General features: G+C 37.8%; 1 protein-coding gene across 3 annotated transcripts; it reads right to left on the bottom strand.

The window, feature by feature from the left end:
• Positions 1–31,074: 31,074 nt before the first annotated feature.
• Positions 31,075–108,439, bottom strand: Cep162 (centrosomal protein 162). Of its 3 annotated transcripts, none has more exons than XM_070010828.1 (27): positions 108,076–108,439; positions 106,783–106,899; positions 102,278–102,392; positions 99,050–99,196; positions 98,569–98,752; positions 96,560–96,627; positions 89,009–89,127; positions 87,871–87,901; positions 87,306–87,416; positions 81,145–81,336; positions 80,399–80,480; positions 76,965–77,253; positions 75,429–75,684; positions 71,554–71,687; positions 70,961–71,188; positions 69,967–70,107; positions 65,849–65,961; positions 63,449–63,554; positions 60,405–60,531; positions 58,913–59,076; positions 57,711–57,815; positions 54,492–54,704; positions 50,064–50,707; positions 47,171–47,312; positions 45,290–45,388; positions 34,424–34,558; positions 31,075–32,839 (listed from the first exon to the last, which is right to left on the bottom strand). In XM_070010828.1, exons 2-27 carry the CDS (start codon positions 106,837–106,839, stop codon positions 32,630–32,632), a joined length of 4,212 nt encoding a protein of 1,403 aa, XP_069866929.1. In that variant the 5' UTR covers positions 106,840–106,899; positions 108,076–108,439; the 3' UTR covers positions 31,075–32,629. The 3 variants fall into 3 exon arrangements, with proteins under 3 accessions (XP_069866929.1, XP_069866930.1, XP_069866931.1); XM_070010829.1 differs by having other exon boundaries at positions 108,252–108,439; XM_070010830.1 differs by lacking the exon at positions 108,076–108,439 and adding an exon at positions 107,824–107,842.
• Between the last annotated feature and the right edge of the window lie 21,694 nt (positions 108,440–130,133).

Genomic DNA, 130,133 nt, shown 5'->3' with positions numbered 1-130,133 from the left:
CTGGTGCAGGGTGATATATAAGGATCTAGCTTAAGTTTTCTACATGTAGTTAACCAATTTTGCCAGCACCATTTACTGAAGAGGCTGTCTTTCTTCCATTCTATTGTTTTAGCTCCCTTGTCGAAGATTAGATGGCTATAGGTCTGTAGGTTCATTTCTGGGTTTTCAATTCTATTCCATTAGTCCTGAGGTCTGTTCTTATGCCAATACCAAGCTGTTTTGATTACTGTGGCTTTATAGTAGAGTTTGAAGTTTGGTATTGATATTCCTCCAACAGTGTTCTTTCCGTTGAGGAGCGTTTTTGCTATTCGGGGTCTTTTATTGTTCCATATGAATTTTTGGATTGCCTCTTCTATTTCCTTGAAGAATGAGGTTGGAATTTTGATAGGTATTGCATTGAATTTGTAGATAGCCTTGGGAAGCATTGCCATTTTCACGATGTTAATCTTGCCAATCCAGGAGCCTGGGAGGTTTTGCCATTTTTAAAGTTCTGTGTTGATTTCCTTTTTCAAGATTTTAAAGTTTTCATCATAGAGGTCCTTCACTTCTTTAGTTAAGTTAATTCCTAGGTATTTTATTTTTTTGGGGCTATTACAAATGGAGTTGCTTTCCTAATTTCAGCCACGCTTTTCTCATTGTTGGCATACAGAAAAGCCATTGATTTTTGGGGGTTAATTTTATAACCTGCTACTTTGCCAAAGTTTTGAATCAGCTTGAGTAATTTGGGAGTGGAGTCTATGGGATTCTTTAAATACAAGATCATGTCATCTGCAAAGAGGGAGGGTTTTATTTCTTCTTTCCCTATGTGGATCCCCTTTATGTCTGCATCTTGTCTTATTGCTGTAGCTAGGCATTCTAATACTAGATTGAAGAGAAGTGGAGAGAGTGGGCATCCTTGTCCTTGGCTTTAGTTTTTCACCATTGAGAATAATGCTGGCTGTAGGTTTGTCATATACAGCCTTTATTGTATTGAGGAATGTTCCATGGATTCCTAATTTTTCCTGAACCTTCATCATAAAGGGGTGTTGGATCTTGTCGAATGCTTTTTCTGCATCTATTGAAATAACCATGTGGTTCTTATTCTTGCTCCTGTTGATGTGATGAATAATATTAATTGATTTGCGTATATTGAACCAGCTTTGCATCCCTGAAATGAATCCTGTTTGATCATGGTGTATGATTTTTTGGATGAATTGTTGAAGTCGATTGGCCAAAATTTTGTTGAGAAGTTTTGCATCAATGTTCATCAAAGAAATGGGTCTATAGTTCTCTTTCTTTGAGGAGTCCCTTCCTGGTTTTGGGATGAGGGTTATGATGGCTTCATAGAATGTGTTCGGTAGTGAGCTTTCTCTTTCAATTTCATTGAAGAGTTGGAGGAGTATTGGTGTGAGCTCTGCTTTGAAGACCTTGTAAAATTCCGCTGTAAAACCATCTGGTCCTGGACTTTTCTTAGCTGGGAGGTCTCTTATTGCTGTTTCTATTTCAATGCTTGATATGGGCCTGTTGAGCTGGTTTAACTCATCTTGGTTTAGTTTTGGTATGTCAATATTTGCTAGGAAAAGGTCCATTTCTGTCAAGTTCTCAAACTTATTAGCATAAAGTTTTGAGAAGCATTCCCTTATAATGTTCTGAATCTTGGTTGTTTCCGTGGTGATGTTTCCATTCTCATCTCTGAGTTTATTAATTTGGGTGTGTTCTCTCCTTTTTCTGATAAGATTTGCTAAGGGTCTGTCAATTTTGTTAAGTTTTTCGAACTACCAACTCTTTGTTTTGTTGATTCTTTCTATAGTCTTTTTGGATTCTAATTCATTTAATTCTGATTTAATTTTGATCATTTCTTTCCATCTAGTGGATTGGGGTTTATCTTGCTGCTCTTTTTCAAGGAGGTTTAGATGTGTCATTAAATTGCTAGTTTCAGATCTCTCCAATTTGTTGATGTAGGAGCTCAGAGCTATAAACTTGCCTCTGAGTACTGCCTTTGCTGTGTCCCAGAGGAGCTGGTAATTTGTGTGTTCATTTTTTGTTGAAAAGCATGAACATTTGGATTTCCTTTCTAATCTCTTCCATGACCCACTCTTGATTCAGCAGTATGTTGTTCAGCCTCCATGTGATACCGGGCTTTCTTTGGTGGCTTTTGGTGTTGAGTTCTAATTTTATTCCCTTGTGGTCAGAGAGGATGCAAGGTATAACTTCAATGTTTCTGAATTTAGACAAGTTTGCTTCGTGGCCTAAAATATGGTCTATTTTAGAAAACGTTCCATGTGCTGCTGAGAAAAACGTGTATTCTGATGCTGCTGGGTGAAATGTTCGGTAGATGTCTGTTAAGTCTAGTTGATCTATGCAGCTGTTTAGATCTGCGGTTTCTCTGTTGAGTTTTTGCTGAGTTGATCTATCTAGTGGGGAGAGTGGTGTGTTAAATTCCCCAACAATTAATGTCTTTGGATCAATATGGGATTTGAGGGAAAGTAGTGTTTCTTTGATAAACTTGGGTGCTCCATTGTTTGGCGAATAGATATTTAGAATTGTAATATCCTCCTGAAGGAGAGATCCTTTAATTAGTATGTAACGACCTTCTTTATCTCTTCTCACGAATTTTAATTTGAAGTCTATTTTATCTGATATTAGGATTGCAACTCCCGCCTGTTTATGGGGGCCGTTTGCTTGGTAGATTTTGTTCCAGCCTTTAACATTGAAAATGTGTTTGTTTTTACGGGCAAGATGTGACTCCTGCAGGCAGCAGATAGAAGGGTCTTGTTTTTTAATCCAACTAGACAGTCTATGTCGCTTAATTGGAGAGTTCAGTCCGTTCACGTTAAGAGATAGGACTGAGAGGTATTTGGGAGTTCCTGCCATGTTATCCACCTTCTTGGGGGCTGCGAAAACTGGGTTCTTCCTAAGGTTCTTGGATTCTCAGTTTGGGTGCAGTTTCTTGGCCTTTATTGCGGTCTTGTTGGTTTTCTATGTGTAGGACATCTTTAAGAATCTTTTGTAGGGCTGGTTTGGTGGAGATGTATTGTTTCAATTTTTCTTTGCTATGGAAGGTTTTAATTTGGCCTTCAGTTATGAAGGAGAGTTTAGCTGGGTACAGTATTCTTGGTTGATAGTTGTTTGTTTTTAGGGCATGGCATACATCATTCCAGGCTCTTCTTGCTTTGATTGTCTCTGCTGAGAAATCTGAGGTGATTCTAATTGGTTTCCCTTTATAGGTGATTAATCTTTTCTCCTTGACAGCTTTAAGGATCTTTTCCTTGGTCTGAGTTGATCCTGTGTGGATTATAATGTGATGGTGGGATGTCCTATTCTGGTCTGGTCTATTTGGGGTTCTAAAAGCTTCTTGTATCTGAATAGGCCTATCTTTTTGTATGTTTGGGAAGTTCTCTGCTAGAATCCTGTTAAACAAATTTCCTAGACCATTAACTTCTGTTTCTAGGTGCTCCTCTACACCCATTATCCTTAGATTAGGCCTTCTGATGATGTCTTCCAGGTGTTGGATAGACCTATCATATTTCTTGGACTTGTCTTGGATGGTTGTATGTTCTTTCTCTATAATATCTAGGCTGTCTTCAATCCCTGAGATTCGTTCTTCTGCATGGTCTAACCTGCTGTCAAGACTCTCTACTTTGTTTTTTATCTCTTTTCCTTCTAATTGGTCAGCTTTGATGGCTTCAAGTTCTTTGTTGAAGCTCTGTTTTAGGTCTTGTATGAATTTCTTTACTTCCTTAATTTAGTGTTAAGTATTTGTTCTCAAATCACTTAGTTGATTGGTTATGGTTTCTTTGGACTCCCATTCCTTCTGTTGGGTTCATTTCAGCATTCCCTTTGTGGTCTCCCTGACTTCCTTCAGCTCTTTGTTAATGGATTTCATGAATGCCTTTAGTGATCTTTGTGTATTCTCTACCTGGTCTCTCAATTCCTGAATTACTCTTTGATTAGCTTCCTCCTGTCTGTGGGATTACTGCAGTTCTCTTTGAGTGTTCTCAGCCTGCTCATGCCATTCCTCCCTTTCTCTTTGAGTATTCTCAAGTTGTTCACACAAATCCTGTATCAGTTTTTGAGTAGCTTCCTCACGCTTATGATATTCCTGTAAAAACTTTTTGATGCCTCCTCTCTCTCCCTATCACGCTCATACAGAGTCCTTTGTAAGTTGTCAAACTTCTCATTTATCATGTTTGCCACCAGTGTTTGTAGGGCTATTTGGGAACTCTCCTCTAGGTTGTTCATTATCTGATCTGACGCCTGATTATCAAGATTGGGAATTGAGATACCCGGATTTGCCATTTTTCTTGTGTTTTCCAGTTTACTCTGCCCATTTGAGATGAAAATAGCACCAGTTTTGTGCTAGAACACTATCTTAAGGCCACCATCGACCAACGTTTGCATTTATACAGTCAATAGTCTACAGATACAATCTAGTTCAACAGATACATCTATTCAAAATCAAACAACTATATGTTAATGGGTTTCGAACCGCAGAGAAGAATTTGGAAAACCAGAAATTTTTAGGGTTAGGGGGAGATGTGGGTAAAAAATAGGAATAGATTGGTGTGGGGAGGCACAGGGAGAGTTAACTATGTCCTAATCTCAATGCAGGATATAGGTTGAGTAGGATGCAAGTAGAGAGAGAGAAAAGGAAGAAAGGGAAAGGGAAATGAAAAGAGACCAGAAAAAAATAGAAATGTAAAAATTAATGGTATTATAGAGGTTAAAAGACCATCTATTTAGAGAGGAATGTGAGTATATTAATAGAAGGGTAGGGACATAGAGGAGAAGTGAAAAACTTAAGAAAATGCTTAAAATATTATATTGGTATAAAGAGGTAGTACTGCTATTAAGGAATTTAAGTCTCAGAGGTTTTGAATTGAGTAATAAATTTGTGGATTAAGTGTGTACACAATGGGGGATAGGGTCTACTAGTTAACTACGGGTTTATCTGAGGATGTGCAGGACAAGAGTTAAGTCACATACAGAAGATCAAAAGAGAGGAAAAGGTGAAAAGGATTAGAAAGGGAGAGAAAAAGATCAGAAGTTCAGTAGAGCTAGACAAAAAAACCAAAAAGATAGTTAAGAAAGAAAGAAAAAGAGAAAGAAGACAAAAAAAAAAGAAAGGAAAACGCACATTCATGTATTCCTAAAATAAAAATTATAAGAGGAAAAAAAATTTACTGGAAAACTATTTTTTCAAAAAAGGCAAAAATTAAAGATTAATAAAATTTTTAGAAAAGGAAAAAAAAATTATATATATAAGGTATCAAAAAAAACAGAAAAAAAGAGAAAAAAAAGAAGAGGAAGAGAAGAAAAAAAAAAGTTCTTTGATTTTTTTTTTTGATTTTTTTGGGAGGGGTGGGAAGAATCCTGTATCTCCCTTTTGTCTGTAAACAGCCTCTTGTTGGAGTCTCTGGTCAGCTTGAGGTCCTGTGGCTTGATTGGTTTCTTAAGTCAGTTTGTTCGAACAGGCAGAAAAATGCTCTGCTTTACCCAAGATTTTGAGATCCCCCTCCCAGATTAGTTTACTGGGAGGGTGATCTGCTTTGAGAATCACAAAAGAGGGGGATGCAGTGGTAAGGCTAGGTTCTGGGTAGAGTTGAGGCCTTTCAACAATCAGTAGCTTTTTCCTGGGGCTATTTTGTGGGAAAAAATAAAAATAAAAAAAAAAAAAAAAAAACCAACTCACAGAGCCCAGCCTGGAGCCTTTCTCAGGGTTTCTGTTTTTCAATTGATTGTTGAGGCTGCTAGAGGGAGGGGCAGCCTCTGGCTCTGGTTACCCAGGGAGGAAAGCCACTCCAATGGCTGGTGCCTGAGCTGGGTGACTTTTCCCTGGATGGAGCCGAGTCTGGCAGGTCACTTCGCCGTTAAGTTCTTGTGACCTGCTAAATGACTCGTTTTATTCCAAGGCCTGGGTTGGAGCTGGCAGCTCCTCCGAGCTTTGTCGGTATCCAAGATGGAGATCACCGGTGCTTGGGGGGGAGGGGTGGCCTTCCCTCCTCTGCTCCCTGAGAAGGAGTGAGGACGTCGCGCTTCTACTCACATCGAGTCTTGGATCCTGGGTCATCTCTGGTCTGCAAACTGCAGGATGAAGATGTCTGCTCCTTGTCAGTTCTTGCTGGTGTTGAGTAGAATCCGCTCGCCCACTGCGTCTGGCTCCTTTGTCCTGGACTCTCTGTGTGAGAGCTCAGTTATGGCCCCGGCTGCGTTCTCCGCCGCGACCCTGCCGCCGCCGCGGCGGCAGCTGGCAGGCGCTCAGATGTGTCTTTTTGCCGTGGCTTCCCCTCTCTTGTCTAACTGTCCTGTGATGGCACACTTGGTGTAATTCTCTGGCTTAGGACTGTTCACTGGAACTCTAAAACTGCTTTCTATGCGAGAGCTTGTTCAGATTCCAGCTTCTCCTCCGCCATCTTCCCCCGGGAGTCGCCTGCATTTTTCTTTTTCTTTTGTGAGTATTCACATCTTAACAAAAGATAAGATACAAAATAGACACCAGTGTCAGACTTTCTGTTCAGCCACGAATTTTGGGTGAGCCATCAATTTTGATTATCTTGAAGAATGACAATTTGCATTGCAATGTACATGTTCTCTTAGTTGCAATCTAGACACCAGGTATATGTATCTAGTGTACGTGAGATTATTGGCCAAGCTGTTCTACCTGCTACTGATTTACTGAGTTGAAAGGATACCCCTTATGTGGTTTTGGTAGTTTGGACCCCTTGGACTTAGCAACTTTCTGCCCACTGTATCAATATTGCATTGTTCTCAGAGGAGGCTTCAGGTTCAAGGAACCTCTAGGTTTTGCTTTGTAAATTTTACAAAGTGATACCTGCTGACTAGGAAGATGAGGTGCACTGGATAATGTATGTAGTTACATAAAGTCATTCTTAATTAAAGCAATAGTATTGTAAACATTGTCCTTTGGGGGAAAAGGAAGGGTCATGAGGAGCCCAAGTTTGATCATTATACATTGCGTGCATATAGGGAAAATTCAAACAGAGGGGAGGGGAAACACCATCTGTTGTGTTGGAGGCAGGGTTTAGAAAGTTCTGCCTAATAAGCAGGAGGCTGAGTTCAAGCCCTAATGTCCCCCCAAATATCCCCAACAAAAAGCGATATTCTCTACGATATTCTAGAGATCTTTGATTTCTGTCTACAAGCTCAGGGCCAACATGGAAAAGACCTGGTGCTAACCAGTAAGTGTGAGGAAAATGGAGGAGAAAGAACAGACAGGACTCATCTCAGCAGGTGAGGACTCTTTATTGAGGAACAGCAAGGGGCAGCAACTTTCCCCTGGGATTGGAGGTTGTTGTGCAAGGAGGTGATTGGAGTTAGGCTTTTATGGGGCATGAAGACAGAGGTTATGGCAAAAGCTATTAGGTATGGAGAGGTGAGGGCTTTTGGTAAGTTTTCAGCCAGGCTTAGATCAGATTGTCCTGCCTGCTTTAAGCATGCCCCTGCATGCGTGGTGTTTTGCCTGATGTGTGTATGCAACTGAAAGGTGAGAAGACAGCTGCATTTTTATTCAAGGCTAATTTAGTTCCAGATATCAGATAAAGGACATGTAGTAAGAACCAGACTTGCCTATCAAATGAAAACCAAATTAATGACTTCAGATTTAGGAGACAGAAGTAATTTACCTGTTCTATCACTTTCCTTTTGATGCATCAAAGATTTAAGAATGTTTCTAGTTTCAGAACAAGAAAATCTCAGAAGGCAAAAGGCAAATAATTATGAACTAAGTGCAATTCTAGTAGAATTATTGCTAAAAAAAACCCCTGCATTTATCCCTGGTTTTAGAAAATGGTGTTCTGCCTTTAAAATATTAGTAATAACAGCTACATCTCACATTTTATTTCTGGCTTTCCAAGTAAAAGTCCTATTGTTTCTGGGTTTTAGTTTTTGAGAAAGGTCCCCTATGTATCCCAGGCTGGCTTTGAACTTCGAATCCTCCTCCAAGGTCGAAAGTACTGGGATTACAAGCATGAATCATCCCATAGGGTGCCAGGCCTGCTTTCCACAGCACTACTTCCAATCCTTTCTTTCTATGGAAAGGAATGAAATTACTTTGAGATTTCTGAAAGCTTTATTAAAGTTAGGCAGCAAGGACAGATCAGAGTTTTTTTTTTTTGGTTGTTGTTATTGTTTAATTTTCATGAGTAGGAAGCTGTGGGAACATGCTGGACTGTATCCTGAATGACCTGTGCCTACTTCTGGAAAGAAGCCATTAGGTCATCTGGCCTCTGATGCTCCATTCTGTAGGCCTCCATTTCCTCCTCCATGGGCTCCCGAGTGTCATATATGCTTGCTATATGTGCTGTGCTATTTTGAAAGAGAATATATTTCTGCAGGCGTATGTGATATTTTTATATTAATGCTGCAGTGTGCCTCTTGAGTTTCCTACCACAGGATTAGGGCTTTGCTTGTCCATCAGGTTGTGAAACCTTTTTTGTGAAACCGTTCTCATGTGCTGCAACGTTACCAAAGAAAACGTGATTCATCCTCATATAAATCTGGGTTTCCAGGACCAAGAATATCTTTAGGAGCCCTCCTTTCCCTGCTCAGTATGACAGATCTGGTTCTAAGTTTGGTGAAAATGAGGAACTTTCAGTATCTTTCTGTTTTTGGATGTGTCTGATTTTTGAGTGTAGGGCCAGTAATAGGCTCCATTGTTCTCACTGCATGACTCCAGATGTAGGGTTTATTTGAAACAGGGAGTATGACCATAGCCAGGTCTATTATCAGGCCAGCTACAACTAGCCAGGTGGATCTATGGTCTCTACTTGGAGGATCACAGTCAAGGTCATAACAAACTTCCTTGCTATGGATGCTACTCCAGACTTTGACCTCCAACAGTACTGCAGGGCACATGAGATGACAGTGAAATGGTACTGAAAGAGAGTCAACTACAAAATGGCAACAGCCACTGAAGAATGGAGGATAACTGAATTTAGAAACTGAGGAGACTTAGTTCTGAGTATTTCTGGGACCTGGGGCTCTCCATCATGGAAAGAGAAGACTTGGTCAGGCTTGAGGACTTTATAAAGGCTTTATGTATATATGAATGTGTATATATACATATATACTCACATATATGTATACATATACAGATATATAGATAGATATAAAACCTTTGTTCCAACAAGGACATGGCAAATTTTCATAGAAGGGTAAATCAGAAAATAGGATTAAGCAAGAAGGAAGAAGCAAGTATTTCAAAGCTGATGCTCACCTTGTGTCAACTTCCAGGGACACTGCTCTTTTCCAGGGGTGACAGAGGCATCCCAATGATACCAGGAATCGTTAGTGTGTCTGGCACACTTTAGGCAGCCATCTAAAACAAATCCAGAAAGGTCTTATTGGATGAGAATATCGTAGCTGGATTGGCACTGGGTGAAGACTCATTTTTGTGCTCAGAACCAAAGCATCTGAAAAACAAGCATAGGAATTAGCTCAGAACACACTCATCATCTCATGAAGGTTTCAAGAAAACGTCCATGCTTCTGTTTCTGAGAAGCGAATGGACATCAAATACGATTTATCTCCTGGCTACCAGTCCTCCAATGGGAATGATAGATATTTAAGATATCTATAAATGATAAATGGAGGGGTTGGGAACGTGGCTTAGTGGTAGAGTGCTGGCCTACCATGCATGAAGCCCTGGGTTTGTTTCCTCAGTATACCACATACACAGAAAAATCCAAAAGTGGTGCTATGACTTAAGTGGTAGAGCCTTGAGCAAAAGCTCAGGGACAGTGCCTGGGCCCTGAGTTCAAGCCCTAGGACTGGCCAAAAAGAAAAATACATTTGGCAGTGTGTGGTACAACTATTGTCTCTAAGTTAGATATCAAGGGACATGAGAAGGTAAGAAATACTGAGATAAATGGGCCTTGGGCCACCAGGAAGATGTTTGCTGTTACACCCATCTATTGCATGAAAAAATTTGATGAAAAAAATCCCTGTGATCAGTCAAGTTGGAGAAATCAGACCACCCAATTTATACATAAATCACCCCAGATCCTTTGTACAGCTGTGATGGAAAACTTTGTCTTTTCTGAGAGTGTTTTCTACTGGTTTCTTCCTCTCTATATAACAGCCATAACGGATGAACAAATAGCATGGGAAGAACAAATCAATAGGACCATATTCCTGAATAAGAATTGCCATTTATGCCTTTTTCCTGTGTTTTTAACTTCAGCAAGAAATGCAAACTAAGCATGGTAGACCTCTGATTTAAGTTTTTTGGTGTTTATAGATGATTTGTTGATTGGATGTCATCCCATGATTGGATTGAGGGGGAGGCTGCCATCTTGGATTGCAGAACAAGATTCTATGGGTTCCACCAAGGCCATAGAGACAAGCTCCCCTCGCCCTGGGGGAATCCATTCAGACCCTCTCCTCCACACCTGCCCTTGCTCTGAGCTTCTGCATGACAAGGACCATCAGCAGCATCCACATAAGGAAGGCTCTGCTTTTTGTCCTGTTTGGTGTGACCTATGCTGGCCAAAGATCTCAGGTCGATCCATCAGAGGTACCCCTGAATGGGCATGTCCATCTTGCATGGCCTGTGTGTGTGTGTGAATGTGCGTGTGTGTGAGAGAGATTCTGTTTGATAGCACATGGATTCAATGTGTCTTCATAATCAGAAAAATGCCTGTGCACCTTTCAACTCCCTGTCCTGTGACAAAGGTGTCCTCTTCAATGCTAAGGCAACAGCATCATAACTTAGACTGGGTCACATGTCATTCCTACATGGAATCCCTAACTTTCCACATGCGATGGTTCCCACGTGTGTCTCTCTGGATCCTGGTGTCACGGTGTGGGACTCCACATGGATTGGAAGACCCAGCCTCCTCCTCTTCTCCTGCCCAGCCAGGAGTGACTTCTTTGGTGCTGGGATAGAGGGAGCTGTTGTGAGGATGAGAAATTGGGAATCAGGAGGGGTGCTGGCCTTGTGTCAATGGGACATGGGTTGTCTAGGTGACTTGTGAGTGGCACACCTTGGCCATCTTGGCAGACAAGCCAGGAAAGGTCCAGGAGGGGTAGACCCTTGAGAGGCCTGCTCTGACAGAGGCTCTCGCAGGTGGTAACTCTGAGTCAACTTTTATAACTAGTAAGCAAAACCTTCCCTCTCACTTCCCACCTCCACACCTCCCCAGGATTGATCGACAGTCTGACTTCTCACATGTCTGGGACATTTGATCCTTCACACAGACAGGGACATCTTTAGAAAAGGTCATCATTGCTAGTTTCCATCCATGAATGGGTAATATGAGCTCTTTGAAGACCACACTGTCTGGAAGAGTATTCTAGATGAATCCTCTTCCATTGACACTAGCACAAAACCATGCAACCAACAGCCAAACATGTGGTGGCACATGCCTGTAATCCCAGCTGCTCAGGAAGTTGGTATCTGAGAGTACGGACTGAAACCAGCCCAGGCAAGAGTATCCATTAGGAAGTTCATTATCAAAAAGCAGAAAGTGGAACTGTGATTCAAGTGCTATACCACCAGCCTTGAGCAAAACATAAGCCCTGAAGATGAGCACTCTTGTTCTGAGTTCAAGCCCCAAGACTTGCACAAAAATAATGATAGAGAACATGATGAATCAGAACGAAGACAATGGGTTATTCAAAGCATTTCCCCAGGTTGATGTCCTCCTCAGCTACACAAGTCTGGAAGACGTTCCTGGAGTTTATGGATAGGAAAAAAGGACTTGGCTGTTGTTCTGTTGTTTTTATTGTCTTCCAGGCAAATTGGGGTGTGCCAAAAATATACCATTGTGGGCAAGCTGAAGGAGAATGGGTCTATGTAGGAGAGTGTGAGTGCAACATGGTGTAGACAGAAGACTGGACTCAAAGTTGGGATGTACACACAACCTGGAGATTCATGGAGGCTATTTTAGATGTTCCATCAATAGCTCTGAATTCTAGAAACATCCAAGAGTAGGGAAGGAGATTATCTGGAATTAAAAACAAAAAAAGCTCTACTTCCAAGGTGCTTGGTTCTTCCTAGAAAAATTTTATTTTTCATTATTTTATGTTTTTATTCATTTTATTTATATTTATTATTATGTTTTATCAGTCCTTTTGAAAAATGACCTGTGAGTGATTACACATGGAAGTTGCCATTTATGAGAGCAGCAGACAAATACATCAAATCTTGATGGGTGTCTCCACATTGTGGGTATGTGGGGGACAGAGGGTATGGATAGTTTTGGTGGTGGGACACAATTCCCCACCCATGGTTTTTATCTTGATTTATTTGTTTTTTAATCATGATGCATTAAAAAATTCTGAGAATTGTATAAACAGGCGATACAGATGTGATCAGCCCCAGCTCCTGACTCCTATGTTATCTGCACATGTATTCATTGTAATAGGTTTTTCTTCTCTTTGTGTGGTGCTGTAAATCAATTCCCATGAAATAGAGCAGGGCGGGGGAGGGAGGTTGATGAATCATCATAAGGATATCACCATAAATTTAAATTGGGGGTGTGTGTCCAACAAATGCTTTAATCTAGTTGGTCAGGTGATATTACATCTCATTGGAAAAAAGTGATTTATTGTCAATATGTTCGACATCTATCGAGATGCACTGTGTTCATAAAACTGCTTTGTTGACACCTCTGTACAGTCATTTGATAATTAGAATATACTTCATAAGAAAGTTTGTTAGAGGTCTGATAGCCCAATGATCAAAGGAAAAGTGCTCTAATTTACTGAAATTCTGATATAAAAGTCAGAATGCCAATAGAAGAACACACCTGAGCCTACTGAATTTGTATCAGTTTGAGCTGTGACACGTGGGAGCGCAGATTCAGATAGATTCAGCCTAGGATGGTGTCTTGGGCAGTGCGGAAAACTCACGGATTAGTCTGTGAGGCTCCCTCCCCCCCAAAAAACCCAAGGTATTTGAACTTCATGGGAGTACATGAGATGGATCCATTAGGTGCAAAGTTATTGACCTGCAGCTTAATCCAGGAGGAGAGGAGAGAACAGTGTATTCCACATGGGACCAGGGGGACATGAAGTGGGGTGAGGGAACTCAAGTGGACTGACCCTGGCTTCTTCCTCTTCCATCGTAGACTCTGGTATGAACACCTTTGAGCCTGTGAAGCAAAGACATCTTCTACAATGAGAATGTGGATGAGGAAGGGCAGATCACATGCATGATGCCTGGTGGCAGGTTGGTACAAGGGCGAGGGTGGGGGGGATATCTACCCACCTCAGGATAAAGGGGGTCTGGACTGGGATGGGGTAGAGCAGCCCATGGCTGATCACCTTAGCTCTGGGCTGCTGAGTGGAGGAGGCAGAATGGTTTTCTGAACACCAGAAACATCTCTTGAGAAAGACCTGTCTGTCACACACTTGTTTAGTTCATCCCATTCCAATAGCTCCCTGGGTAGTAGCCTGGGCCACTCATGCAGGGATAATTGGGCTGTTGGCTAGGGATCCACGTGGCAAATTCTCATTTAATTTGACTGAAGCAGACTCTGTCCTTTCTTGGATCAGGGAATGAGCTCGCCTACCATGTTCTCAACAGAGTGAACCCTAATGTAAATTTCCTGGCAGGTGCATACCAATGAGAGCCCCTCAAATACATTGTCAATGCCCATGGTATCTTGAGGTTTGAGCAAGCATTTGAGTTTTATATTGTCCATTACTCAGGGAGGGCATCAAATTGAGTCCCTGGCTGGATGGATTATAAAGATGTGATTTCCAGTTTTGATTGTATATTTTCAGATGCAACAAGGCTAACATGGTTAAGTAAAAGTTCAAATCATTTGGTCCTCTCCTTTTGGGGGGCCAGGACAAGAACACAGAAATGTGGCTGGTCATGAAGAGGGGGATAAAAGGAAACTCTAGAGTATGGAGACAATACAGGAAATCTCAACTGGACATAGGATACGGGGGCTCACGCCTGTCACCTTAGTGATTCAGGAGGTTGAGATCTCAGGATCGTGATTCAAAGCCAGTCCAGGGCAGGATTACCATGAGACTCTTTAACTCCAATGAGCCACCAAAAACAAAAAGCCAAAACTAGAGCTGTGTCTCAAGTGGTAGAAGACTAGCCTTGAACAACAATAACAAAAGCTCAGGCCCCCAGTTCAAGCCCTAGGACTGGAACCAAAACATAAGTTTTTGGTTTGGGGCTGGGAAGGTGGCTCAGTGTTAGACTGCTTGCCTTGCATGCTCGAGGACCTGGGTTCGATTCCTCAGCACCACATAAGCAAAAAGAAAAAAGCTGGAAATGGTACTGTGGCTCAAGTGGTAGAGCGCTAGTCTTGAGCTGAAGAGAGCTGAGGGACAGCGCCGAGGCCCAGAGTTCAGGCCCCGCGACTGGACCCAAAAATAAATAAATAAATAAAATAAAATAATAAATAAGTAAATAATAAATAATAAAAGTAAATAATAAAATAAATAAAAACCATAACCAACAAAGAAAAGCAACTCTGTTCCATTATCGTTTGATCACTGAGGCAGTGTTGAGAATGCAGATGATTAGCTGTCCAGTTCCTTGCTCGAAGAGTCATCATCATAAAAACCTGGAAAGTGGAGGGCTGTCTAATCAATTGACTTCCATCCACCTGGCCAATGTCACTGCTAGGGGTATGTATGGGACCAGTTTGCTCTTCCTGGCATTGCTGGGGACGGGGAGGAATATTGGAGGCCATTGAATGGAGACAGCCTAGTGGGAAGCATCATCATCTAGGCTGGATTTTTTTTTTTTCAGTCGTGGGGCTTGACCTGAGCACTGTCTCTCAGCTCTTCAGCTCAAGGCTAGTCTCTACCACTTGAGCCACAGTGCTTTTCCTGACTTTTTCTGCTTATGTGGTATACTGAGGAATACAACCCAGGGTCTCATGCATGTGAGGCAAGCACACTCTACCACCAAGCCACCTTCCCAGCCCATGGAGGCTGCGTTTATTTTTTAAATGTTTTTTATTGTAAAAATACTATACAGAGGGGTTACAGTTACATGAGCAAGATATTGAGTATATTTCCTATCAAGCATTGTTACCTCCTCCTGTTTTTCCCCTACTATCCCTTCCCTCCCACTTCCACAACTATACTACCCACCTTCCCCCCTCCCTGCTCAAATTGTAAAGTTCATTTTCAACATAGTGTCTTGTACATCTAATTGTTACAATGGGTCAACCTGTATCCCTATTTAAGCATTTTGTTTTTCCCCTTCCCCTCTCCAAGCTAGAGCAGTGTATATACAAGATATATCACACCGATCTCAAATACAGTATAAACAGGGGTTATACCGTGGGGGAGGAACATACAAAGAAACAAAAAAAAAATCACATGGAAGCTGCGTTTTGATGAAAACCCTTCCCTGACCTCCTTCCCATTACTATTGCAGGGAAAGGGCAGAGGCTGACAAAATAGCAGGAGAAGCTGGCCAAGTTGGCCTAGAAGAGGAACATCCTGACTTCCATTATCCAACGCGTCCTGGAAAGTGCTGGTGGCCCAGTTCCTGGATTTCCTATGGCCTACACCCCCTCCATTCCCCCCCCCCCGACACAACAAAAAAAGAAAAAAGAAAAAGAGAAATCGTGCCATGAGACCACTCTAGAAGCTTCCTGTTTAGCATCATCGGGATGCACAATTGCACATTACTCAAGTGTTACTGAATAAGCTTGGTGATGTCTGACATCCATCCCTGATCCTGTGTTTTTTTCTTTTCTTCCTTGCCCTTTGTCACAGATGATTGTCCTGAGTAAGGCAGTCATCCCTGGGTAAGTAGACACTGACACATGTTGCCCTCCACTCTCCCAATTGAGAGGTATTTTTTCCTTGGCTGGGCAATGGTCTCCTTCTAGGGCTGCTTGTGTTTTCCATGTGCAATCTGCACTATGACACTATTCAGTGTCTCAGGTGCATTTGATTCCCCTCTGCTCCCCCCTCCCCAGGTGGTACTGTCTTCAGGAACACATGCACATCCATTTTTCTCATTCAAATGGAATCAGCTCTAGGATGACAACACATCCTCAACTTTCAACCATTTTCCCTCTTTTATGCAAAGCCATCATCCTGATTCAGTTTTTTTCTTCTCCCCTTTCTCCTGAAATTTGCACTATCATGAGTTGTGATTCAATAAACCAATTCCCAAGCATCTGATTCTGAATGTAAAGACTCGAATCAATGTCCCCTGGCCCAGCATTAGCCACTCCGATTGAATGATGGAAAACTAAGTCTATAAACTAAGTCTATATATTTTTTCTCTTAAAAAAAATTCAGAATAAGCCAGGCACTGGTGGCTCATGCCTGGCTGAGATCTGAAGGATCCTGGTTCAAACCCAGCCTGGGCAGAAAAAATCTGAGACTCTTATCTCCAATTGAACCACTAGAAAACCAGAAGTGGCGACATATATATGTGTATATGTGTGTGTGTGTGTGCATGTGCATGAATGTGCGTATGTGTGGGTGTGCATGCATGTGCCTATGTGTGGGTGTGCGTGTGCATGCATGTGCCTGTGTGTGGGTGTGCATATATGCATGTGGGTATGTATGGGTGTGCATATATGTATATATACGTATATGTATATATAAAAATATGTATATGTGTATATATGTATGTATATGAATATACATGCATATATGTATGTATATGAATATGAGTATACATGTATATAGGTATGTATATGAATATGTGTATAAATGTATATAGGTATGTATATGAATATGTGTATAAATGTATATAGGTATGTATATGAATATGTGTATAAATGTATGTATAGGTATGTATATGAATATGTGTATAAATGTATGTATAGGTATGTATATGAATATAAATGTGTATGAATGTATGTATATGTATGTATATGAATATAAATGTGTATGAATGTATGTATATGTATGTATATGAATATAAATGTGTATGAATGTATGTATATGTATGTATATGAATATAAATGTGTATGAATGTATGTATATGTATGTATATGAATATAAATGTGTATGTATGTATGTATATGAATATAAATGTGTATGTATGTATGTATGTATATGAATATAAATGTGTATATGTATGTGTATGTATATGAATATAAATGTGTATATGTGTGTATGCATGTGCATGCATGTGCATGCGTGTGTGCATGTATATATACACATATACATACATATATGCTTCAAAGTGGTAGAGAGCCAGCCTTGAACTGAAGAGCTCAGGCCCAGTGTTCAAGCCCCAGGACCGACAAAAAAAAAATCAGAATAAAATCCATCTCCTGCCACTAATCCTTGCTACTCAGCATGAAAGGGTTTGAACTCAGCCTCAGGAGACTGTGATCTCCCATTAGTCACCCGAAAACCAGGAGTGGTGCTGTGGTTTACATGGCTCTAGCCTTGAACCCAGAGTCTTAGGGAGGATTCCCAGGCCCTGAGTGCAAGCTCAGGACTGGAAAAAAACCCAGAAAAACAAGGACAGAGTCCTTGAGTGTTTCAACATTAGGACAGAAAAGGTTACCTTCAAAACTATAAGGATACCTTCATTTCTGTAGATTCGACATGAAATGTGAGGCCAGGAGGCTCTTTTTGATTTTATTTTATTTTTAAATTTTCCTGTAACCACCAGAAGATTGTCTGGACCCATCAGTTCCTACGTAAGTTGAGTATTGGGTGTATGATTTGTTCGGTTTAGCCATTGGTGTTTCGGTGAACACCCAGGGTGGGATTGGAATAGCAATTATTTCATATTAAAATACGCACACTCCTTGAGGGTAGATACTGAGCTATGTCTTGTAATTGTGGGTTGGGGGATGTTTAGTGGTAAACGGATGAAGTCTCCCTACTGTGCAGTTGTATGTTAAAGGCTCCTGGTGTTCCTGAGGCCTCTTATGTCATTCAAGAGGCTCCAGCCTCAAAATCCCCAGACTTACCCATGTCCATTCCTCCTTCAGCCACCACCAGTGGGGGGAAGGTTTTTGCTTTTTGTCAGTCATGGGGCTTGAACTCTGGGTCTGACCACCATCCCCGAGCTCTTCAGGTCAAGGCTAGAGTTCTAGTCACATATATAGCACCACTTCCATTTTCTGGTGGTTTCATTGGAGATCAGAGTCTCAGACTTTCCTGCCTTGAGCTGGCTTTGAACCTGTGATCTTCCACATCTCGGCCTCCTGAGTAGCTAGGATGACAGCCGTGAGCCACTGGTGCCTGGCTGGCATTCTCTATTCTTGACACAGGACAGGGCTGGGTTCTGTTGAAAGGAAACCACCACATGATTCAGGTAGAAGAGAGTTTATTGGGGGGCAATCCAACCACCAGGCTGTACCAGATGTAAGATGTGCAGAGAGGTGAAGCTAATGGAGGAGACAGATTATATCTGAGAAAGAGGAAGAGGAGGTGTAGCCACAACCAGATGGGGAAGGGACATGAGAGAGAGGAAATAATTAGCGGAAGCATTAGTAAGGTTAGAACCTGGAAATCCTTTGCTGGTTCACAGAGCAACACCTTTAAGAGAAAAAGAAGCATCATGCCAATTCACTGAGTTCACATTTCAGTATTGCTATACACTCAGGCACACGCACACACACACAATCACAGAGAAAAGGGCTATTACATCCCACTGTCTCTCTCCTAGTATCCCCATCTTACCAATAGGCAAAACTAATGGCTCGTTCCGCCTTGTGCAGGACCTTTGCCTTATAAATGCTGCCATTATCTCCTTTCACCCTATTATGCCCAACCCTTATATGCTGCTTTCCACAACCCCTATTACTGTTGCATTTTACTCAGTATTGGACTTAAAAGATGCCTTTTTAAAACTATCCTTTTTGTCCCCCTCTTCCCAAGACCTCTTTGCTTTTATGTGTACCGACCTGGTCACCCAACCTCAGCTCAGCTCACCTGGACTGTTGCCATAGGGGTTCGGGGATAGTACCCATCTCTTTGGTCAAGCTCTAGCAAGGGAATGAAGAGACTAAGTTTAGAACCATCCACCCTTATCCAATATGTGGATGATATCCTTCTCTGCAGTCCCTCCAAGCTATTGTGTTACAACCATACAGTAACACTTTGTAACTTTCTGGCCTCCTGGGGATACAGAGTCTCAACCAATAAAGTACAGGTTGTTCCGCAATCTGTGACTTATCTGTGAGTTCAACTCACTCCCATGCACAAGGCCATTACTATCCCCAGAAAACACCTGATTACTAGCTACCCTACCCCCTCCACTAAGTCTGAGCTGCTCTCCATTTTGGGTCTAGCCAGCTACCTCAGGTCCTGGATCCCTAACTACTCCCTCCTAACTTGCCCCTTATATGAAGCAGCTAGAGAGTCACCCAAGGAGCCCCTTTGATCTCCCTTCTCTCTCATTTCTCTCTTTGAGAGGCTCTAATAGGCCTCATTACACGCCCCTGCTCTCAGGCTGCCAGAATTTTCATGCCTGTTCTTTCTGTATGTAACTAAAAACCAGGGTTTTGCATTGGGAGTTTTAGGTCAACAGATCAGACCTTCATTTGTGCTGGTTACTTATTTGTCAAAATGTCTGGACTCTACCATTAGGGGCTGGGCTCCCTGCTTCCACATCCTAGCCACCTCTTCTGTCTTAATACAGAAGTCAAAGAAGCTAACCTTTGATGCAGCCCTAACCATTCTCTCCCACCATCACCTCTCTGAGTTACTAGCCTGTAAGGGGACATAAACTATGCCTCCCAGCTGTATTCTCTCCCTTCAGGTGTCACTAGTAGAGAACTCCACCCTTATCTTCCAGCCCTGCCCACCACCAAACCCCTCCACCCCATTACCCATTCCAGATACAAAGACCTCACCAGCACACTCCTGTGTGGAGACTCTGGAGGACCTGCTACCTCCCCCAGACCACATTAGTGAAGGACTATTAAAGGACTCCCATTTTACCTGGTTTACTGATGGCAGCTCCTTTCTCTGGGAGGGCTCCTGGGTGGCTGGATATGCTGTTGTGTCAATCTCTGCTATTGTGGAGTCTGGCCCCCTGCTTCTCCAGACCACCAATCAACAGGCTGAGCTTAGTAGCCCTAACACAGGCCTTCCTCCTGGCTTTGGGACATTCTCTATGGTATACACAGACTCTAACTATGTTTTCCATACCGTCCTTTCTCATGCAGCTATTTGAAAGGAATGAGGCCTATTAACAACCAAAGGGACTTCAGTAATAAATGGTTCATATATTACTGAGCTCTTAAAAGCCTCTTTTCTCCCCTGGGCCATTGGAATAGTTCACTGCAGGGGCCACCAATCAGATGAATCAGTTATAACTAAAGGAAACAACCTGGCTGATGAAACTGCCAAACAGGCTGTGATATCCTCAAAACAATGGGCATCAACACTACCAATAACAGAGGATGCTGCCCCTCACTCTAGGCAAGATATCCTTAAATACCTCTACCATCTTCTCCACCCCCATACAGGGGCTTAGAGTTCCTAAAACAGAGCCTTCCCCTAACCCAGGCCGGCACACAACTTCTCATGCAGCTGTCACAGACCTGCAAAGTATACCAAAGGGCAAACCCAAACACCAATGTGTGGCCACCTCCCTTTCCAACCCATCAGGCTCAAGGTAACTTCCCAGGAATGGATTGGGAAATAGATTTTTTTCCATATGCCAACCATCCACAAATACAAGTACCTGCTGGTGCTTGTAGACACCTAAGTAGGATGGATAGAGGTGTTTCCTACCACCAACAAAAGAGCCTCCTCTGTGTCTCAACATCTCTTACAGGAAATAATTCCCCACTTTGGCCGGCCTGCGTCCACCCAGATGGACAATGACCTGGAATTTGTCTCTTCTGTGATCCAGCTATTGGCTAGGTCTCTAAATATTTCCTGGTCTTTTCATATTCCCTTTCACCCCCTCCGCCCCCCCCAGTCCTTGGGGAAGGTGGAACATGCTTCCTTAAGCAAACTCTGATCAAACTGTCCCTTGAACTGCATCTAGATCAGCTAAAATGCTTTTACCTTTGGCTCTTTTCCACTTAAGGGTCTTGCCAAAAAAAGCCTCTACTATTAAGTCCTTTTGAAGTTATGTATGGCCACCCACCTTTGCCTCCCCTAGTTCACACTTCAGACTCTCCTTCATCCCTCTCCCACCCCAATGCTGTCCCCCTTCCTTCAGCACCTGCACACTTTTCTCTGGAAAGACATGGATCAATATAGCCATAGGTCCCCCACATTGTCCCCCGGGCCCTCCATCAATGCTGGGGACCTAATGTGCATTTCAGAAAACTACTTGCTACGGGCACCTCGTTCCACCAGGCTTTCTACTAAGTGGGAAGGACCCTATTCAGTAATTCTCTCTCCTCCCACAGCCATGCAGGTTCATGGTTGTCCACACTGGATTCATCACCAGCCTGATTGACCTTCATATACCTCCAAGCCAACTGGACTCCTGATTCTATAGATAAAAAAAAAATTGGACTCAGTCTTCCTCTAGTCTCCAGGAACCAGAGGACCCTGCTCTGGACAAGTAACGCCTTCATAACCATCATGACCTTGGTCAATTTCATGTACAGTGCCTGCCTCCCCCATTGACTATCTCACCCCCTCTCAGCAGGAAGTAACTCCAGAAGAAAAGACCTTTGCCCATACTCTCTGCCTGGTACTAAACATATTAAACCAAAAATTGGGGGAAATGTAAGTCAGTAAACTCCCCCTCCCAGACCTAAGCTGTGCCCTTGATGGCAGTACCTGCAGGGCAGGTGAGGCACCTCCCACCTCCAGCCTCAGATAAAACACCTCCAACCCCGACTGTATAAAACGGTCCTTCAAGGATCTGAATGGCACCATTTTCTTCTCCCCCTTGTGAGAACTTGGCCTGGTCAGCTCTGTTGGCAATACATCTTTCTCCTCTGCATGACTTTTGTCTGAGTGGTCTTTTGAGTTAATTTCCTTTCAGCTTCTGCACTTACCTGAGTTTGGAAGAAATTTCTGAGATTTTTTTGCTATCTTGTGTAACTAATGCAATTCTACGTAATACAGCAGGCAAATTTAACCATCTAGGGGCATACACGCTATCGGTTGCATCCTCTTGGGACAGGAGGAAGAGTATAATTACAGAGAACAGTCAAAAGAAAAAAAGTAGTTCTTTCACATTGTATTTTTAGGAGAATTTACTCATGCGTTTCACCAACTAAAAATTGATTTTCAAATAAGAGAGAAGGATTTACATCAAAGTAAAGAGTATGGGAGCCTAGAGGTAGCAGATAGTGTAACTCAAGGCCCCAGGAGCTCCAGGAACCACTTCTCAACATACCCAGCTAGAGTCATTTTTGTGCTGGGCCCTTGTGCTGACCACTTCCTGAAGTGATTCATCCCCAGACTGTGAGCAACAAACCCAACAAACCCTTCGTTTGTTAATTAACCCTCCTGCAGGCCATAAGCCTGTGTTCTGCCTGATGGAAAGACTCCTAGCTGAGATATTTTCAAGCATTGATAGCCATTGAATCCTGAGCCCTAGAAGGCAAGAGTTAGGTTCAATTTCCTTTCTTCTCAGAGAATTGTTTTCTATTTTCCTGTGAGTATTCCCAAGGCTGAAGGAATACATATAGACGTGATAGAAGAGGAAATCCTAAGTAGCCCAGTGGGGTTCTCTATGGTGAGTCATGTGATATAGCTCAATCCTATGTTAGCCAAGGGCCTGGTGAGAAAGCCTGACTACATTCTGCTGGCCTTGTGCTTCTCCTAAATAGCTGAGACATGGGATGCTGTGGACAGGTTGTAGAAGGATGAAGGGTTATGTCACTAAGATAACAAGTCCAAAGTCAACTCACATTCATCATCTCCACATGAGCAAGAAGCCCCAGATGTCCCCAAAGAAATAGAAATGGAAGGAAATAAATCATTTAATGTCAATCGAGCTGTCTCTATGATATTTGTAAAGCTACACCTGCCACATGTGTGATTTAGGTATTGTCCCTGGAAACAATCTCCCCAGCCTTAAGTTCAGAGTAACCAGGTCCTAATTTGTCCCAATTCCTCAAACCTTTTATCATCTGCCATGTCCCCCCATTCCCATCTCCCCTCCCATTAACAAGACAGAAATCAAACATCAACTCTCACATCTTACCAGTACAAAATGCAAAACATTCCCAGAACCTGCACTTCCCAGGGCTGTCTGTATCTGCTCTCTGACTACATCAAGATCTACCCTCACCTGCATAAAGCATATCCCATACGGCTTGAATTTCCAGAGGTCCTCACTTCCTAGAGGGCTGCCCCTTGTTTAGAGTTTTTGCCATGGATCAGGTACGATGTCTTTTATCCTTGTGTTCTTTACCAAATCTCTCTCTCTCTCTCTCTCTCTCCCCTCTCTCTCTCTCTCTCTCTCTCTCTCTCTCTCTCTCTCTCTCTCTCTCTCTCTCTCTCTCTCTCTCTCTCTCTCTCTCTCTCTCTGTCTGTCTGTCTCCCCTCCTTTCCCTATTCTGTCTCCTTCCATCTCCCTCCCTCTGGGCACATGGCTCCTATTAAGCAATTTGGTCTTATGAGAAATATCATGGAAGATTTGCAAGAGGAAACAATGCTTGAGTAGTGATCTGAAGGCTGACGAGTTCATTTGAGGAAAAGTAATACTGAAGGCAGCGGGTCCAGCATTAGCCCTGTGATGAAAGAAAATGCTTTGAAAGTAATATCTTGCCATCACCCGAATTCTCTCACATACTTTTTATTGTTGGCTTACTCTTTTTTTTGTGGGTGTGGGGTCTCAATTTTTCACTGGTAATTCCTCAGAAGGAAAGCGATTCATAGAGAATTCAGAGCAGTGAAAATTTCACACCATAGGGTAGGAAATAACGAGAATAAAAGGGAGTGGAGGGACCTGAACACCAGCCAACATCATCAATTCAGTTTGCAAAGGCTGGCTGTACAACATAGTCCTCTGGGATCTGCAGCTCTCTTGCTTCATTTTGTCAGTGAGCGGTCTACCAGAGAAAAACTGACTGCTTGGATCCTCTCCTTCTATTGCATGCAACAGTCTCTTCAGGTGTCATACCGTGTCTGTGCTGCCTACCGGCTCTGTGCTGTGTACCACAGCTTGAGGTCTTTGCCTGTGGAAAGGGGGCTGAGGTTCATACCCAGAGTTGGCTGGTGGCTCGGGACTATCCAGAGTCTCTATGCCATTTTTCTCTTATGTTGATTGCTGGTGCTAGGCAGTAGTAGACTGGCATCCTGTCCCTGTTTCTCAGTTCTTCGTAGCACTGCTTATGTTATGTTTGCCCCGTCGTTCCCATTTGGGATCATTGCTCTCGAAGGCACCTGCAGCAGCCTTCAAGGCACCCTAAATCTCGTTACCGACTCCCCCACGCCCACACCCCTCTCCCCTCCCCCCATCCTACTTTCCCCCCCCCTCTGCCCCACCGCCCCCGCCCACCCGCACCCCACCCTCGCGTGGACCTCAGCCCACCCATCCCAGGCAGGCCAGGGCGCCCACCTAGCCCCTCACAGCCCGCGCGCCCCCTGGTTCTTCCAGGCCCCGTCGGCCCCTGTCCAGGCGCCGCCTCTGCACCCTCACATACTTTCTTATCAAGTAGGTAATCTATACACCGTCCAATAGTGTGACAAACTGTCGCTCGTGGCTATGTTAAGATTAAAAATAAAATATTCAGCCAGGCACTTGTAGCTCATCCCTGTAATTCTCACTACTAGGGAAGCTGAAATCCGAGGATCACTTTTCAAAGCCAGCTTAAACAAGAATATCTCTGAGACTTATCTCTAGTTAACCTCCCCCACACAAAAATAAGCCAGAAGTAGAGCTGTGTGATTCAAGTTTTAGAGCATTACCCTAGATCCAAAAAGCTCAGGGATGGCACCCAGGCCCTGATTTCAAGCCCCATGATTAGCAAAGAATCAAAGACTGAGTATGTGGTTCGGGGTACAGTGCTCACCTAAGATGCATGAAGTCCTGGGTTGGATTTCTCAGTATCACATAGAAAAAAGTAGAAGTGGTACTGTGGTTCAAGTGGAAGAGTGTTAGCCTGGAGCAAGAGAAGCTTTGGGACAGTGCCCAGGCCCTGAGTTCAAGCCCCAGGACCAGCAAAAAAAAAAAAAAAAAAAAAAAAATCAATTTCTCTCAACTGCACCAGCTGTGTATATTCTATTGTTCATAAGAAACAATAGAATCATAGAACTGTGGTTCTATGATTGTAGAAATGTAATGGACAGTATGGATCTTAAGTACTTTGAGCATCAGGATGTACATAAATTTCATGACGAGTTTGAGATTTCTTTTTGGAGAAGAAAACTGAGGTTTGAACTGAAAGGCTTTACACTTGCTAGATAAGCAAATTACCATCTGAGCCATGCCCTCACCCTAGCAGTTTTTTGCTCTGCTCTAAACCTTAGAACTCATATAGCTTTTGTATCATCATTAGTAAGGTCTGTATTTACTCTACTGCCCTCTGCTGGTCAAAGTTTTTAACTGTAAAAACATTTTTTTTTTTCTTTTCATTCTTTTTTTTTTTTTTTTAATTGTATATTATTTTATTTGAGAACATACTGTACAGGGGGGCTACAATTACATGGGCAGGATAATGCATACATTTCTTACCAAGCATTGCAGCCTCCTCCTTTGTTTACCCTTCACTTCCTTTCCCCGCCTCCCCCCTCTCCCCACCCAATTTTACCCCCCTCCCCCCACCCAATTATACCCCCCCCCCCACACCGACATTGTAAAGCTGGTTTTGACATGACATTTTGTACTTCTCATTGTTGCAACAGGTCCACCTGAATCCTTAAACGACTTGTTTGTCCCCATCTCCTCCACATGTTATACTGACATCAAATATAGTGAAAGCGGGGGTTACACTGTGGGGGAGGGACATACAAAGCAACAAAGAAATAATCTTGTAAATGCGTTAGAAACATATGCATGAAAGAAACGAAAACATTAAAATACATATTTAAGGGTTCATTTTCCTAACATCACATTATCTGACCTTTTCCGCTTGACTCATACCTATACTAGATATTGCAAATAAGGGAAACCATGGGACCTATGCTTTTTTTCTGGGTTGGCAAATAGATAAGCCTCTTGAAATCAAATTTCCTGCCAGGATCTAATGGCTCATGCCTCTGAACCTAGCTGCTCAGGAAGCTGAGAGCTGAGGCTCTCAATTCAAAGCCAGCCTGCGCGGACAAATCCAAGATGTTTCTCTAATGAACCAGAAAAAAATTGCTGGAAATGGGGATGTGGCTCAAATGGTAGATTTCACAGTTGAGTAAAAAGCTGAGAGCCAAGGAACTTAACTTCAAACCCCACAGTACCAAAAGAAAAAATCCTGACCCTCTTCAAGCACCAGATGATACAGCCAAGAAATACAAATGGAATATTAACAGACCATCGCTTAACAAGTGAATGGGGATGTCAATTTTGCTGCACTATACACAGCATTATTTGTCAAAAGAGGTCAAAACTGCTTGATTCACACGAAAGGCTTTCACTCCTTGCCACAACAATATTCAGTGCATTAATTTACTGCTGTATTGCTCAATATAACTTAAGCATATTGAAAGGATCCTTCACATCCGTCCCAGGGGACCACCTGGAGGCAAGCAGGCATAGGAGAAAGATTGTTACAAAGTTTATTAGAGGAGCCATATTTTCTCCAAGAGGGAGCACATGGCATCTGTCCCTATCCATGGAGCAGGAGGGTCTGGGGGCAGGAATGGAGGTAGGTGGGAGCTCAGATGAGTCTGGGTGGAGAGAGGGAATGGCCAGCTTTAGGGCGGGAACTCCAGGGCAGGGAAGAGCTCAGGTCTGGGGGAGCTGAGGACCAAAGGTGGGGATAATACTAACACATATTAATTGGGTTCTGCAGTTTCCATGAACCATGCTACATTTGCCATTCTAAAGGTTATCATGGTAAGTCCTAACACACATGAGAACCAAACAAAACAGCAGACTCTTTTTACTAAATTACTGGAAAGTACAGCTCTGCAGGCCTTGAGAATTTCTCACAGCAATGGGTATTTCTAATATGCATGCAAAAATGTTGCAGCTTGTGCCAACTTTAATTCATTTTTGACAATTGTATTTAGAGAGATAATCAATTACAGCAATTTCTATTTTAACCACCATTATTTCCCCTTAACAAAAATATGGAAATCAGTGTTTTATTCACATTCTGCAATTTAATCATGGCATTTCCAACTAGCAGCAGGAAGGGCCAAAGCACACGAATCACCAGTTTTATTTTCTACATTGGAACTTGAAAAACTAAAGACAAAGCCTCACTTGGCTGTAGCATAAAACTCGCAAGATATAAGACCAATCCAAACCAGTAAAAGCTGACAAGTATAAGCATACAAAAAGTCTGCATCATTTATTCCAAGTATAAGTTGACATTCCAATATAGCTCTGTCCCATTAAGCAATTGATGTAGAAATATGAATGTTTTGTCTTCAACTACATTAAGTTTGCTTATAATAAATGTTTTAATTTCTTAAGTTTAACCAAGAACTCATTTTTAATATGACAGATGGGGAATGAGAGTTGAAGACAAAAATGGCAACTATTTGCGGTCCTTGTTCTTTTGGTCTTTTCTTAACCTTAAAAAGGAGTGCAGTGGGATGATAGTCTTTCTGTATAGCTGCTTAATTTTGGAAGAAGACTGTTGCCTCTACCTTGAAAAAAGGAATCCGAAGTCATTTCCTGCGCTAATTTAGGCGGTGACATGGGAAGTTCAGTTGGTAAGCTACCATGAGGACCAAAACATGATTGGAACACATCATTATTCTAATTTAAAAAATCAAGCCAGATGCTGGTAGTTCACCTCTGTAATTCTAGCTACTTTAGTGGCTGAGTTCTGAGGATCTTAGTTTAAAGGCAATCTTGTCAGACAAAAATCACAAGACTCCAAGTAACCAGCAAAAAGCCAGAAGTGTGCTCAACCACACAGAGAAAAAGCTGCTTGAAGAACATGAGGTCTTGATTCAAGAGCCAGTACTGGCACAGATAAAGCCTTTCTTAAGGTTCAAATTTATAGTCCTTTTGGACTTGTAATGTGGCCTACGTAATTTTACCTTTCCTTGAATGATCTTTGCCCTTTGTGGAGACCCAGTTCCCTACAGATTCCATGAAATTAAAGACATCACCTGCATATTCAAATTAGGCTTCATTGTATGACATTAATTACCTAAATTTCTGTTAAGAGTTTTTAGTTGCACATTACATTGAGCTAGTGAACCAATCTCTGCTGCTAATATTCATCCACCAACAGTCTATTTCTTTCCCCAATCCCCCAGTACCCTGTATTTCCCCAATCCCCAGTACCCTGGCTATTTTTTGTCATTAGATTTAGTATTACCCCCATGTAAAAACTAGAAACAAGATCATAATAGCTGAAAAGCCAACAACATCCTAGAATTGCTTTCCAGCAATTGCTATCTAGCAGAAGGATCCAATCTGTAAGGATTAGCCATGGTTAAACTTTTTAAGTGGTTAAGCAATAATAGAAGACTTACCATTTTCATTAAATTTGGTACTTTAGAATAATTATAGCTGGCAACATTATACCAGCACTATACTCATGTTACAGCTAGGAACACTGTATACATCACTGATTTAGAAATAACTGTGTTGGGAAGGTTTTTCCTATCTTTGGCAGTTAGAAGGTTTCTGTATTTGGAGACCACAAAGAATTTAACATAGGAATCAGCCAAAATTAGCACATACGTCATACATACATATTAATTTTAGCTTTTACCTGTAAGTAAAATTTAGAATTTTGGGTATGGTATATTTATACAGGTATAAATCATAGACACAAATCAGACTTCTGACAGTGCAAATGAACCCAAACAGGCCTGATCTCTCTGACCAAGTACATCCCCTGTGTACAAAGTCCATTTAGCTCAACAAACATTGTACAAAGCATTTTGGCTGCTTTAAATTTATGCACTCAATAAATGTTTGCATAACACTTGAATAAAGTTTAGATGTATAGCCCACACATTTTAAAGAAGAATATTAAAGTTTAATCACTTGATATAAGGTTTTGATATAGACATTTAAATGAACTCCAATTAGAGCTATTTATTAGCTTGTCATTAGTTAAATGGTGGAGGGCGGGCATGTTATTGTTACATCTCCACACATGTGCACACTGCATTCCAATCAATCTCACCCCTCTATCAATCTCCCTGCTACCTCTCCCCCCCCCAAAATTCCCCAACAGGTGCACTGTTACATTTTCATAGTTGCAAATCTATTTGACAGTATATAACTTTCTTCATCCTCTCTTGATAAAACAAGAAGTCTTTGGGAGAATATAAAAATTTTATCACCCATAAGCTAGAAGGAAATCAGGGAATCATTTGATCTTTGTGTGAAAGAGATCCAGGAAGTCAAGGCAGAATATTGGCTTCATTATCTGCTAAGTTTTTTTTTTTATTTTATTTTTTGTTGATTGTGGGGCCTGAACTCTGTTGTGGGGCCTGGGCACTGTCCCTCAGCTCTTTAGCTCAAACTAGTGCTCTACCACTTGAGCCACAGCACCACTTTTAGCTTTTTCTGCTTCTGTGGTGCTGAGGAATTGAACCCATGGTCTCATGCATGGAAGGTAAGCACTCTACCACTGAGCTACCTTCTCAGCCCCTACTGAAATGTTTTTATTGTATTGGGACCAATTGGGAATTGACTGGGGCTCAATTAGTGGGAACTAAGGCATCCTTAGCCCACAAGGACTGCCAGTTTGAACATGAATCCACCTTAGAAGAGCAGTCCTCTCTTCACTGTGTCCTCTTATGGCATGGTCGCTTGTCCCTGGATAGTGCAGCCTATTCTTAGGGAACTTGATCTATTCTTCACATTTATTACATTCTCCCTTCAGCTTACTGAAATCAACCTGTTGCATAGAGTTTTCCAGGTTACTCCTTGAAGATGCTTTTCTTTAGAGGGAAATTTCCCATTTGTAATCATGGCCATCATTGGAGCTTGATTTCTAGCAAATAATTAGGCCTACTCCTCTCCCTGTAACTAGCCCATCAACCTTGGTTTTCCTATGTCAATCCTACACAGTACACAGTGGATTTTATTCTCACTTACATGATAGGTGATAGGGCAATATTCTGAGCATAGCTGCACAAGCTTATCAAAGCAGGCTTCAAAAACAGATTGTAGGATGGGAGGACTATCTCAGTGGTAGAGCATTTGTTTAGTATGTACAAGCTTCACACAAAACATAGCACCATATAATATAAAAATGGAGAGAGAAAGAACAGAGCAGATAAAAGGGGATTGCAGGAATTGGCTTTGTTCTGTTGGGGAAGTAAGCCCAAAAATCTGTCTGCTTGCTGAAGAACTAGAAAAGCCAGTGAGCTTACTCTAAATTCAAAAGCCCCAGAAACAGGAAAGCTGCTGATGATATTGTCAAGGTAAAGGATCTAAGAAAGTGAGGGTCTTCTGGTGTGTATCCTGGAGTTTGAAGACAAGAACCTGGAGTTCTGATGTGCAGGAGCAGAAGATGGTTGTCTTAGAGTAGATTATGTCTCTCCCCACCTCATTGCTCTAACTAAATCCTTTCTACAATTTGAGTGTTTTCAGTCCCATCCTAGGTGATGGTGAATCTTCCTTGGTCCAATTGTTCAAATATCAATATCCTTCCATAATAATCTCACAAACATACCTAGAAGTAACCTACTTGGAAACGCCTAAAATTAACTACTAAGAGTGGAAGAGGACTGACCATTTCTGGAATCTTAAATTTCTTAAATATTCACGAGAGACTTCCTAAGTCAAAAAGCATTAAATGTCCATCCTCTGTGTTCTTGACCATTGAGGGCAATGACTAAAAATTGGGCCACAGTGTCTAAGGTTTTTAAGTTTTAACAAATACCTAGGAAATCTTTATTCTGTAAATAGAACTGAAGATCTTCCATGTGCAGGACATACTCAAAACCAGAGAATCCTCATCAAAATAGGCTATATCTTTTGCTAATAATTACTTGATATGTATACTTCTGTGCTTTAGATCCAGCTGTGTGTTCTTAGGATGGATGGCCCATGTACAGAGCTAGTTGAAAAGACAAATGGAGGGATGGTGCAGATGTGGATTCAGACAGGCTAAGCAGATTAACTATAGTAGATAAAAGATACACAAAGGCACACACAAATAATAATCAAAATAAATTATTGGCAACTTAAAATTATTTTACAGTAGAAAGCAGCAAATTATAATGCTTGCAATACCCTGTTAGGAAAAGTACATTACAAAATGTTGCTCTCCCTTTTTTAACAACTTTTAACAACTTTCACACCTGAAATCTATGACCCACAAATTCACCAACAACTAGTTCACCTGGCTTTTGTAATTATTACCTGGGAATGTGATACCTGAGCGCTTGGAATATGGCCAGTCTACACTGAGATGTGTTATAAATGCAAAATATACTGTAAAGGCTTAAAAATTGTCTATCTTAATTGTTTTTTTTTTTATTCTTTTTTGATGTGGCCACTACCAAAATTAAAATGACATATGCAGTTCACATTTTATCTCAATGCTAGGTAAGAATATTCTAAAACAAATTGACTTCAGTTTTGACTAAGCTTTTAGATAGGGATTGCCAGGGCTGAAGGCATGGATTAGCAGTAGACTGCATGCCTGGCAAGCACAAGGCCTTGTGTTCAAACTCCAGTACTGTCTCCTCCACAAAAAACAAATGGTGAGATAATTACCAGTTATTACCATGCATATTTGTATCTTTTCTATAAACACAGATGACTTTTTCAATAGAAAAGACAAATGTGCCAGGTGTCAGTGGTTCACATTGTAATACTAACTACTTGGAAGGCAGAGAAATTGGAAAGACTTGCAGTTTGAGGCCAGCCTTGGCAATAAGTTCAAGAGGCTACATTCTGATTATAGCTAGGTACAGTAGTATATGCCTGTCATCTCAGCTATGTATAGGCCAACCTAGAAAAAAAAGTCCAGACTGGCCAAGACAAAACATGAGATCTTATCTAGACATAACTAGTGCACAAAGGGCAGGAAGCCTGGCACAGGCAGTAGAGCACCTGTCTAGCAAGTCAAAGCTGAGTTCAAACTATCACCACTGGAAAAAAAAATCCCCAAATTGTGGTTATACTTTTCAAGTGACCAAAAATTTGTACTGTTATTTATGAGATGCAGCTTAAACAATGAATGTATCAGATTTTGCCTATTATGAAATGTATTTTTTCCCACCTTCCATGAGGTGTATGAAAGAACCACTAGGAAATAAAAATGGGGAACACAAGAGAACTCACTATATTCCTGTATACAAGTTACAACTCTCATCTGGAATCGGAGAGGAAGCTCTATAACATGACAGCGGACAAGATCCTGTTTCTGTCACAAAGAAAAATACAAATCACATTTCATCAGTTACAATCTGGCTGAGAATGTCAACTTTCTTTCCATTCTATTTGCAAATGAAATGCTTTACAATTAATCTTATTGGCTATAAGTATCTGGCATTATGGATCCTGTCATAAACCATTTAAAATATGATAATTATTTTCAGTGAAGTACATCATGATAGTTGTTTTTCTTGTTGGTTAAGGGTGATTTATTTTGAAATGCTGCTTTGCTGCTGTTCACTTCTGGCAATACTTTTTTTTTTTTCAAAAGGTGTATAATTTCATCCATCTTCAGGCCTTTTGATAAAGGTCATTGAATAATCCAAGTTTCTAGTAAAATTGTGGCGCAGTCACTTCGTCTGTAATAGCAACTGGTACCACCACCCCCTGGCGGTGTAGCTCCCGAAGAACATCTAATATTGAGTCTAATTCTGTTCGGAATTTGTCTAGTTCACGATTCTTTAATTGTGCAAGTCTTTTCCATTTCTCAATTTCTTTGTTTTGCTCATTTTCTACTACTTGGTGTGTTTTCTGTATTATCTGCAAACACAAGATTGCATATTATCATTACAATTCGCAGTGGGAGAGAAAAACATTTAACCATCTCAAGAGCTAAGGTGGAACAAATGCTGTGTAGGGGACACCTGGGGTTTCTCTGGGATACTTAGGTCAACCACAAAACTCTATGTGTACCTATTTTCTGCTTTAAAAGGGTACATAAGTTCAGTTTGTTACAGACTGAATGTCTATGTCCTGTTCAAATTCATATGTTGAAGCCCTATTTGCTGATATTTGTGCTATATCTAGAGGGAGGAAAAAAGTTAAGGTCATAAAGATTGGGCTTCGATCTGATTAAATTAGTTTCCTTAGAAAAGACATTAGAACGCTCCTTTGCCTTTTGGCCATGCAAGAACAAAAGAATGCCACTTGCAAGCTAGGAAGACAACCCTGACCAGAAATCAAATTGACCAGACCTTAACCTTGGACTTTTGATCTGGTCTCCCAAACTGTAAAAAAGCTTCTTTTTTTGGTGTTTTCATGATCCAATACAAGATATTTTTGTTAAGGGAGCCCAAGAAGACTAAAACTTTGTTCAAGCACAGCTGAAAATTGGCATCAAGGCAGGTACCTAAAAATGCATCATTTCTTATATCTGCTATTTTAAATTTCTATTAATTTATCTGTAACTAAGTGTAGGCAATGTAACGAGTGCTAGGTATATAACATTGTAATGATTATCTTTTAACAAATTGCTAAATTTGTTGAAATTAAATATGAACATTGTTTCTAAGTAAAATGTAAATTTTCTAAACAAATTTTTATTATCTTTAGGTAGTTGTAAAAAGGAAGTCCCACTTAACAAAGTAGGTTATGAATGCAATGCATCTTGATAAGTGTCATCCTTGCAACATTCTCACCCTCCTTTGACTCACTCTTTCAGTATATACAATGAATTATTGCCTGCATCGTCCCCTCTTTATTTGTCTACCTATCCCTCTCCCTTCGGCTCCACTTCCTCTTGCAAATACCCATTTCCTGGTGCTTATTTTGTTGAGCTTTGTCTTTGTCTTTTTAGGTACCTATCAATAATGGGAGATAGCTAGCTAGCTAGATAGATAGATAGACAGACAGACTGACAGGTAGGTAGGTAGGTAGGTAGGTAGGTAGGTAGGTAGGTAGGTAGATGATAGATAAATCTCCAAATATAAGGAAAGTCAATCTTGAAGTATATAAGATTTTTTTTTTTTGTTGGACATGGGGCTTGAACTCTGGGCCTGGGCGCTGTCCTTCAGCTCTTCAGCTCAAGGCTAGAGCTCTACCATTTGTGCCACAGCACCACCTCTGGTTTTCTGATGGTTAATTGGAGATAAGTGTCTTATGGACTTTCCTTCCCGGGCTGGTTTTGAACTGCAATCTTCAGATCTTAGCCTCCTGAGTAGCTAGGATTATAGGTGTAAGCCACTAGCACCTGGCTTTTAAGTCTTCTTAAACAAATCAGTTAATAACTTTTAAGAGAAAATCAAATAATAATATAATGGGAAGATTTAAGGAAACAACTTTTGGTACAGATGTCAAAATTATAGCAAATAAAAAGCACTTAAAAATGAGAAACTTTCTACTTACCTGCTGAAGTTCCTGTTCTCTCTGCTTGTGTCTTATTTCCATCTGTGTAATTTTCTTTTCTAATCCCATGAAATGTTTCATCTCTGGTGTATGATTTTCTTTGGCTTCTCTCAATTCTTCTAAGAGTTTTGTAATCTAAAATTGAAATATACATCAAAAATTATATGCTCTCAATGAAATAATTCTTTTTCAACAAGTACATTTTAAAAATGAAGAACATGTACATAAAACTTCTCCAGATATGGGGCTGGGAAGGTGGCTCAGAGGTAGAGTGCTTGCCTTGCATGCATAAGGCCCTGGGTTTGATTCCTCAGCACCACATAAACAAAAAGAAAAAAAAAACCAAAGTGTCGCTGTGGCTCAAGTGGTAGAGCGCTAGCCTTGAGCTGAGGAGCTGAGGGACAGCACCCAGGCCCAGAGTTCAGGCCCCACAACCAGACCCACCCCCACAAAAAGAACAAAAAACTTCTTACTTTGTTACTTTTAGTATTAGAAAATACCCTTAAAATATCTATTACAACATATAGTCTTTAATGCACAGAGTTCAATGACTATATCTTCTCTTTTTGTTTGTTTTGGGTCCGGTCGTGGGGCCTGAACTCTGGGCCTGGGCGCTGTCCCTCAGCTCTTCACCTCAAGGCTAGCGCTCTACCACTTGAGCCACAGCGCCACTTCCAGCTTTTTTTCTTTTTGCTTATGTGATGCTGAGGAATTGAACCCAGGGCCTTAGGCATGCAAGTCAAGTGCTCTACCACTGTGCCACCTTCCCAGCCCTATATCTTCTCTTTTATCATTGTAATTCTCCTGTAACCTAATCATTGAGCAATTCTTACCAACTTATCTTACAATAAAGCTATGTATAAATGAATGGCAATGTGGTACAGGGCTCTCTATCTGTGTTGGAGCTGAGAATGCAGAGGTGGTGGGAAGGCAGTCCCTGTCCTCAGGAAGTTTAACCTATATACAACTTTCACTTTCATACCACAGCACACCAGCAACACTTATATTTTTATAGTACCCAGGAATAAAATGGAAGTAATTTGAAGGATCTTTAAAATATGCTTAGTGAGCCAAGTAGTTACATTTTCTTTACACTATGTAATTATGAAGTGAAATTTCACCAGGAATCAGATTTTGCTCATTGTTAACATCAAGATAATAAACAAGAAAATAAAGATGGATAAAATTTCACCAGGAATCAGATTTTGCTCATTGTTAACATCAAAAGATAATAAACAAGAAAATGAGTATGGATAAAATTAACACACTGAACTGTTTTATCTTTTTAAATTATATAACTTTTAAATTATCTTAGCTTGATGCAATCCATTTGTTAATTTCCTTCTCTATTTACTGAGCCTCTGGAATTCTACTCAGGAAGTTCTTGCCTATGCCAATAATTTCTTTTCTTTAAATTTAATATATATATTTTTTATTGTGAAAATGCCATACAGAGGAGTTACAATTACATAGGCAAGATAACCAGTATATTTCTTATCAAGCATTGTTGCCTCCTGGTTGTTTCCCCTTCCCATCCCTTCCCATACTCCTCCCCTTCCCCCACCCGATCCTCCCCCCACCCCCTACCAAAGTTGTTTAGGCCAATAATTTCTAATGTTTTTTCTACTACTTCCTATAGTAGGTTCAAGGTTTCAGGTCTTCCTTAAATTGAAGACTTAATTCATGTTTTATTGGTATTAGTAGAAGGTGAAAAGACAAGCATCCAATTTTAGCGTCCCCAACTCCATTTGTAAAGAAGCTATCTTTGCTGGGCGCTGGTGGCTCATACCTATAATCCTAGCTACTCAGGAGGCTGAGATCTGAGGATACCAGTTCAAAGCCAGCCCAGGCAGGAAAGTCCCTGAGACTCTTTTCTCCAATAAATCACCAGAAAACCAGAAGTTGTGCTATGGCTCAAGTGGCAGAGCTCTAGCCTTGAGCTGAAGAGCTGAAGGACAGCGCCCAGGCCCAGAGTTCATGCCCCATGACCACCCCCACTCCCCACAAAAAAAGGCTATCTTTTTTTCCAACCTATATTTTCAGACTTTGTCAAATATTACGTGGTTACATAGGCTTACTTCTGGCTATATGGATATATGGATTTATGTCTGGGGCTTCTAGTCTATTACATTGGTGTTCAGGTCTGCTTTTGTGCCAGTACCAAGCTGTTTTGGGGACTATAGTGCTGTAGAAAAGTTTGAAGTCTGAAATTGCTATACTTTTGTCACTGCTTAAAAAAATATAATTTATTTCATTGTTATTATAAAGGTGATGTACAGAGGGATTAAAATTACGTGAGTCAGGTAATGAATACATTTCCTTTTGTACAGTGTCTTCCCTTCCCTCACTCTCCCAGTCCCTCTTCAATCCCCCTATTGCCCCACCCCATTTCCACCCATGAATTACCGTTTACTTTCATCAATGCCCAATGAGCTCCACTGTTGCATGTTTTCATCCCTTTTCCCCTTGAGTTTGTACCCTTACCCTCCCAAAGATATACATGTAAATATACCATGCATAAAGACAGAATCATCAAAAAATAAAAATTAAGGCTGGGCACTGGTGGCTCACACCTGTAATCCTAGCTACTCAGGAGGCTGAGCTCTAAAGATGGAGGTTCTAAGCCAGCCTGGGCAAGGAAAGTCCATGAGACCCTTATCTCCAATTAACCACCAGAAAACCAGAAGTTGTGCTGTGGCTTAAATTGTAGAGCGCTCACCTTGAGCTAAAGCACTCAAGGACAATGCCCAGGCCCAGAGTTCAAGCCCCACAACTGACCAAAAAAAAAATATTTTTTTGCTCCCCCACTCCCAGAATTGCTTTGGTTATTTGAGGCTTGGGTTTTTTTTCATATGATTTTGTTTATTGTTTTCTTTTTTTTTTAATTTAATTTAATTTGTGAACATACTGTACAGAGGAGTTACAATTACATGGGCAGGATAATGCATACATTTCTTACCAAGCATTGCAGCCTCCTCCTTTGTTTACCCTTCACATCCCTTCCCAGCCTCCCCCCTCCCCCCCAATCCCAATCCCAATCCTTCTCCTTCCCTCCCCTTCCCCCCCCCCCCCCCCCCCGCACCGACGTTGTAAAGCTCGTTTTGGACATGACAACTTGTACTTCTCATTGTTGCAACAGGTCCACCTGTATCCTTAAACAACTGGTTTTTCCCCATCTCCTCCATAAGTTATACTGACATACATAGGTCCCATGGTTTCCCTTATTTGTAATATCTAGTAGATGTTTGAGTCAAGTGGAAAAGGTCAGATAATGTGATGTCAGGAAAATGAACCCTTAGATATGTATTTTAATGTTTTTTTCTTTTATGCATGTGTTTCTAACACATTTATAAGATTATCTCTTTGTTGCTTTGTATGTCCCTCCCCCACAGTATAACCCCTGCTTTCACTATATTTGATGTTTATTGTTTTCTATATCACTATGAAGAATGACTTTGGGATTTTGATACACTGAGTTTGTGGATTGCCTTTGACAGTATAGCCATTTGTGGGGATATTAATTCTAATGATCCATGAACTTCTTAGGAGCTCTTGTCACTTTCTGGAGTTTTTCAGTTTCTTTTTTTCAAAGTTTTAGTTGTAGTGTCCTTCACTTCCTTGGTTAGGTTTATTTATAGGAATTTCTGTTATAACTGTTACATAGGGAATTAATTTTGTTTTATGCATAAGAGCTTCTGATTTTTGTGGGGTGATATTCTATATCCTGCTATTCACCAAAATTATTTATTAACTCTAGGAGCTTGGGGATGGCGTTTCTTCTAAGGTCCTTTAACTATAGAATCATACATCTGCAAATAGGGGTAGTCTTCTTGTCCTACTTTGAGTGAGTTTATGTCTTTCTCTTGCCTTGATTGTATGGCTAGGAGTTCCAGTACAAAATTGAAAAGGAATGTAGAGGGTAAATATCCTTGTCTTATTCACGATTTTGGATAAAATGGACTCTACATTTGTCATAAATAGACTTTATTATGCTGAGATGTTCTTTCTATTCCTAGCTTTTTCAGAGCTTTTATCAAAAAAAGGATGCTGGATTTTGTTGAAGAGATTTTCTGCATTTATTGAGATGATCATGTAGTTTTTGTTTTTGTTAATGTTGTTTTAGATTTATTTACATATGTTTGCATCCCAGGAATGGTACTATATGATTTTTTAAAATTAGTAGTTGAATTTGGTTAGCAAATATTTTATTAAGGAGTTTTGGGTTTATATTCTCAGAAATTGACCAATAGGCTTTTTGTTGTTGTTGAATCTCTGTTTGGTTTGAAAATGTGAAATTCTGTCTTCATAGAATGAATTTGGTAATGACTTCTCCCTTTCTAGTTCATGGAAAAGTTTGGGATATATTGGTATTATTTTTTAAAGGTCTTTTAGATACTTACTTTAATTTCATTACTTGTAGTTATTTTTAAATGGTTATCCTCTTAAGTTAATTTTGGTACATTGAGGCTGTTATCTAGGAATACCACAGTTTCTTTAAGATTTTCCAACTGGCATAAAGTTTTCCCTATGTTATAATGTTCTCATTTTTGTTGTGATATCCCCCCAGTTAATCTCTAATTGTATTTCGTGGATGTCTCCTTTTGGTCAATTTTTTTCCCCAAAGAATTTTTTGTTTTATTCTTTGTACAGTTCTTTTAGTCTCCTTTACTTCAAATCTGATCTTTATTCTTTCCAACTACTGGTTTTGGCTTGTTCTTGTTTTTCTAAAAGCTTGAGGTATGGCATTAGTTTATTCATTTGAGATTTCTCTATTTTGTTGATTTAGGCAGTCTTAAACTATAAAATTTTGACTTAAAACTGCCTTTTCTATTTCCCAAAGCTTCTGGTATTTTGTGTTTTGTGCTTTCATTTGATTCCAGGAACTTTTAGATTTCCATTTTTACCTCTCCAATGTTCTACTTATCATTCAGCAATGTGTTATGAATTTGAGTATATTCTGTGGTTTCTTTTGCTGTTAAGCTCTAATTTTATTCAATTATAGTCTTACAGAATACAGAGGGTTATTTCAATGTGCTTATATTTGACCAAGAATATGGGCTATATTTTTTGTCTTTTGTAAGTCGTAGGGCTTGTACTCAGGGTCTGAGCACTGTCCTTAAGCCCTTTTGCTCTAAGCTAGCACTCTACCACTTTGAGCCACAGCTCCACTTCCAATATGGGTACTGAATGTGGATTATGAAACTAGCAGGTTAAAAATTCTGTAGCTGTCTGAAAGGTCAAATTGGTCAATGGGGTCATTTAAATCTAATATTTGAGTTTTTCTTTCCTGGATGAGCTATTTGTGTTTGGATCCATGTGTATCTTTTAAATATTTTGGGGTTTTGCCAGTCCTAGGGCTTGAATTCAGGGCCTGGGTGCTGTCCCTGAGCCTCTTGGTGCCCAAGGCTAGCACTCCACTGCTTGAGCCAGAACGCTACTCTGGCTTTATCCAAGTAGTTTATTGGAGATAGGAATTTCACAGACTTTCCTGACTGGGCTGGTTTCAAACTGTGATCCTCAGATCTCTCCTCCTGAGTAGCTAGGATTGATTACAGGCTTTTTAAATGTTTTATATGGAAACAGCTGTCAACTAAGCACAATGATACTAAAAAAATAAATCACCTCTACCAAAATTGAATATAAAATTTAAAAAATATAAAAGTGGGGCTGGGAAGGTGGCTCAGTGGTAGAGCGCTTGCCTTGCATGCATGAGGCCCTGGGTTCGATTCCTCAGCACCACATAAGCAAAAAGAAAAAAGCTAGAAGTGGCACTGTGGCTCAAGTGGTAGAGCGCTAGCCTTGAGCTGAAGAACTGAGGGACAGTGCCCAGGCCCAGAGTTCAGGCCCCCTGACCGGACCCAAAAATAAATAAATAAAAGCAAATTAAATTGATCTAAATATATGAAATGTGCAGCATCCTTGATATCAGTTATCAAGAATAGAAATGGTTTACAAAAGTCCAGAGAGAGGTTTATAGAATATACCGTGGTGATGAGTGTTAAACATAAAAATTTTATGTCTGTGATTATCAAAAATTATGTAGGAAAAAACTGAATCATGATTTCTGAACTGCTGGAGGTATAGTTATATATTAAATAGTTCAATAACCATTTCAATTTATGTAAATTTCTTTTAAGGGGCTTCTGGAGAACAAACCCAGGGCATATTGAACAGGGACTCATTCCAGTCTTGTGTCAATGTTTTAAAGGTTATCCTTATTCAACATTTCCCGCCCTTGTTGTCTTGTGTTACACCTTTCTGTTCTTGTGAAAGAATCAGTAAAATGCCAATATGGAGAGTTACGAGGGAGATATGGCTGAAGAGCAGTGAGATAATGAGTGAGCAATGCCTAAAGAAGTGGACCATAGATTTGCTAAGCCAGCTATAATTCCACTGAGTCTTACTGGGAAAGTTATATCGGGCCAGTGCTAGGCAGTATGTTAACTAAGCATTCTGCAACTATTGTGCCATTTTACTTATTAAATGTGAGCTCCACAAGAATAAATTTCTGTATTCAGTATCTTCAACACCTGATGACTTTTAATGCTGGAATTGCTTTCTGTATGATAGTTGGTAACCTAACCTTAGGCAAGTTATTTTACTCTCAACATCAATTTCCCCATCTCTAAAATGAGAAAAGTACTATATATCCTTTTGGGTTGTGATGAATCAAATATAATAATGCATGTAAAGCACTTAGCACAGTCTATAGTACAGACCAAATACTAGTATTTTTAGTATTACTAGTATTATTATAACTTATAAAAATGTTCTAAAAATGTAAAAAAAGAACTAGTAAATTTAGAAAAGAACTAGTAAAGATATATACTGATATGAAAAGATTTATAGATATTGTTAGGTTAAAAATCATACAGAAATTTGCTCTTGTGGAGCTCACATTTAATGAATACAATTGCACAATAGTTATAGAATGCTTATTTAACATACTGCCTAGCACTAGCCCACTAGAACTTTCCTGCTAAGACTCAATGGAATTATAGCTGGCTTAGCAAATCTATGGCTCATTTCTTTAAGCACTGCTCACTTACTATCTCACCTCTTCAGCCATATCTCCATCATAGCTCTCCATACTGGCATTTTACTGCTTCTTCATACCTTTTTATGTATAATAAAAAATTCCAGAAAATATATCATAAAATATACCTTAAGATGGTGGGATTACAGGCCACTTTTTATTTTCTAATTTTTACTATCATCTGTAAAAGAGTATTGACCAGTGCTAGAAAACGCTTTAATGATTTACTATTTCACTATTCATTGAAAGTGGGTGAATATGATTTCCTTATGGAGGACAGACTTTTACTACCTATTTGCAGAGGTGGCCCAGGTAGAGGAGTTTATACATGTGTGTGCCACCAAGACATGTCCCATAGAGGATACTTGTCTTTCTTCAAAGATTAGAATGTACAAGTTTGCAATTTTTACACTTTCTAGAATGAAAAGAATTTCCAAAGAGACCCATTCTTATACTCTTACTCTTCACTGTGCCTGATTCTCATAATTGTTTTATAGACATATACTTCTGGTAAGTTTTAGCTGAAGGCAATTAAGAAGCACCAAATTAAAAAGTTCTTTGTATTCACCCTTTCCATCTAAAGGCAGGATATAAATGCTCTTTTACTGGAGACACCTTACTTTTGTCAGCTCTGGGAAAATACCTGAGGAATCTGAAAGCAAACCAGTTGTGGGGCTTAAACTCTGGGCCTGGGCACTGTCCCTCAGCTCTTCACCTCAAGGCTAGTGCGCTACCACTTGAGCCATGGTACCACTTCAGGTTTTCTGGTGATTTATTGGAGATGAGTTTCATGGACTTTCCTTGCTCAGGCTGGCTTTGAACCGCCATCCCCAGATCTCAGCCTCCTGAGTAGTTAGGATTACAGGTGTGAGTCACTGATGCCCAGCTTAGTTTCCTTTTATATACTTATCTTCCATAGTTCCTGACCTTTGGAACTCTAAAATTCATTTCTTCTGCTCTATCATTTCTCTACAGACTTACTGTTCTTATTAAATATATTCTATGTAAAAGCTACTGGCTTAGAGTTCCTTTCCAATGAGACTTTCCTGTGTGATGCTGGTCAACTTATTTTCTTGCTAATCTGTCATTCATTGCAGGCATCTATCCCAATGAAGAGCTCAGGAGAGCTGAGAAAAACAGTATTTACTTCCTTGCCAGTTTCTGGAGATCCAGACATGAATTTCTGGGAAACACACTCTCTCTGGAGCTTGCAGAAAGCTGGAAGAATCTGGTAAAAGGTAAGAATTCTCACGAAAGTTACTTCTTCTGTAGTGAGAGATGAAGGAAAAACTATTTTTTGTCTCTTCCTTTCCAAACACAATCATTGATGTTTTCCCTTGTAGGTTTAAGATTTGGTTTGGAGTATCTGTTGGTTGTTGATCTTATGCCTACCAGAGATAGTCACTGTGGTTCTTTATCATCTTTGTCATTTGTGCTAACGAGAATCATAGTGATGAAGACAGGACACAGGTCTAATAAGTTAAAGACTGGTGACAGAGTTTAGATAAATGTCACACCGGGAGGCATCCCCAAAGAAAAAACAAATGAGTATGGTTTTCCTTTATTATTTGGTCTGAGAGCTTAGCTCTGTGGTTAGCAAACTCTGGTCTCTACAATCTGAGGGGGCAAATATTGGCTTGTGTCAGGAAGTAAGTGGAATAGACATCATTCCTTGTCTGACTATGCTAGTTCTCAAAGGACCAAGTCTTACCTATGTCTTACAAGGGATCCCTTACATTTCTTTAGTTAGCAAAATCCTATCCCAGTGTCACAGATTAGAACGTCTGTGACTGAAGTTGCTCCACATTCTGTAGAAGACTAGAAATAATGTATTTTTTTTTTTTTTACAAACAGTGTTCTTACTGCCTGTTTACTGACAGTTCTTTGCTTCCCTATTGTTAGAGGAAACTTTGGATCTTGATGAAAATTGTACCTTTATCAGCTTTCTGAGGAAGCTTGTAGTATTCATGTTAAGCTACAAAAGACTTACCGATTCGAAGTCATAAAAAGGCTTGTGGAATTATATTAAAATGGATATACTTTTAAAGATTTGTGCTTTCATAGCTTATAGACAAATATTAGTGTCAAGGTGAGTCTTAAAGACTCATTTAATCAGAATAAAAACAAATCAGACTAAAGATGAAAATCTATACCTGCTATAAATTCTTCCTCATCTAACCAATAATCTCATTTATTCCCAAATTCTCTGACTCTGAGTTTCTCGCAGATCTTTGGGATCTCTAGGCCCTTGGCTTAAACCTCCTTTCCCCAAATCTGTTCTTAGCTCTTTCAAAGATTTATAAAAAGCACTGTAGTCTGATCTCATAGAATGAGGTTTATAAGTTACTTGTGTAAATGCTGGCAATCAGGAAACAAATCTGCCATAGGCTAAGGCAATATATGGCAAAATCTACTGGTACTGTAGGCAAAATTGGGATAGAAAATCCATGATTTGCTTGTTTTATTATTGTAGTAGCATTTATTTTTGGTGTACTAGAATTTGAACTTAAGGCCTCAGTGCTTTATCACTTGAGTCAGACCCCCCCCAAACCTTTTGCTTATTTTTCAGATAGGGCTTTACAATTTCTTTTTCTGGGATTTCTTTCTGCTTCCCAGATAAGCTGGGATTACTCACAAAAGCCACTCTGCCTGACCTCTCCTCACCCACAGCAGCATTTAAAGGCTGAGTCTATTGAAAGTTCAAGAAAAGCAGACTTTAAATTAAAAAGAGCCTAGTTTAATGAGACTAGGATTATTTGTGAAAAGAAAATGGCCATACTCTATCTTTGACAGAAGAGTGATAGAGAAAAAACACTGTCCCAGTAGATACCCATGTGGGCATTAGATTCTAATTTCCTTATTGCTTGGAGGTTTTGTTATTTACTTGTCATAGAGCCTGGATTCTAGTTTCCCCCAGTTATAGTCTACTCCACTAAATTAGCACTTCCAAATTTTTGCTAACACTACTAGCTTGAAATAAATGCAAATGAATGCTTTCCTTTTCCTGAAGTTCTAATATACAGAAGCTAAGGAAGACTGGAACTCATATATGAACTCCATCATGCCTTCTGTTGTAGGTTCACTTAGACAACATTGCAGACATTCAAACTGAGAAATGTGTGTCATCTGGATGGCTGCCCTCCAAGACTGTTCCAGCCATTATAACCTTCAGTTCCTCATAGGAGATGGGACACAACTGTTTAAGTAAGAACACCCCCTTTTCAGGACTAAGAGACACAATTAGATAAAGGATAGGACAATGTACTTAAGTTTTTCTCTCCTATTCTCTTCTTGTACAACCTATAACCCACATCTCTTCCAATACTACCAACTTTGCAAGGTCGAGGCTACTCCTTGGACCTCTTTGTGGTAAGCTTACCTCTGCAGTGCGTGTTTTACATGCGTACCAGCGTGGTCTCTGCTTAGTAATCTAATTTCAACCTTCATGAAGGTTGAAATAAAAAAAATGGTTTTCCTCACTGACAATACTTAACACAGAATAGATGATTAGCCCATCTTCTTTAAATAAAAATCTATTACTACCTACAAAACCTCAACAATGACAAAGAGGTAATTATGAAAATCCTTACTATGTACAATTAATAATGCACCAATATAACAAAAAAATCTCAAAAGAAAATTTACATACTAAAAGGCAATATGTGAGTTACATGTGGGGAAAACAGTAAAGATCTGTGAATATCTTCTTAACATTTGAGAGATACCAGGTTGTGTCACTGTGTACATTTAAGTTAAAAAGCTGACACAGAAATATGAATGTGAGTGAAATGCTGAAGAAATATTAGCTCAATATTCTGCTTACTTCTTACCTCATTTTGTAAGATTTCTTCTCGAACTTGAGAAACTGCAAGAGACTCTTGTTTATTCTGAAGCTCATTAACTTGACTTTGGAAATGTTTTATGAGTACCTAATAAAATAGTTAAGAGAAGTACAGGATTAGGAAAGCTCTCTGAAACTAAGTAAACTCATCATGACTAAAATAAAATATTTAAAAAGCCTTAGGCCAGCAAGGTAGCACATACTTGTTACCCAAACATTTAAAGGCTGACAATGAGAGAACGATGTAGCCCAAGACCAGTGTGGTCTATATAGTGAAACCCTGTCAAGCAAACAAAAAACTTAAACATACTAGATAATATCTATCTATGTCATTATCTCTATATATCATTATCTATACACATCCAAGACTAAGTAAGATGGTGGTCTTTATAAAAGAGCTATGACCACCAATAACATAAGCCGTATATTTGTGATAGAAATGTCACTTTTATACGTTCAGACAAACTGAAATACACAAAAAGACATTTCTACCAAGAAACCGAGGTGTTTCAAGTGGTAGAGCACTTCCTAGCAAGTGCAAGGCCTTGAGTTCAATCCCCAGAACTGTTTAAAAAATAAAAAAAAAAACCTAATGACAACATGTAAAAAATTCCCATTATCAACATTTTTTCACAAGGATTTGTTTCAATTAAGAAAGTATGAAATAATTAGATGGGAGAAATGGTAATGAAATGAAGAAATTATTTCTTGAAACTTGTCCCTAATGGTGATTTTTACAAATTTAAAGCCTATAGTGAAGATTAAAAAAATGAACATGAATATTCTTCCACTTCACCAGCTGCATCCTGCCATTTTCCTTTTCTTTGAAGCATCTTTGTAATTGCAGATAAGAGCTCTACTTTTAATGCTGTTTTCAATCTACTAACATCACAGAAGAGGGCAGATACTGTAAGGCATTCTTAGTATGGTCACCTATTCCTTTGAAGATAATTTTATTCAAGGAAATGCTTAGGAGTATCATCACAGTTTTCAGAAGAGAAGTTCTCTCTGTTTATTATCACCAGTGCCTGATGGTTTATAGTTCTCAGGAGGAATGCCTACAGATAACTGCTCCCCAGTGGGAGTTACAATAGAGAGGGATGGTTCAACATTCCAATACTAAGTTCCTAATCATGCTAGACACACTTCAAACTTCTGTTAGAAACTCTTTTTGTTGTTGTTGTTGGTCATGGGGACTGAATTCTGGACCTGGGCACTGACCCTCAGCTCTTTAGCTCAAGGCTAGCGCTCTACCACTTGAGCCATAGCTCCACTTTAGGCTTTTTCTGTGTATGTGGGGCTGAGGAATCTAACCCAGGGCCTCATGCATACAAGGCAAGCATTCTACCACTGAGCCATCTTCCCAGCCCACGTTAGAAACTCTTTAAAGGAAGATTTGGAAATACAGGGACAAAACTGTAAACTGTAACAACATTTACACGGTATAATTTTGAAGTAGAAAAGTTAAATACATGGCAATGATGTCCTCTTCTATTAAAAAATATTTTTCATTTCTATCATCTAATTTCAATTTGAAATTAAAACTGGTCCAAATTAAATATTTTTAACTGTCTTAAAAATATATTTAAGTGGCTGGGCACCTCTATAATCCTAGCTACCCAGGAGGCTAAGATCTGAGGATAGTAGTTCAAAGCAAGCCCGGGCAGGAAAGTCCTTGAGATTCTTATCTCCAATAAACCACTCAGAAAACTGGATGTGGCGCTGTGGATCAAGTGGTAGAGTGCTAGCCTTAAGCTGAAGAGCTGAGGGACAGCGCCCAGGCCCAGAGTTCAAGCCCCACAACCAACAAAAACAAACCAAAACAAAAATATGTATTTAAGTCTCAGACCAAGAGAGAAATGTCACCTACCTCTTGAGTTGCTATCTTACGATTCAGTTCAGAAACTTTAGAAGAAGAATTTTCGACTGCATTTTGGCAAAGGAGCTTCTCTATTTCCATCTGATGAGATGCTCTGAGGGATGCAATTTGTGCTGCAGAGTCTTCCTTGACCCTAGAGAGAAAATGAGAGAAAAGTGCTCTTTAACTTTTAATTAAGTTAGCACAAAAAATAGTGTAGGAAGCCTGGAAGCAGTAACGAGAGAGAGGGTAGTTATTATTGCTAAGTGCTGCATACATGATTACTCATGGGTTCTTACAACACTCCATGAGCTCACTATTTACTAGATTGTACAAGGGGCAAACTTAAGTTTATGAAAAGATGTCTAGAGTTGAAGATCAGTAATTATAGCTCCAGACTTCATAATCAATAATTGTAGATCCAGATTTTATAATTTAGATCACATTTTGTACATTCTCTGAAGGAATCTGAGGTTCTGAAGTATCTGCTTGAAGTCTTTTTTTTGGGGGGGGGTCTGGATGTGGGGCCTGAACTCTGGGCCTGGGTACTGTCCCTCAGCTCTTCAGCTCAAGGCTAGCGCTCTACCACTTGAGCCACAGCACCACTTCCGGCTTTTTTCTTTTTGCTTATGTGGTGCTGAGGAATCGAACCAGGGCCTCATGCATGCAAGGCAAGCGCTATACCACTAAGCCACCTTCCCAGCCCCCTGAAGTATCTGCTTGAATGTGAAGTGTTTTACATCCTTTTAAGATACACTCAACATTTCTTGTTCTGATTCTGGTTTGTATGAGCACAACTAACCCCTTCAGAAACTTAATGGTTTGTATTTTGGTCCATGGATATGGCTCTGAGGCTAGTTGTATGCTGTGAGAATAAAATGATATTTAGGGTAATTCTTAGGACACAAGGAAAACCTGCATTTAATTACCTGGGGCCATAATTGTGAGAGAAAATTTCTATGACAAGATATACACATTCATAGGCAGTTAAAGAATGGTAAAGTTAAAGATCACTACTCATATGTGCTAATACAGCAACTTATAAACTATGGAGAGGCTTATCAGCTGTTTGACAATATGACTGTTTCTCCATGGAAATAGTAGGGTTAGAGTTCTAGGAACAAGTAAAAAGCAGTAGGAAGTAAAATTATTTCTCAGGATAAGAACTATCTGAGAAACAGACTGACAATACTAGAAAGACTTAAAGGCAAATTTACCAGAAAAAAAAGAATTTTAAATTATTTTGGGAAAGAATGTATTATTTTGAAATGACTTGCTACTACTCTTTTCAGGACTGAAAAAAATAAGGTTTAGAGCAGGATTGCAATGACAATTCAATCACTGACATGACACGTCTTCCAGTCAATCAATAGGCATACATTAGGTGCCTTTCCATGTTCTTTCTGCAACTATACCAGCTTGTTGTGGGGACAAAAACAAGCATATCTTTACGCTTTCAAGGAGCTACAAGGCTATACGTAGTTAATGCTCTCCTGATACATAAATTGTGTGGGAGTTGCAGGTGGGAACAAACAATTTCCTGGAGAGGTTTAAGAAATGTTTTATGGAAAAGGTGAGCAAAAGGCATGAAGAAACAGGGTAAGTTATGCATGGAGAGGATTACTACAGTGGTGGTGGGAATAGAGAAATTTGGTCCTGATATTCAAAAAGCTCAGAATCGTGGAGGGCACAGTGACTGGGATGGATATGGGGATATTAAAAGCATTTTTGAAGCATAATGACAGAGGAGGTAAAGGGTGATAAAACTACAGTAAGCTAGGTTTGTAGCACTGGTTTACTATACTAAGGAAGAAAGAAAAATGAGGAAAATGTATGAGGAAGTACCCTATACACCATAAATCCAAGGAACAAGTGAGGCAAATATTTCTTGGCCATAGCTACAGACAGGAATGGAAAACTCACAGGAAGAACTTGTTTATGGGTTAAAAAATTGAAGATTAAATTAAAGATCTAGCTCTGCTTCCCAAATGGCTAGGATTACAGGCATCATCTATCACAAAACTCAGCCTCAGGACTCAATTTGTTCTGATAGCTGATTTTTGACAGGACTCTGCCTCAGATTTTGTAAAAATCAAGGCCTCTGGCAGGTAGAGAATTAGGTATCAGCAGATTTATGCTCAGCAAAGTAACATACCTTAAAAATTTAATAAAGAATTTGGAAAGGGGAAACAACTAGGAGGCAACAATGCTTGATAAGAAATGTACTCATTATCTTGCCCATGTAATTGTAACTCCTCTGTACGGTATTCTCACAATAAAAAAAAAAAGAATTTGGATAGGGATTAAATTATCCAGAAAAAATACAACTTGGTGTGTGTGTGTGTGTGTGTGTGTGTGTGTGTGTGTGTGTGTGTGTGTGTGTGTGTGTGTGTGTGTGTGTGTGTGTGTGTGTGTGTGTGTGTGTGTGTGTGTGTGTGTGTGTGTGTGTGTGTGTGTGTGTGTGTAAGAGAGGGAGAAGGAGAAAGAGGGAGAGAGAGAGAAGGAGGGAGGGAAAGGGAGAGAGGGACAGAGAAAGAGAGAGGGAAGGAGAGAGGGAGAGAGGGAGAGGGGGAAAAGGGGGAGAGGAGGAGAGAGGGAGAGAGAGCGGGAGAGAGCGAGCACTGGTTCTATGGCTTGAACTCAGGTGTTGGATGTTGTCCTTGAGCTTTTTTGTTCAAGACTAGTGCTCCAGCACCTGAGCCCTACCTCCACTTCTGGCTTTTGGAGGGTTAATTGGAGATAAGAGTTTCATGGACTTTCCTGCCCTGGCTTCAAACTGAGATTCTCAGACCTAATACTCCTGGAGTAATTAGGAATATAGGCATGAGCCATGAGCAACCAGCTCTGTCTTACAACTTTTAAAAATCTTTCATATTCATATTTTAGAAACAATTTATCATTTTACCTTTTCATGGAGTTTTCAAACTGGCTCACTGCTGCTTCAGATTCCATCTTCAGTTTATTTCTCTCCAAAATTAATCCCTCTAGCTCATTTTTCAATCTGTAGTTTTCCTGCAAAACTTCTGAAATGTGGGAATCGGTAAAAATGTGTGGCTGGTACAGTTTGCCACTTAAGGGTCCAAAAATGTACTTTGCATTTCCTTTATTTGGGGGCAAAGCATCTTTCTTCACTCTTGAAGATGAATCTTCTTTTCCCTTCAAGTTCTGACTAGATAGCATCATTCTCCTCTCCTTTTGAAGCCTCTCCACAGTTCTTGAAAGCTCTTGTATTTCCCTTTCCTTTGCAGCCAGTTCTTCGTTAAGTCTTACCAGTTTTGCTTTAGCATGGGCCTGTTCTACCTGCAATTCTATAGACTGGAGATCTTTACCATCTCTGTCATTTTTCTTATGTTTTAATTCGGTATTCCTATGTTTAAGAAGATCTATTTCTGTTTCAAGGTTTCTCACGGTGGTCAGATGAGCTTCCTTAATGTCCTTGAGCTCTGTCTCTAGTGCCTTAACCCTGGTGTCATTTTGGTTCTGGGGTTCTTCCTTCAATTTGTCAGCAAGCAGCTGCTCTTGCTCCTCTAGTCTTTTTTCATACTGGATCTGGAAAAAGAATCCACAGAATATTCATCAAATCTTTCATGTTTCATATTCATGTTCAATATCCATATAATACTTCATTTTTCATTAATTGATGAAGCCTGAATTCTGCTGTGTCCTACCTATATCTTCATTAGGCATTCACTACATAGCCAGATTCTTCAAGTTTTTTGTTTTTTGGGGGAATGTTTTTAATTTTATTTTTAATTTTACAAAGGAGTTTCCATTCAAAAACCAGCTTGATCAATGCTGGATCTTGCAACATTCTCATCCACCCCTTCTGGCCCACCCCATTCCCTCACCTTTATTAATTTTCAGGTTGTGTATTTATTTATTTTTTGTTATTTAACAAGGCAGTTCATGTATACCATGCATCTTGATCTGTGTCATCCCTTCAACATCACCCCCCTTCAACCCAGTCATTTCCTAACTTTACTCAATTCTGTAGTATATGCGATGAATCCTTGCCTTCCGCCTTCATTCTTGTACTCTTCTCCCATTGTAAGTACCTATTTCCTGGTGTTGATATTGTTGTTCTTTGACTTAGTCTTTCTAAATAATTTATACTATTTGAGCTCCCATAGAGCCTATTATACTTCAGTTAATTCATTTTTAACCACCTGCATACTACACAGTGTGTTTACTTTTATTTATTTATTTTTTTATTGTGAAAATACTGTACAGAGGGATTACAATTACATGGGCAAGATAATGAGTACATTTCTTATCAAGCATTGTTGCCTCCTCCTTTGTTTCCCCTTCCCATCCTCCCCCCCGCTCCCCACCATCCTCCCCGCTACCCCCCCCACCAAAGTTGTAAAGTTCATTTTTCGACATAACGATTTGTACATCTCATTGTTGCAATGGGTCCACCTGTATCCCTATTTAAACCATTTGTTTTTTTCCCCTTCCCCTCCATGTGTTTACTTTTATATTTATAGGTACATCTGAGAATAAACTTAAATTCTCCTCTGAAGGAGGCCATAACATTAAATCTCTCTCTCTCTCTCTCTCTCTCTCTCTCTCTCTCTCTCTCTCATCTCTGTGTCTCTCTCTCTCTGTGTCTCTCTTTTCTTTAATAAGAAAGAGGCTTGGAAATAAGGACTTTAAACTTGCTCTAACATTTGACCCATATGTGCTTGAATAACCCCATTTTTTAAATATATATTTTTTATTGTAAAGATACTGTACAGAGGGGTTACAGTTACATGAGCAAGGTAATGAGTCCATTTTCTATTGAGCACTGTTACTCCCTCCTTTGTTTTTCCCCTACCATCCCTTTCCTCTTCAACTCTTCCCTCCCCAACCCCCCTCCCCACAAAGTTGTAAAGTTCGTTTTCAACATACTATCTTGTACATATCATTGTTACAATGGGTCATCTTATATCTTTATTTCAGCATTTTGTTATTTCCCTTCCCCTCCTCAAATTAGAAAAGTGTATATACAAGATATAGGACACCAGGGACAGTGACAACAGGGGTTATCCATAACCCCCAATTTTTTGAGCTTTAAAAATAAAATTAAGAAGCCTGCCACTGGTGGCTCATAACATATAACACTAGCTATTCAAAGCTGAGATCTGAGGATTATGGTTCGAAGCCAACCTGGGCAGGAAACTCTGTGAGACTCTTATCTCCAATAAAGTACTTAAAGCTGAAGTGGCACTGAGGCACAAGTGGTAGAGCACTTGCCTTGAGCAAAAGAAACTCAGGCCCAGAGTTCAAACCCCAGACTGGTTAAAATTTTTTTTTAAATTTAAATAAAACTAAGGTTTACTAAGTTAAAAATTATTAATTTTAAATCAACAGGTTACTACCAACCTATTCTGCACCCTTGTTGATGCAATCTGTAAAACACTGTCTTTGAGGGTAAACATGTAAAGCAAGTGGTAGGTAAATACAGAAATGTTTGAGGGAGCAGCACTTTTTAAACCCTAAAACATCAACTTACAAATGGTTATAAGGAACATAACAGCTTGGAATTTCTATGAAGCTTTCATATACTAAATAAATTAAATACTTAGAATAAACTGATCACTCTATGGACTGAGTAATCAGTGTTCATAGTGTTAGTGAATATTTATTGGGCTATAACTTCATGACTGTCATTGAGCTTGGTTCCACAGGTAAAAGAGATTCAGTTCTTTTATTTCAAACAGTTCACAGCCTGGTGAGGACAGCAACACAATAATAGCTACAATGTTCCATGATACTGCTAGTAATGACTTTGGGAACATGGTTCAGAGAGAAGGTGGCCTGCTATGTAGAGGAACCAAGAAGGTGGGAAGACGGCACAGAGACAGCACATTCAAGTTTGGTTCTGAGGTATAAAGGTAAACCTTGGATTAAGTGGATGCAAGGATATTTAGAAATAGGAAGATGATACTTGAATGTAAGTGAATGCTAAATGTGTACTGGGAATTGTAAATGAATGAAGAAAATGACAAGTAGGGAGTAGGGTCAGGAATAGGATGAAGTAGGGAAGTAGAAAAAGGGAAATGTTAGGGTAGGCAAATTTAGATATATAAAATTAGAGTAGGAAGTTTGAGTTTGTGTCTGAGTCCCAATTTGGTCAGTAAAATAGCAACAGTAATAAACATTTACTTAACTGTGTGTTTGCTCTACTAGAGTCATAATACTGAGATCTTTAAGGACTGTCAATCCTACCAATATCTTCTAATTTAGGGATTAATTAAATTATGCATTAAATGTGCTAAACACCTTGCTGATGGAAAGATGAAGCGGTAAGAATAGAACAGTCCCAGCCATGAGTCCACATATAGAGAGGAAAGAGACCACTTACAATCTAACCAAATGGTTAAAACTATGATGAATGTATGAAGGAAAGGTGCTAAGAATGCTTCCACAGAGAATTCATCAACCAGGAGGCCCAAGGGAAGGTTTCTTTAGGGAAGCAAATATTTGGGCTGGGATCTGAGGGTCAGAAATAAGTTCATTTTGGGAAAGAAGCAGAATATACAAATCTCTGTGGATGTAGGACTAAAGGATAAGGAAAGACCCAGCTATAATCTACACATAAATGCCATTTATCTCTCTTAAGAAAAATAGGAGCATCAACAGAGGAGTGTGGGTATAAAGCTGGGCTATAATATGGCTTGGTGGTGCAGTGCTTGCTTAGCAAGTTCTATACCCCACTCTCAAAACCAAATCAAACAGAGAAACCCCTGCCCTATACCACTCCCCAAAATGTGTCATTGTGCCTCAATGGTTCATTAATATCTAGGTAAATTTAGGAAAAAATATTTTTTTTGGGGGGTCCGGTCGTGGGGCCTGAACTCTGGGCCTGGACACTGTCCCTCAACTCTTCAGCTCAAGGCTAGCGCTCTACCACTTGAGCTACAGCGCCACTTCCGGCTTTTACTTTTTTGCTTATGTGGTGCTGAGGAATCGAACCCAGGGCCTTGAGCATGCAAGGCAAGTGCTCTACCACTGAGCCACCTTCCCAGCCCAGGAAAAAAATATTTTTAAACATAGTAATTTCTTTCATTTTATACTGAGTATGTATCAGTTGTTTTATTTTTCTCTGACTTCATTTCCACTAATTTTAATATTAAGAGGAACAATGCAAAGAACACTTTGTGATTGCTTATTAGGCCCAAATAAAAAGAGGGTGCTGAAAAGGGAACAAGATTTAATGGGTCTAGGTTTCTTTATATACTAGTACTGGTGGTAAAGGTTTTGAGGGCAAGGTGTCTAGAGCTTTGCTAAAATGGGCTCTTGGAAGTCCTATCCCCATGATCCATTTCCTTAGCCAGCTGGCGTTTACCTTCATTTTCTGAAACTGTTGCTCCATGGTACGAAGACTTCTCTTTGCTTCTTCGTCTTTACCCTCCAGTTCAGCTTCCAACTTTTTTACCCTATTTTCCATAAATTCCACTGTATTTCTATCTACTATACCACCAGCTGCTGAAGCAGCCAGAATTAAAGTAGGTAAAGAGTTGGGGTATCTTCTCTTGAGAATTCCTTCCATTTCCTTAACCTATCAAGATGGTTTGAACATATGTAAATATATAAAACTAAGTAAAAATAAAGCAGAGTTTAACATATAAACTTAGATTATGCTTATTAGTCATATCAAAGAGGTTTATAGCATGTCTCCAGACCAAGTAAAAGGTACAGTGCAATTTCAAAAAGTTATCTAATTCAAAAGCCTTCTAATCCATCTCCAAGTAACTACTGGTTAGTTTAAGAAATTCTCTTTAGCTACATAGTCTGCTCTTTTGTTATATTAGTAAAAAATGGTTATACGAGTACAAACCTCTCACCTCCATAGGCCCTTTTTAAACAATAGCACTACTATCCACTGGGTGAAAGATTACTTATATGCACAAGAACACACAAAGTTTCTGCAATTAATATCATTTTCTAGGCACTTGCCCTGTGGTAACAATCTCTAACCAACACTCTCTCCCATCAAGCCTCTCCAATAAGCTTAATATAATTTAAAATGACTTATTTTAATGGGGAAACAAGAAGAACCAGATGACATATAATGAAGTTTTCACAAAAGGATACTTTTTATTATGTCTATAATATAATATCTTTTACAGTCTTTCTAGAAGAAAAGAACTGTACCAGGCTGCATAGAAATCATACATGGTACTACATATGTTTTACATACTTGCTTTTTAAAAGATATTATGGTTAAGATATATTTGAAAAATATATTTTAAAATATTCTTTTTTAAAATTTTCTCAGAATGCAACAATGCAGCTGAGATGCACTGTAGTATAGGTTAAGAGCATGCATGTGTGATCAGACTGTACAACCAGCTTCAGGACCTCCTGACCTCTACTCCTCAACGCACATTAAAAAATATTGATGTGAAAAGTACCAACTCAAGGTTTTGAAACTGCAGATCAACTGACATTTATCCCTATGAAAACCCAACATGTATAGTGAGGACTTATAAATGCTAGCTTTCATTATTGTCATTGTTTTATTTATTATTACTTTGTCTAAGGCAAGATGGGTGGTGAGACTCAAAATCCTGCTTCAAGACAACATTATTTAGATTTAACATTTAAGGATCATATACCATTTGCAAAATTGACAGCAAATATTTTCATTACTGAAAACTTTTTGTATTCATTGGTGCACCATAGAGATACATCAAAATCTAAATACTAATAATTTGTTTTACTTAAAAAATCTTCAAAACTTTCTTTCCTTTGACTAATAAAATCTACCTATTTTCATGAACTGTAACTATTTGGAGGTATATACATATAAACATACATAATATATATTAAAAAGAGAATTAGATTTTAGAAATAAATTTATTTGAAATATTTTAATTGATTTTAATTGGATTTATTTAAATATTACACAAACGCTTTAGATCTAATTTTGGCATCTTGAAATACATATATAATTTTCAGGGAGAATTAATTTTACTTTTACCTTAATTTTTGCATTAAACAATTTTCACATCTAATTAACCCTGTTTTTACTTATATTCTATTTTGAAAAGAAATAATTTATAATTAGTTTAGAACATATTCCAGAATGATTCTGAATACATTGTGATATACCTTAATCACAAAATAAATATTCAGGCCTAAAATCATTAGGCTAGAAATTCTCATGAACATAGAATAAATAAGATAGCATTTGGTTACACAGAAATCCAACTATAAAAATACTACTAAACGGGGAATAATATTCTACAAAGACATAATCAAAGGTAATTATACATGTTTAGTGATAATGCTAACAAAAGATGACTTTTATAAAAGTTTATTTCTTGTCAATAGTACCCCCAATTCAAGTCTTAATTTTCATCTTAAGTGTATTTTCACATTTTAACTTTCATATATTCATTTCTACATATTCTCTTTAAAAAGCCTTTTTATGGACTAGTACCTTTTCTCTCCTAGTTTGCATGGCTTCTTCTATGCTGGTTATGTTAAACCTCAAACACTGAAAAAAAATTCTAAGCAAAATCCTGGACTACATTCCCTTTAGAATACTCTTAGCTCTTCATACCATTTTTGTCTTGTTCCTTTCTTGGTCCCTAAACCAAACTGAGTCATACCTTTCAACATAAGGAAAAGAAGGTCTGGTAAAATGAACAAAAGTTTTGTTTTTATTTTTTGCTTAGTTTTTCTTTTTCTCATAAAACAAGGATAACAATGAACCTAGTGATGACCTCACAGATTTGGATTTGTGATGGAATAATAGCCACAGATGTAAGTATCATGCTGTGATTATAGAATCATGTTCTCTATGAACAAAGATGAAATTTTGTACTCATTTTAATATTCATCTGTGAATATAAATAATAAGTGAATGGTTTAAAAATAGAAGGAAAATAAAGAAATTATACCTCTCCCCCAAACTGCTTATTCTCCTACGTTTATCCTAATGGTCTTACTATATGATTTTAACAAAGATCTTCCAGCCACACTGACCATGGCATGCATTATTTCTAAGTGTAAGTCAAGTAAGAGTTAAAGTTCATTAATGTTCTGTTTTTAGTGTGTTCTTATCACTTTGCAGTATTACCAACATTCCCAACCCAAAGACATTCTTCCTACATTATTCTCTCACCTGCCTTACATCAGAGCAGGAGGTCTTACTTTTTTTTTAAGTAACCTTTTTAGAGTTCACTCCTAAGTTCAAACAATCCTCCTGCCTTAGCCTCCTAAGTAGCTGGGACTATTAGGTATGTGCCAGTATTGCCAGCATAGGAGGAAGAATCCTAACTCTAAGCCCAGAGCTTCAGAATTTTGCTTCCTTCTTCCTAGATAGGTACTAGAGCTGGGATTCAAAATGACCTTCCACTGATGGGTCTCCATATAACTGAGGAGCACTAGTCTAAAAATTGCTTATTTATAAAGTCATCAATTGTATAAAGTGTTGTTTATTAATGTCACTTTAAAACAAAAATTCTCCACTTCAGTACATCTTGTAGGAAATGCTGAAACAAAAATGCATTGTATATAAAAAGTACCTTCATAAAAATCTAGTCTTTACACATACTTGTCGTTCTAGGTCCTGAATTCTTTTGGCATCAACTGCTCTACCTTTTGAAAGTAACTTCTGGTGAGTAGATGGAGTACCAAATTCAGCTTTCAATTTCTCAATCTGTCAGTACAGAAAGAAGAGAGTAAGAAGAATATTTAAAACAGCAGAAAACAATAGCTATGTACATATGCTCATTTAAAATGTTTATCAAGATGAAACCCAAGAAATGAAAACAAGAGGTTTTTGTTAATTTGCTTTTTGTTTTTGTTTTCTTTCCTTTGGCACTGTTTTTGATTTCTATTCCTTTTGTCTTGTATGTAAGTTTATGTTTTGGGGAGGGGAAGGGGAAGGACAGAAATTGTGGGACAAAGGGTACAACATGCAGCAGTTATACTCACTAGACACTATATTGAAACTGAATTATACAACTTGTAGGGGTAGGAGGTTGGGGGTGGGAAATTGGGAGAAAACGAGGGGTGCAGTGACACTGTTAAAAAAGAAAAGTACTCATTACCCAACTTATGTAACTGTAACCCCTCTGTACATCATCTTTAAATAAAGATAAATCTAAAAAAAGGGAAAGAAACTCTATTATTTATCCCAGCAATTCACTCTTCAACAAGCACTGAGCTTTTGTAATTCTGGTACTTCCCAGAGGTAGCATATGGCTGCTAGGGCAAGATAAACTGGGTCCCTGCTCTCAAGGGTGTATATTAAGCTAATAAGTGAAGTAAGATAAATAAAATTACTCAGACAGGGACAAATGCTATAAAGAGAAGAAGGTAAAATGAAAGAACAGGAACAAAGAACAGAGGGGTGGGACTGCTAGCTCCATTAGATAAGCAGGTCAGGAGACATTTTCTGGGAAACAGAAATTTAAGCTGACATTTAAAGAAAATGGTATAAGTCAATATATGGGATAAAGTGAGGCCAGAGTCCCAAAGGCCAAGTTAATGAATGCAACGAGCCTGACTTCTTCAAGATCCTCAGGAGCTGGTGAGGAAAACAGCTCAGGTGAGAGGTTCCAGGTTGCTCCTAAAGGCAGAGCTCAGAACACACAGATCTCACACACTGTGAATGGAGCACATCTCCAACACAAACACAAATCCAAGTTGGCCATCAAAAACCACAGATTTCAAGTGATGGTGCAGACGGAGAACTGAGCTTGAAGACCACAGGGCTCATCTACAGTAATACATTCTAAAATAATGTACTACCTCAAGCTGAAGCTTCTCAATTTCTTCATTTGCTTCCTTAAGCCGAACTGTATCTTTATCCAGAAGTTCCTGATTTTCAGCATACCACTGTAATCTCTTTTGCAGACGGCTGACTTCTTGTTTATGTGTTTCTTCTAAAAGGTTTATTTCATATAATTTTTCCCCTATTAAGAGAAAGTAACTCAATAACCAGATTGCATTAAAAAATGGAAATAAATGAAACAATATTTTGAATGAAAACCAGTGTCTGTCTAAATAGACACACTAGGAAACAAGGCATGAAACCAATGACATATGTAATAAAGTACAGAGTTTAATGTCTTAGCAATGGAAGGCAAGAGACTGTCTTTACAACCTCATAGCAATGTACTTCCAGATATCTTTGGTAACTCAGTTTTTCCCCACCAATTTCATCATAAAAGTGAAGTTGTTTCCAGAGGAAAATTATAAGAAAAATGAAGAATAGCTACAGTTATATTAAAAATAAATTAAAAATAAAAGGGGCTCGGAAGGTGGCTCAGTGATAGAGCGTTTGCCTTGCATGCTTGAGGCCCTGGGTTCGATTCCTCAGCACCACATAAGCAAAAAGAAAAAAGCCAGAAGTGGTGCTGTGGCTCAAGTGGTAGAGCGCTAGCCTTGAGCTGAAGAGCTGAAGGACAGCGCCCAGGCCCAGAGTTCAGGCCCCACGACCGGACCCCCACCCCCCCCCCCCAAAAATAAAAATAAACAGGAAGCATTCACAAGTGCTTCCTTCCCATTACCTTGGTACAGCAAAATTGAATTAAAAAATTTTAAAAATAGCATTGTTTTTTAAATCTTATTAGTATTTTTACTTTGTTATTATTATTTTATTTTCATTTTATTATATTTTTACTTTGGCAAACATAGCGGCCCTGACTTAAGTGTTTGCCACCCGGACTCTATCCATAGGTGCACCTGACAATGTGCTCACTGGCCAAACTTGAGCATTCTCCCTCTCTTTCTTCACTGTCAAATCCTACTAGCTGTTAAGGCCCACCTCAAATGTCAACCTTCCCTGCAACTCGGACTTAGTACCCTGTCTTCTCTCTTGCAATTTCTTTCTAAAAGTATTCTTGTTTTTTGTGTTACGTATTTGATTTTCATAGTGGAGAAAAACACAGTGCAGTGTATGTGGCTCATTTGGTTCAAATACTTACCAATACTTTTCAGACCCAGGGATAAGAAGATAGAGCTTGCCCTCAGGAGGTTCATAAGATAGCTGGGATCACAGACATGTAAACACTAAGCAGAAAATGCCACGAGTCCAAAATAATCCCCGATTTTCTTTGATCTTCCAATTATTCAATTAAAAACTAATGGAAGGTACACATCTTTTAATAACTACAAAGATGTTCTAGGATTACCACATGCTTAAAGGAAAAACAATTATACTATTCATTTTCTAACACTAAAATTCAAGGTTAGCATAATGATCCGTAGAAAGGTAACCCATTTCAGCTCCATTTTTTACCTGTGGCATAAGCAATCTGATCTTTGGCTTGGTCCCTCTCTTTCTTCATTTTTTCCAAGTCTACTTCAAGAGCCTGTTTGTCTTGCTTCAATCTTTTTATTTCTTCCAACAAATTGCTTTTTTCTTTCTTGACGTTAGAGAAATACAAAGACAAGTTACTTCCAAACACCATATTATGACATAGTCTGTAGTGCATCAAAAAGAAAAATGACGTATACTTTCCTAAATTTCAGTTCTAATTTTATTAATTCTTCCTGCCACAGCCTCAAATCATGAATAGCTCCCCTACAATCTATTCTTACAGCAGCCAATGGGATTAGTGCACAGGCAGTTAATCTCACTCTTCTATCTAAAATTTTCTCATGGCTCATTTCTCAGGGTTAGCCCAAAGTCCTTATCCATGACCTTCAGGATCTCATAACCTAGTTTTGACTGTACTAATGACAGCTACTGTAAATCTTCCTCATATTCTAGCCAGAGAACTACTTGCTGTTCCTTGAATATCTCATGTCACTTCTGTCTTTCCTGCCTGTGGCACTCGGTCCCCAGATAGGCACAGGCTCACTTCTTTCACTTTAGGATTTCTGCTCAAAGGAATCCCTAGGAACACCTTCCCTGATCATTCCCTGTAACAGAACAAGCTTTAGGCTTGGTGTGATGGTTCACACCTATAATCCCTGCTTCTGTGAGTGGAGATCTGGAGGACTGAGGTTCAAGGCTTGTCTGAACAAAAGTAAGACTTGATTGGAGATAGTGACATGTCTATTCTCAGCCAAAAGGGAAGCACAAATAGGAGGACTGTGGTGTGAGGTTAGCTCTGGGAAAAACTGTGAGACTCTTTGAAATAGCAAGCACATGTAGAGAGACAGAGAAAGCCAGTATGACTCTGAGGCCTCTGCTTGACAAATAGTACTTTCCCTCCTTATGTGTCACTGTGCAGACTTCATCTTAATCTTCCTCACCGCTTTCCTCACCCAGTCTTTCCCGTTTGCTCTTTCCCCCAGCTAAAGACTTCCCTTCAATTCTCAAATCTTTCTCAAAGAGAGCTTAACAATATTGTTAAATATTGTTTTACCTCTACCATGACATCACCTATTATTCTTTCATTTTGTAAATTTCCCTCATTTCTTGTTCAACTTATCCATTCCAATAGAAGTTCCTAGTAAGCAATATTTATTTATCTCATTTACCTTCTGATGCTTAGCTGAATGCTTAGGACCATAGACTCTTTAGGTCTAACCCTAATAGATTCACAAACAAAGCTATATCCAATGAATCAAAAAAGCTGTTAAGTATCAACTATTACACTATTGTAATTTAGATTATTTATTTTTTGACAATATTGAAGTCTGAACTCAGGGCTTTGTGGAGCCACCCTACTTTTGAGCCAGGGCCGCCAACTGTTTTTGTTCTGGCTATTTTTGAGATTGTCTTGCTTTCTGTGCAAGATGAGAAAGGATCTTGTGAACTTTGCTCAGAATAGCTTGATTTCACCTCCTATGTAGCTGAGATGATAGGCATGAGCTACTTGTGCCCTGCTAGTTTGCTTTTTATTAAATTTAAATTTTATGGTAAAGTGATGAGTATGCAAGTCAGCTGATGAGTACATCTCTTTTGAACAGTGTTACCCATTCCCTAATTTTCTCCCACTTTATGTAACCTAACTAAATCTCTTATTGAGAACACATATGTAACTAGAATTTTCCTAAATTATGTAAGCATTTGAAGAGATTAAAAACTCATTTTAGTTTAATAGTGTGGTTCTTAATAGAAGGAATATGGAGAAGTAACTATCTTTGATACAGGATGTTTGGTAATACTGGAAGAGTGGTTATGATGGTTATGGTGACTGGTGGGACCTACAAACACACTTCATAAAAATATGGCATGTTTACAAAAGATTTAACTTGTCCTCAGATTCTAAAACTTCTCTTATCCATACTCTTTCAGAAAACTCTGGAAGTGGTACTGTGGTTGAAGTGGTAGAAAGCTAGCCTTGAGCTGAAGAGCTCAGGGACAGAGCCAGGCCCAGAGTTCAAGCTCCATGACCAATAACAACAACAAAAAAATGCACTGTTGGGGCTGGAAAGGTGGATCAGTGCTTGCCTTGCATGCATGAGGCCCTGGGTTCGATTCCTCAGCACCACATACGTAGAAAATGCCAGAAGTGGTGCTGTGGCTTAAGTGGCAGAGTGCTAGCCCTGAACTGAAGAACTGAATGACAGTGTCCAGGCCTAGTTCAGGCTCCACAACCAACAAAAAAGAAAAAGAAAACTCTAGGCCGTGTTCTTTACAATGCAATCTAATGTAGAATACATAAACAAGAAAAGAGTTATGGAAACCACAGTTCATCTTAGGTATCAGAGATATAAATATGTATAAGAAATAGTTGTTGTTGCCTACAAATGTATGGCATGCTTTGAAAGACAGATAATAAGCCAAGTAATTTTTTAAAGAAGTAATTATCTTGAAATTATTTTTGTTTTAGCTGTACACTCTATATATTCCAATGCTGAATTTGTTTGAGATAAATTGTGTATGTCCTAAAAAAGTTACCTCTGCTATAAAGTTTCACATGATATACATCTAGTGTAGCACTGGATTATAAAGTAGTATTATAATATCTTCTCTACATTAAAGTCTCATGAATACTAATTGCTAACCTTAGGTATTTTTTTTTCTTTTTCAAGCACAAAAGGTTTATAGCATTTATTTCTAGGAAAACAGTTTCTTCAATTTATATTTTATTTCTTATAGCAACTATCACTAACTTTTTGGCTAAGGTGGAACTAAAACCTAATTACTTCTTTTACTGTAAGTATTTCTAGCACACTGGAGAAAATCTACACTATTTCATGTGTTGTGTCACAATGAAACCCCAAGCATTTAAATTATGCTAACCAAATATTAAGTTAAAAAACATGTATTTATTAATAACAATTGATTTTATTAATACATTTATATAAAACCAGATCTTTTTTATACTGTTGGGATTTCATAATAATTTTACTATTCCTAACAGTTAAAAATTACATGCAACTTACCTGCACCCCTCTCAGTTCTGCTAACAGATCTGTAAAACTCTGGTTTCTGGCTGGCTCTGAATTTTCTGGTACTTGAGATAGTAAATGGCTTTTGTGCATCTGTTCTCTGATTTATTTAAAAATAAAAGAGATATTTTTGAAAGTAAGGTAGTCCTTCAACTATAAAATATTCTTAGAAATGAAAAGCTAATGAACATTACAACTACATCAATTATTCAAGATAAAAAATCTTTTCTAAAAGATTAAAATATTGATGCATGAAAGGAAAAGTATACTTTAAGGGAAATGCATGTAGTTTTAATTTAAAGAAATAGAATTCTTAAGTTTATTGATTTTATTTCTAATATACAAATATTTCCTCCTAATTTACAGAGGATAAAAACCAGTGATGCAGAAAAATATGCTGGCTGAATATTTCCTGTGTTGCTATTAAACTTGTCCTGTTGTTGAGGAAAAACTAGCAAAGAAAATCACACCGTATTGTTTGGCTTTTGAGTCAATTTTTCTGTTTTAAAAGAGGTATTGGGGCTGGGAAGGTGGCTCAGTGGTCGAGCACTCGCCTTGCATGCTTGAGGCCCTGGGTTCGATTCCTCAGCACCACATAAGAAAAAAGCTGAAGTGGCGCTGTGGCTCAAGTGGTAGAGCGCTATTTGAGCTAAGAGCTGAGGGACAGTGCTCAGGCCCAGAGTTCAGGCCCCATGACCGGACCCCCAAAAAATAAAATAAAATAAAATAAAATAAAAGAGGTATTATACAAAGAGTTTAGGAATCTATATAAGATGATCTAACCACAGTGTACTATAAACATTACATTGTGAAAGTTTATTTAGCTCTTTAATATAGGACCCTGGAATAGGTTTTTTTTAGAAGCCAGGTAGTATAAGATGTGGTATTTTAATATTCATCATGGAAAGGCTAAGGCTGTGGTTCATGTGGTTAAGTATCTACCTAGCAAGTGGAAGTTCCTGAGTTCAAATCCCAATATTACCCTTCCCCCCCCAAAAAAAGGTCAGTATGTATATTTGTTTGTGTGTATCAGATCGACATGCTTGCCTGGGGATTACATCTACTGGGAGAAAAGGACAGTATTTTCTTTCCAATTCACACAAAGGTATCCTCTATAGCTATTTTGCAGCTGCTAGATCTGTCTACTACTGAAGGTCTTTCTACTTGCATGAAAGATCAACATGAGCTACCAGTTGTACTTCTTATCCCACAGATTAATTACCAAAGAAAGGGAAGTAGCCTGCCAATAAATATGGTAACACTCATGAATTCATGACATTTATGATCAAGGAAATTTCTACAGATTATAGTCCAATCTAAACGTTGAAATAATGTGGTTATGATTCAAGAATGCTAGTCATATTCTAAAAGAAGCAAGCTTGTCCATGTTTTGGGTTCTGCATCTTCATTTGTCATTAAAGTTGGAAGTAGAAACAACTCAAAAACTTTAGCATATTCCATGGAAGGAAGTAGTAATGATGTCCCACTGTCTTCCCTTGTTTAGTGCTGGCTGACAACAATCTACTGTGTGTATTCTGGAAAAATACCCTCAGCCAAACCACAGTTCCTGGAGGGAAGATGTCTTCACTATTAGCCTACGTACACACCACCCAGAGACTAGGGTGCCCTCTTGCCTCAAGAGGGGACCAACTTTGTAGTGTAATTTGTTCTTCAAAGCTCTGGCACAGGAGCACAATAAAGCTAGGCTGCAGCTATGGCCAACCACATTTTACTCTCCCTCCTCTTGTCCCCATCTTGCTTCTCTTTCTCTCCTTTTTTGAGTGATCCCACAGTAACATCCCTTCTGCAAGAATGGCTATCCCAGCTTTTATGTACATAGAACCTGCCTGAAGACACAGTGAAACTAAGTATGAGTACTTAGTATGATACTTAGTGTGAGTACTAAGCTTCTTTTTCTTTTTTGAATGTTATGAATTACATGGTTCTTTAGGAGATGAATAAACATATCAGACTTTGTGAGTGATCACGATGAATACTGTGTATGCAATTTTCTGAAAGTGATGTTAAACTCAATTAAGAATATGTTGATTTTGACATGACATTTTGTACTTCTCATTGTTGCAACAGGTCCACCTGAATCCTTAAATGACTTGTTTGTCCCCATCTCCTCCACATATGTTCTCAAATAAAATTAAAAAAAAAAAGAATATGTTGAAAATGTTAAAACAGTATATGCTAGTCATCGAATAACAGGAAACCCTCTGAATCTTCAACAGATAGAGGCCATTAAACTAGAAATCAGTATACAATGGAAGAAAAGTAGAATAAGTAAATGATTGATTTCCAAGTAAAAATAAATGTATTATTGATATAACAATAAGATGCACAGAAAGTCTAAACATATTCATGGTAAGAATTAAAAAAATAACTTACTTTAAAGAAGCTAATTCAGTAAGTAAACTCTGGTTTTCCTTAAACATGTGCTCTTTGTTTTTCTTGTTTTGTTCTTGAAGCTCTTTCACTTGATTATATAATCTTTCATTTTCCTTTTAAATAGCAGAAAGATACAATTGAATTAAATCAGCAGTACTTAAAAAATAGAAGATGCGATCCTTTAAATATTTTACATTTCTCCAGTTTTTAAGTATGTAAAATCTCTTTCAAATTTTCTGTTTATTTTTTGGGGGACACTTATTATATAAAAATATTTTCCAAATGCTCAAAATGATTGCTTGAAAAAACAGTTGCAAAATTTTTCAATGTCAGTATAATAGATCATATTTCACAGGGTTAACAGTAAAGTGGGTGAAGGAATCACTACATCACAACTTTGTGGGCCAGGAGTAGATGATGTCCAATGGGACTCTATACAGCCTTGTGATTCTGGACTGAAAGAAGAAAATAAATCCTAACTTGAGGATAGATAACACAAAATAAATCCTAATGAGTTGAAGTGATAAAGCCATAATGGGTATTCTCTTGTGGCTAAAGCCTACTGTTATTACACAGTAAGCTAAAGATTGAAAATTGTCAGGACAAAGCAGAACACAGACCTAGTATAAGATTAAACCAATGAGATGTACAAGATGCTATGTCAAAAAACGAACTTTACAATTTAGGCGGGGGTGGAGGATGAGGGGGTGGGGGGATGGGGGAAGTGTAGTTGTGGAGATGGGAGGGAAGGGATGGTAGGGGAAAAACAAAGCAGGAGGCAACAATGTTTGATACGAAATGTACTCATTACCTTGCTCATGTAGTTGTAACCCCTCTGTACAGTATTCACAATAAAAAACATTTTTTTAAAAAAGAGCTATTCAAGCCATCTGAGAGGGTTTAGTATTGTTCCTTCAGATATTCTAGTTTACTAAGAATCTGATTTTTTTTAAAAGGGAGGCTTTCTAAGGATCTACTGAAAACTATGGAATATTTAACCGGTGTGGAACAGTGCTTAGCAGAAGGCACTTAAACATATAGATACCCTCAAATAACTACATACATGTTCTTCTATTAGAAGAGAGAATGAGTGTCATACTTAGGGGGGGTCTGTGAAATGTTCAAATTTCCTTTCTATATGTTAAGATCAAGAGAAAAGGCTGAATTCAACCTCGTCACCTGATCATGGCATTGCATCCTGCAAAGTCAAGCTATTTCATGTACAGCTATTTCTTTTTTTTTTTGTCCCTTGCTTTTGTACTTTTTTATTGTAAAAATACTGTACAGAGGGGTTACAGTTACATGAGTAAGGTAATGAGTACATTTCTTATTGAGCATTGTTGCCTCCTCCTTTGTTTTTCCCCTACCATCGCTTCCCTTCTACCTCCACAACTCCTCTCCCTCCCCCCCCATCCACACCAAAGTGGTAAGGTTCATTTTCAACAGTATCTTGTAAATCTCATTGTTACAATGGGTCAACCTGGTTTTCTTTTAAAAATTTATTGTAAAGATACTGTACACAGGGGTTACAGTTACATAAGGTAATAAGTGCATTTCCTATTGAGCACTGTTATCCCCTCCTTTGTTTTTCCCCTACTATTCCTTCCCTCCCCACTTCCCCAACTCCTAACTACCCCCATACACAACCCCCCAAAATTGTAAAGTTCAGTTTCAACAGTGTCTTGTATATGTCATTGTTACAATGGGTCAACCTATATCCTTGTTTCAGCGTTTTGTTATTTCCCTTCCCTTCCCCAAATTAGAAAAATGTATATACAAGATGCAGGGCATTGGAATCAAATACAGTCACAACAGGGGTTATACTATAAGGGAAGAACATACAAAAGAAACAAAAAAAATCACATAGTACATTAAAAACAGCAACAAAGAAAAATTATATTAAGTGAAGTAAGCCAGGCCCAAAGAAACATAGGTCCCATGGTTTCCCTTATTTGCAATATCTAGTATATGCATGAGTCAAGTGGAAAAGGTCAGATAATGTGATGTCAGGAAAATGAACCCTTAGATATGTATTTTAATGTTTTTTTCTTTCATGCATGTGTTTCTAACGCATTTATAAGATTATCTCTTTGTTGCTTTGTATGTCCCTCCCCCACAGTATAACCCCTGCTTTCACTATATTTGATGTCAGTATAACTTGAGGAGGAGATGGGGAAAAACCAGTTGTTTAAGGATACAGGTGGACCTGTTGCAACAATGAGAAGTACAAGTTGTCATGTCCAAAACGAGTTTTACAACGTCGGTGCGGGGGGGGGGGGGGGGAATGGGGGGGAAGGAGAAGGATTGGGATTGGGGGGGAGGGGGGAGGCTGGGAAGGGACGTGAAGGGTAAACAAAAGGAGGAGGCTGCCAATGCTTGGTAAGAAATGTACGCATTATCCTGCCCATGTAATTGTAACCCCTCTGTACAGTATGTTCACAAAAAAAAAAAAAAAGACTGGTAGGGGAAAATAAAGGAGAGTGTAACAATGCTCCATAGGAAATGGACTCATTACCTTGCTCATGTAATTGTAACCTCTCTGTACAGTATCTTTACAATAAAAAAATATTAAAAAAAGGTTAAAAAAAAAAAAGAAAAACCCTCGTGTCTCTATCTTGGGGTTCATTTCGCTTAGCATCATTTTATATAGTCATATGTACATAGCTTTTGACCTTTTCTGCTTGTCTGGTAAGATTACCCTAGATATATATTAGTTATTGCAAATAAGAGAAACCATGGAACCAAGTGGGACGATGTCATTCTTTCTGATGGAAGCATGGAATTCCATTATATGTGAGTGTGTGTGCACGTATATATATATATATATATATATATATATATATATATATATATATAAAACATTTATATACACACATATATATGCACACATACATTTTCTTGATCCATTCATCTATGAGGGGATTCTGGGTTGGTTCCATATCTTAGCTATGGTGAAAAATGCTGCAATAAACATAGTTGTGCTGGTAGCTTTAGTATGGCCTTGTTTGTGATTATTTGGGTAAATGCCCAAAAGTGGGATTGCTGGGTCATAGGGGAGCTCTATGTGGAGTCTTTTGAGGAACCCCCATACTGCTTTCCAAAGTGGTTGAACAAGTTTACATTCCCACATATGACTATATAACCTGATGCTAAGTGAAATGAGCCCCAATATAGGGACACAAGAGGTTTTATCTTTGTTGCTGTTCTTTTTAATGTACTTATAATGTACTATGTGATTTTTTTTGTTTCTTTGTATGTTTTTCCCCCATGGTACAACTCCTGTTGTCACTGTATTTGAGTCCATTGTCTTGCATCTTGTATGTACATTTTTCTAATTTGGGGAGGGGAAGGGAAATAACAAAATGCTGAAATAAGTATACAGGATGACCCATTGTAACAATGAGATGTACAAGACACTATGTTGAAAACGAATTTTATAACTTTGCGGGGGTGGGATTTGAGGGTGGAGAGGGGAGGGAGGAGTTGGATGGTAGGGGAAAAACAAAGGAGGATGCAACAATGCTCCATAGGAAATGGATTCATTACCTTGCTCATGGAACTGTAACCCCTCTGTACAGAATCTTTACAATAAAAAGTATATATTAAAAAACTGCTCACCTTGAAGGTATTAGCAATTAATTTCACAAACACATTCCTGAATACAATAGAAAAATAGCCAAAGTATCTTTTACAAAAATTATTTAAGGTCAATTTCTAATGAACTGCACTATTAAAATTAATAATAGGCCACATTCATTGACTGATTACTTGTGCCAGGCTAAGTGTATACTTGCTCAGAAACTGGTATATACTGCCACAATTTGAATTTCACCATGACCTATTGTTTTATCATCTACATTTACAGATGAAGACACTGGTATAGAAAGGTAAAGCAATTTACTCAGGGCTACACAGTAGTATGCAGCTAAGACTCAAAACACAGTTCTCTGAATTCAAAATCCATGCCACTTTGATTTTGCCAGTGCAAAAGGTACACACCAGTCAAGTGATTTCCTGTCTAATATCTGTCTGCTAAATGAGCACAAATATTTTAATATATTTTATTTTTATAATAAAAGGGTCAAAAGCAAACACCACATGAGGAAGACATGCGATACCTGCTGATATCCTTGAAGCAGTGTCTCTTGTTCTTCTATTTCTTTCTGGATTTGCTTCAACTTTTCTTCAGTGACAGGATCAGCTGTTTCTCCAAATTGTAACCATCTTTGTTTCCTGTTTGTTTCTTCGAAGCTGCTTAACTTTCGGAAAAATGCAGAAAATGTTTTATTTGCAGAGGGAAAGGAAAAAAATAACAATTGTAAATTCAAGGTGTTCAGACCTAAATGTGTTATAACATTGAGCATGCTGAATATGATTATAGATCACAGTGTTTTGTGCTGAAGTCCTGGTGAATTAAAGAATTCTGAATATTAAGAGTGACCTCTGAATCTAGGCTTTTTTTATTTTGGTTGGTCGTGGGGCTTGAACTCTGGGCCTGGGTGCTGTACCTGAGCCCTTCAGCTCAAGGTGAGTGTTTTACCACTTGAGCCACAAGGCCACTTCCAGTTTTCTAGTGGTTTATTGGTGATAAGAGTCTCACAGACTTTCCTGCCTGGGCTGGCTTTGAACCATGATCCTCAGATCTCAGCCTCCTGAGTAGCTAGGATTATAGGTGTGAGCTACCGGCGCCCAGCAGTCCAGGCTTTTTAATAGCAATTCTTGCTGAAACTTTGACTTCTCTAAGAGTCATAATGAATTAATTGACTTTTTTTTTTTATTAACCAGTCCTGGGGCTTGAACTCAGGGCCTGGTTGCTGGTCCCTGAGCTTCTTTTTCTCAAAGCTAGCACTGTACCACTTGAGCCACAGCACCACTTCTGGCTTTTTCTCTTTATGTGATATTGAGGAATTGAACCCAGGGCTTCATGAATGGTAGGCAAGCAATCTACCACTAAGCCACATTCTCAGTCCCTGATTTTTTTTTTTAAGCCTGCCTACACAGAAAACAATCAGGAGCCAATCATGGCAACACATTTTGCAGGGAGGATAGTTTGCATTTTTGTTTTCTTCCCCCAATAAATAAAAAGGAAAAACAGAATTATGTGGTTAGTACCTTGGCTTGAAGAATATAATTTTCTTGATTCAATTTGAAGAGTTCTTTTTCCTGTTGTATCTTTAGTTCTTCCAACTGACTTTCCAGCTCTTTCTCTTTTTCTGAGAATGTGACTTTAATTTGTTCAATTAGGGCTTGTGCACTCCTCCATTTTTCCTCTGCTTCCTGAACTCTTTCAAGCATAAATAATTCTTTCTCCTTGTTGCCACAACAGTATCCTAAGGAATCCTTTCAAAGAAAAGAAGTCTTTTATTATACTGGTTACACAGTATGTATAAACCTCACAGAATTCAGAAAAAAAAATCAAAAGACAAAGCATTAAATTACATTGATAAAAATGTACTACTAGAATATTAGTGATCAGAATATCACTTTTGAAAACAATGAAATTCCATGTTTATTGTATTGCTAGTTATTTTTTTATGTTGATGCTCATTAACACATTACTTATATGCATTAATGAAATTCACTGTGATATTAACATACAGGTATGTGCAATATGCATTGATCATACAATCTATTAAGTATGAATTAGTGACACAATGATTTTGGAATATAACATTATAAACATCAGTGTGAAATTTAATACATACAGTCTGAAACTGAATACAAGACTTAGTGGCAGTCAGGTCTTCATAATTCTTGGGAGTAGCCAAGCAATTTTCACTTTTAGGAATTGGTCTATTCACAGCTGCCGGCTTGATGACTTTAGTTCCAGATAAGATTTCTAAATATTTCAAATAATGGATGAAAGAACCACAAATGTAAAACTGAATGTTCATTCAACTATTATGTAACAACACATATGAAAACAGTAGGGACACAAAGATAAAATGAAGACTTCAAGACAGGTTGAAATGCAACACTACAACACAGCTATTTCTATAATAACTGTACTAGTAAGAAAGGTTACTCAGTTATCATTCTACACTATCAGACACAGATGGCTGACTGATTCAAGACTCCCATAAAGGACAAATGGAGTTAAATAAATGTAAAGGAATTGGAAAGTGGTATAGCTTCAGGCTTTATTACTTTCAATAGTTCTTTCACATGTTCACAGTAATAAGAATTTCTAAATAATGAGTCAAAGAGCAAAGAGCATCTGATAACTGTAAAACATTTTAATTTGGGTGAAGTGCACCTTCATAACATATTTTTGTAAGCAAGGCACAAGATATAGTATCAGTGGAATCATCACTTGCAAGGACATTGTAGCAACTAACAAGATTAATAAGGCTGCTATCATACCACAGTCATATACATTAAATTAGGACAATGTGATAAATATTCTGGTTCAATTTTTCATTTTAAGGCAATTTATAAATCTCAAAAGGGTAGAAATAATTCTGAAGTCAATATATTAATTATTCAGTTAATAATAAACGCCATTTAAGGAAAATACACAGAAGGGATTTTAAAGCCCGTTTTTAAATATTACAGGTCTCAAACAGTCCATAAACATCTGTTTGCCTTAGAGGTAAATGAAGTACTTCAAAATTTATAGTTTTAAAATAATTTTTTCAAGATGCTAATTTTTTAAATGCTGAACTTACTATTCCATTAAATGTTATACATGATTGTTAAAGGTTATACAAGATTATTAAATATTTGGAAAACACAGAAAAGCCAAAAGAAACAAGTCACCACCAGTTTTTCAAAAAGACTTCCTTTCCATCTTTTATTTATAAGCTTGCCAAGCTTTCCTTGTAGAGTCATGGTGATACTTAACTAGACTGCTTCATGGAGGAAATCCCATGCAGAAGACTTCCTTTCCATCTTTTATTTATAAGCTTGCCAAGCTTTCCTTGTAGAGTCATGGTGATACTTAACTAGACTGCTTCATGGAGGAAATCCCATGCAGAAGCAGCAACAGACCATGCATGTCACTGGAGGTAAATTATTGTGTAATGTCTGCTAGCAAGTGATTTTCTTCAGGACCAAGCAGCTAGAAACAGCCTGTTCCTACATTCTTACTACAAATATTTTCCTTCCTCATGTCTTATTTTTTTATTCTCTCTTAGTGGTTTGTAAGAGTCTTAAGTAATTATTTGGTTAAGCTCCAGCAAATGGGCTTCTTTTCCACCCTAACCAGTATTGATCCCACCAATATTCTCTACATTATCTCTGTTCAGAATTTGTTTCCTGAAGAACTTAACTGGTGAGAAGTAACAAACCTTCCAAAGGTATTACAAATTTGAGTACAGCAACATCTGCTGTGGAATTGTCTTTAATTATATATCTACACACGCATATAGATGTATGTATATATATATATATATATATATATATAATGCATCCAATAGTCTAATAAGAAAAAGGAGTTCAATATAATAGGAGTCATTATCTATCATTACATAAGTAATGTGTAATATGTTTATTAGAATTATGGTAGTCAATATATTATAAAAATTTGGAAGATGGAAAAATAAGCTTATACATTATATAACTTTACTCATAAAACCTCAATAACCCAAATAAAAAAACCAAATTGAAGCCTTGCTAAGAGAATGGAACAAACGGAAAACAGAGTATCAGGAATTCAGAAGGTAAAATAATTAGATTGACTAGACAAAGAAAATGAAAAAAGTACTATGAAAATACATACAGCAACAAGAAAGACCTGAGTCACCATCAAAAGAGGAAAGGAGTTGCTGGTGGCTCACACTTATAATCCTAGCTACTCAGATCTAGATGTGAGGATTGCAGTTCAAAGCCAGCCCATGCAGGAAAGTCCATGAGACTCTTGTCTCCAATTAACTACCAGAAAACTGGAAGTGGCACTGTGGTTCAAGTGGTAGAGTGCTCGCCTTGAGCTGAAGAGCTCAGGGACAGCACCCAGACCCAGAGTTCAACCCAGAGTTCAAGCCCCATGACTGACAGCAGCAGCAGCAGCAGCAGGAGGAGGAGGAGGAGAAGGAGGAAGTGGAGGAGGAGGAGAAGGAGGAAGTGGAGGAGGAGGAGAAGAAGGAGAGTAAGAAGGAAGAGGAGGAGGAGAAGGAGCAGGAGGAGGAGGAGAAGGAGGAGGAGGAGGAGGAGAGGAAGGAGGAGGAGGAGGGGGAGGAGGAAGGAAGGAGGAGGAGGAGGGGGAGGAGGAAGGAAGGAGGAGGAGGAGGAGAAGGAGGAAGAGAAAGAGGAGGAAGAGGAGGAGAGGAAGGAAGAGGAGGAAGAGGAGGAGAGGGAGGAGGAGAGGAAGGAGGAGAGGAAGAAGGAGGAGGAGAGGAAGGAGGAGGAGAGGAAGAAGGAGGAGGAGGAGGTGGGGGAGGAGGAAGAAGAGGAGGAGGAGGAGGAGGAGAGGAAGGAGGAGGAGGAGGAGGAGAGGAAGGAGGAGGGGGAGGAAGAGAGGAAGGAAGAGGGAAGAAGTTTGAAGTACACTGTACTCAACAAAGAGACCACCTTGTAACACCAATGTTTGCTAATAAAAAAGTATACTGTTGTAGTCAACTATCAACTTCTAAGTCCTTTCCCTTGTTGTTATTGTTTTTTTCACTTTCTGTGACCTCCTAGACTAGCTAGGATGCCAGTGTTTGGCTTTTACAGCAGCTTCCTCCAGGGTGCTTTACTGCTTGAAAGACCAACTCTACTCCTCCTGTTCCTCATCTTCCTATTCAACTTGTGATGCACTGCCACCTATCCACGAAAACTTCTTTACTGCTGACCTCCTGCTTGCTAAAACCAAGCACAGTTGTTCAGTCCTCATCTTTCTTTATTTATCAGCAATAAAAACAGAATGGCTAATTGTTCTTGATATATTTTCATCAGTTGTTTTTCAGGATTTTCTGCACTCTGGGTTCCTCCAATCTCTTTCATCCTTTGCTGGTTCTCTCTGATTTATTTGACCCCTTAAGGTTTGCATGCCTGGGTCTCCAGTCTGGTTTTGTTCTTTTTTCCCTTCTCTAGCTACCTTCTTTCTCATAGTTTAAAAAGCCACTTCCATTAGCTTTTAACAGTATCTTCTAAATGGTACCTATAGTCCACACTGCCCTCTTGAACGCCATCCACACTTGTATCAGACTCCTTGGCATCTCTTCTTGCATGTCAAACTGACATCTCAAAAATTGGCTAGTTTTCCTAAATCTAACTCTACCTCAATATTCCCTATGCCAGAGAGCAGTAACTCCATTCTTCTAGTTGCATGGCCCAAACTTTTAGCAACCTCGAATTAATTCAAAATATATCTTCATCACTTTCACTCCTATTAACCTGGGTCAAGGTCTCTTACATCCTATAAACTATATCTTTTAGAAAAGGAGGGCTGGGAAGGTGGCTCAGTGGTAGAGCGCTTGTCTTGCATGCATGAGGCCCTGGGTTCGATTCCTCAGCACCACATAAGCAAAAAGAAAACAAAACAAAAAAAAGAAAAGGAATGTAGTTTCCTGAGACCAAACCTGTATCAAGGCCATAAACACAAGTAAAATAACATATACTATAGGTGCAGAATTATATATTGAAAATAGTATATTATTACCTTTTTTCCTAGCTTGATTTGAGGTGGGAATGGATCTCAAATTTTTGCTTTTCACAATATCCTTCGAAGTTTTCTTTTCAAGAGTCAAAAACTTAAGTGGTGAGCTGGGTTTGCCATAGCCTGAGCTCCTAACTGATGTGAATCCTCCACTCTGGGGTTTTCTTTTAAGCAAAGGAGGTGCACTTCTGGCCTTCTTATACAGTATTTGCTTACCAATTACAGCTTCTTCTCCAGAACTAAGCTGAGATCTGAAAGTCTGTACACAACAAACACTAACTGTTCAGTATGGAAATAAACTCCAACGATTATTGTTATTGAAGATTTACCACATGGCAAAATGGCAGTGGCTACCAAATACTATATAGTTTGCAAATTACTGATATATAGTAGTTTGCTATCAGCAAACTATTATACTCAAATGCTCTAGCAGAAGCTTAGCAATTTGAAGGTTAGCATTAAAACAAAGCAATACAAATTATTAAAGTGAAATAAACTAGTTAGAATGCAAAACTAGAATGAAAAGAAAAGCAATGAAGAACATATTTGGAACTAACATTTGGAATCTTATCTTTTTCTCAGTTTTAAGATACTTAAAAAATTTAACACCTGTCTAGTATTACAGAGGTGATTTTTAATAAATATTTAAATTAAAAAATAAAAATAAAATGTTGGAAGTAGGATGTAAAGTACAACAAATAAAAAAGCATAAGTTTCTGGGTAGCATTAACAGTATGCCTATCAAATGTTAATTTTGGGATGTGAGGGCGATCTGGCTGCAACATCTGTCACCCCATTGATCACCAGGGTTGATTCGGCTGATCTGGCTGGCTAGGTGGGGGTCCCCTTCCTCCCTCACCGCTCCATGTGCGTCCTTCCCGAAGCTGCGCGCTCGGTCAGAGAGGACGACCATCCCTGATAGAGGAGGACCGGTCTTCGGTCAAGGGTATACGAGTAGCTGCGCTCCCCTGCTAGAACCTCCAAACAAACTCTCAAATGTTAATTTTGTTGCAATAAAAACCATTGGGAAGCCTGTACAATGAGCACTACAATCATACATATTTTCTTAAACTATTTAAATTTTGGATTTATTCTTATTGAAATGAAAGAAAAATAGAGAAAAGAAAATGAAAAGAATTTGTAAAGACTATCTTCTAAAAGAAAAGTTAATGGTTACATGGAATTTTCAAATTTGGTAATAAATTCAAAAGAGGTTTGGTAGTAAATATTACCCACAAATGTCTAGAATCTGAAGGAACTTAGACATTTAAATAACCAATCTTCCTAGCTCAAGAAACACATATATATATTTATAGTATTTATGAATTTTACATAACTTCACTTTTCAATATAGCAAATCAGTAAAAATTATAAATACTTGGGGGGGAGGGTGGATGGGAAGGGATGGGAAGGGTAAACAAAGGAGGAGGCTACAATACTTGATAAGAAATGTACTCACTATCTTGCCCATGTAATTGTAACCCCTCTGTACAGTATTTTCACAATAAAAAATAAATAAATAAAAATAAAAATACTTACTTTATGAGTTTTATCATCTTGAGATAATGAGGAATGAACAGATACCTTTTTCCTCAAAATATCAAGGCACATTTTATCAATATTATCTACATGTTCTTCCATAGCAGTTACTGTTGGACTGACATTTTCCATATTTTCATTTATTGTCTTTTGTAAAGTCACATTCTCATTATTTCTTTCAAAAAATTGATTGGCATGTCTTGGGTCTTGAGAGACAATGTTTGCATTCATCTTAAGGGGTAAAGAAGTAATATATTCACTTTCTCTACTATCAGCTACTTTCTTAGAGCTACAAAACAAAATAGGACACAGAGGATAAACTATGTACTATGATTCTTAAAGTGTCAGTTATACACACATGCCCATTATAAGTAAGTTTTAACTATGCAAATTAAGTTCTGTTAAATACATTATTTATACTTTTGATTAACAGAAAACTCACATAGTGGCTCATATTTGTTTTGAGTTTCAGAAAGTTTTAATGCTGTATAATAACAGATTCTGCAGTATAATTTATAAGTGACTTTGGAACCTACGTTATAGCTCAAACCAAAGACAATGGAACTTGAGTTCATGTTAATATATATATATATATATATATATATATATATTTCTAAATAAAATTTTGTATCCTTTATTCATAGTTTCTTATTAAGTCAAACATGTACCTGAAGTAGGAAAAGTATTTTACAGATTTGTTCCAGAAACTAAACATACTGACATATGGAGCTGACTGGAATGAAACCGATAAGGGTTTCTGAAGGCCTATAGCACTATTTAAAAGCAAAGAAAAACTAACAACAAAATAAAACAAAAACAAGAATAAAATCCAAACATCAGCTACTGAGAGCCTTAAAATTACCTGCAGGCAGGAAGTAGATTAAGAAAGGTGTTAACCTCTAAATATGAGCATACTCTCCTAAATTTATTTATGGCCAATAGTAATAAATCCTTCAAGAAATAAAATCAAAAGCTTTGTAAAACAATATGTTTGTAAGATAGTACATCTTAAGAAAGAAAAATAGCCTAATCAAGAAAAATTACGTCCATATGATATAGGTCTTTACAAAGTCTTTCTATAGTGTTCAAAGTTGCAACATCAGCCTGATACCTTCCCTTTCTGAAGAAAGTATTTGTTGTGTTCCATCATTATATACTGGGTAGGAGTAAGGAAGTATATAACTTGCTTTAATCCATCTTTGGTAGGCAACAGAAAACAAACCCAAACCTAGAGACAATCCCTATCTGCTTAGGGAAGGGTACAAGTGGCTAAATGGAATGATTATCTGGTTGTTAGGTTTTTTACAGCAGAAAGTTGTTAAACACCAAATAATTTACTTTTTTTTGGGGGGGGGTCCGGTTGTGGGGCCTGAACTCTGGGCCTGGGCGCTGTCCCTCAGCTCTTCAGCTCAAGGCTAGCGCGCTACCACTTGAGCCATAGCACCACTTCTGGCTTTTTTCTTTTTGCTTATGTGGTGCTGAGGAATCAAACCCAGGACCTCATGCCAGGCAAGTGTTCTACCACTGAGCCACCTTCCCAGCCCTAATTTACTTTTCTTTTAGGCACACAATACAAGCAAACCACAGTTACCAGACCTCTTATCTGGATAACTAAATATGCTGATGTTTACTAACAGAAAACTAGTAGAAGTGATGTGTCACTTTTGTAGTGAGACATCTAAAAGAAAACTATTCCTTCTTTCTCTGCTGACTGGTGATACTACTGATGATACTATGACAATCTTAAAACTATGCATTGATGACAGAAGCAATCTAGGTAACAAAATAACTGTGCAGCAGAACTCCACTCCAACCCCAGTGCCTCACACGGGATGCTGATTCGAGCAAGAATAAATTGTTGATGATCTATGACTACAAGGCTTCCAAGAGTTGTTATAGAAGCTAGAATTAGTTACCTGGCAGTTTATTTTAAGTGTTATAGATATCCATACTAAAGGTCAATTATTAATTATAACAGCATTTCACGTAAGTAGAGTTGTTCTCAACTTTCACATACAATCACAAAAATCTAGAATTCAAGATACTAAAATGGCTTTATTTGCAACAACAAAGACACAGATGTGTAAGAAAATCTGTTCAGAAATACTAACATTCCTCTAACAGCAATCTCCCCTTAAAAATGTCAACTAGATTTATAGATCATTTGAAAAATGCCAGGCTTAGCATTTATGAGGAAAGAAGGCCAAATAAATTGATATGATGAGAATCATCTCAAATAGTCTCAATGTGTTTGTTGAAAACACAATTGATCAAATTACTAGATGAATGGATAAAGATTTTTCACAGCAATATTTCATGGGGATCAAAGCAAGTGACTGCTTCCCCTGATTATAGTCATATGGTCTTGGGAAACTATTTTAATCTACAGTTTTCTTATCTACAAAATGCAGATAATAATGGACTATTCTCATGGAGTTAATAAAAGGTAAAAAAATTAGTGTAGGTAGAGAATGGTATAAAGTAAATATGTGATAGATGTTTCTTGTAATCATCACCATCTGGTTCTTGTGAGCACTCAAACTAAGTTGGTTTTAATCTGGATTCATCATTTGAAGTATAAGATAATAATTTGTGTGTGTGTGTATGTGTGTACTGATCCTGGGGCTGGAACTCAGGTCCTGATGACTGTTCCTGATCATTTGTGCTCAAGACTAGTGCTCTACTACTTGAATCACAGCTTCACTTCTGGCTTTTTTGGCAGTATTTGGAAATTAGTTTCACATACTCCTGCCCAGGCTAGTTTCGAACAGCAATCCTCAGATCTCAGCCTCCTGAGTAGCCAGGATTGCAAGCATAAACAAATGGTGCCTGGCTAATGAATAATTAATAAACAATTATAAATTGTCAAGAACACATGAAAGATGCTACATGCCAAATTGTCTGTAACAAAAATTAGTGTGACTTTTACTCTGTGTGGAAGAAGGATAATGGGTCACACATACAGCTAAAAAGTGCATTTGTGCTAGCTGGCGGATTCTCATAAAGCTCATTTCTCTTGAAACTACTGGTAGAAAATAGCCATTAAATAGCCACTTAAAACTGATTTAGAAAAGAACAAAGCTTCACCAAAAGGATAAAATTCTCTTTTGCACTCCTTTTGAATCAACTGTTCCTCAGCTATTTAAAGCTGAAGAGATCATATTTTTTAGGGCAAATTAAGGCAGCAATTTTTTTTAGCAGCATCTACTATTTTCTTTTAGCAGTAGAACTTTAGTGAATTAACTGAGTATAATATAATAAAAATATAATAATAAAACATCGGTAGACACATATAAAGTGTTACTAGACATTAATCATTCCCTGAAATGATTACAAAAAACTAGTGATTGTAAAATTTCCAATGACACAATAAACAAATAAGCAAACAAAATTCAACTAATTAACCTACACAACACATTCTAAAAAATGCATACCTGACAGCTAGTAAATCAATAACTCTGGCCCCATAGGAGTCTATTCTGATAGGTTTCATCAGCTCCTCCACTGTGGGCAGATCTAACAGTAGGAAAAGGTTAAAGCACAAACCAAAAATGTTACATAAATTGTTTAATTTACACACCAATACCACAATTACATTTTTTCTAGTTGATGTTTTGATGAATTAGTTGAGAATAAACAAAAAGAAACAAAACAACACATGTAATAAACAAAGCCTTCCATCAGAAATGGTTTGATAACAGGCAAGCTTCCTATCACACTAATGAAATATCAAACATACCAAATATCAGTATGAAATACAAGCCTTGAATATTAATACTGAATATATATATACATATATATCTATACCAACACTATCTTCACATTTGCTAAGTTGTGCTTAGTGATCTCAAAATACTATTCTTAGAAAAATATGTACATGTAAAAAGTAAAAATGTAAATTCAAGTAGTTTGTTGACTTGCTCAAAGCATATTAGAAAAAATAATTTTAAATTTTATTCTATGTTCAGGTAATCAATGATTCCCAGATTTAAGTTGAACAAAGCCTATGAGTTCACAGAATGAAACAAACAGATTTAAGTTGAACAAAGCCTGTGTGTGGGTTCAGAGAATGAAACAAACATCAGGACAGTATTAAATTTAAAATATACTATCTTAAAGAACATCTCCAACAATGGATAATTTTATGTATTCATCTACATATCTGTCTGTCAGCTTTTACCAGATTCAGTAGTAGAGATGTGTTTTGAAGACTCTTCATTTTCTTGAGGGTGATCTTTTGTAGAGTTTTTGATATTTTCTATTGTGTTACTCTTAATTGTTTGTTCCTCTGTATCTCCTAAGGAATGGGCCACATGACAGTAAGCTTGATGAAGGGCTTCAATGTCACTATTGCTTTGTCTGTAGGAAACACCTGTCAAGATAATTACAATATCAGGGTATTGTTACATGGTCAACAATGAGAAATACAGGACATAAACATCATTCTCCAACTGGTTAGAAATACAGAATCAGGCTAAAGGGCATGACAACATTACAAAAAGAAATGTTTAACTGAAACCTACACACATTCATGACTGTATCTTATAGCAGGCTCAAGAATTCTTTAGCAGGTTGAGATGAGTCTTGACATGCTAAATGAATCTGTCTCAGTTATCATCTTCTCATCCTATCACCTAATCAATTTCTGTACTGGATAAAACTATTTTTAAATACTTCAAACTGACATGTTCCTTTGAAGGGCTCTACTTTCCCTTTAGTACTACCACTTTTTTTTCTCCTATATTCTATATCATCTTAGAATCTGCATTTTTCAACTACAATTCATCTTTTGAAAAGCCATTACCTAATGATCAAAATCCATTCATCCTTAGATCTATTCAACCTTGTGAGACATTTTACATTGTCCTTTCCTTCAGTTTCTTCTACATCCTTATTTTCCTCATTATGCCTACTCCTTCACTGCCCGATTCTCTATTTCTTCAGGCAATAGCTCATCCTGGTGACCTTTCTCTGGCACTTTAAGTACATTCATGTGCTCATTACTGCCAAACCTATGCCTTTTTCCTTGTCAAATTTTCTAACAGATACTTCAGTTGTCCTATGAAGAACATCTGACACATTCACAGCAAATTCATTACAGTCTTTAGCAAAATTTGGATCACTACAACGTTTCCTATTTAGGGGATGGAATCAGTACCTATTCAGCTACTAAAAACAGAAACCTTGATGTCAACCTTTACTCCTTCTCTTCTACTTCTAGCTCATCCCACCTGCTAAAAAATTTAAGAAAAAAGTGTTCATTTGTTTTTAATTTCTAACAATGGGATGTTCCAAATTAAAGAATGAGTTTCTTTTTCTCTTGATACCCATGGTTAACTAATGCTTAAAAATTAAACAATGTTTTGTGTGTGTATCTATATTTATACATTCATCTTCTGTACACATTGTAAACCTTACAAATAACATCCTGAGGATATTCTCAACTGTAGATGTAAGTAGTAAAGTGCCACATACAAAAAAGAATGCCTTACCATGGGAATTTTTGTAGCTAATGTTTCAGATCATTAGGACTCTTTGGAACACATGCAGTAAGTAACAAATATGCTTAAATATACTAAAAAAACTATGTAGTGAAGGATACTTCTAGAGCAAAACTGACAACTGGTAAGGGAAAGTAATTCTCCAAGATGGTCTTATTACTGGGGTGAGCCCAAATATTTCTCCAAACCACCAGCCAATATTAGGGAAACATGATTGAAAGAGATTTTTTTTTTTTGGTGAAAAAAGCATAAAGTATTTTCTTTTAAAGCCTAAGAAAGTTTAAGTGTCTTCTGTGCAAATGTAAATGACTTTAATGGTGAATAGCTTTGTAATACTTAATACTCACACCTAACTTGACAGGTATGAAGTATGAGAGAAGAGCTCTGAGGAAGAAAAATAAATGACCTAAAGTCAGCAACTAACTAAAGAGGCATTAGGGGATGCTCAGAGAGAAAAGTAGGAAAAGGACATTTATACTAACTTGTATCTTTCACCCAAATGATAGTAAACTAATCCCACAATCACATAATTTTTTTTCATGCATATGGAAAAGACCTTACTTATCTGCCAAAACAGAGAGGACTCTATGTAGTTCCTTTATTACTAGAAATCCAAAACTCCCTATACTTTTCAACATGAGAAGTTTGAGAAGGGTTAAATACTGTATTTTAGTGGAAAGGCCCCAGTTTCATGGCACAATGTTGTCATACTGTGACAGCTGCAGTCAGGCAGCTTTGCACTTAACTCCAGTCATGGTGTCTTCCTAAAAAACAAATTCAAATAAGAAAAAGGCCAGATCTAGCCTGGGGCTAGGAAAACCTCATTTTTATATTTACTAATCATTTTAATCCAGCATAGCACAACAAATTCATAAATGATATTATTGACAAAAAACAATTTTTGACAATGTTTTGCCCACTCAGCCTTCTTATTACTAAGAGAAAAGTGGTGAAACCAAACCAAAAAGATATTGAACTTTTCAGTTCTTAGATTAAATTCAGATGCTCACTGGAAGACTTCCCAATGTGATTTAGCAATAATAACTGGTAAATTCAAAATCCCGGGGCCTAACCAAATGTATTTGCATTATATACCTCCAAGTTTTTAGTATAGCATAAAATAAAGGCTATAAAGAATAACAACTATACAACTGAAACTTATTGCATGCTTAATCCTATCACTGTACTAGCACTAACCATGAAACATTAACCACTACAATGCCTCCTTTGAAGGGAAGAAAGATTTATGTACAGTAATTGTCCACTGATATACAGTTGGTAACTGGCAAGGCTGGAAATAAGGATACAAGTATATATAACAATAAATTCATACACTACTGCATTGAAGAACAAATCAAACTATTTCATATTATAGAACATTTTAGAAATAAGACCAAAAACCACGACTTTATATAGATTGTATCATCTTTGAAATTTTACTTTGAACAATACATTTTAACTGCCTGAGCTTTTCTTTAGTAACTTACATCAGTGACTTTCCTACTGTATTTTATTTTATTTATTTTTTATAAGTTTTTAATGTAAAAATACTTTACAGAGGGGTTACAGTTACATGAGCAAGCTAATGAGTACATTTCCTATCAAGCATTGTTGCCTCCTCCCCCTACAATCCCTTACCTCCCACCTCCATAACTACACCCCCCTCACCTAAATTGTAAAGTTTGTTTGTTCTTCAACATAATGTCTTGTACATCTCATTGTTACAATGGGTCAATCTGTATCCCTATTTAAATATTTGGTTTTTACCCTTCCCCACCCCAAATTAGAAAAGTGTTTATACAAGATGCAGGGCACTGACCTCAAATACAGTGAAAACAGGGGTTATACTGTGGGGAAGGAACATACAAAGCAACAAAAAAATCAAATGATACATTATAAATATGTTAGAAATGATAGCAAGAAAGAAAAATCCACTTGTGTCACTATCTTGGGGTTCATTTCACTTAACATCATCTTATCTAGTCATATGTACGTAGCTTTTGACCTTTTCTGCTTATTGTATTTTATATTCATAATTCTTCAAGAATATGTCAGGTTCCACAGATGTTTGACTAAAATTCTACTCTAACTCATATTTTAAATTTAAGACATTATAAAACCGAATCTTCACATTCTAATGTTCCACTTTCAAAACTGCAATTTGAAGACATTGTGGTAACTATAATACTTTGCTAGTTCTTGTGTTTTATTGTACTTGTTTTCACGCACATCTTAAGAGGTCTCTCATTTTAGCTGTCTATAGTATATTGCTGATTAGAAAAGCTATAGCTCTACATTGATCTTTTAAAGTAATCTATGTCAGTACTAACAACTGGTAGATAAGATTATCACAGCACATATGTGACATGGCTATTTAAATCAGCAGTCATAAGAATAAGGGAATAAGGGTTGTATGTTCTATACACTGTCATCATACTATAATCACCAGTTCAAGTGAGTAATATGTGAGTGATATGGAAAAATTCCTAGTAGATAATTTTTTGTTGTTTGAGACAGTAGCTCACTATGTCAGGCTGGTCTTGAACTCAAAATCTCATGTGTCAACTTGCTAAGTGTTCAACTTGCTGAGTGCTAGGAATATCTCTGTGTAACCCTGCCCAACTAAGATGCTAATTTTTTGACTTTCATATTTATAAAGATTAAAGTGTGGTAACCAAGTCCAGACAGTGAGGACACTTGGAAGGGTGGTGACTAGAAAAAACGTTAATGACAGGGCATACTTAGCTCTCTCTCTCTTTCTCTCTCTTGGTGGTACTAGGGTTTGAACTCAGAATGTTACACTTGAGATGCAGGTATTCTACCACTTGAATCACATCCTAGACCTTTATGCTGTCGTTTTTTTGTTTGTTTTTTCAGATAAGGTCTTATGCTTTGCTCCCAAGGCTGGATCAAAATCCTCCTATCTATGCCTCCTTTGCAGCTGGGATTAAAGGCATCAACCACTATCCCTGACTTGTTGATCAAGAGTGTCATGTTTTTTTCTGAAGTAGTCTTGAATATCAACCCTCCCAATGTCTGCCTTCTCAGGAGCTAAAATAAAAGGATTGAGCCACCATACCAAACCTTCTTTCATTTTTTGATCTTGTTGTTGACTACAGGGATATATTCAGTTTTTAGAAATTCTTCCTGGTACACTACTATGACATGTAAACTTTTCTATAGGTGTACCTGCCTTCAAAAGAATGTACAAAGTAAAATATAAAATACAGATAAAATGTGAGCTGAAGCCGGGCGCTGGTGGCTCACACCTGTAATCCTAGCTACTCAGGAGGCTGAGATCTGAGGATTGCGGTTCAAAGCCAGCCCGGGCAGGAGAGACTGTGAGACTCCTATCTCCAAAAAACCACCAGAAAACCGGAAGTGGCCCTGTAGCTCAAGTGGTAGAGCTCTCGCCTTGAGCTGAAGAGCTGAGGGACAGTGCCCAGGCCCAGAGTTCAAGCCCCACGACCGACAAAAAAAAAAAAAAAAAAAAAAAAAATGTGAGCTGATGGATAAAGTTGGTTAGTGATTTCTTCTGCTCTTTTTTTATTAATAAGTTTTTTTTGAAAATACAGTACAGAGGGGTTACAATTACATGAGCAAGTGTTTCCCCTTACCATCCTTGCCCTCCCTTCCTCCCCCCAACACCCTCCCCCTAATCCCCCTGCCCTGCCCTGCCAAAGTTGTCTGGCAGTTACAGTGCTTTAAGTCAGGGCCTGAGAATTGTCCCTGAACTCACCTAGTACTCTACTATTTTGAACCACAGTACCACTTCCCGTTTTCTGGTGTTTAACTGGAGATAAGAGTCTCATACATTTTCCTGCCTGAACTGGATTTGAGCCTTGATCTTTTGATCCTAGCCTCCTGAGTGGCTGGGATTATAGGTGTTAGCCACCAGCACTGGGCTTCTCCTGCTCTTCCAATCCAAATGCTTGAATTAGTTTGGTTGACAAATGTTTTGAGACTACAAAGCCAGATGGTTAAAAAACTTCCATTTACTTCCATTTACCAATACTAATATGGTAAATCAGGATTATATACTATATAGTATACATGAAACACAGCTTATATAATATCAGCATCACCTACATTACATAGATTTCCACATAAGACTTCAATTAGAAATATATTCTGCTTTAAGAAGTCTGAAGGCTACTGTCGCAATGATTTTTAGTAGCCTGAAAAAAAACCTAGTTTATCTTAGGTATTTCAGAGTTTGGGAGTGTGATCTAGCCTTTTACTAAAGAGAAAAAATTTAGAAAAAGCATACTGTTACTAATGAGTAATTATTTAAAAATCACTCTAGACTTGGCCTACTAGCAATTAATTATCATAAGCAAGTTCTGATTATTTAAATTGTCGAGATATGGCAGGAAGAATGATGGAAGTGGTGATACTCATCAAGATATACTACAGACATTAATAGACATGTTGAATTGAAACCTTTCGTAGATCTATTCAAATACAATAAAATGATTAATAAAAAATTTAGATATGATGGAAAAATGTGAGATTTTAGGTTTTCATTACCAGTGTCTTGTTTGTATATTCTCTGAGAATTAGTTTATCAGCCACAAAGCATTCCAGATTACAGTACATTACAGTACATTCAATTTTTTTTTTTTTTTTTGGTCGTGGGGCCTGAACTCTGGGCCTGGGTACTGTCCCTCAGCTTTCCAGCTCAAAGCTAGCACTCTACCACTTGAGCCACAGCGCTACTTCTGGCTTTTTCTGCTTATGTGGTGCTGAGGAATTGAACCCAGGGCCTCATACATGCAAAGCAAGCACTCTACCATTAAGGCACCTTCCCAGCCCCACCCAATTTTTTAAACAGGCTCACCTGTTGCTGTCATTTCATTGTCAGTGGTTTCTGGGAGGGCCTGTGGTATTGCTTTATCTTGTCTATCACAATTGATCTCTTCAACAGATTCTAAAGAATCAAGCAGTACAACTGGAAGAACATAAAAGAAAAATGTAAGGAAGACAGAAGAGCTGGTGTGATTTTTCTGATCTAATAAAATTACTTTAATCATAAGCAATGCATGAAACAAAAGTTTATATGAATAAGTGGTACAATCTTCTATTTATAGATGCATGTTTGGTGTGTACATGCTTGTACAGGACAGTAAGTTAACAACATACACATCAATGATTCTATGTAATAAATTTCATTTACATGTGCAAGGCCAAAGAGCTTGAGTAACGATCAAAAATAAATTATTCTCTAGATAAACTATGATTAAGAAATGTACATAAAGGGCATATTATTGAGCAAAGCCAAGACCTTTATTCAATTCTCAGAGATATTTAAAAGCAAAGACATAAAAATTTACACGAATTTAGATAAAATTTTTTACAGAGTGAAGTTTTGCCAATGAAAACATACAAATATATGTGATATTTACCATTAGCCAGCATGCCACTCTTCTCTTCTTTCTAAATTAAAGGAAGAAAAGTATTACATTTCAAAAATCAAATCATGCAAAATGAACACAAAATGAAGAACAACAATTTGGACACTAATACTTTGTCTCACTGCAAAGAGAACTGGGCTTACCTCAAGCAAACAGCCTCTACATCTCAGAGAACAAGCCTCATAAATCTTGGCAATTATCCAAAGTATTTTAGGCCTTAAAAGCCTTGTTTAAAATAGCTTGGGTCTACCTGCTCATTCAGTTTGCTCAAATATTCTGGCTTCTTTGTACATAAAGGCAATAAGTAAGGCTACTTCACACGAGAGTCCACAATTTTAACATTTAAATCAATTTAGGCTTATTGCTTAAAATTAAGGAACATACATTATACTCATTGTCTCCTCTATGTTTAGAAATAAAAGGCTAGCAAATGGCAAGAAGTTTCCGTCACTATCACCTCTATTTCCCATCTGGCTAATCAGTATACAGGGTTTGATTCTTACTCTTACTCTTATTGGGGCTCTCTATGAGGCTATCACATTTATATTGATACACTTTTACACACAGCATTCTTCTTGAATACACTGTATTATTGTGCCATCTACTGACGTATTTTTACATAAACTACTGTAATTGCTATATTCTAAATACAAATCCTATTAAATTTATAAGGATATTCATGAAGTCAAATTATCTTTTGTGTATGGAGTCTCAAAGATTTTCCCACCCAGGCTGGTCTTGAACCTTGTTCTTCCAAGTCTCAGCCTCCTGAGTAGCTAGAATTATAGGCATGAGCCAAAGCTACCTTTTTGTTTATTCTTCTACTTAGAGTCATTGGTTCAAACATGTTCAAACATCTAGTCCTAATATGCAATCCCAAAGGAGAGAAATAGAACAAAATAGGAAACAGTAATTATCCTTCTAGATAGCCATAAGCAGAAAAGGCTGAGTGAGAGTGCGAGGCTTTAAGTTTGAGCCCTAGCACTGACAAAACAACAAAAAGAGACTATGTTTACAACTTTGAGCAAGACAATGAAGAACTTCATATTTTAAGCTTTCCATATAGCCAACAGCCAGGTAAACGGATGAAAGAAGTTGCAACACTGGCCAATGTAAGAGTGAGACCTACTTGGCTGGGTACATCTTGTCTTTCCAAATGGGGATTTTCTTCAGAATAATTTTCTTCATCTTTCCTCATCAAAGGAGCTTCATTATTCTCTATATCTTCAAAATCATCACTGTAACTTTCTGAAGGGAACAATTATAAAATGGATCACGTGTACAAACAAGATTCAATGCATATCCTTTAAAATAAAGAAAATTGGGAGAAGTGAAGTTGGGAGAGACAGGGGAGAATGATGGAAGTGATGATACCATGATTGATCAAAATGCACTGTATTCATAAACTTCTTTGTTAAATGGCGACCCCTCTGTATAACTACTTAAAGATAATAATATGGAAAAATGCACTGCAAAAAAAATCAAATTCCAGGAAAAGACTGCTGATATCAAAAAGAAGTCTGCATAAGAATAACGGGCTATGATATTAATAGAAAGGTACATTTAGAGATCATATTTTTATAGAGAATTCCTAAAAGTTCACTTTTTTTTCTTTTTTGGTCGGTTGTGGGGCTTGAACTTTGAGCCTAGGTGTTGTACCTCAGTAATTCAGCTCAAGGCTAGTGCCCTACCACTTGAGCCACAGTGTCACTTCTGGTTTTCTGGTGGTTAAATGGAGGTAAGAGTCTCACAGACTTTCCTGCCAGGGCTGGTTTTGAACCATGATCCTCAGATCTCAGCCTTCTGAGTAGCTAGGATTACAGATGTGAGCCACCGGCGCCCATCTCAAAAGTTCACTTTTAAGACTATCTTATGTTTTTTTTCTTATCTCTAAGTACTTGTACAAACAAGTTGCCATTAAACAAAGCAGTTTATGAATACAATGAATCACGATCAATATCACCCTTTCATCATTCAATTCAAGCCCTCCCAAATTCACCCCATCCTCAATTTCCTTAATTTTGTAGAATATGCATTTACTTTTATGACTGCATTCTCTCCTGCTTCCTCTCTTCATTTTTACCCCATTCCCTTGATACCACCTTCTCCTTTCTAGTACTCGTTTCTCGATGTTCACTTTGTTGGACTATGAACTATCCTTTTTAAGGCATTACACTGTTGTTCTTATCTACCATACATTTTTGTTCACTTGCCTATCACCCTTAAGTGTTCACTTATATATTTATAAATTAGTTCTAGATTCCACATATAAGAGAAAGCATACATCCTTTGTCTCTCTTGGTCTGACTTACTTCACTTAACATTATTTTTCCAGGTCCTTCCATTCCTTTGCAAATGATACAATATCATTCTTTCTAATGGACTGTGCATGTATACTACATTTTCTTGATCCATTCATCCATTAAGGGACATCTGAGCTGATTCCATTCCTAGATTCAATTTTGTATATTCAAAGAGTTCTAACAGTTTTATATTTTCATCATTTATTCTTTCCCAAGTAAAATATTTAGACCTATCCAATAGAATTTTTAATTTCCTTTTAAATAAAACATTAAGATTTTTTTTCAAAGACATATATTCTTCTCAACTGTTTACTTAGAAAAGGCAGCACTTGGGGCTGGAAAGGTGGCTCAGTGGTAGAGCACTTGCCTTGCATGCCTGAGGCCCTCGGGTCGATTCCTCAGCAGCACATAAGCAAAAAGAAAAAAGCCGGAAGTGGCTCTGTGGCTCAAGTAGTAGAGCACTAGCCTTGAGCTGAAGAGCTGAGGGACAGCGCCCACGCCCAGAGTTCAGGCCCCATGACTGGACCCAAAAAAAAAAAAAAAGAAAGAAAGAAAAGGCAGCACTTTTGTGAAATCTTGACACATCTGGTAGAGCCAGGTGCCATGGCTTATACCTGTAATCCTAGCTACTCAGGAGGCTGAGATCTGAGGATCACGGTTCAAAGCCAGCCCATTCAGGAAAGTCCATGAGACTCTTATCCCCAATTAACCACCACCAGAAGTGGTGTTGTGGCTCAAGTGATAGAGTGCTTGTATTGAGCTGAAGAGCACAGGGACAATGACCAGGCCCAGAGTTCAAGCCCCACAACCAACACACACACACAAAAGGTTGAATTTTGTTTACTTCAAGTTGCTTTCTGGTCTCTGGAGGCATCTCTTCCATACTTTTAAAATACCAATCTCCAGCATGTCTCTAGGATTAGCAAATACTAGACCAAATAACCTGATTTCCTAATCCTGTGTTCATCTTCACAAATGCCCTGGCTTTGTGACAGGAGACAAAGCTGTCTCCAGTTAACTGATGCAATCAGTTTACTAATAGTGAAGGTGGATTAGAGGTTATTTGGACAAATTCTTGTCATCAAGTTTTCTTTATAGTTTACAAATCAAAGTACTGCCTGAGAGCTATACTGGGCAAAAACCTTTCACAGTAGTACCAAACATTTTAAAAAACAAACATGTTATCTGTGTTTAGAAGACTGTATCAAAGATAGGCTGATGGATGCCTGAGTACTAGTGTCTGCTTCTAGAAAGGACTCTTAACACTGGAAGGGACAACTTGCATACAGCATTACAAGACTGAGAATGAATTAAAGATGCTCACCAATACCTAGGGAAAACTGGCTACAGAAACATACCCACTTTTCTTCAAAAGAACACAGATTTGGAACAGCACAAGAATTATAATTTAAGTAACGTAAGTAAAAAAGCTAGGTTAACTACATCAGTATCTATATACTGGGGTAAAACAAAAAAAGCTCATCTTTGTTTCTCTTCCATATAAAGAACATTTTGAGACTTTCAATTTTTCTGGTTTTTTCTTTTTTCTTTTGGTTAGTTGTGGGGTCTGAACTCTGGGCCTGGGCACTGTCCCTGCGTTCTTCAGCTCAAGGCTAGCACGCTACCACTTCTGTGCCACTTCTGGCTTTTTCTGCTTATGTAGTGCTGAGGCATCGACCCCAGGGCCTCATGCATGCAAGGCAAGCACTCTACCACTGAGCCACCTTCCCAGCCCTGAGACTTTCAATTTTTCAACTGACATAATCAAATTCATAAAATAGCAATGAGCAATTATTTTGTAACAGATGCATTTCAGGGTATCTAATATAACATAATTAAAATTTTAACATTCTAGGTGAAGATCATCCAATTTTAAGTAATCACAACAATTAAACTTACTTAAGAAAAGGTAAAACAGGAGACAAGATAAGGGAGTGTGACACATAAACAACTATCTGGAAGATGAGAATTATAGCCCCTTGGGCTATAGTGTATGTGAGAGACACTCTCACTGCTGAGAAACAGTGTAAGTTAGACTCCATTCAGGTAGGGCATGGTGGACCCAGAAGCCTACCTTCCATTTTTTTCCCATTATTTCAACCATTTGGCCTCTCTTTTCCTGTCTGTAAAGTGGGGTTGATAATTTTACTTACCTTAAAGGACTGAGGAGATTAAAAGTATTTAAAACAACAGTTGATTACCAAAAGAGTAATTATTGATATTAGAATTACAATAGCTAATGTTGCATTAAATTTGAATAAAAAGTTAGTAAAGCAAAACACTACTTATTTTTCTTTCCTGTGGTGCTGGGGATTTTGTATCAGATGCATTTTAGGGCCTCACTGATGATAGGCAAGCATTCTTACATTGTTCTACACCTCCATCCCTGGCAAATATTATTTCTAATTGCAAAATTGATCATTTCATGTGCATTAATCCAGAATATAGTCTAATCTTTTTACTGAGTAACAACAACCTATAGACAAGTATCACCATACAACATATAAATGACTAATTTCTTCTCAAGGAACGTGTCACAAATACAATAAGGCTGAAGAAAGAAGAAAATGTCAAAAAATAGAGAAGAGGAATGACAAATAAGGGGAAGGAAAAAGTCAGATTTCTTAAACATCAAGAGAAATTAATGATAAAGCATCATTGATAATAATAATTTTATAAGAATGACAGGCTCTTGTACACTGTTTGGAAAGCAAACTGAGACTATTAACTTGTAGCACTCTGACCTTTTCAGCAGGAAGTGTCACCTACTGAAGACATTCAACTTCTGTAACTCTGAAAATATTTATTTATTTATTTATTTATTTTTGCTGGTCCTGCAGGGCCTAGGTGCTGTCCCTGAGCCTCTTACCGAGTAAGAGGCTTGAAGGCTAATACTTTACCACTTGAGCCACAGTGCCACTTCCAGCTTTTTCTGAGTGGTTTATTGGAGATAAGTCTCAAGGACTTTTCTACCTGGGCTAGCTTTGAACCATAATCCTTAGATCTCTACCTCCTGAGTAGCTAGGATTATAGGCTTGAGCCACCAGCCCCCAGCTAAAATATTATTTTAGGAACAGAAAATATTCTTACAATTCAGATAAAGTAAGCCACAATCAGTGTCAAAGATCTCAAGGATTCTTTTCAGAGACATTTTTCATCCTTGGTTAACAATTTAGCTTCTAAACTTTAAGTATATTATAATCTGAAGGGCCTCCTCTGGCATGGTGGAATTGAAAGACTATATTTAACTTGATTTGTAAACTACTAGTATATTGGAGAAAACAAATACAACAACTGTTCTCCACACTAAACAAGCAGCCAAAAAATGTGATTATATAAGAAACTATAAATGAGAGCTCCCCCACAATTACCTGAATGAAGATGTGCTCAGCACGGAGGGAGAAGACATTGAAAGGCAGAAAGGCCGAAGCACTCAGGAATTGTAGTGCAGTGATCAAGAAATGAGGCTCCAGAAGAAAGGGCTCTAGAGATCTGCATGAGTCCTTTTGACTCCCTACTAGATACTAAGTCCTTAATGTGAGAGATAAGCCAAGAACAACCTGGGAAGCTGTAGGCTGGAAAATTCCGAGTTCTCACAAGTTGGTAATTCTTGGGCTCTTGTCTGCTTAATTGGGAAGTCCACACTGATCACGAGGGACATTCATCAGAGACCTGGGTCTTAGTGGTAGGGCTAAATGATACCTAGAGTGACTACTCTAATTGTCCCTTAATAAAAATAAGAAAAGATCAAGTAGCAAGATAATTAACTGTTGACACAAAGCTCAACATATCCATAAGAGAAAATGAAATCCACACAATGTAGAATCAACAATGTAGACTTCACAATTTCTAACATCTAACAGAAAAAAAAAAAAAAACCATGACTATGAGAAAAAGCAAAAATACACTTGAACCAGATCACATGTTGAAATCTGTGGAAGATGCATAGTATTTGGTGTTTGGAAAAATGAAGAAAGGTAAATTTTTTTTTAAATCCAAAAGAAATTTCAATAGTGAAAGGAAAAAAATGGTTAGCAGTAACAGGAAATTAAAGGTCAGCGACCCTGAAGGCCTAGCAAAAGAAACTGAAGTTCAGAAAAAGAAAAAAAGTCTTTAGCAATGTATAAGGGCAACAGCATTCTGATACAGTTGTAAGATCAGAAGACATGAGAGATAAAAGGAAATGATACCTGAGGAATTAATGGGCAAAGCATTTTCCCTTTGATGGAAACTCTGAATCCATCCATCACCAATATTCAATCAGCTTCCAATAGGAAGGCACAAGACATATCATCAACAAGTACAAAGAGAAAATCTTAAAAACTGAGGGGGAAAAAAGGGATATAATGTAAGCTCTCTGTCTTTGGATTTCATTAAGTACTGGATTGTTAAAAAGTGTGTGTACTGAATGTGTAAGGATCTTTGTTCCTTACTATCATTCCCTGAAAAATACAAAGTAACAACTACTTACAGAATCATTTGTATTGGACTAGGTATTGTAAGTAAAGTAGGGTGACAAAGTTTATGGGAAGAAGTGCACAAGGTGCAGATATTGTGCCACTCCCGTATGTTACTTGAATAATGGCAGATTTGTGTTACCTTTAAAGAGCCCCAAATCCATGCCCTGAAGATACTGGGGGACCACTGTACAAGCAAAGTAACAACAATAGGAGTTACCAGTGACGTTTCATGGTCAAGAGACAACAGAATAAAATCAAAGTGTTCAAAGAAAAGAAAAAAATTAATTAAAATTCTATACTGAGCAGGTATAGAATATATTGAGCTTATATATTTTTTTAAATTGTAAAGGTGATGTACAGAGAGGTTATGTAACTGTAGTTACGTAAGTCAGGTAATGAATACATTTTGTTTTGAATAGTGTTACTGACTCCCTCATTTTCTTCCAGTTTTTTTCCCTCCTGACCATCATCTCACACAAGTTCTATAGTTCATTTCCAATATAGTTGAGGTTATAGTTTTATTTATTTGGTACTTAAGGTTTTTTTTGTTTTTGGGTCCGGTCGTGGGGCCTGAACTCTGGGCCTGGGTGCTGTCCCTCAGCTCTTCAGCTCAAGGCTAGCGCTCTACCACTTGAGCCACAGCGCCACTTCCACCTTTTTTTCTTTTTGCTTATTTGGTGCTGAGGAATTGAACCCAGGGCCTCATGCATGCAAGGCAAGCGCTCTACCACTGAGCCACCTTCCCAGCCCCATTGGTACTTAAGTTTAAACTCAGAGCTTGGTGAATGTTGGGCAAGTGCTTTACCACTTAAGCCACTCCCCAGTCCTTTTTGACTTCAATTGTTTTTCAGATGACCATCTTCCCAACTATCGGGACTATAAATGTATACTACTGCTGCTGGCTTATCAGCTGAAATAGGGATTTACTAACTTTTTGTACAACCTAGCCTAAATCTGTGACCCTTCCAATCTTTGCCCTCTGAGTAGCTGGAATTTTAGACATGAGCCACTGCACCGAATCTAAAAAGTATTCTTCAAAACTGAGGACAAAGAAATAAAAGCTGAGAGAATTTGTTCCTAGTAGTAATCTGAATTAAAATTTAAATGAGAAAAACAATTTAAGATAGAAGTTCAAATTTATAGAAGGAACACAAAGTACTGCAAACAGGTAACCTTGTACATAAATCTACATTCTTTTTTTGTCGGTCACACACATAGAACATTAAAAGCAAAGAAGAAAAAGGATACTCCTCCCCACCACCAGGCTTTGAAGATCTTTGGCCTGGCTTTAGAAATGCCAACAGCCCTAACACAAAGCTTTATCTCCTGTTTTTTATTCATTTTTTCTAACTGGCTCATCATTTACTCTCTGCAATGGAAAAGCAAATTCATTTCTAATAATTTCTCAGTAGTCAGATTATGACACAACCTCATTCAATCTGCTCAAGGCTCTTCCAAGACAACAGGATTTCTCTTTATTATTTTTCTCTAAGATACAAAAAAGCCACCAACACAGGTATGTTCACTGCAGCACTATTCACTACAGCCAAGGTGCCCCTCAATGGACAAATGGATCAAGACAATGTGATATATACATAGACACACACACACACACACACACACACACACACACACACACACACACAATGGAATTTTGTTCATCCATTAGAAAGAATGACATTGTATCATTTGCAAAGAAATGGAAGGATCTGGGAAAAATTATGTTACATGAAGTAAGTCAGGTCTGGGGAGATAAAGGTTACATGTTTTCTCTCATATTTGAAAGCCAGATGGAATGAGTTTATAAATATATAAGTAAATACTTTGGAAAGTATACAAGTGTACACAAATGTCCTGGCTGTATCTTTAGTTCAAAACTATACTACCTTTTCAAAATATGAAAGCCATTACAATTACCTGGCAGTTCTTCATGCTTCAATTCACTCTCATGTTCCTCTTCAGGTTGCTTTATGTTAGCATCACAACTGGAAAAATAATTTAGTTACTATGTAGTAAAACATACAAATAACAGATTCTCATATAACCATTTAAGATTTTTTTTAATCTTCTAAAATTGAATCTTCTCAAATACTTCTGTCCTACAAAAAGCTAAAAGTTCAGAGCTGTACAAAAATATTTTGAAAATAACAGCCCATCAGTTTATGACTGATTGTACTGCACAAGTAACCAAACGAAAAGGCCATTTTTTTCTTAAATTTATATATAATTATACACAACTTTATATACATAGTATGTGCATCTAAATGTACACACTTAACCTCACTTAGTTTTTTTCACAATAGGTTAAGAGCTGACCAGCAGATACTGAAGTGATGTCTGAGTAGAGGACAAGAACTATTACCCAGTTCAGCATTCACATACAATTTCACCTGGAAATGAAAGATGACTAGGACCTGAAAACTCAGCAATGAGCAGACACAATGAGCGTGTTTTAATTGTATAGGAAACAGTAGTCATAGACTACTTTCTTTCAAACCAAGGCATCAGTTGTACCTTTCTCAGTCCCTTAACTCTGTCTTTACTGAGATATTAGCACCTTGAGGAACTGGAAGACTGATCACAGGAAGAGTAGCCAGCATTTAATGCTGTGAACTTCAGGCTATGCTGCAATTGGCCTATTATGAACAGAAATACCCAAATTTAACAATATTGTTAAGAAATAAAAAAAAAACAAGTTAAGGAATAATACAAAGATGCAAAAAAAATGTGATCAACAAATGTATGTGTGCTTACTCTGTGCTGTCACTGGTGGGAAAGTCAACTGCTACAGTGTCCCCACATAACTTTTGTTGGATATGCCAATAAAGCCAGGCTTTGAATATTCTTTACCAAGCTATTCTCACTATTTGCAGCAAGTAAATATGAGATATGAGGTACTCTTTCCACCAAAAGAGCAGGTTTATTTCTCCTTCAGTAAAAGTGACAGATTTCCCAAGCTCAGTGTTTCTTTCCTGCAATGCAGACATATAACTGGGATACTTTTGTAGTAACCCAGGGATATGGGACACCAATGAAAACATGGAATTGCTTTTGTTGTAAATAGGCCCTTTGTTTCTGAGGAAACTCCTATTCCTTGTTAATATCCACAAAAATGGAAGTCTGTCCTGGTCACTGGCAAGTAGTAAAACGTCTCAGACCCCATACAGTCTGTGCTAGTAATTAAGTACTGCCTTTTCTGTCTGTAAGAAGCTAATAATCTTGATACTAGGCATTCAATAATCAGAGGTTATTCTTCTCTTTGTACTTGTGTTATCAAAATCCAATAAAATTAAAGTATGATTTCCATTACTCATATATTAAACTGAGGAAATGAAAAACATCAGGTTACACTAAGTTCTTGAAAATGCCAATGGTCACGACCTTAAGAGAGGACCAGCTCAGTCAGCTAGCAGGAATTCAGAGAGAATGAGGTTTCCTGACAACCAACATAGTCAATCATACATAGAGGTAAGACACAGGCCAAACCTGTATTTGTTCCCTGCTTCCTACTTCCTTTTCTTCCTTTTTGTTTGAGTTCAGAATAGTAACCTGGATTCTATTTTAGATTTTATTTGTGGAAAACCACTTATCAGTTTCTTTCCTAGAATTTTCCAATTATACAATCAGTTTCAACAATAACTTAGATATGAAATTTCAGATAGCTGAAGGCAGAAGAGACTTTAAACATCATATTCTGCAATCATCATATTCTGTCCAGATAAGAAAAACCACTCACCAAAATAATAAACACAGAATTGAGTACAAAAATAAGACTTCATTTTTAGTTGATTTAATTGTTTACCCATTTGAATCTTCAGCTGATTTGTTTACCTACCTGAGTCCATGTATGTGTCAGACTTGCAAAAATACAGAGTAACACAAAAGGTTTATATTGTATATCAATAGGTTTATATTGTATTTGTTACCTATATAAGGCTTTCAATTGTGTAGAGTCATTAGAGTCCAATTCCTTATTTAGTCTTGAATAATCAATGGAAGAAGTCAAGCCCTTCTCAAGTCTGGCAAAAAATTGTTCTTTCTCCTCTTGTTCTTCTAGTGTGTCCAATCCCAATCCATGAATGCTGTGATGGAGCTCAGAAACTACCACTTCTAAAGAGAAAGTACAAACACATTCTATTATTTGGAATTGTGATAAAATTAAATGGAACATTTATTGACCTCCTACCATAAATTTTAAAAATTTTACAAACCTCTCCCCCTCCAAGCCAAACTTGGTACAACTTCTCTAGAGTTGTAATTTTTAACTTCTAGGAAAATACATCTGTATCTAGAAAGATACATTTACATGGTTTAGTCAAGGCTCCAAGATGAGTTGATTTCTGTAAAAATTGGGAAATGAGCATAGTAATTAACAATTTATTCATTTACATTCTACACATTTCTTACCATTTGTTTCTAAGCTGTCAACACTTAAGATAGAGGTCCCACTGCTCTTAAGAAGCTGAATGTTTTCAGGAGACTCCTCTTCTGTTTCCACAATAGGCTGAGAAGTCTTCTTCAATTTCAGGTAGCTTACATTTGTTCCAAGTAGTCCTAAGAATTTAATGGAGTTGGTTATTTATGTTCACAGAACTGTCGATCACTGTGCCAACATGACAACAGTTATACTAATTTTGTGCAAAATAGTTACAATAAATCTATGGAATAAAAACCTATCAGACCTACAATTCACAAAAAAAGTATAATTCCATTTGCTTGCAGTGCCTCTGATTAAATAGAATATTTCAAAACTTTGCATAAGATCTCAAGAAAATTTTCTTGAAACATAAAGTACTTAATACAGTATGCCACATTACTTTTCTCCTGTCAATAAATGTGCACAACATGAACTAATATACAAAACACCACAGGAAAAAGCAGGTCCCAGGAAAGACAACTACAGAAGCCAGACAAGACCTAACAATACACCAGCAAGAGTTAGTATAAATATTACCTCAACTAAGTAGATGGAAACAACAATAGGTCTTTGGAGTCATTATTCCCCAAACACTGGAAACACCGGCTGGAAACTGGCTTCCTGCAGGCTAGTCTCACACCAGTATACATGTTTACTATTGGGAGCGTGGAAGATAGCCGAGTCTCACAGTATTCTAGATAATGAAATTGTCTCTAAAGTTAATTCATTTAAAATATAATAAAATTGTTTAGTGACTGATTAAATATTAGATGATATTAAGGATTACTACTGTTACTTCTTAGATAACATCACAATCATATTTTTAAAAGTACTTATTCTAAGAAATACTTGGGCCAGGAGCTGATGGCTCATGCCTGTAAACCTAGTTACTCAGGAGACTGAAATCTGAGCATCACAGTTCAAATCTACATTGGGCAAGAAAGTCTGTGAGACTCTCATCTCCAACTACCAAAATACCAAAAGTAGAGCTCTGGTTCAAGTGGTACAATGCCAGCCTTGAGCAAAAAAGCTCAGGACAGTGCCCAGGCCCTAAGTTTAAGTTCCAGGACCTGTACCAAAAACAAACAAACAAACAAAGTAAAGAAAAGAGATACGTGGAAATATCTGTGGATAGAAGTGATAAGTGACTAAACCTTCTTTTTTCAGTATAATCTAACCAAGGGAATAGAGAAAGTATGGGAAATAAGAGAAGCATGACTGACCATAAGTTAAAATGGTATTTTTAAGACAATGGATACAAAGGAATATATTCTACTTCTTTCTGAACCTCTGACATCTTTCATAGTATAAATGTTTTTAGTCTCAATAGCTATGGCTCATACCTGAAATCTTAGTCACTTAGGAAGCAAAAACTAGGAAGAGAATGGTTTGATGCCAGCCTGGGCAGTTAGTAAGACTAACTCTCAAATGATAAGCCAGGCTTGGTGACCACACTTATGATCCCAGCCAAATGAAAAGCATGGAAGATCTTGATCTGAGATCAGTTCTAGGCAAAAATACAAGACCCTATCTGAAAAGCTTAAGTGGTAGGATGCCTATTTAGCAAGGTAGAGCCACTGAATTCAAAACTTCAATATGGCCAAAGAAAGTTTCTGAAACCTGAACAAGACAGTATAATTTTTGTTTATAAAACAAATGTCTTTAATATTATTTAGATTTTTAAAAAACGGTGTGCATCTTGAACAGTATTAATGCATGCCATGCAATAAAGGCCTTTGTCATGGGAAAGTTACTGTATAACACAAAAAGCAAATACTTATTGATGCTGGGAATTGTCTTAAGATTTCTCAGTGAATAAAACAAAGAACCCTGCCCTATGAGCTTACAAAGCAGCTGTAGAAAAATTGAAGAAAATTGGGGGCAAGTATATGGGAGAGCATGGCAAATTTAAAGAGGGTATCCTAGAAGACTTCACTTGAGCTCCACTTGAGCTAAGACCTATAGACATAGAGAACCAATGCACCTGAACACTTAATAAAAGGTGTTTAAGGAAGAAGAAATATGCATTCAGCCCCTGAGGCAAAAGGCCAGGCGTGTGAGACATATGAGGAGGCTAGTAGATCTATACTAGCATGAGCCAGGGGAAAGCAGAAAAAAATCAACAGGTCAAAGAAGTCATGATGCAAGATTCCTGGAGGGTGGGGACTTAGAGGCCACTAGCTTTTATGAATGACAAGAGAAGCTATTACAATGAGTACGGAATGATGATATGAATGGTGAATGAAGTCATTAAGAATAGACAGGAGAATTGGAGGTGGTGGTAAAATAGGAACTGAAAAGTCTTTATGAAATTAAGAATAACATGCATATAAGTGGACAATAAGGAGCGGCAGTGAGTGGTATGATGACATACTTTATAAGAAGATGGAGAAAAAGGTCTAGAAGAGACAGGTCTCTGGTGGATGAGGGAAAGCAGGCAGTAACCACTGGAAAAGCAGTAGGACTTACAGAATGGAGCTCAGTGTGTTACAACTCCAGAGCTTTGGAGGAAACCCCTGAGATATTAATGGAGAAGGGTCCTATCTAGACTGGAAAAATCCAAGAACATTCTGCACAGAAGTAATACTGCCAAAATTTGAAGAATGATGGGGAGGTAATTAGGTGATGTGGGAAAGGATGACAACTGCAGGAAGGGAGAATAGCAGTTACAAAGGGAGGAATACGCTCCATTTGAGGTTAGGGAGGTTAGACTTCTCCAGAAAGGGTGACTGTGAGATATATCTATATTTGCATATATAATATATATGTTTTATAGACATATATATTTATATATACTACATATATCTCATATATATATATGAGTTCATATCCAGTCCCATTTTATATATATAGTGAGGGTGGGAGAGAGAGAAAAGCAAAGAGAGACATTACCTACAGATATATTGACATATTTTTCATAGTTTGTTAATGACTAGTAAAAATAGTTGCAAACAAACTGTGATACCAAAACTTACAGATGTGTTCAAACTTCCCTGTGATGACATTAATACAGTGCCAGCATATTTTATTAAATCATTTTTAAATCAATTTACCATTAAACCTGCTATCAAGTGCATAATAAAATATAATAAAGTGAAGTAACAATGAACTCAAAAATCTACATTAATGTTTGTATTGTAGTAACAAAATCCAGAATTAAAGTCTTGACAAACCTCTTGTGATCAAATAATTTAACATAAAAACTTCACATTATTTACCGTCATCTTTAAAATCATCTTCAGTTATCCACCAAGGCACTGTATCTTTCTTCTTCATTTCTTCTGCAGGTTGTTTGGGCATTTTGTTTACATTTTCAAAAGAATCATCTGAAAGCTGAATCAGAGGCAAATTATAAAATTTTAAAATATACTGTAAATGAGAAAATTCCATCATTAAATATTTCAATTCTCTTAAGTTTATCCCTTAAACAATATTTTTAACAAAAACATACTTTTTTTTATTGTTTTTGTACAGTTGATATACGAAGGATTACAGTTATAAGAATCAATAACATAATGAGTAATGAGTATAATTCTTTTTGAACCCTGTCTCCTGATTCTTCCCTCCCTTCTCCACCCATAAGATATTCAGTTCATTTTCCACATAGTGTCTAGTATCACTGTTGAATTTGTTCATCCTTGTTCCACCTTTTCTGTGCCCTCCAAAATACAAACAAACAAAAGGAACAGAAAACAAAACAGCAACAATGGCAACTAAAAATGTCTCCTGTTTCCTTTTCTTGGAGTTCCTTTCATAGAATATTATTTTATATGATCATCTGCACATAGCTATTGGGCCTTTGGCAACCACTCCTATGCATATCCTCCTCTGGCCTTGATGTGTGAATGTCCAGAGTCCTATATAATATTCATGTCCCAGTGAACATATATATTCTTATCTGTAAACACAGGTGGCTAAATTAAAAATCAAGAAATGTGTTTGAATACTGATTTCATATCTAGAATTAAACAAGCAAAGCACAATAAAGAAAGAAAGTTTGATGAAACCACTTGTTGAGGAAAGGAGAACAAATATTTGTTCTTATCTTCTACATGCTCTCTAAGGTTTAAGAACAAGAAGCAGTTGAACAAAATTACCCAGGATCATGGCAAAAGAACTCAGAACTCCAAGACTAGGGACTAAATTTCAGAGGAATGATGACGTTGTCTGGAGAAATTAACATTTTGTCACAGTGGTTTATCACTTGGAGTTATCCTTTTTCACTCATCCAGTACACTTTACTATAACCCTAGCCTACTGTAGCCCCAGTGTAGTACTTTCTCCTAGCCAGTAAGCCAGAATTCCCCCTTTAAACTGAGAAATCAAAGACCTCAGCCAGCACTACCATCTTCCCCTCACTAATCTCATCTACTCAAGAACTTTTCCCTCTCCAAGGGCACAATTCTGTCCTACACTCCCAACAGAAGCTTCACAGGGGTTCCAGTTCCCTTTCATCTCTTCCTTAGGTGCTTCTGATATAATGCCTGCATCTTGCGCCTCTCTAGTCTCTAGGCTTACTCTTCCTCCATATTGTATACCTGGCTCAGGACTGCCTCTAGCCCAGCAACTGGCACAACCTGGAATCAAAGAACCAATACTTAACTCTACCTTATACTCAGAGAGGTGTGGAAGGGCAAAGCAAACTGAAAAATGTCCTTATCCCTACCTTCCTTTTACTGTACCTGCTGCATTTCCTTTACATAACATTTTTAAAAATTGATCATTAACCCCTTAGAATCTGGTTTCCTCACAAACAACTTTCCTCCAGAAACCAAAGGCCTCCTAAATGCCATGAATGACTCATCAGTCATCCTTCCCTCTTCATATTGCAGAATTTGGTGCTGGTGACCAACTCTTTAACTTCATGAAACTGTATCTTTGACCAGACCAGCATCACTCTCACCATGTTCCATCCCTATGCGTACCCATGTATGTAATAGTGTTGGGTCTTTCTGCCCATTTTGTCAGCTCAAGACCTCTCTAGGACTGTGTTTCTGATCGCTTCTCTTCTAAATCTCCAGCTCTCTAAGTCACATTACCTCACTTCATCTTCAAATAATCTTGCAACAATTTTCTGATGAGAGCAGTGAAGCTCAGAGAGGTAAAGTGCCACTCAAACTAACTCAGGTCTGTTCTGAGAGCCTGTCTACTTTCCACCACACAACTAGGATACCAATAGGAGACTTTGTAACTTCTAAGATAACAAGACACACACATCTCACACATGTAAAACAAAAAATTATTTCTAAGAGTGTCAATTTCAAGAAGTGAGCTCAAGAAGTACTTATTGTCTTTACTACATATAGGTAGGATGAAGGGAAGAAGAAAACCTACTCTTTATTTAACCTGAAGTTCTGTTAACTAGTTGTATCACTTACCATTTAGTCCCTAGCTTCTTCTCAACACATTTTTAAAATTTATCTATAGCACAGATATAGAACCACTGATACCATAGGGTTGTAAAAAAATGATGTCTCAGCCTTTCTAACACATTGCAGGTGTTCTGACTTTCAAACCTGTCCACACTGATTAAGAGGTTGTCATCATTAAAGACTGAGCCACGTGCTAGTAGCTCATACATGGAATTCTACTTATTCAGGAGGTTGAGATCTGAGGATCACGGTTTAAAGCCAGCCTGGGTAGGAAAATCTATGAGACTCATCACCAATTAACCAACAAAATACTGGAGGTGGAGCTGTGGCTCATGTGGTAGAGTGCTAGCTTTAATCAAAAAAGCTCAGGAACAGCACCTAATCTATGAGTTCAAGCCCCAGGACCAGTACTTTAAAAAAAAAATAAAAAGAGCTGATTCTAGATAAGAACAAAATTACAAAATTAGCAAAGACATAGAGAAACATAAACCCTAATTAACATACAGTTAGTGAGAATATAACCAGCTACACTAGACAGTAGTCTAGTACCTTTCTAGTGGTAAAAAACTACACACAAAATTAGCATATGGCCTTGAAATTCATTTACAGGCATATAAGAAATGAAAACACGTTTTTGCAAAAACTTGCACATAATTATTCATAATCGCCCAAAGATGGAACTATCTGAAATGTCCATCAACTACTAAGCAGGTGAACAAATGCCGCATACCCTTTATCCATACAATGGCATATTATACAGCTGTAAGAACAAACTAATATATGTGAGAACATGGGAAGACTTGAAAAAAATCTACGTTTAGTACAAGAAGTAAGTACAAAAAGCCAGACCGTAAAGGCCAAATAGTGTATGTTCCATTTAACAAAATCTTTGGGGAAACTACTAACAGATACAAGATTTCTTTCTGTGATGATAAATATGTTCTAAATTCAATTGTAATGAAAGTTAAAAACTTTAAAACATTGAATTATGCACTTCAAATGGACAAACTGTATGGTATATGAGTTATATATAAAGTGAATTTTTAAAATTTGGTTGGCCCACCCCCTAAAACCAACCATATGTATATATGTATATAGATATACATGGTATATATTTATATATAAATATTTTTAATATATTCATATATTTAACATATGTATACATGCATTTATTATATATCTATATTAATTTACATTATATTATATATTATATGTTTACATATATGTAACAAATTTACATTTTTATTTATATGCTATACATTATTTATTATGTTTTATATATTATATTATATATTATATAACATACAACACTAACTATATAAGTAAATGTATAATATAATAATATAAAATACATAATATATAACATATTTATATAAGATATAAATATGAATAAATATATATTTATATATAACATAACTATATGTAAATATAATAAATATATTCTGATTTAGAATAATATATCATATTATTTATATGATATATATTATTTACTACATATATTTATTTATATTATATATTTGTATTTGTACATCAATATATATGGGAGGAAAACAAAGAGGAAGGGGAAAATGGAGAGTGAAAGGCAAGGGGAAAGGGAAGGAAATATATGGTACCCCAAGAAGTAACCTCGCTACTTTTTTTTGGGGGGGGGTCCGGTCGTGGAGCCTGAACTCAGGGCCTGGGCACTGTCCCTCAGCTCTTCAGCTCAAGGCTAGCGCTCTATCACTTGAGCCACAGTGCCACTTCTGGCTTTTTTCTTTATGTGGTGCTGAGGAATCAAACCCAGGGCCTCATGCATGTAAGGCAAGCGCTCTACTACTGAGCCACCTTCCCAGCCCCACCTGGCTACTTTTTAATGGGTTAACAGAAAAGGCCTCTCTGAGGTGGCAATATTTTAAATAATAGCTTCAATGGCTAGGTAAATATGAGAACAGCATTGTTGATGACAGAAATAGGAAACTGGAAGCCTCCAGGGTGAAATGAACTTGACACATTAAAGGAAAAATTAAGGTGGAGGTGGGAGAAACAAAGTGGAAGAGTGGTACACAGTCAGTGAGGCAGACATGATCAAAATTCTGAAGAGCATTATAAACCATAGATTTCATTTAATATGTATGGATTGTATGCAGCATCCTACCTGGCTGCAGTGTGCAGAAAGGAATGCTAGACATTAGTGAGAAACAGCTGCAATAGTTAAGGTGAACTGATGCAATAGGCAAGGTGGTTTAGCAGGCACCAGCACTGGACTTGAGAGTTGGTAGACTAATAGTGTTTAAGAAATGAAAGAAAAGACTAAAGAGTCCTATGAGACAAATTTACAATACAGCTTTTAAAACAGTGAATTTCCTTACCTCTTTCATAAACTGTTCAAATTCTTCATCCAACTCTTCTTGGGGATAGTAAGCCATAGTTAAATAAGTTTCTGCTTCTCAAAGCAAATATTCCTAAAGTATTTGCAAAATCCAACACTAAATGACAAAAGACATAAACATCTTTTTTAAGAACACCTATCATATCATGAAAACAACCAAACTTAAACTTCAAAAACTGCATTTCATGATGCAAAATTATGACTGGTCGAGATTCCTAATTTATTAAGCAAACTGATTTAGAAAAGAGGCTTGGACAATGTATCTAATATATTATCTAGAATTACATTTTCATCTGTTAATATCTGATTGTTAAAAGGTAACTTCTCAGGGCTGGGAATGTGGTTTAGTGGTAGAGTGCTTACCTAGCATGCATGAAGCCCAGGGTTCGGTTCCTCAGTACCACATAAGCACAAAAAAAAGCCTGAAGTGGCACTGTGGCTCAAGTGGTAGAATGCTAGCCTAGAACCAAAGAAGCTCAGGGAAGTGCCCAGGTCCTGTGTTCAAACCTCAGGACTGGCAAAAAAAAAATTTTTAATAAAAAAATATTTTAAAAGGTAACCTCTTCAGTCTTTCTTAAGCCTACATATAATTGTGTGTTTCCTATTACCTCTTAAATAGACATCAAATCGTCACAGATCTTTTTTTTATTATTATTGTAATGATGCAAACCAAGAAGACCATGTTTTCTTGCAAAACACAGAAGTTTGTGCTGCCTGAATTCAGCCAGTTTCCCCTAATTATTTTACCAATGCATATGAACAGTTTTGCAAAATAGCCTTCCTAGACGTGGGGACGTTTCCGACAGTGAATTTATTAACGATCGCTAAAATAGTTAATGAAATTAATGCAGCACACAGTCATCACGAATTGTTTCTTTTGGAGCACCAAGAAGTCCCCCCCCCCCAAAAAAAAAACAAACACAGAACACCTTAGGTGGAACTGAGTGGTTTTCAAGGCAAAGCTCTCCAATTCCCCAATAAGGAACCCACACTGAAATCTCTCCCAACTTCGGATTGTCACCTAGGTGCAGCAGAGCACCAGCTTCCTTCGGCAGGGGGCAGGAACGGGTGGAGGCCGGGAGAGGCCACCGGCGCCCCGGATTAGCGGGAGGACAGTCTGGGCCCGTGTTTGAACTGACGCGGACCTGCTGCTAGGCCGCGGCGTCTGAGGGCGAGACCAATGAGCACTGAAAAGACGAATCAGAGCAGAAAGTGGGAAGAGGTGCAAACACCAGCCCTGGGGCACTGTGGGCTGGGGACCGTCTTCACCTACCCTGGCCGAGGAATCCCGCGCTTTCCAAAAGGTCAGAGGGGCCGTTGCCACAGCAACCGACCTCGCGGGGGCCCGTCAAAATCATGTGATCAAAGCCGGCCACGTGGCTCGCGGAGTGGGGTACGGCGTCCCGTGGATTTTGCACATGGGATGGGAACCTCGGCTCAGCACCTTACCACGGCCTGTGCGAACCCGCGCTGCTCCACCTTTCAACGCTCTTCCACCTTCTCTGGCGGCCTGAAAAAGTGGGTGGCAGCTCGAAGGTTCCCGGAGATCCCGGAAGCCACCCCATGGCTCTCTGGGAGATGTAGTCCAGTTATCCCTGTGCTGGTGGTTGTCCCCGATCTGGTCGGCCAGGCCTCGTCGACCTCTTAGTTGAACGCTGGGGGAAGCTTGGAGAGAATGAATGCATTGCGTTCCCACTCAGTAAGCCCTGTGAGGAAAACACATAGTCGTCAAAACCAATTCTGAGGTCAGAATAGTGACTCTGGGCCACCACCTAGTGGACAAGAAGTTGAAAATACAAAACACTTACTATTCCTACAGCAGGAATGGGAACTTCTTAAAGATCATCATCATCATCGTCATCATCATCATCATCATCATCATCATCATCATCATCATCATCATCATCATCATATATAGGGGAAAAGCTTAAGTAAAAATATTTCCTGTGAAGAATATTTTGTGCAATGCCTATAAGGAAATAAATAATGTTAAAAGCAAAATGAAAGATTCCCACAGCATCTCTGACTCCCACTACTTTACATTTTCAAACCCCATACCATAATGGCTAGTGGTAGTTTACAACTACTGACTCTGATTTTTGTCCATCTGACCTTCCCCTCTCTACTGCCCAAGCTGATATTTCAGAAAACAGCATTTAGCATAATGAAATTAAGATCAACAAAAAGTTTAGGGCTTTGATTCTTTTAGATAAAATGCACTTTTTGAGCCAGTGATGGGTCTTTATTTACTTAATTCTTAAAACTTACAAATCAGTTCAACTCACCATTTTTTAATTTAATTTAATTTTATTTGTGAACATACTGTACAGAGGGGTTACAATTACATGGGCATGATAATGCGTACATTTCTTACCAAGCATTGAAGCCTCCTCCTTTGGTTTACCGTTCACATCCCTTCCCAGCCTCCCCCCTCCCCCCCAATCCCAATCCTTCTCCTCCCCCCCACCCCCCAACCCCCCTTCCCCCGCACTGACGTTGTAAAGCTCGTTTTGGACATGACAACTTGTACTTCTCATTGTTGCAACAGGTCCACCTGTATCCTTAAACAACTGGTTTTTCCCCATCTCCTCCACAAGTTATACTGACATCAAATATAGTGAAAGCAGGGGTTATACTGTGGGGGAGGGACATACAAAGCAACAAAGAGATAATCTTATAAATGCGTTAGAAACACATGCATGAAAGAAAAAAAAATTAAAATACATATCTAAGGGTTCATTTTCCTGACATCACATTATCTGACCTTTTCTCTTGTATGTGATAAATGACCAGTTAGCTATAGTTTCTTTTTTTTCTTTTTTCTTTTTGCTCAGCTCTTCAGCTCAAGGGGAGCGCTCTACCACTTGAGCTACAGGGCCACTTCCGGTTTTCTGGTGGTTTATTGGAGATAGGAGTCTCACGGTCTCTGTTGCCCTGGCTGGCTTTGAACCACCATCCTCAGATCTCAGCCTCCTGAGTAGCTAGGATTACAGGCGTGAGCCACCAGCGCCCAGCAAGTTTCTGCCCTAACAGAGTGTTTGATCTAGTGTAACACGCAAGTAGAGCAGAGAGTTGTAGAGAAAATTATTACTGCAAAAATGTACCATGAACTGGTAATGTGTTAGAATCTTTCCTTCTGAGGCACAATTTGTGATACAACATAATTTTTACTCGGTATATTATTATGCTAATAATTCACGGTCACCAAGATCAAGTGAGCATTGAATAGTACTAAGTGCTCTTCTTCTCTATTTTATTCCTCCTTCACCTTACACAAATTCTAGAATGGGCAAAGTAGTGATTGCTAATATCTTTTTTTTTTTTTTAATCAGTCATGGGCCTGAACTCTGGGCCTAGGCGCTGTCCCTTAGCTCTTCAGCTTCTCAGCTCAAGGCTAGTGCTCTACCACTTGAGCCACAGCACCACTTCCAGCTTTTTTTGTGTGTATGTGGTGCTGAGGAATCGAACCCAAGGCCTCATGCATGGAAAGCAAGTACTCTACCACTGAGCCACCTTCCTAGCCCCGCTAATATCTTTTAGATACTATTCTTGGTTTTATCAGTGAAAGCACAGAATTCTTTAATTCCATGCAAACGGGGAGAGTTGTTTCATCCTACCCCATTTCTTTTTTCCTTTATTGCCCCCTTCCTTAACACCCCACACCCTTTAGTAATAGATGGCCTTGCCTCTATCTCATTTTTTAAAAAATGATCCCACAAGGCTGGGATTTCCTCAATCTTTTCTCACTAAACCTATAAGCTGTGTCTGCATTTGTGCACATTCTAAACTTTCCAACTATGTTTCAGTGGAGGAAGAATAACACCTTTTATCAGACACATTTTGCATATTTTGACCTAGAGCCCTTATTCATTTTTCTTGTTCCACTAGTAATTTCTTCTCCTACCACACCTATCTTCTCCTCTCTTCCATCTGCTGTCTTTGGGAATCTTCCTTGCAGCATTTAAATATGCCCTGGGATCCAGCATAGCTCTTTCAAAACACTCTCCTCATTGCATATTTCCCCTATAATAAAATTATCTCCTCCTTTCTTGCCAGTTTTCTTGATGAACTATTTCCAATTCATCACCCTTTCATTAGACTTTCTAATCCAATTTGCACTGACATCAGACTATTAAAACCATCATGGATAGGACTACCAATTTTCCCTATATTGCTACATTAGAGAAAAAAAAGACATCAGCTATTTGATCTCTCAATGCTATTTATCACTATCCATTTTCTTTTCTTGCTTAGTCTTTTATGACTCTTTCCTCAGTCTTTCACCATTCCTTCAGTTAACCTACCTGATCATCAAGGTAATTTCTGGGTCATTGTATCTTCTTTTACATTCTTATCCTAAGAAATATTCTGCTCATGGCCTTAACTACCATCTTTACACTTTTGACTCTCAAATATATTCCTCCCATTCTAAACTCAGTTTTGAATCATAGGGTCCTTATCCAAGTTATCCAAATCTTGATATCCCATAATTATCTCTAACTCAATGGATGCCTTGTTAGTCTGCTCTTCTCCTATATTGATATCTTTCTCTTTCAGTACCTCCTGTCCCATTGTGTGGTAGTTATGCTCATCCAGTTACTCAACAGACATCTGGGTGTTCTCTCTTCTCCACATCATTAAGACTTGCCAAAAAATAATACTCCTTTATGATTAAAGCTCTGGAGAAAATAGGAGTCCATGGAACATTCCCCAATATAATAAAAGCTATATATGACAAACCTACAGCCAGCATTATACTTAATTGCAAAAAGTTAAAATCATTTCCTCTAAAATCAGGAATGAGACAAGGATGTCTATTCTCTCTACTCCTCTCTAATATAGTACTGGAATTCCTACCTAGAGCAATAAGGCAAATGACAAACCTAAAGTGGATCCAAATAGGGAATGAAGAAGTAAAACTCTCTCCCTTTTTGCAGATGACATGATTCTGTATTTAAAGAATCCCATAGATTCCTCTCCCCAGTTACTTGAGCTGATGCAAAACTTTGGCAAAGCAGCAGGATATTAACTCACAAAAATCAGTCATTTGGCCGGGCACCAGAGGCTCATGCCTGTAATCCTAGCTACCCAGGAGGCTGAGATCTGAGGATCATGGTTCAAAGCCATCCTGGGCAGGAAAGTCCGTGAGACTCTTATCTCCGATAAACCACCAGAAAACTGGAAACTGTTCTGTGGCTCATATGGTAGAGTGCTCGCCTTGAGCTGAAGAGCTGAGGGACAGTGCCCAGGCCCAGAGTTCAAGTCACACACACACACACACACACACACACACACACACACACACACACACACACACACACACACATCACATCACATCACATCACATCAGTCATTTTTCTGTATTCCAATAATGATTAATGAAAAGAGCAAGGCTGAAATCAGGAAAGAAACTCCATCGGTGATAACCTCAAAAAATAAAATACCTAGGAATTAATTTAACCAAAAGATGTGAAGGACCTCTATGATTAAAACTTCAAAAACCCAAAAAAGGAAATTAAGCTAGATTTAAGGAAATGGATTAACCTCTCAAGCTCCAGGATTGGAAGTACTAACATCATAAAAATGGCAATACTTCCCAAAGCTATCTACAAATTTAATTCAATAACCATCAAAATCCCAACAACATTTTTCAATATTATAGAAAAAAGAATCCAAAATTTCATATCTAATGATAGAAAACCTCCAAATAGCAAAAACAATCCTTATCAAGAAGAACAATGTTGGAGGAATATCAATTCCAAGCTTCAAACTCTATTTCAAAGTTGTAGTAATAAAATCAGCTTGGTACAGGCCAAGAATAGGTCTGAGGACCAATGAAATACAAGACCCAGAAATGAGCCCACATATCTATAGCCACAAGGAGGAAGGATGGGTAGGAAGCCTTCTAGCAAACCTAACGATGGAAATCAGGACAGTAAGATAGTATTCGGGGTCTTACTTACGATCTTTGCTGCCTCCTCCCCTTTTCCCTGAGTGATTATTTGAGAAATTAGCTGGACTAGGTCACAGAGTGCCTGAACATTGGCTCAGAAATAATTCTAGATGCATCTAGGAGGGAAATCCTGGATGTGAATAACATTTGAATCAGTGAATTAGATAATGTAGGTCATCTTCAGTGTGTGGGCCACACCCAATCAGTTGAGGATGTTCACAGAATCAGATTCTGGCTCAAGGGGGAACTTGAGCCAGGCTACCCAGAGCTGGACACTGGCCTTCCTGCTTTTGGATGTAGACTGAAACACTGGCTCTGAGTCTTGAGCTGGCCAATATTTAGGCTGAAAAGGCACTGCTGGCTCCTGTGCCTCATGCCTTTGGATGTGGATTGGGAATCCACCAGTATCTGTCCTAGTCTCCAGATTGCCAACTGCAGATGTTGGGACTTGTCAGCCTCTGTAATCATCTATCCATCCATCCATCCATCCATCCATCCATCCATCCATCCATCCATCCATCCATCCATCCATCCATCTATCCATCCATCCATCTATCCATCTGTCCGTCCATCTGTCTGTCCATACTTCCATCTATCCACCCTGTCTGTCTGTCTGTCTACCTACCTATCATCTGTCTGTCCATCTGTCCATCTGTCTGTCTGTCTGTCCACCTATTTATCACCTCTTTCTCTTCTATTGATTGTTTTTGTCTGCAGAACCCTCACTAAAACATCAAGCCTTATTTTGACCTTGATCCCAAAATATGCCCTTAAAGCAGATAGCAGAAATACAGTGTGAAATACCTAGCTTTTACTGTTGACAGCCAGGCTTTTTGAAAGCATATGCAAAATAAACAGATTAGGAAACTTGCACAGTGTTACCAGCAGCTTTCCCATCCCAAGGGGCTTGTGTTTTGATGGAGGAAAAAGAAGGGGATGTGGGCAAAGCCTAGAAGGCAGAATCTCTGAGGAAGGCTGGTGCTCTGCCTCTCTATTGTCTAAGTGGAAACAGGCTGTTGATAAAATGACAGTGGGGTGTGTGTGTGTGTGTGTGTGTGTGTGTGTGTGTGTGTGTGTGTGTGTGTGTGTGTTTGGGCCAAGAAACATGGTTATGGCCCTTGTTGAGAAGAAGATACACAGAATCCTGAACGGAATGACTAACTTTTCATATTTGCCAGTTTTTTCTCTAGCATCAAGAGAGTCGTTCCTACAAAGTTGACTATCAATTGTGTGTGTGTGTGTGTGTGTGTGTGTGTGTGTGTGTGTGTGTGTGTGTGTGTGAGAGAGAGAGAGAGAGAGAGAGAGAGAGAGAGAGAGAGAGAGAGAGAGAGAGAGAGAGAGAGAGAGAGAGAGAGTGAGAGAGTGCATGCGCGCATTGGTACTGGAGTTTGAACTCAGGGCCTGGACACTGTCCCTTAGCTTTTTTGCTCAATGCTGGCGCTCAGCCACTTGAGACCCAGATCTACTTAGGAATTTTTTTCCAGTTAATTGGAGGTAGACTTTTCTGCCCAGGCTGGCTTTGAACCATAATCCTCTAATCTCAGCCTCCTGAGTGATTAGGATTACAAGTGTGAGCACCAGTGCCTGAAATTTACATATCTTCAAGTAGTTTTACAAATAGATTTCAAGCCAATGTGTAAGTTTGTGGCGAAAAAATGGTAAGATAAAGAGTGAATCAATTCAGCAGTGATATTTACGAGACATTGTTTTGGACATGAACTATACAACTTAGGAGAAAGGGAGGTGGGAGGGGAAAACTGAGAGAAAACAAGCGAGGGAGTTACATTGTTCAAAAGGAAATGTGCTCATTACCTGACTTATGTAACTCTAATTCCTCTGTATGTCAACTTTACAATAATATTTTTTAGAAAGACTTGCCAATGCTTCCTGTAAATTATGTCCCCATTTTGTTCACATCTTAGTTGCAAATACCCCAGTCCTAGGCATTATTTTCTCTTGTCAGAACTACTTGAAAAGCTTTCTAATATGCACCCTTGCTTCTACTGTTGTTCTCCTCTAACCCACATAATAGAAAATTTTACCATGTGGAAATGTAAATATATGAGTACATTTCTTATCAAGCATTGTTGCCTCCTTGTTTCCCCTTCCCATTCCTTCCCATACTCCTCCCCTCTCCCCATCCAACCCTCCCCTCACCCCCCACCAAAGTTGTTAAGTTCGTTTTTCGACATAACATCTTGTACATCTCATTGTTGCAATAGGTCCACCTGTATCCCTAGTTAAACTATTTGTTTTTTTCCCTTCCCCTCCACAAATTATACCAACATCAAAAACAGTGAAAGTATGGGTTATACTGTGGGGGAGGGACATAAAAAGCAACATAGAAATCATCTTATAAATATGATAGAAACAATTGCGTGAAAGGAAAAAAAGCCCCCCCAAAACATTTGAACACTTATCTTGGGGTTCACTCCCCGAACACCAACTTATCTGACCTTTTCTGCTTGACTCAGACATCTACTAGTCATTGCAAATAAGGGAAACCATGGGACCTATGTTTCTTTGGGCCTTGTAAATTGTTTTTGCATAAATGCTGAATAATTTATCATTCTGAATTGTGGTAGAGGACTAACCAAGATTTTTTTATATACATAGTTTGATTGTCCTGCATTTTTAAAAAGAATTCTAGTCATCTTTGATATTTTTGAGAGCATACTCTGTACTAGAAGTTGTTCCATAACTTTTTATACTGTCACTTTCCCAAATACATTTTGAAGTAGATGACATAGTCTGAATCTCAGTTTAAGATTTGAAGAATAATTTTCTGAAGTTCAGCTAACAAAGAGGCAGATTCAAGATTCCAACTATGATATATTGATCTTATTGACTCATAATTTTAAACATTGTATAATACCAAATTCCATGATAAAATGTAAATGAATTGAGAAAAATAAGTTAGATAATTGAGTAATTGTTGCTTTTGATAGAATCAAAGATTCCTACTTTGATGTTTCTTCATAACTATAAGAAATTTCTTATGTTTTATGGCTTCTGTATTGACATACACTTCTGTATATATTCTGGGTCTGTCTAGTTTCCTAGGTTCTAGAGCAAGTGGTCTATAGTCCAGGATTTACTGACTTTTCTTATTGCAAAATACAGTATAGTGTGGGAACTCAGCCAACAGTCAAGACCTGCAGCATCCTGGGATATAAAACTAGGGACTTAAGGAGGTTAACTGAATTAGACCCATTTACACAACAATCCAATTGAACAAAAATCCTTATTTTTGCACCTCCTTTTCTGATATAGGGGATTATCTTTTTTGATGTAGATAATGAGAAGACATTGAAGGAATTGTGCTATTCTGATCATAATTAAATTTAATGCCTTACGTTGTTCTGCGTATGTTGGTTGTTGTTATTGTTAACTTTCCCCCATTCCTTATATCCTGCTGCTTTTATTCTAATTACTTAAAACCTTTAAAAAATTCTTTTATATAAAATCTAGTGTTCAAAGTTTTAACTGATGTTTTAATTTTCCTGAAGAAAAATAAGGCTAATTACTCATAATAGGAATTATGAGAAATTATGCAGTCAGCTTTTTGTGGATTTAAATGTGTTTAAACCAGGGGTGGATGCCTTTCCCCTAGGCTTTGAAGAGCTGCCAGTTGGCAATTAGACCATGAGGACATGGATGTTTACTTAGGTTGTGAAACCGTTTTTAAAATAATTCTCCAATAATTTATAAAGCGGCCATTGGGGATGTCAATGATCATAACAATTTGGCTCTATTTCTAAAAAAGATAATTAACAGAATATTTTATATTTGTAACTGAAACCAAAAAACCCATAAATCAATATATTATACTTCATCAAATTAAATAAAAGGCATCACTCTATGAGAGTCCCTACAAGAGGATTAAAAGATAAGCTAAAGTACCAAAGAAAACATCTGATTATTAGAAGATGTAAAGAACACTCAAAAGTCAGTAGTATAAAGGAATATAATTAGAAAATTGAGGAAAGACATGACTGATCCTTCACTAACAAGAATTAAAGAATGGTAAATTAGCACATGAATGATGCTTAACATCACTGTTAGGCAAATGAAAAATAAAACCACAAATATCACAAGATGAGTCTATATGTGAAGAAATAGTATGGGGAATTTTTTTAAAATAAGTTTTTTATTGTGAAAATACTGTACAGGAGGGTTACAATTACATGAGCAAGGTAATGAGTACATTTCTTATCAAGCATTGTTGTCTCCTTTGTTTTTTCCCCTACCACCATCCCTTCCTTCCTCACCCCCTCTCCACCTTCACGCCCCCCCCCCCCCCGCCTAAATTGTAAAGTTTGACATAGCGTCTTGTGTCTTGTATACCTCTGTTGCAATGGGTCACAGTATAGGGAATTTTTGTAGGGATGGAATTATTATATTTCTTGATTGTGGTAACATGTATTGTGGCTACATATGTGATAAAATTATAGAGAACTACACACTCATACATGGGCACACACAAGTGAGTGCATGTAATATTCATAGATTTGGATGACTTCAGTACTATTGTCTTTAATTTTCTGCAAATTAGTAATATTTAAAAATAAAGAGTAAAGAATAATTCTGAAATGGAGGCTAGTGTTTCTTCAATTAAAAGCAAATGTAGTCTTTGATTATTATCCATAATGATTTTCCCATCTTTTTGTGAAGCTTGATATAATGATGAAAAATTAAAATGAAAGGAATTTCCTTTAAAATTACTTTTAAACATGTAATATACAATTTCTTGTATAAATCCAGGCTATTAGTAAATTAGATAATGGTTCATGGTAGTGTATTCCCTTTAACTTTCTGCATATAAAACTGCACAACTCTCCTGAAGTTGCTTATTGGGCTCTGCGTGCAATAAAGATGCCATTAGAGCATATGACTATACAATTCCTCTAACTTATTGAAAGTTTAACATCTTTCAAAAGAGACATGGAAGCCAGGCACAGGTGGCTCACACCTATAATCCTAGCTACTCAGGAGGCTGAGATCTGAGGATCACAGTTCAAAGCCAGCCTGAGCAGGAAAGTCCATGAGACTCTTATCTCCAATTAACCACCAGAAACCACAAGTGGCACAGTGGCTCAAATGGTAGAGTGCTAGCCTTAAGCTGAAGAGCTCAAAGACAGTGCACAGGCCCAGAGTTCAAGCCCCACGACTGTCAAAAAATAAATAAATAAAATGCAAAGTATTATTGACTACTTAGTATTGAATGATAATTTTAGTATTTAATCAGTTGGATTTGTAGAGCTTATAAGGAACAAAAACTTTATTGAAAATAAAAAGGAAATAAAACTTGAAGTATGGTGGCATATATTTTATAATAAATCTATATTTTATCTTACACATACACTTCATCAAAATAGACTAAAATGTTCCTCAAATTTTTGTCTCTCATGTTCATATGCCAATTATATCAACGATCTTACTTATCATAATAGATATTGTAATACCTCATGTTGATAGATATTTCAGTTAAATTTAAGTAATTTAAAATTTCTCTTGTTTTAGAAAGCACACTAGAACTGTGAAGGTTAAAATAATTCACATTTGTGTTTTAAAAACCTCTCAAAGTTATCTATTTTTGCTCTTTTTGTACAATAATTTAAAACTTTGTACAATGATTTTTTTGTTTGCATTGTTTATTTTGATTTCAAAAATGGTGTGGCATATGGAATAAGTTCCAAAGAGACATGTATGATGTGATTCCACTTGTATGACGTATGTAAAACAGTGGAATTCATAAAGACAGTGTCATATTGTGGTTTCTGGGGGAACAGGAGGTTAGGGGAGAATGTGAGGATATTGTTTAATGAATATAGTTTCAGTTTTGCAAGGTGAAAGAGTTCTGGAGCTTGATTGCATAGCCGTACATACTAGTCTGTACATTTAAAATGCATTCAATGATATATACTATTTAATAACGTTTTGTCATATTTTTAAACTCGAATTAAAAAAAAAGCTGTAGCACATGAGTTGATACTAGGCAATCAATCTTTTCTACTGAAGTTGGACTATTGTGTTTCCACAACATGAGATCTGACATGCTTTGTCTAGCCATCTGAACTCTTCTCAAACCAAGGAACCTCTTAATAGACAAAAAGGAACCCCTCTAGACTGAAAGTTGTTGAGAAAAATTTATATTTGATTTATACAAATGTTTAAATTAAAATACAACTGTTTATTCCCAAATTCCTCATTGGTTCAATAAGTGCTATAACATATAAGCCATAGTTTTCCAATATCTAAATGAATCAACATATAAAAATTATGAGCAGTACCTGCACGTGATAATGCTCTATACACAATAGTTGTTTTATAAAGTTGCATATCCTCTACTATACAAGATAACAATGGCTTGATATGTTAAATTTTTTTTCTGTTATCATGTGTGCTTTTGCTCCAATATGGGATATAATTGGCATCGTTTGTTTCCTAGAGCCTTAGGAATCATCACAGTCACAAAAAAGTCTTTAATATATTTTTAAAAGGTAATTCTGTTATAAAGCAAGAAAATTCATTTTTGTAGATTGCATGCTTAAGCAGTCAAAACTTAGTCTTCACAAATATCTCTATGATTATCTGTCCTCAGTTTTATCTTGCTGAACTCTTAAACTTGCTCTCTAATCTAGTCACGTTTTGAGCAGGCACAGTGCCCCTAGGCATAGTCTGTTTCTGTCCCAGGTCCTCACCTTTACTTATAATTACCAATGGATGAGAGGGTTGGGGTGACAAGGTCCTATCAGCGTCTAGAATATGATAACTCCTCATCAGAGACTTCCTTCATTATTTTAATTCAGGCTCCTTTCTTGATAGTAAAAACTATTCTCCAATGATTCTTCATTTTAAAAATAAAGTTATTTGGGCCTGTGTTGCTCATGTTTGCTCTTTTTTGTTAGTATATATGGGGTGTATCAATTTTGACATGAAAATGTATTAAAATAGGTCCTTCTGCCTATATTTAACTCATGGTTTTTTTTTTTTGTGTGTGTGTGTGTGTGTGTGTGTGTGTGTGTGTGTGTGTGTGTGTATGAGTGTGTACCCATGTGTGTGCATGTGTTTGATAAGGGGATCAGTTAACATGAAAAATATAAATTGATATGAATTAAGGAAAAAGTTTGATTTTTTTTAAAAGAAGGCTTTCTTTGAAGAAGTGATTTACCCAGAAAAATCAAAGCACACATGTGTTTTCCTAGTCACCATATAAATCTCACTGATGAAAAGCAAGGATTCTTTGAAAGAAAATGAAAATAAAATGAGACCTTTCTTTCATCAATGCTGCTAACAAGTTTCAAAATTGAATTTCTTTCTCCCACCCCATACACCTTTTTTGGCCTTTAAAGGAGGTTTTAATGAGCAAAGAGTGTTTCTAAATGTGAGAGCCCCAAAGAAGCAAAATTCTGAATAATCCACCACCTGTATTAATCCATGTCTAAGAATTTGGAATATCAAGAGTGTAATGAGTTTTATAATACTATTGCCTTCTTAATGGAATCAATTTAGGTTTTGGGAAAATAAAAATGAGCAAAAGAACAATTCATTTATGTTTATTTCATCTCCAGTGAACTTCTGATAGATTTGCTTATGTCTTGAGTAGGAAAATTTACTTTTTTTTAAATCAAAAAAATCTATTTCATTTATACTTTCTTTTTCCTACCAGACGCTTTCCCTTTTCTCTATTCTTGGTGACAGTAGGCATTGTGTTATAAATTGTTGTATTACACCATGATGTTCGCAAAGTAAGTAGTTGTTCAATCTATCAACTTCATTGCTCTAACTTGATTTTCTGATGGTGTAAATTATAAGTTGAAGCTTTGTCAGCGTTAGTACATCTTAATGATATGTTATATGTATGGGGTGGATCTTCCCATTCTCTTCTATCTTCTAACCAACTTTGTATATTAGGTAGAGATATCATTCTTTGGTCTGTGTATGGTCACCCCACCTTACCTTCAGGAAGGTGGAATGACACATCATCCATTATTACTTCCTCTAATGTGTAAGGCAGTATAATGAAGTGAGAGTTGTAGAATTTATTTCATCCATCTATCAGTTGTTAGAGTCAATGTGCATAATCTCTTGCCTCACAGGGTCTTGCAAATGGACAAATAAGTTGATTATTTAATTCTGGATAAACATTGTCTCAATAGGAAAGTTCTTTCCTTTTGGGTCTTAATTATAAAGACCTTGGAACAATTTACAAAAGAGAGCTTACTATTTGCTTACTGCTCTAGAATAGAACATCTCAGAATTGAGAAAGATGGCTATTAGTGTTGGCCTATCCACATCTTTGAAGCAGTTTTGCTCTTTTTCACTGTTTTCTCATAACTTACTGCAACTTGAATTAAATGTATTTCCTTCACCAGTCTCCTTTCTTCCTCTTACTACATTAAGCACACTCATGCAATGCATCTACTCTGAAATTTATCTACTGCCTAGAGTGAACCACAGTTCTGTGTATCACTGGGAAGGGTTGGCAGGAGTTAGCAGGAAATGGGATGAAAACCAATTAGGAGCAGGCTACTGGGAACAGTAGCATCTGAACATTAGAAGAGAACTATATATTTGGCTCAGATCAACAGGCTCTTATGGTCTGGATAACACAGCCAGAATACAGTGCTAATCTGAATTTATTTCACATTTTTAGTTCTGGCAACTTTTCAAGAAAAAGATTGTTTTCTTTCTGGAAAAAATTATTCTGTCTTTAAAAACTGAAAACTGACTGTGGTAGAATTTCAAATATCAAACTTAGAGTTGTAATTCAAAATTTGTCAAATGTTGATGTATAATCTCATAGGACATAAATCAAAATTATCTGGGCTGGGGGACTGCACTTAATTTCTTTTTCTTTTTATATTTCATTTTAAGGTATTTCTATTAAACAACATGTAAATTTTTTTTTGTAACTTCAAACAGTGAATGTATATATGAAACCCCAGGGCCCATTTTGCCCTTGCTCGCAAGTTGTGATTTTTGCTTAAGATTTATTTTTGAAGAAAGAAATTACTAGAGACAAAAATTAAAGTTCTCTATATTCAATTTCTGCTTCAAAATATATTTATAATAACATAAAAGAAATAAAAATATCACTTTTCTGAGAAATCATCAAAAGGATGCACTCAAATACTCAGGCCTATTTGATATATAATGCCTAATATGAGAATTTATTTTTTAATCCAGAATAAGGGATAATCAGCAAACTCATAAGGATATTTACAGGTCTGGAAATAACATCCCAGTAGTAAAATAAATATCAAAATGAGAACAGCTGAGATGCAGATTAAAATGCACAACAAAATTCTCCCTTCCATTGTAGTTTCTTAGGTTACAGGAAACCAAGATATTTTATGAATTTTTGGTGTACTGGACCATATTCATGGCCCAAGGGTGAAGATGAGAATCTGATTTAGAGACAGATGTAAAGAAAGTAGTACAGTAATCATTAATGTACTCTAGCAAATACCACATTTCAATACTTTCATAGCTGTGTCAGTAGGACATATTAGGGCAGAACCAAGGAAGACCATATTGAATGTAAAGTTTCTAAAATAATTTTTTACCTAATAAATTTCTGAAGGCCCAGTGTCCATGCTTTCCAGGCACATTACTAAAACACACAATTGATGCAATAAACAATGTTGGTAACAACGTTCGTATGTATAGGAATGAGAGGTTCCTGACTCTTAGAAACAAACAACTACATTTTTTTTTTTTACTGAATTTAGCTATTATTATTATTCACACGACTCGGCTCATTTCTATTGTTGTGTCAGTAGTCTGTCCAGAATAAGCAATTTTAGTTCTTGCTAGTGATTTTGGTACATGTTGATAGGATAAGTACCATGCTCACCACCTCTCCAGAGCCTCGAGGAATGTGAGAGTTATCCAGCTGAAAATCAACAATTTGTTAAAGAATCATATTGTTTAAAACAAATTTCATCTCTATCAGGGTATGGTGGTACATGCCTATAATCTCAGTACTTAGAATGTTCAAGTGAGAAGATAGTGAATTAAAGACTAGCCCAAGCTGTTTAGTGAGTTCCAGGCATTCCTGGGCTACTTACAGACTGTCTCTAAAAATGAAACACAGCAAAATCTTACACCAAAATATCCGTGAACATTATTCACAAATACTTTCTGTTACCTCTTGGCTAATATCAATAAATGAGATAATACATTCATTGTAATTAACATTTAAAGTTTATCATCATGTAATTTATTGTCTTTAGAAATGTGATAATTATATTCATGCTGAAAATAATCATACATTTATGTCTTTATATAGCTATAGTGTTTAGTAGTATTATAGCTATATGTTGAACAGTATTTTGAAGAGTTGAAAATATATCTTTTCACAGTAAAATCTGGGTAAAGACAATGGCATCTTCACTGTCTAAGAAGGACAATATGAATTTTACTGTGTATGAGTATTAGCCAACAGGGTTTTAGATTTTTTGATATTGCTATAAGCTTCATCTGTAATACAATGGAAAATATTTGTGAATGACTACACTCTCTAGCCTATAATTATTCTAGGAAATATATGCCCAAGGCCATATCATAACAGGTGTTAAGCTGAGAATGGAGTTGAAAGACACTGATTATGAGGCAGAGGGCCATTGTTCATTCCAGGAACAATATTTAGCTTGCAATGTCCTGTGAAGTCCTAGGAGTTGTCACTTCTGTTACTGGGCCTAAGGAAGATAGTGTGTCTGCTACTCACAGTAGATGGCAGTGGTTTTAGGGGTTACTCACAGACTCCAATATGTTTTTCCATGAAGAGCTACACAAAGTATTCATTAGAATTTACTCAGGGTATATTTTGTCCCAGGCATCCTGCTCAATTACAAAGGCACAGAAATACAATATATATATACTCTCTTTCAAAAGCAACTCACTGCTTAGAGATGAAATAATACTGTGAAATGACATAAAATTACAACCAACTGAGCAATACCAATGAGGTACTGGGATTGCAAAAAAAGAAAAAAAAGAGAGGCATCAACTAGTGCTTCATGGAAAGGATGAATGTGACTAGGAAGAAGCTAGCTTTATTGTGTTGAAAGAGGCAAAGGAATGTGTCTTCTTTAAAGAAAGTTGTATAGCCTGAGAAGCTGATATGTTTGGTTACACTGTTTTTTTTTCTTCCATTGTGTGTTGTCCAGAATCTGATTCCATTTAAATTTTTTATGACCATGTTCTACAAAGCTGAAATATCTCCCTCTTGTTTTGGCAATTCCTACACTTCCTTCTTGTTAGGAAAGGAGTGGAATGACAACTGCAGTTTTACAGTCTAATTGGACAAGGGAAGTAGAAAAACAGAACGAGCTGAGAATTTCATAGTATTCATACATCACTGGGGTTGTAGTTTGCAGGAGCAGTACAGGAAGGGGCCACCTGACCAGAGACTTTCTAGAGAGGCAATACAGTAGTGGTGATACAGGTCACTAGTGACCTAGTACAAGACCATTGCTCTGTGGTGGTAATAATGTCTTAAGTGGCTTAGTTTTGTAGCTTGCTTTTGGCTGTGGTTTTTTTCTGACTAGACTACTTCTCTTTTTGCATTTTTCTGAGTTTGGTTTTCTAATCATCCTAAGATTTCTATGTCCTCTCAATTTATCCTGTCATAAATTCATTTCCTAGGTTTTTGGCAATACTTTTTTTCATTTAACAATCATAAGTCAATAGATGTTCATGATTGAGTTGGAAAAGTGAGTGTAGGAGTATGAACATTATATGCTGTGCTAGACATTTTGAAGACTTTTAAATAGAATAGTACCATGATCATATTGTGTTAAGAAAAAAATTCTGTTGTCTGTGTTTGAGATTGATAAGGAGGAAGGAAATGACGATAGAAAGTCTAGGCAGGAGACTATCACTGTGGGCAGACAGAAACAATGAAGATTTTTAAAGAATGAGTTAGCAAAGATAAGAGAAAGTCCATTTGTGGGTTTTCAGAACAAAATGTATTTGTTTGTGATCTGTGAGGTGAGATATAGAGAGAAGGTCATGAAAACTTTAAGTTTTCTAGAGTCATGGATGTCTGTCTGTCTCTTTGGATGGGCAATGTAGATCATAACCAAGTAAGCTAAAGAGATTTCAAATATATTAAACTGTTTAAATTAAGTTGCAATTTGAAATGTTTTGCATTTAGGTATTCACATACACATATGCAGAGCTTTTTAACTTGGGCAAAGAAGAAAAAGGATGGGAAGATATGGACTGCCTTTTAGATGAATAGATGAAGTACCATTGAAAGTTACAGATATATAGCCTCAAATAAAAACACCTTCAGGACTAACAACAGCAACTAAATTCAGAGCTTCTCTAGAATTTCTTCATCCACTTTGTTTTACAGCATGTGAAGAATATGCTGAAACTCAATTTTAATTGGAGAAAAGAGAGTTACTAGGTCAGTTTTATAATTTATATCTTGTAGCAGATTTTATTTTATTAATGACATAGTGCATGGATAGTTGAGAAAATATTTGAAAATAGTGATACTCTAGTTGAAACAGATATAGATTGCTGGGTGTACATATAGAAATGTTCATACTGAATCCTACTAGTATATTGTATACAATTTAATAAGTTATAAAATACTATTTAAAAAAGAAATAGGTATGGAAGCCTTGGAGTATATAGGTTATGACTCAATTTTCTAGGTAGCATTTGAAGTCCCTCCTGAGATTCCTAAGCCCATCTCTCACTTTCTCTTTTCTCTATCTAATCTATCTGCTATCTATCTATCTATCTATCTATCTATCTATCTATCTATCTATCTATCTATCTATCTATCTATCTATCTATCTATCTATCTATCTATCTAACCTACCATGTACATTCATGCAGCCACTTTCTAATATATCCCTCAGTTCCTTATTTGTGCTCACCAATGGGAGTGTCTTGTTCTTCATCTGTGGCTGTTTGTATATAGTAGCTATTGCAAAGGCACATGAAACAGGTTCACAGCTGTCACTGCCTACCATGAAACATCAATATCTCTTGAATTTTGAAAGCTTTCTAACCCAGGTTGTCAGTCTTGCGCTGGCTGTCCAACTTAGAGATGAATAAGGCCCTTGTCTCTCTCACTGTGCCATATTATTCTCTAGAGCTCCAAAATACATTAAAACATTTCCCAGATGGCAGATGTCTATGACCATCACCATTTGAGTAAATCCAGCCTATGGATCTAGAGGGGAACGGATCCACACCATCATCTCCATCTGTAATTTTTAAATTATTTTCCCCACTGTGGCATATATGCAGATATGTTTGTAAAAGTATGCTTTTGAGTACATATATGTGTGGTGTGTGGCAATTCAGGAAGCATGCAGAAGATCAATAGACATGCAACGATTCCTCATTAAACATAGAACACAGTTTCAAAACCCTAAGGAATGTCTTTGTCACCAGAAATTTTGATAAGATTTAAATCTTATTTATGTTGCATATAGTTATATGGCTGACTTAGGCCATATAACTAGGAATAGAATTAGAAAAGCAATAATACTTTCCTGCAAGCATTGCTAAAGTACAAGACAGTATTGCTGCTTTGCAATAATAAGTCCTTGAGAGATAAAAATGAAAATGGATTGGATTCATTTTCCTAGATAATAAACATAGTTGTATTTAGTCTATGCTTTCTGAAGTATCCTTCCAGTCTTATCCATTCAAGATTATTTTTTCCAATGTTTTGTGCCTATGTGAGCATATACTGTACAAAAGAAATATGTCTCACATAGAGGAGAGATTTGAATATATAAAATTATTAGTCACGTTTGTGGACCCATGTCTTCTTTTTTATGAACACAAAGCATTTAAAATTATACATCCAAAGAATTTTCCAACAAAACAAACTTTTGAATAAAAATAAAGAATTAAGGCTATGGAACTAGGCAAAATTAATGGAGATAGTGATTATTTTTATTTTTAACTGGAGTGGCCTTTATTTCACAAATAGAAAGTTCCTCAAAGACTTGTTTTGTTTTGTTTTTTTGTCAGTTGTGGGGGCTGAACTCTGCACCTGGGCACTGTCCCTCAGCTCTTGAGCTCAAGGCTAGCATCCTACCACTTGAGCCACAATACCACTTCTGGCTTTTTTCTACTTATGTGGTACTGAGGAATTGAACCCAGGGCCTCAGGCAAGCAAGGTAAGCACTCTACCACTGAGCCAACTTCCCAGCCCCTCATTATTTCTGAGCAAGATAGCAAGATCAATAGAAAGCCCACAGATTGGGAGAAGATCTTCACTAGCCATACAACAGACAAGGGTCTCATATCTAAAATATACTTGGAACTCAAAAAATTAAATCCCCCAAATACAAATCCTCAAAGGAACAACTGCCCAATAAATAAGTGGGCTAAAGACCTAAAGAGAAACTTCTCTGAAGAGGAAAGAAGGATGGCCAATAGACACATGAAGAAATGCTCAACCTCCCTAGCCATAAAAGAAATGCAAATCAAAGCAACATTGAGATACCACCTCACCCCAGTTAGAATGGCAAAAATCAAGAACTCTAATTAAACAACAGATGCTGGAGGGGATGTGGACAGAAGGACAGAGGGAACCCTACTGCATTGTTGGTGGGAATGTAAACTTGTTCAACCACTTTGGAAAGCAGTATGGAGGTTCCTCAAAAGACTCCACATAGAGCTCCCCTATGACCTAGCAATCCCACTTTTGGGCATTTACCCAAATGATCACAAGCAAGACCATACTAAAGCTACCAGCATAACTATGTTTATAGCAGCATTATTTACCATAGCTAAGATATGGAACCAACCCAGATGTCCCTCAGTAGATTAATGGGTCAAGAAAATGTGTTATATATACACAATGGAATTCTATGCCTCCATCAGAAAGAATGTCATTGCCCCATTTTTTTAGGAAATGGAAAGACTTGGGAAAAATTACATTAAGTGAAGTAAGCCAGGCCCAAAGAAACATAGGTCCGATGGTTTCCCTTATTTGCAATAACTAGTATATGTCTGAGACAAGCAGAAATAGTCAGATAAGTTGATGTTAGGTGAAATGAACCCCAAGATAAAGACTCAAATGTTTTTTCTTTCTTGCAATTGTTTCTAACATATTAATAAGATGATTTCTTTGTTGTTTTGTATGTCCTTCCCCCACGGTATAACCCCTGATTTCACTGTATTTGATGCTGGTATAATTTGTGGAGGGAAAGGGAAAAAACAAATTGTTTAAATGGGGACACAGGTGGACCCATTGAAACAATGAGATGTACAAGACATTATGTGGAAAAACGAACTTTACAACTTGGGGCGGGGTGCGGGGGAGATGATGGGAAGTGATGGGAAGGGGAAACAAAGGAGGCAACAATGCTTGATAAGAAATGTACTCATTACCTTGCTCATGTAATTGTAACTCCTCTGTATGGTATTTTTATAATAAAAAAAGACCTGCCCAGAAGGAGGCAGCCCTGCCCCTCAGCAGTGAACAAGACAAGACTGGCATTTCAGCCAAATACCAGCACAGCTCCTGGCCAGTGGAGCCCCTTGAGATTACAAAACTTAAAGTCTCTAAAATCTCACTAAAACAAAACAACCCCCCCCCCAAACTGGACACATCATAAAAGCTGAGTGCAGCTGGGTGCTGGTGGCTCACACCTGTAATCCTAGCTGCTTAGGAGGCTGGGATCTGAAGATCATGGTTCAAAGCCAGCCCGGGAAGAAAAGACTATAAGACTCTTATTTCCAATAAACCACTAGAAAACTGGAAATGATGCTGTGACTCAAGTGGTAGACCATTCACCTGGAGCTGAAGAGCTGAAGGACAGCACCCAGGCCCAGAATTCAAACCCCACAACCATAAAACAAAACAACAACAAAAACTGAGTGCAGCTTCAAACTGAGCTAAAAGAAGGAGCTCAGGTCATACCCAAGGGCTCTGCAAATTCTAGGCAGCAGCAAAGAGCCATCTTCTACCTGTTTCAGTTCACAGAGCCCTCTCACCCCTGACCAGTGCTGCCTAATCTAGACTGGGAGGAGATCTGCAAAGACTCCAAGTTTGTAAGGCAGAACTTTATTCTGGCTACTCAAACTGATTAGAGAATTCATCTGTTCTCTTTGATTTACATACAAGTAAGGTTCATACAGGCCTTAAAACCCTAGCTATTTCTCAATTGTACCGAGAGTGAGAATCTAGGTAACAGCCATACTCTTATTTCAAGAAGGCTTCTGAATACAGCTACACCTCAACTCCTTGTACTTAAGCAGTGTGGATCCCAACCTACAAACACCAGAGAAGCTTCTCCAACCCCTACATCTCCCACCTAAAGCCCCCACAATTCCGTCTAGATCTTGACTGCTAGGACAGCTACAGATCACAGCAACTAAAGTAGAGACTCCACTAAGACACTGCATACCAGATATCAAGAGACACAGGTCCCCCAAACAAATTGGAGAACCTATTTTTTTTGTTCTTCTTGGGTTGTTTTTGTTATTTTGTCATTGCTGCTGTTCTGTTTACTATTAGATATACAATCTTTTGTTGGCTAGGCCTTTTTCTTACTTGTGTGCATATTAATTCTGGCTCTATTTTTGATTACTCAATTTTCTATTTTTCCATTTATTTTTAGATTTTTAGGTTTTACTTTTTTCCTTCCTTACCTTTCCTTTTCTTTATTCTTCTATTCTTGTTTGGTTCTTCCTTTATTTTTCTATGCCTTTAAATTTTACTTTAACTTGTTTTCCTTTATTCCTGGTCCTTCTCTCTTTTCTTTTCTTTATTCCATTGATTCCTAATTGTTTGTTAGTGTGAATGTATTTGTTTCCATTTTGCCTATGTCTGGTTGGCTAATCCTGTTATCCTTTAAGTTTATATTGCTTTATTGTGAGCATAACAACAGATTTGATCACTGGCTACAACTGCGTATAATCTCCTTTTTTTGCACCACAACACCCCTCCCCAAACAAAGAAGAGTATTTAAATAGAGGAATACCTATTTATGACTAAAATGTATGATTTAAAGTCTATGCAATTGTGTGGCTCTGGGTTGGTTTCTGACTTTAAATTGTGTTCTGTTGTGGATTTGCTTTTGATTCTCAATGAGCAGAAAAATGTATAGACACACAAGAAAAATGGCAAGTCAAGGAACCTCAACTCCCATATAAAATAATCAGGCAGTAGAGCAGACAATGAAAGATCTAGAAGATAGTTCTCAAAATGCTTTAAAAACTGCTAATAAAAACGTTTAATGAAAAGATAGCCTATAGAAGGCTATGTCTGAGTGTGATGGAACTAATCAAAGATTATTGGTGGAATTCATGGGATCCATAAACAGAAATCTAAATAAATTCCAAAAAATAGGCACTCAGCTAAAAGACATGAGAGAAGACAC

The sequence above is a fragment of the Dipodomys merriami genome, unplaced genomic scaffold (genome assembly GCF_024711535.1).
Source record: "Dipodomys merriami isolate MVZ:Mamm:240054 unplaced genomic scaffold, mDipMer1.0.p SCAF_8, whole genome shotgun sequence".
NCBI lineage: Eukaryota > Metazoa > Chordata > Mammalia > Rodentia > Heteromyidae > Dipodomys > Dipodomys merriami.
The sequence above is the reverse complement of the archived record's forward strand: the minus strand, read 5'-3'. Positions and strand labels throughout refer to the sequence as shown.

Excerpts from the sequence above, each read along its gene's own strand:
- Cep162 (XM_070010828.1), bottom strand. The coding sequence starts at position 106,839 with ATGGCTTACTATCCCCAAGAAGAGTTGGATGAAGAATTTGAACAGTTT. Across the intron at positions 102,393-106,782 it reads TTGAACAGTTTATGAAAGAG|CTTTCAGATGATTCTTTTGA; the intron begins GTAAGGAAATTC and ends CCTCTGATTCAG. Across the intron at positions 32,840-34,423 it reads GAGAACAGGAACTTCAGCAG|ATAATACAGAAAACACACCA; the intron begins GTAAGTAGAAAG and ends TTGTGTTTGCAG.